The sequence below is a fragment of the Sitophilus oryzae genome, unplaced genomic scaffold (genome assembly GCF_002938485.1).
Source record: "Sitophilus oryzae breed Bouriz unplaced genomic scaffold, Soryzae_2.0 scaffold_1318_pilon_pilon, whole genome shotgun sequence".
Classification (NCBI taxonomy): domain Eukaryota; kingdom Metazoa; phylum Arthropoda; class Insecta; order Coleoptera; family Curculionidae; genus Sitophilus; species Sitophilus oryzae.
In genome coordinates this window covers 1346326-1490504 of record NW_022145969.1, presented here as the reverse complement: position 1 = coordinate 1490504, position 144179 = coordinate 1346326, and the positions used below count along the sequence as shown (strand labels likewise).

At 31.5% G+C, this 144179-nt stretch overlaps 11 protein-coding genes and 2 long non-coding RNA genes across 32 annotated transcripts; 6 read left to right on the top strand and 7 right to left on the bottom strand.

Annotated features, from left to right (window-relative positions):
• Window positions 1-13460: 13460 nt before the first annotated feature.
• On the bottom strand, window positions 13461-33425 carry LOC115875106 (fibroblast growth factor receptor homolog 1-like). 2 transcript variants are annotated; one of them, XM_030890496.1, is made up of 12 exons: window positions 33154-33425; window positions 20264-20378; window positions 19827-19978; window positions 18791-19181; window positions 17123-17316; window positions 15916-16057; window positions 15717-15834; window positions 15540-15660; window positions 15254-15485; window positions 14891-15195; window positions 14594-14831; window positions 13461-14515 (listed from the first exon to the last, which is right to left on the bottom strand). In XM_030890496.1, exons 2-12 carry the CDS (start codon window positions 20337-20339, stop codon window positions 14223-14225), a joined length of 2262 nt encoding a protein of 753 aa, XP_030746356.1. In that variant the 5' UTR covers window positions 20340-20378; window positions 33154-33425; the 3' UTR covers window positions 13461-14222. The 2 variants fall into 2 exon arrangements, with proteins under 2 accessions (XP_030746356.1, XP_030746357.1); XM_030890497.1 differs by lacking the exon at window positions 17123-17316 and adding an exon at window positions 16602-16780 and having other exon boundaries at window positions 14223-14515.
• A 21857-nt stretch (window positions 33426-55282) lies between these two features.
• LOC115875105 (synaptojanin-1) lies at window positions 55283-63906 on the bottom strand. Of its 2 annotated transcripts, none has more exons than XM_030890494.1 (17): window positions 63625-63906; window positions 63289-63515; window positions 63053-63186; window positions 62836-63000; window positions 62630-62774; window positions 62371-62544; window positions 62070-62318; window positions 61867-62019; window positions 61655-61811; window positions 61126-61602; window positions 59768-59913; window positions 59576-59713; window positions 59148-59523; window positions 58911-59092; window positions 58726-58855; window positions 58365-58667; window positions 55283-56287 (listed from the first exon to the last, which is right to left on the bottom strand). In XM_030890494.1, exons 1-17 carry the CDS (start codon window positions 63749-63751, stop codon window positions 56169-56171), a joined length of 3402 nt encoding a protein of 1133 aa, XP_030746354.1. In that variant the 5' UTR covers window positions 63752-63906; the 3' UTR covers window positions 55283-56168. The 2 variants fall into 2 exon arrangements, with proteins under 2 accessions (XP_030746354.1, XP_030746355.1); XM_030890495.1 differs by having other exon boundaries at window positions 59154-59523.
• Window positions 63907-64612: 706 nt separating this feature from the next.
• LOC115875009 (early nodulin-75-like) lies at window positions 64613-66102 on the top strand. The gene is made up of 2 exons (XM_030890321.1): window positions 64613-64831; window positions 64893-66102. Exons 1-2 carry the CDS (start codon window positions 64662-64664, stop codon window positions 66100-66102), a joined length of 1380 nt encoding a protein of 459 aa, XP_030746181.1. The 5' UTR covers window positions 64613-64661.
• Window positions 66103-66878: 776 nt separating this feature from the next.
• On the top strand, window positions 66879-68713 carry LOC115875005. The gene is made up of 3 exons (XM_030890316.1): window positions 66879-67122; window positions 67190-67406; window positions 68498-68713. Exons 1-3 carry the CDS (start codon window positions 66974-66976, stop codon window positions 68711-68713), a joined length of 582 nt encoding a protein of 193 aa, XP_030746176.1. The 5' UTR covers window positions 66879-66973.
• A 1379-nt stretch (window positions 68714-70092) lies between these two features.
• On the top strand, window positions 70093-84736 carry LOC115875103. 3 transcript variants are annotated; one of them, XM_030890487.1, is made up of 13 exons: window positions 70093-70523; window positions 77043-77163; window positions 77236-77382; window positions 77440-77656; window positions 77713-79385; window positions 79443-79643; window positions 79697-79864; window positions 82069-82204; window positions 82265-82468; window positions 83173-83307; window positions 83361-83647; window positions 83710-83907; window positions 83991-84736. In XM_030890487.1, the coding sequence occupies exons 1-13, from the start codon at window positions 70410-70412 to the stop codon at window positions 84242-84244; spliced, it is 3855 nt and encodes a 1284-aa protein (XP_030746347.1). In that variant the 5' UTR covers window positions 70093-70409; the 3' UTR covers window positions 84245-84736. The 3 variants fall into 3 exon arrangements, with proteins under 3 accessions (XP_030746347.1, XP_030746349.1, XP_030746350.1); XM_030890489.1 differs by lacking the exon at window positions 70093-70523 and adding an exon at window positions 71940-71954 and having other exon boundaries at window positions 83991-84735; XM_030890490.1 differs by lacking the exon at window positions 70093-70523 and adding an exon at window positions 74547-74565 and having other exon boundaries at window positions 83991-84735.
• LOC115875104 (major facilitator superfamily domain-containing protein 6-like) lies at window positions 84688-91111 on the bottom strand. Of its 3 annotated transcripts, none has more exons than XM_030890491.1 (7): window positions 90803-91111; window positions 88021-88151; window positions 87300-87454; window positions 86036-87093; window positions 85811-85974; window positions 85380-85751; window positions 84688-85316 (listed from the first exon to the last, which is right to left on the bottom strand). In XM_030890491.1, exons 2-7 carry the CDS (start codon window positions 88118-88120, stop codon window positions 84958-84960), a joined length of 2208 nt encoding a protein of 735 aa, XP_030746351.1. In that variant the 5' UTR covers window positions 88121-88151; window positions 90803-91111; the 3' UTR covers window positions 84688-84957. The 3 variants fall into 3 exon arrangements, with proteins under 3 accessions (XP_030746351.1, XP_030746353.1, XP_030746352.1); XM_030890493.1 differs by lacking the exon at window positions 90803-91111 and adding an exon at window positions 89914-89963; XM_030890492.1 differs by lacking the exon at window positions 90803-91111 and adding an exon at window positions 88473-88543.
• Window positions 91112-93337: 2226 nt separating this feature from the next.
• On the top strand, window positions 93338-100410 carry LOC115875102. Of its 2 annotated transcripts, none has more exons than XR_004048969.1 (8): window positions 93338-93452; window positions 93883-93992; window positions 94057-94254; window positions 94317-94473; window positions 94871-95010; window positions 96617-96986; window positions 97138-97264; window positions 97407-100410. It is a non-coding gene; the product is annotated as an uncharacterized LOC115875102 (long non-coding RNA). The 2 variants fall into 2 exon arrangements; XR_004048970.1 differs by lacking the exon at window positions 93338-93452 and adding an exon at window positions 93467-93686.
• Window positions 100411-105040: 4630 nt separating this feature from the next.
• Window positions 105041-111999, bottom strand: LOC115875101. Of its 3 annotated transcripts, none has more exons than XR_004048966.1 (8): window positions 111709-111999; window positions 110094-110660; window positions 109779-110029; window positions 108944-109707; window positions 108679-108881; window positions 108475-108619; window positions 108196-108330; window positions 105041-108019 (listed from the first exon to the last, which is right to left on the bottom strand). It is a non-coding gene; the product is annotated as an uncharacterized LOC115875101 (long non-coding RNA). The 3 variants fall into 3 exon arrangements; XR_004048968.1 differs by having other exon boundaries at window positions 108207-108330; XR_004048967.1 differs by having other exon boundaries at window positions 108679-108781.
• A 429-nt stretch (window positions 112000-112428) lies between these two features.
• LOC115875099 (exostosin-1) lies at window positions 112429-116075 on the top strand. The gene is made up of 5 exons (XM_030890486.1): window positions 112429-113335; window positions 113385-113613; window positions 113670-113871; window positions 113927-114215; window positions 114271-116075. The coding sequence occupies exons 1-5, from the start codon at window positions 112678-112680 to the stop codon at window positions 115068-115070; spliced, it is 2178 nt and encodes a 725-aa protein (XP_030746346.1). The 5' UTR covers window positions 112429-112677; the 3' UTR covers window positions 115071-116075.
• Window positions 116076-117259: 1184 nt separating this feature from the next.
• Window positions 117260-125608, bottom strand: LOC115875098 (zinc finger MYM-type protein 4). 2 transcript variants are annotated; one of them, XM_030890485.1, is made up of 12 exons: window positions 123236-125608; window positions 123061-123176; window positions 122835-122996; window positions 119813-121016; window positions 119444-119749; window positions 119167-119390; window positions 118890-119106; window positions 118505-118824; window positions 117992-118450; window positions 117797-117935; window positions 117636-117735; window positions 117260-117582 (listed from the first exon to the last, which is right to left on the bottom strand). In XM_030890485.1, the coding sequence occupies exons 1-12, from the start codon at window positions 124788-124790 to the stop codon at window positions 117408-117410; spliced, it is 4977 nt and encodes a 1658-aa protein (XP_030746345.1). In that variant the 5' UTR covers window positions 124791-125608; the 3' UTR covers window positions 117260-117407. The 2 variants fall into 2 exon arrangements, with proteins under 2 accessions (XP_030746345.1, XP_030746344.1); XM_030890484.1 differs by having other exon boundaries at window positions 119444-119752; window positions 123236-125606.
• Window positions 125609-125781: 173 nt separating this feature from the next.
• On the top strand, window positions 125782-129635 carry LOC115875097 (double-stranded RNA-binding protein Staufen homolog 2-like). 8 transcript variants are annotated; one of them, XM_030890483.1, is made up of 11 exons: window positions 125782-126124; window positions 126199-126260; window positions 126417-126578; window positions 126708-126869; window positions 126975-127303; window positions 127467-127632; window positions 127780-128021; window positions 128087-128302; window positions 128471-128671; window positions 128728-129087; window positions 129165-129635. In XM_030890483.1, exons 1-11 carry the CDS (start codon window positions 126075-126077, stop codon window positions 129372-129374), a joined length of 2160 nt encoding a protein of 719 aa, XP_030746343.1. In that variant the 5' UTR covers window positions 125782-126074; the 3' UTR covers window positions 129375-129635. The 8 variants fall into 8 exon arrangements, with proteins under 8 accessions (XP_030746343.1, XP_030746338.1, XP_030746342.1 ...); XM_030890478.1 differs by having other exon boundaries at window positions 125783-126124; window positions 126714-126869; window positions 127413-127632; XM_030890482.1 differs by having other exon boundaries at window positions 125783-126124; window positions 127413-127620; window positions 127795-128021.
• A 3019-nt stretch (window positions 129636-132654) lies between these two features.
• Window positions 132655-133746, bottom strand: LOC115875096. Its single transcript, XM_030890475.1, has 2 exons — window positions 133504-133746; window positions 132655-133444 (listed from the first exon to the last, which is right to left on the bottom strand). Exon 2 carries the CDS (start codon window positions 133441-133443, stop codon window positions 133030-133032), a length of 414 nt encoding a protein of 137 aa, XP_030746335.1. The 5' UTR covers window position 133444; window positions 133504-133746; the 3' UTR covers window positions 132655-133029.
• Window positions 133747-136031: 2285 nt separating this feature from the next.
• On the bottom strand, window positions 136032-141158 carry LOC115875094 (synapse-associated protein of 47 kDa). Of its 3 annotated transcripts, none has more exons than XM_030890472.1 (9): window positions 140735-141158; window positions 139956-140189; window positions 139682-139773; window positions 139360-139472; window positions 139161-139306; window positions 138969-139100; window positions 138784-138917; window positions 138526-138645; window positions 136032-137282 (listed from the first exon to the last, which is right to left on the bottom strand). In XM_030890472.1, exons 1-9 carry the CDS (start codon window positions 140860-140862, stop codon window positions 137158-137160), a joined length of 1224 nt encoding a protein of 407 aa, XP_030746332.1. In that variant the 5' UTR covers window positions 140863-141158; the 3' UTR covers window positions 136032-137157. The 3 variants fall into 3 exon arrangements, with proteins under 3 accessions (XP_030746332.1, XP_030746333.1, XP_030746334.1); XM_030890473.1 differs by having other exon boundaries at window positions 138526-138642; XM_030890474.1 differs by having other exon boundaries at window positions 139682-139764.
• Between the last annotated feature and the right edge of the window lie 3021 nt (window positions 141159-144179).

Sequence of the window (144179 nt, the reverse complement as noted above, 5' to 3'; positions counted from 1 at the left end):
TTATCTTTCTGCAATTTTGAAACCAAATTACAAGCTAAATTTTAAATTTTGATATTTCATAGTTGATTTATATTTTAAATTAACATTAGCGGAAAAGTGAAAAGGTTAAATTTAAAAATAGCTTAATGCTGAAAAGCCGAAATTCGTTCCAACTGTCAGAATTAAACCAATTTAATGTAAAATCTGCAACCTTAATATTATCCCAGCATTTCCATATTTTCTCATGCAAAGTCCTACCTCATTTAAATAAGGTAAACAGAATACGCTAAAGATCTAAGATATAATTGGGGAAAATAAAGATTAGACTTAAATTTTGTGCCATTTTGGTAATATGTGAAATATGTTCAGGCATATCGCTTTAATTTGAATATAAAATAAAGATAAAGTTCAATGGATTTTGTCGTTTGTTTTACATAAATAAATTTATATTTTATTTTTCACTTATCCGAAATTTCTAAAAATCTTGTACGAAAACCGTAAATTAATATGGATAGATGACGTTAGGAATGAAAGAGATATACAGAGTGGTCCGGAAACTTCGACAGTATATTCTGCAGATAAAAATAAGTAAAAAAGTTCAAAAATATATATGTCCTAAAATGCTTGGTTTCGGTAGAAGTTTCATTTTTATTTTGATTTTTTCCAAATAATTTATGAAGTAACCTCAATATTTGGATGAAAATTGGTGTATGGGAGTTTTTTGACATGAAAAATTTGATTTTAATGTCAATATGACGCCTATTTGTAGAGGGCACCACCTACATATTTTTAACTGGTTTGAAGAGTAATTACTTTTTGTCCGTACCTGTATAAAACTATTGAGTAAAAAATATACGTTTACGACGGTTTCTACGTAAAAAATGTCTCTTGGTAAAAATCGCTACGAGTAATGGTTCTCGAGATATTTGGAATCGAAATTATCAATACCTGTCATCATCGACATAAATTAAACATGGTTGACTGAAATCACAAATTTGAAATGTTTTTGTGCCAAAAGTTCAATAGAAACTGTTTTCCCATTATTTTTTCGCAGAAAATTTATGATTAATTTAAAAAAAATACAAATTTCCCAAATTTATTATTTCAGTGAAAATAAACACGTTGAGTTGGATAGTTATAATTAAATTAATTTAAAATCGAAATAAAAATGAATCTTCTATACCCTCTATCTCTGAAACTAAGCAATTAGGACATACATTTATACAAACTGTTTGACTTATTTTTATCTGCAGAATATGCTGCCGAAGTTTCTGGAATACAGTTCGGACCACCCTGTATAATAGTATATATTCCTGATTGATTTAAGTAATAATTTTGGAAATTCTCAAACGCCTTAAATTCCGAAAAAGGGAAAGAATTTGCAGGTATAAAAATGAGCGGCCTTATAGAGCATGTGCCGGATATGCCTCTATAATTGAGAGCGGAGAGAGATAGCAAAATTTATCATATTCAGCCGCGAGTGACATTTTAAAATAGAATGAATAAAGGCACAAACCATACATATACATACGTAAAAAATGTGCGATCAGATACGATATTAATGGGGCACGATTTCTCTTTTTTTTTGCAAAAAAAATGCAAAATTTACTAATAACAGAATTTTTTATACAAGAAAAATTTATATTTATATCATACAGAGAGAAATAGGATTTTCCTCAAAAAATATGTCGTTTTATGAAAAAAGTAATGCGCTCGAGTCCGACTTAGAGCTAATGTTAATTTGTCGCTTAGGTATTTTTAGAAGAAATAACTACACAATGAAGAAGACAGTATGGATATAAATAACGTAATTTAAAAGGCTCGCCTAACGGTGCTTCTTGCTTTAATATTTCGCTTTAAAACATCTTTCCAAGTCGCTAATACTTTTCAAAATAAAACCAAATACTTCGTAGGTATTTCTAGATATGTTCAGAGTGGAGGCGCCTTGCCTTATTACAAGCACCTTTATAAGTAAGGCCTTAATTTGTGGCTGCAAGTTAGGGTTTCCACAACAATTTTTTGGAGATTCAGCCTAGTTCTAGTTCTGTTTCTTAGTTTTTTTTTATTATTTAAGTAATTAGTTTTAGTTTTAGCTTAGTTTAGAAAGTAGCACCCATTGGATTATTAATTGGTGGTGTTAGTTTCGTTTAGTTAAACGCAACTGGGTAAAAGGATCTATGTGTCTGTTAAGTAAAATAAATTTATTAATTGTTTAATTTTATTGGTGAAATTAATATTGCAATTTTTCAAATTCTGACCACCGCGGAAACTCTAAATCCCGTGTAAATTCATACGTATGGAAACTCTATTAATCCATACTGCAGTTTATTATCATTATTATTATTATCGCCCAGAAAATTTCCCAGGAACGAGCTTGCCACGAGGGTTTAGACGTTATTTAACATAATCGTCTCTGAATCTTTCAAAAAGATGTAAGAGCTTTAATAACGCTTTAATGAGTTTAAGGGGGGTATTCTAAAAGTGACTGGTTTTGTAATTCTGTTTTAAGCCACGCTTGTCTGATTGAAATCAAACTGTAACTTTGAATATTATTAAATATCCCGTTTTGTTGAACGCCAGACGCGATATAACCATATATTCCAGAGACAATGTAGAGTTTATCGTTTTGGCTCTATTGTAACATCTCGTAACAACTTTATAAGTCGAGTAATAACGCTAAAGCATTAACAGAGCCTTAATAACTGTATTGTTATGATAAAACAGTTTTAGGGTAACAGATTTTCCTGTAAGTCAGTTTTACATTTCGAGTTCTCGCCGACTAAAGAGCCTTAGTAAGTACTTCGTTTAAACAAGTGCCTTCTAAGTTAATTTTTTATTATTAAAGACCAAGCAAAAAAAATGTGTATACCTTTGTGGCGGGTTCTTTTACAAAAAATGATTTTTGAAGTGAAACTCCATCACGCGCGTTGAGAGTTTAAATTCAAGGCTATGACACTTGGCCTTCAGAAACACGGCCGTGACGCGCGAGCCATGCGCGAGAGGAAAAGTGATAGCGGCAGTGTTGCCACAGCTACTCCATTCGGGGTAGGTCTACCCCTTTGTAAACAATTTAACAACGAAAATATTCGTATAATTTAATAAAATTACTGTAAATCACTATAAATAATGAATTGTTTGTAATTGAACTATAATTTCTATATTATTAATTCGGCAAATGATGGAGATAAACAATTGTGATTAAAATTTTATTTTAAGATGAAATTTTTGTTAACAACATTCTGAGAATTCGAATAATAAATTGAATAATGACAAGACAAGTGACATCTGTCTAAAAAAAGACAGCAATTTAGAGTGACAATTTGGTTATGTAAAAATTAGAGTGACAATTTTGATTAGGTATGCAAAAGAAATATATATTCTATGAGTTTGCCTAACGATTAATATTGATTTAAAAATAAATCCTCAACATGAATAATGAGCACTTTCTCTTTTTAGTAAATTCAGTAATTAAATATACTTCTTTTGTGTTTTAGTGATAACAGTGGAGAAAATCTGGAGTGGAATAGCGAAGGAAAATTTCTGGGTGTCCTGGAGATCTAGAGTTATAAGGAAGTACACTACAAAACACCAAAATACTTTCAACTCTAGGCAGAACATGATTATAACTGTCTTGAGGTGAGCCATTTAAAGTATGAGCATGTAAAAGTATCCGTTTATACTTTTCCAACTTTCCATACCGTTTTAGAAAGAAAATTAAAAAAAAAACATGAAATTATGGTTTCTATTATAATTTCGTTTTCATTCTTTGATAGATTGTTATTGATAGAATTTTAATTAAGATTATATATATTTTTTTTAAATGTATTTAGTTCAATATTACGGAAAGAGTGATAATATTTATCGGAAAATTTGATACTTTAACAACCAAGAAAAAGTATGACGTTAAACGAAATTAATAATAACCATCTATTAAAGAATGAAATTGAAATTATATTAACATGCAAACGCCTTTTTAATTTTTCAGTCTTTTTTTTCTTCTTTTTTAGGAAAAAATTTAACCATATTTTCATGTTTTTTTTAATTCTCTCTAAAGCGGGATGGAAATTTGGAAAAGTGTAGATGGGATTAACCAATGCATTTTTCTCAAGATTTCAATAATAAAAAAGTTTTCCTCTTGTAAAGACAATCTGGAAACATATTGCATATAATTATATTATTAATTTTAATGTGTTGTATTTTTCGATAAAGTTGTAAATAAGAACTGAAGATGCCCTTTGTTATAGTCGTTCTGTGCGAAAATTAGAAATATTGAGGAATATACGGTTTAAAAGAAATTGGCCAATTCTTTTGGAAGCAAAAAATTCGGTGTTCGCAGCCACAAAGAATCCACTTCCACTTGCTTCCGGTCTCTCCTTTGCCAAATAGTTCTTTTTATGCGTATTTGACACGATTTTATACGAATTATACCGTGTGTCTGGCAAATCTGGCTTCGATCCAGCGCGTTTTCAACTTTAAATCCTCCTTATATGACGAACAGTCTCGGAAAGTTCATTTCATCCATATTTATCAGTTTGTCGACTCCGCAAAACTTTTTTAATATTAAAATATAAATCTCTGTAATACATAAAATACATTTAATCAGTTTCAGATTGCTTTATATTTAACTTAAGAGCCTGAAAAACGAGCTGAAGAAATAAGACTTGTTTAAAAATAGTTTACAAAGAAAATGTAATTAATTTCAAATTAACATTTTCTATAATGGCTTTAATTCAGTTTATGAACGATTCCGCTAATTTCTGCCGAGATGTAACATTCATTAATGGATTTGACATTTGGTATGTCGTGAAATTAACTCAAAGCATTATACAGTTCATTCTGTATCGATTGCTTCATAGTAGATAAGTAATATTAATGATAGAAGTTGTCTGGAAATGAAGAGCAAACTGGCCCAGGATTTTTAATAAAATTATTGGACATTATTTTTCTCAAAACTATAGATTTTATTTATATACTTTGTAATTTTTGATAACGAAAAAATACAAATATAACTTAAAGCATAGTTGGTAACTGCCGCTAACAATATTTATTAGTCTTGGAACGTTTTGAATATTCAACGCGTATGAAAATTAAAATTTTTAACAGCTTAGTTCCATTAAATTGCAAAATTATGATTGATATGCAAACTTAATTTATATTATGCAGTGTAATGTTTTAAATAATGTTGTTGGAACTCGATCTAAACTGACAAGTTAAATAATGTACGTTTTATATACATATAAGCTGTTATATATTCGGAATTTCTCTTTTTAAGCTTCGTGTTGATTTTCTCCCCTTTCTGATTACGTGATTGATGATTTTCAGAAGCTAAAATGCATATCAGTGTCTCTATTTATTCAAAAGCTGAGTCAACACGACATTTTGATGGTGATATGAGAAATTCGCCCTCTCCGGTATTACGAAATGTCTATATTTTTAAATAGTAAAAAGATCCATTTTCTTTTTCATTAAAAAGACATTAAAGTTAGATGAGTTTTCGCTATCAAAACTTATAATGGTAATTAGATTTCTCGCAGTGAAAAAGTCATTAAAATGTGACGTTGTTTTTTCGAACTTTAGACAAATTTTGAATCAAATAAATTGCTTACTTTTATATTTAAAATATCTGTCCTATTTCCTTTAATTGTTTGATATGATATATTTAAAACTTATTAGTTATCTAAGTATTATAGATGTATTGTTCTGTGGAGGTATATAACGAGTATCACTTAACTATTTGCAAAATTTGAAGTAGTTTACTGTCGTAGATTTTTATTCTTTACAACAGGCAATAGTTTGCTAACATCGTTTCATTTGAAATCGCCCTGAACAGGTTAAGATAATAAATATGTATAAGCGGGAAACGCCTGTGCTGCGCTCTTGTTTTAATCAAGTGCAATCCTCTCTACAATCTGGCCAATTACCGATCCAACTCCCTTGAAACCATTCGTATCCCATCGTTGGGGCTATCAACTTACTGGTGTTCTGTTTTTCCCCGAGATATATAGCCTTTTTATCGTTCGTATAACGGATTGATCCTGTTGCCAAATTGGTTTTTACGACCCTCAGAAATTGTTTCGCTTTTAAAAAAATAGTTAATATGTTTTTCGTTTTCATATTAAATTTATTAGATTGTTCAGAGGCAAAGCCTCTCTTAAATTGTATTGTATTCTGCACAGGTTACGGACGAAAAGTTACACAAAGTTACTACAAATAGAAGTTATATCGACATCAAAATTAAATTTCCCATGTCAAAAAACTCCCTCACACCAATTTTCACCCAAATATTGACGTTACCTCAGAAATTATTTGGAAAAAATCGAAATAAAAATAAAACTTCTACACCCTGTATCAGCGAAACCAAGTATTTTAAGACATACATTTATACGAAGTTTTTTTCTTATTTTTATCTGCAGAATATGCTGCCGAAGTTTCCGGAATACAGTTCGGACCACCCTGTATATAAAAATTTTCTGTTGACGCTACCCTAATAAACAATAATTAAAAAATATATTTCTAGTTATCACGGATTGGGGTGAATTTCGTGGCTTGAGGGAGTCCAGCCACCCTCCTTTTAGAAATCGTGCTGTATCTCTTTAAAAATTCGAGTGTTAATGATAGTAAAAGGGATGGCTAAGGTATTTTCTCCCCTTCTTTGCAACAGGGATTTTAAAAATTCAATAAACATATTTATCAAACATATTTAAAGAATGTGCGACGAAAAAAATATTGAAATAAAATTAATTCACATAATGAATCAAAAATAAATTCATTTTAATTTGAATTTGTGGCCTACAAATTTTAGTTGCATGTCAGTTGTTACTTGTTTCATACTAATGTTTGAAATTCTGCCCGTTATATTATTTGGGAGGACTTAAATATCCGTGCCAGTGGAAGTAAAAGTTTTTATCGCCTTAACAAGTCGCAAGTGCCAAAGGGCCTCTTTTTATTGCTGCTGAGAGACACCTAACACAAAGAATTTATCATAAAAAAGAATCGCTAATTTCTGCTTTGGCTATACAGGGAACAATGGGATTCTCTCTCCCAGAATAGATCAATAAAATAAATGTCAATTTAGAGTTGTCTGTTAAACTTAAATAAAATTTTAGTTGGTTATTTATTGGGATAATTAAGAATTAAAGGGGCAACTTTGTATAGCCTGTTTAATAGATATTTTGCATGAAGGAGAGAGAAAAATACTACTACACTAAAGCGTGGAGATTTATAAGGGAAAATTGAAAAACAGCTAAAAAAGGAGTCTAGAGCCATAAAAAGGCACTAAAGAAAAATGGACAGGATTTCATTAGAATCTTTAAGGGAAGCGTTCCCATTGGGACCATTTGACAACAAGTTCTCTAGACAGCTCGGGGGCTAATTTCAGTAGCGATAACGCTAGGGTGGTCAGACGCAAACTCTTTAGGAGGACAAGGGATTAAGGGCTTTAAAATAGATATTTCATGTTAGTATTCAAATAATATATTGTTCTGCTGGCTTTGTTTCTTAAAACAACATTTCTAATTTGCCTAAGTCACATTTTTCATTGCTTTTAATTTTTAATTACATTTAGTGTAACGTAAATCTTTACGTTATTCTTAATCTTACTTTTATTTGTACACTGATCTGAGAGAGCGTGTAAAAAAATAGTGTCCTAATCTCCACTGTCCCCAGTGAATGACACTCAATAATAATTTTTTTTTATAATTAATTAGTGACATATCATATGTCAACTTTTGACATTTTCGCTTTAAAAAAATCGTATTTTAAATTTCAATCTAGAGGGCCATGGATGTGTTAAAAACACTAATTTTTAATCAAGAAGCCTTGGAAAAATAGATTTGATCGTCTAATGATTTTCGTGTCTTGTCCGGGCCAGTTTTAAGATGCCCAAATCGTATTTTTAATCATATATCAATTTTTTCAAATGAAACGATGGTGGTTCATTAGCATACCTATTTGGAAAAAGCATTTTTTATGAATAATTTTGTACCACACACTTAATTATTATATTCATAATTATCTATACTAATATATAAAATCCTTAAGTAACTGACATACTGATTAATCACGATCCTGCTCAAACCACTCAACGTAAGAAGCTCAATTTTGGCATACAGGTTGATTCTAGGGTGTAGAGGTTCGATAAGAAGGGATTTTTGGAAATTCCAGTTCTAAGAGGGTGAAACCACCCCTCAAATATTACAATATTTTTTATTTAAAAAACGGTCAAGTTTCCGAAAAAACGCTTAAACACGTATATTTTATTTTGTTTTTTACATATTTTAAGATTTTTTAAAAATGTATACAGGGTGTTTCGAAAAATTCTGGCATTGATTAATCACGGATCCTGCTTAAAGCGCTTGACGTAAAAAGCTGATTTTTGGAAAACAGATTGACTTTAGGGTGTGGAGGTTCGATAAGAAGGGATTTTTCTAAACTCGAATTCTAAGGGGGTGAAACTATCCCTAAAATATTAAAATATTTTTTATTTAAAAACTGGTGAGTTTTTCGGAAAAACTCTAAACACGTATATTTTATTTTGTTGTTTTACATATTTTAAGATTTTTTATAAATTTATACAGGGTGTTTCATAAAATATGACCATTGAATAATCACGATTCTACTTAAACTGCTTCACGTTTAAAGCTGATTTTTGGCAAACGGATTGACTGTGGGGTGTAGAGATTCGATAAGAAGGGGTTTCTCGAATCTCAAATTTCAAGCGGGTGAAAACGCCCCTCAAATATTACAATATTTGTTATTTAAAAAACGGTTAGTCTTTCGGGAAAACGCTTGGACAAGCATAATTTATTTGGTTTTTTTTTTAAATATTTTGAAATGTTTTAAAAACAGGGTGTTCCAAAAAGTTGGGTAATTTCTTAACCACGATTCTGCTTAACCTGCTTGACGTAAAAAGCTTATTTTTGGCAAACGAATTTTTCGAAAGTCAAATTCCAACGAGATGAAACTACCCCTCAAATATTACCAAGTAGTGATGGGCAAAACTGTTATTTTTAGATAACAGTTGAAACTGTTATAGTTATTTATAAAAAACAGCTTAAAATAACAGCTTAAAAATAACAGGTTTCTTTATTTTATTGCTAAATATCTGAAAGAGTATGAAGCGGTCGCCGCCAAGCGTATTAACGCAGTTGCAAGTTGCTACAATGACATGCTCGGTGGTAGTATTTCCAGGGTGTCTAAAAATTTCTAAATATCGATTGTTATCTAAAATACCTCTCTAAAAACGGTCGTTGTTTACAAATAAGCGCTGTTTACAAATTGCGATATAAAAAAGCCAAAATTCCGCCACTCGTCTATACGTATACATTCCGATCTACCTACGCCTTGCCCCTCGATCGGCGTAGATCCTGAATTGCGTAGCAGTGTACAGGGTGCATCTCACTCGACGGGCAAGAAGCTCTTAGTTATAATTTTACCATTTGTGGTCAAAAAATAGCAATATAAGAAAATGTGTAGTATATTCTTCATAAGTAAACCAACTATACACTAGAGTTCGAATTAATTTTACACTTAAACTAGCGTGTACCCGCGACTTCGTTCGCGTCGAATTAATAATTTGTAATGGTGATGATAAAGCAAAGCAAGAATTTCTATTGACATACAAACTGGATAAAATTTTCTCACATTTGCCAAAAATAAGCTTTAAACGTCGAGCAGTTTAAGCAGAATCGTGGTTAATCAATTACTCAACTTTTTGGAACACCCTGTATTATTTTTTAAAAAATTTCAAAATATGTAAAAAAACAAAATAAATTATGCGTGTCCAAGCGTTTTCCCGAAAGACTAACCGTTTTTTAAATAACAAATATTGTAATATTTGAGGGGCGTTTTCACCCTCTTGGAATTTAAGATTCGAGAAACCCCTCCTTATCGAACCTCAACCCCACAGTCAATCCGTTTGCCAAAAATCAGCTTTAAACGTCAAGCAGTTTAAGCAGAATCGTGATTACTCAATGGTCACATTTTATGAAACACCCTGTATATATTTTTAAAAAATCTTAAAATATGTAAAACAACGAAATAAAATATACGTGTTTAAGAGTTTTTCCGGAAAACTCACCGGTTTTTAAATAAAAAATATTCTAATATTTGAGGGTGGTTTCACCCCCTTTGAATTCGAGTTTCGAAAAATCCCTTCTTATCGAACCTCTACACCCTAAAGTCAATCCGTTTTCCAAAAATCAGCTTTTTACGTCAAGGGCTTTAAGCAGGATCGTGATTAATCAATGACCAGATTTTTCAAAACACCCTGTATACATTTTTAAAAAATCTTAAAATATTATTCTGAAAATTTTTCAGAATAAATAAATACCTAAATATTGAAACTTAATAACGTACTGAAACATACAGCGCCATAATATCTCGACCTCCGCCCGTTATGCTCGTAACAGGTTGAAAAACAATATATCTAAAACAACTGATGCGTTATTCTCCAACCTGTTTCGAACTTCCATCGACAATCGACCGATGCAGCAGCCTTCCTTTCCCACTCCTGTTATCTCGACCGCCAGGCGTTATGCCCGCAACTGTTTCAAAAAACCTGCTTCTTTTATATCCTATTATTTTTAAGCTGTTATAAGCGCAATACGACCGTCGACGGGATCGACCGAAGCAGCTACGTTCGCCGTAGCGCATTCCCCACTCCGTTGTCCGTTGTCTCGCCGCCTGTATCGATGGTTGACGAAATAACAGGTTTTCCATCCATACTAGTTGTTTTTTGGAATTGCTTCGAGCAGCATAGAATTTCGGGGCGGTGCAGAGCGCCGACTTCGTTTTTCGTTTCACGAGCGGCCGATCTCTACGTGTCGTTATTTTATATCTGTTATTTTTTTGAAGTAGTAACGGTTGCGTTATGTTATTTCTAAATAATTGTTATAAAATAACAGATAGTTAAATAACAACCCATCACTATTACCAAGTTACATATATAATAATATCGCCATATTGTTTTTTCTCATGCTGACATAAATGTGAGAAAATGTTATCCAGTTTGTATGTTAATGGAAATTCTTGCTTTGCTTTATCATCACCATTACAAATGATTAATTCGACGCGAACGCAGTCGCTGGTACACGCTAGTATATATTATATTATATTCATTCTTTTTTTTTGAAAGAAAAACTGTATGGAAAATTTAAGGCTTTTATAATCGTGGATGATTGTCTTGTCAGGTTGAATATTATTTATAATAAGGGAGGATCTGCCGCTTAATACTACGTAGCCTAAAATAATACAAGAGAGAACACAACAATATACCTTTTCTAATAGCCCCTGAAATACTGTTTATGTTTTTGTTCAAGGTGTAATTTCTCACGTATATCTTTGGCGAGAAGACGGCCAAAAACCAGAAGAACGCTTTATATATAGGAATAGTAGGCGCCCTCACTGGCTGCCTTATGAATTATGACCTTATAAAATTTGCCACTTAATAAAATCCGTACTTTCTTTTGGCCAGGACAAAAACCCTTTTAAAACTTGTCTCCAACTTTCATAAAACTAAATTAATATTAGCCGCGAACTTTTTATCTTACGTACTAAAATATATGGCTGTATATCAACATAAAACCCTTGTTTTATTGCTCGAAAAACAGTCTGGATGAGAAAAATAAAGCAATTATTATTACGCCATGATTATGACTTTTGTTATAATAGTTTTAGACAAATATTTTTCCTATCTGAAATGCTATGCTGTAAGACAGATCCTTTGGAAGGAATTCCTTTTAAAAAATAATTACTACTGACGTCTTATCCATTCCAAATCTTTACCTAATTTTAATAAAATATCTAGTAAATAAGCAAATAAGCATCATATCAATATCTAAGATGCAAATATCAGTTATTTTACTTGGAAAATTTTACAAAAAAAAACTACTGGATATTTGCTTGTTTTTTCTTTCTTGTAAATTTATTCTACTGCCTATGTTGCCATATTATCAGGAAATTATGTGTTTTAACTAAAAATATTTCCAAAATGTTTTTCAAAAGTTTCCAAATTTTCAAAAAATTTTTCGAATTATACTACCTTTAAAAATATTTGCACCTATTTAAGACTCACCCTGTATATTGCTATAGTGGTGACACCATTTCCAGGTTTACGATTAAAAAAACGAATTTTAATATTTCTAGCTTCCATTTTGCTGGAATTAAAAACTCCCTCTTGAATTTATATTATATAAAGAGGTATTTTTATTTCATGATTTTTCCGCTCTGTCGGAGGATGCTATGAAAAACAGGTTTCCGCATGTAAGCGAATATAGTTGTAAGCGGGACAAAGGCACGTAATTGCCTGGTATTAATTCTAAGCAGAATTAACGCCTTTTATTATGACCGCAAATATTAAATAGCTGGCACCATTCATCTAAGAACTATGTGAGGAATTTTAGCTTTATTTTATCCTAACGCCGGAAAACCACCAACAGTCATATAGATATATACGGAGGGAAGTGTACCGGGTGTATCATCACCACCAACAAGAAACTTGATTTTTATAGTAGTAAGCGTACGAAAAAACTTATTTTTAAACGACACCCTGTATATTATATGAGATATCAACTCTAATCTACTTCAATATTTTGTATTGAATAGTATTGCCTATTAACTTCCAAGTTACTCTGATGCAACTCGCAAGTTTTTAAACATAAAAATGTATTTAAAAGCTTTTATAAGATTTCTGGTTTTTGTAGGTACATATTTTCTCTTTATTTTACCAAAATAATCGTTATTTTACAATTATTAGAAGAGTCTTTGTATCTATAAAACATTTATACAAAGTTATTAAATCTTTAATTAGTTTATCATTCTAGTTAAGACATAGTATAGACTTGATGGAGGAATCTTCAGATTAGTAATAACTTTCTGACAATACCGCATACTCCCACCCAGATGCGCCATATTCTAATAATGAAGCAATCACTTTCAGTTCAAATGTCGATGTCTCAAGACTTCCATTATTGTCATGAACTTGCTAAACATTTTTGAAATTTCCCTTTGTTTCTAGTTATTACGTATCCAGTTGTTATATTTATACTAAAATATTTTTGGTTTGTGATACATAGAGTTGTACCTATTTTTGTCTTTTTTAGATTGATGTTTTATTCAAAGCAAAAAAGAATCTATTTTCGACCTGCTTTTATCTAAAATACCAGTGTGTTATATAGCTGTTTCAAAGCCATTTTTGTGCAGCCAGAATTTTGTGTCAAATTTTAAAACGTATACGAAACATTAGGAAGTTTTCTTTAAATTTTCTAAACTGCCAGTTTTACATAACCATTTCCCATTATTTTCTTACTGTCAGTTTTCACGGTTTTCATTGTTGGCAAATTTTCTTTTCTGCGTTTTCGCATTACTTTTGACTGAAGGCTTATAAAATATTTAGTTGTTCTCATAATATAATCGACATGTGTTGCACAATTTGAGAAGAACTTGAAGTTTTGTTTGGAAAGCCGAAAATCAATATCGAGACATTTCATATTAAAAACATTTATTAATCTACATTCAAAGCTAATAATGACATACAGTCTTAGAAAATATATCCATTATACTGATTTTTTTTGTCTAAAGTCTTATTTGAAATTAAATTATGTGACGTAAATGCAAATAGTATTATTTATATATATTTATCGGAAAACATCGAACAATATTTGTATTTTTTACAATTATATCATATCCTTACGAGCTAACAAATACATGAACTGATTGAATATTCCTGTTATTAATACTGTTATACACGCTTAAAGAAATTATACATAAGAAATGCTTAAAAGTTTCACTTTTTTTAAATAAATTTATTTACATACTGCAATTTTGACAAACATTCTTAAAAATAATCAACAAACAAATTTCAAAAAATATATGTACATAATAATTTTTGAGCAAAACAGGCATTTCTTTTTGAATTTAAGTACAGTTTTATTTAATTATTGCAACAACTATTTCACGTTTCCTTTTTTTGTAATGGACGCAGAAAATTTCTTTTGGCATTACTAGCATTGAAAACATTAGTTAATATCTTCAGGTATAAAAAAGAGTTGTATAAATAAAAAATGCAGGTGCTCCACTCAGACATCTTACAACGAGATCTTTTAATAAAAATACACAATGGCCACTCAAACGAAGTTGCCACACTAGATTTCGAGACAGCTACGTATAAATTGCACAAAATGTCGTTCTTACGTCAGAATAATGTCACAAATAATCACAATACATAAAATGACTTTCCCTCAGTTCTACTGGGGGAAAGGGAAATCTTCGTCGCAACTGGATTCTTGACTCGATGGTGGAGTATCTAGCTGCGGAAGACCCAAATCCAGGTACTCCTCGTTGGCTGTTATTGTTAAAATTCGGTCCAAGTCCTCAACTAACTCGCTAAAGACAGGTCGTTCGGTTGGCTGGTAGCTCCAGCACTCCCGCATCAGCATATATATTTCCAACGAACAGCATGGAGGTTTCTCCATTCTATGTCCATTTCGCAATAGATGAAACAGTTTCTCTACGCTGGGCACGGAGGGATATGGCGTTCCTAAAACGTAAAATATGCTTAAATATATTTCTTTCTAACAGCAACAAGAGTTGAGAACTAAAATTGCCAAACACTGACCACCTAATGTCATTATTTCCCACAGTAAAATGCCATAGGACCAAACATCGCTTTTTGTCGTATATACTCTATGAAATAAGGCTTCTGGAGCCATCCACTTCACTGGTAACCTTCCATCGCTCTTCTTCCTGTAGTAGTCGTTGCAATGGATGTCTCGAGCTAATCCAAAGTCCGCTATTTTCAATATGTAGTCGTCACTAACCAGTACGTTTCTCGCTGCCAAGTCTCTATGAATGCACTGAAATATTAAAAAAAAACATTTATTCTAGAAAAAAAACATCTCTGCAAACTTCAAACCCTTCTGGAAGATAAATAGTCCATGCCTCGAGCCACCTGGTAAGCAAAAGAAACCAAATCCTTTTGAGTCAAAGTCTTCTTTTCTTTATGTTCCATACCGACTGCTATTTCGTAGCCTGAAGATGGTCTGTGTTGTCTTAGAAAGTCTCTCAAGTTTCCAAAAGGTGCATATTCTACAATGACGTAAAGTGGGCCTCCTTGAGTACAACATCCGATCAGGTTTATTATATTGATATGTTTTCCAATCATCTTCATCATTTCCATCTCTGATACCAAGTCCATCATCTCGTTATCGCTGTGACCATCTTAGAAAAGAACAACCGTTTTAAAACAATATTTTTTTTTTCGTTTTATTTGTCGTACCTTTGAGCATTTTAACTGCAACCGTACATTTGCTGTCTGGTTTTAATAAATTCACTGCTTCTGCTTTGACGACTTTTCCAAAAGCTCCTTCTCCAAGGTTTTTACCGAGGTGAAGGTTCGATCTGGACATCTCCCAATCACAATCCATAGGAAGTTCGTATTCTGAAATCATTCCATCACCGTTATTGCTCACTTTTGTCTTTTGCTTTTCAATCTTTACTACAGGCATTAGCTGTGATAAGAAAGATATTAGTTCTGTAAACTGTGCAATAAGAAATGTTTTTACCAATGGCTCGGTAACATCTTCTGTAGCATTGCTGCTTTTTTCAATTATAACTTTCTTTGTCCATTGAGTTATTATTGCTGCTCTTGCCGTTTCCACTGCTATCATTTTTTCTCTTTTTTCACTGTAAAATTTAAGGAGATGTTAAATATTTATAGTTGATTTAATGAAATTACTTACCGTTTGATCTTCTGTTGGTAATAAACACAAATGCAAAGGAACAGTAAAAGGACAACTCCGACAACTACAACTATTATTAGCCCTATTTTAACAGTCATTTCCTTGGGATCTTTAATATCTAAAAAATTGAAATAATTTACATCTTACAATAAAGATGTTCTTTAAATGTCTCTAATCTTTTAACTCAATATGTTTGTACCTGGTAAAACATCGACTACAGTCAAATAAGCCTTTGATACTGTTTGTCCAAGACTATTTGCAGCCACACAGGCATACCAACCTTCATCTTGATATGTAACATTAAAAAGTTCTAATGTTTCAGGTTCAAACGCATCTCCAGTCTGAAATGCGATTCACGTTAGAGATTTTAAAATATTTTTAACGACACTATAAATTAGCTAATATTAAATCGGCAATTAGAGATTTACTAAATGTTTCTTACCACATTCGGTTAAGTGTAGCACTAGAAAAATTAGTCGTATTAACAGATTGACAAACACACTGAAACAAACTTCCTAACGGAACTTCATGCTTGTTAAAAGTTACACCTGAAAAAATCTTGCAAATTTACTTATAATCACTGCTAATTAAACAAAATTTATTGTTCAGTTTATCTTAGTTAAACTAAAAAAGAGTCATATTATGTTAGTAACTACAAAATGCCACGAATTACGCACAACTGTATCCATGCACGCAAGTTTTTTTAAAATATCATAAAAGTCTAAGAAAAGACACGGTTGTCTCGATACTCTGTACAAACATTCATTATCGTGTAAATCATACCTGTATAAAAGCTTTGCTTTTTAATGTGGAAAATAAGATTAAACCATACAGTAATGTTAGTAGGAAAATCCATGCTGAAGCAGATTTTTAAGTGAAGAGTACCTGCACCGTGGACCCGGAACTGTTATCTGCCGAATTTGTATTTGTGTTATTTAGCTTTATCCATGTAATATGAGGATGCAAATCAGATAAAAAATGGCATTCAAGAGTTACGTTGCTTCCCTTAATCGCTGTTGTGTTTATCAGTTCTTTTGTAAGAATTGGCGTGTTGTGGTATCGCTCTGAAAATAATTGAAAACAGTCACCAACACCGAGGGTCGTTATTCCATCTTTAAACCATCTTTAAATAATATTTCTTCGATATAGTTAGTCACAAATAAACAAAAACACTTCTTCCATCACATTAGAGTCCCGTAGAAGTCTAAACATCATGAGTACGCCCAATAATTTACATATTTCGTCGTAGTCCAACTCATTACATTTCACTCATAACTTTATGAAATAGAAAGCTCTATTTAATTGTCGTATTACGAAGAAATAAGTGAACTACATGGAAGTATGTTTTGCATAAGAAATTTGGATACCATCACCAGAGAGATCAGCTTTTTCGAAGGTATCAGTACCTTGATTTCGTTCTCATCTGGAGGCTTGGGGTTGTTTTCGTCGAAAGCGTATGATGAGTTAAAGTGAATCCAGTAAATGAAAGGCTCCAAGTCGACAATCATCAAAGGACATTCAAACTTTGCCGTTGAATTAACAAGAACCGTAATGTTTTCCGGATAGCCTGGTTTGATGTACGGTTTATGCGGAAATCGCTCTGTTTCAAAGGAAATAAATATATGTTATTCTTTGAGAAAATTGTAAGTATCTATTGCCGTCGCCAGTGGAGGAAACCAAATAGAAGTAGGCTAATGGAACCGCCTCGGTATCTCATTCTATATTATACCTTGCCAACATATAAAAAAATAGAACTAATAACGTATGGTCCTAAAGTTTTGGGAAAAAAATCAGAAACTGACAACTCTTATAAAAAGTTTTATATTTTATCATATTTTTAAACAACCTATATTTACTATCCTAATTATAAAATAAAATTCAAACCATGGACATGGGACCATTATTTTCGATTTGCCTAAGAATTCCCCTGAAGCGTTCCATCATCCTTTGGACAACTTCGGCGTCGATTTCTCTAATTTTTCTGAATATACGGCATCGCAATTGTTCTTCGTTTTGTGCTTCCCACCCGTTATTGTAGACTTTCCGACTCAATATTGCCCAGAACTCTTCGATTGGGCGAGACTGAGGTAGATTAGGGGGATTGTCTACTTTCGGTACAAAATTGCTGTTGTTCGCTTCATACCAGTCCCTTGTCATTCTCGCGTAATGGCATGAAGCGAGATCCGGCCAAAATATTATTTCGTCATCCACATGATGCGTGTTGAAAAACTGAAGTTTAGGGAGACAATTCTCGATATAAAGCTCTGCATTTAAGGCCCGAACAACGCCAATGTAAGGATGTGAGATGAAGCCAGCCTCAGAAATGGCATACCATACCAAAATTTTGTCCTCAAACTTTTTCATACTTTTTAATCTCACATCATCAGGGACATTCTCATAATTGTCCGTGTAGAACCCATCATTGCCCTTCATCTCAGAGTTGGACAATGTGAAATATTTCTCATCATCCATCACGATCAACTTGTTGACGAAATGCACTCTCAGCGCGCGGCAACATCTCGGAATTCTCTCTAGCTGGGCCTCTGTATATTTTGGAGCTTTCCTCCTTTTTCGGAAGAGAATATTGTTACTTGATAGGGTTGTAAACACCGTAGTCTTTCCAATATTAAATCTCCTGGCGAGTTTTCGCTGTGAGATCCCAATTTGGTGTTTTGCTGCTTCAATTAGTCTTCCTTCTCTTATTTGGTTCAAAATGAAGGCCGGATTTAGGCAAATTTACACATGGTATCCCTTCTTCACATTCGTTGACTGTGCGATAAATTGTCGATTTGCTAATGTTTTGATCCCGATAAATGACGACAATATCTCGTTTCGCCATTCGCCCAACAAGATTATAAACTACTCGAACGAAGATCAATTTTATAAGACATTTTAAGAAGCAGAACCCAAAATCTTTTGCTTTGTTCATTGAAGTGACATGACTGATGACCATTCATTCATTTTCATTACCATGACTACTTCATTAAATGCATTTTATTACTTAACCAAACCAGATGAAAATTTTCCCAAAACTTTAGGACCATACGTTAGGTATGTTTTCCCCAAAAACTCACCTACTACGTCAATACTGTAAGTATAATTAATGCATGCAAAATTGCAGATTTTGCATGTATAATTCCCGCTGTCGTTGGTAACAAGATCTTCAAGAGTCAGTGTCCAGTGATTATATTTAATGCCACCGAGCTGTCTGTTGGGTGTTTCGCCATTCTTAAACCAGGTAATATTAGGCATTGGTGTTCCAGCAGCTTTACATTTTAACTGTGCCATATTTCCAGCTGGTTTCACAATAAGCTTTTGTCCCATTTGATGTTTTTTCGTAAAATATGGTGGCTCATAGATAGTTAACCGAAATTGCTTTACAACCCTGGAACCCGATTGGCAGATGTATGTTCCATCATGTGCAAGGCTGAGATTGGCGATTTCATAAGTCCGATTGTTTCTATGCTAAAAAGAAGAATAATCTAATTTGTATATTTTAGTCTATCACACAGTGTTGCCAGAATTGAAGGATTTCCTTCAATATGAAGGATTTTACAGTCAAATTTCGTCGATTGAAGGGCTGAAAGATTCTTATCCAAAAAGAAGACAATATGAAGGTTTCTGGCAGTTTTTCACAATAAAAATTGTTAAAATATACAGGAGTATTTATTGTTTTATGTAGTAGGAGTTTTTATTGTATGGTTTATCTATTTTTTATTTTATTTTAACGGTGTTTAATTAAGGATACCGTAGTTTAAGCGATGTTGCTGTCAAAAAGTCCGCAAATCGAAAGATTTTAATATTTTTAACAAAAAAATAATAGATTCATTTTTATCTTTCAACATGTCTATTATACACATACCATAACTGTGTTAACGTGTTATTGTTTATAAAAAAACCTTAATTAAATACATCTGTGTCCAAAAATTACCAGAGACAATTTTTTAAAAAATTTCTCCTAATTATAAAATAGGTAAAATACAAGAAATCTGGTGATTTTTCACACGATCTGGAATTTTTTGTAAAGTTGAAGGAAAAACGTTTTTGGCTCCGTTGAAGAAATTCGCTCCAAAATTTCTGGCAACACTGCTCTTACAGATAAAAACTAACCACTGTAATAGTTTCATTATTTTTCTTAAATTGCCAGTCAATCTTTTCCCCCAATTCTGGACATTGAAATACTACAGATTCTTTTACCAGTTTTGTAATATCATCGACGGGGAGCTGGGGGGACACCGGGGCAACTGATGGCTCAGAATATACTGAAAAAAATTAAATATTGCTTGGATTAAATTTAAATCGTTTAAGATATACAAGCCGCATAAGCATATATGGAAAGGACAAACAGACATCTTATATGAGCTTTAATTTGCCAATTACGGGTAATAAAATAAAAGACAATTCTCTCATTGAGGCCGTCTGTTTATTCTCTCAAATTATTTTATTATATTTGTGTAAATAAAGATTGATGTGGCCTAAGAGGTTACTTACTTAGTCAAAACGAAATTTAGGTTTTAAAATGTATAAACCTTCCTAATTTTACTTACTTGTCGGATCAACAGCTAGAATATTTACTATGTACAGAGTAATCGTGAGGATAAAAGGCCATAACTGAAACGCCATATTTTCTCCAGGTCGTCGTTTCTCTGTTCTATAATAGCCCTGCAAAAAGAAATTTAACAGATCGTTTTAACTAATATTTTAGCTGAGGAAAAAACAATATTTACTCGGCCATATCCTGCTTCTATGAAGCTATTTTTTCGCTATTTTATAAACATCCAGTTTATTGCGAAAAAACATAAACAAATTGTTAAATTGCCTGTTAGTTTTCGATTGGGTTTAATAAAATTTTTTCGATTGGGTTTAATAAAATTTTACAAATAATACATATGTATGTATGTATGTATGTATGTATGGGTTTAATAAATTTTTGTCTGGAATATTGGAAAATTGAACACCCAGTTTGCAAATATGCTATTTCTTATATTTATTTGTACTAAAAATGTGCTGTCTCTAGCCTCCCGGTACCGGTATAAATTAATCCCGGCAAAAATAGGGACGGCAAAATAGGAACCGGTAGAGATTAGGCGATACGAGATTAGGCAATACTTAACCTGAAATATGTTTATTTCATTTTTATTTGCTATCACAGCTATTATAATTGTACATCAATCTTATTAATTATTTTGTTAATTAAAAAAACTCATTTTTGAGTAATCATTAATGAAATTCAAAACATTTGAGGTTCTACAAGTATTGGAAACGAGACAGTAAATTAAGAGTAAATTAGACGTAGTATTACGCAGTAAAATGTTTTAAAATGTCATACATGTCATGTGTCATATCTGAGGAAGAAAAAACAACTTGCAGTTTGTGTCTGCTTAAAAATCACGCTAAATGGCTAGCACTGAAAAGGAAAATAAAATTCTGGTTGGTTCATTTTGGAACATTTTGGAACAACCGGGATTACCAATATATTAGTACGTTATTTAGTAACATCTCAAATTTTACCGGCATTACTGCAAGTACCGGTACATTTTTAAGTCATTCCTGTACGTCACTGGAACCGGGAGGTTAGTCACAGTGTTAAAAATGTTCAGATTTTTAAGATAAAACTCAATATGACGGTGTGTCTTGTGTGTTCATATTAGAATGAACTTTCCACAGGCCTAAGAATCAAAAGCGTAAATAGAAAAATAAACAGAAAGAGTCACTGGCATCACCAGACTATTAAACTATTATCATGGGTACAAAAAAGGATCTGGCAACCCTCACATCTACCATAGACGTGCGCTTTTTTCGTTCTTATTTTAAACTTTTAATTTTAGCCGCAAAAAATCCGCAGTTCTCAGCCATAACAAACGTAAATAGTTATTATAAAGATAAATAAATATATGGGAGTTATTTTTGGATGATATTAACCGTTTTAATACTGCCCGAGCGCGTTTATAGCCGAGATCGGTCGTACCGCCACTGAATAAAGTTTTAAAAGAAGACGAGCACATGTGTCTCACACGTGCGGCTGTTTTTAGTCCACAATTTCTGGACCCCTGCAGACTTTCTACCTGACAGCCTTAGTTTTTTCACTTTTGCCAAATATTCTCATTTTAAGATGCCAGGATAAAAATGTAACTAAACAGGCTCTCACTTATAGCTTTTAACTAGCTCTTTAAAAATATATTTTACAGGAAAATGAGTTGAAATGGCTTTAAAGAAGGGAACAAAACGATTCTTTGTAATTTCTACTGCTTTCCAGTTTAACTTGGTCAGAGTTGAGAGAGATCTGACACGTATGAAGGTTGTTTGTTGTATTTTTTAAAGAAAACGGAGCAAAATTAGCATCTGAACAAGTTCTGAGAACCATTTCTCTTAATATGTTGTAGTGTATATTATTCAAAAGTAGGTGTTTCTAGAGGGTCCGGCGTCGGTCCATAAGTGCGTCGGGCATCTGTAGCTCCTAGATTAAAAAAGATAGGAATTTTGAAAGAAGTGCAAACCTAAATCATAGCCTTAAGTATGTATTAGGATGTATTTCAAGAAAATATTTAACTTCTTCAGGGTGGCTCAAAAAGTGTTGGTGGATGGGGATGATTTTTTTTAAATGAAACACCCTGTATATTATTGCATTTTTGGCTTTCTTTCTGATCACTTTTCATAAAAACATAATCCTAAGATATTAAATATGTTTTGATAGTTTCAGGAATATTAATAAATATTTTTTTTATTTTTTTACAAGATTATTAAAAACACAAAAAATTTCCTGAAATCAAAACTATACTAGGTATTTGCTATAGTTGGTCTGTACTCACTTTCCTATAAATATCGTAATCTTAGACCGTATTGGGTGTTCAAAATTTTATGGCAAATTTTCCAAAATATAAAATAATTTTTCTTGAAAAACGCCCTGTATATTATAGTTTTGTTAGATGGAGAATTAAAAAATGAGCATTCTTTGTATTTAAAGTATTTTAAAAATTTTAGCGGTTTCGCAAATATTCGTGTTTTATTATGGCTCTTTCAACTTTCAACAGTAAAATACCGGACAAAAATTATTAGATACATATTATTTATGTAATATAATATTACGAAAATCCGCAAAAGCGTTAAAAAATTTGCAATACTTTAAATACAAAAAAATGTTCATTTTTAATCCTTCATCTAAAAAAAGAATAATATACAGGGTGTTCCGTTTAACAAAACGGAGAAAAACTATTTTATATTTTAGAAAGGGCTTGGCATAGAATTTTGAACACCCTGTATGATTTAAGATTACTATATTTATAGGAAAGTTAAGTACAGACCAACTATAGTAAATAGTAAATACCTAGTAGGTATAGTGTTGATTTGAGGACGTTCCTTGTATTTTAAAAAAAAATTAGAAAAGGTTGGAAAAAATATTTTTTAAATTATTCAATAATATCTTTTAAACTATCAAAACATATTTAATAGTGGTTTAAGATTTTGCAAAGCGATCAGAGAGGAAGCCAAAAATGCAATAATTTGTTATTATTTAAAAAAAAACCATTGCGATCCACTCACACTTTTTTGAGCCACCCTGTATAAGTTACAATATTTTTCTGAAACTTACATCCCAATACATACTTTAGGTCTGCACCTATACAAAATTCCTAAGTTTCTATTATAGGAGCTACAGATGCCCGACGCATTATTGACTGACCCTGTATAAAGGTTTTTAAATATGTTTTTGTCATACGCTCCCAAAAACAGCTATTTTACGGACTCATTTCAGTCCGTAAAATGTTTCTTTTTCGGCCTAGGCCGTAAAGGTCGTCATGGCAACCTTTATGGACTAAAATGTCTAAATTCGTTATTTGGTTGTTTTATTTTGTCATTCGAAATTTGTCACAAAATCACATAAAATTATACATATATTTATAATTAAATTATTAAATACTAACAATATCAAAAGCTAAGTTATTTGTTTAAAGTAAGTACCTAGGTACTTACTTTTTTCGTGGAAATAATTTAGCAATACATCTTCATTTTACAACAATACGCCATTTTTGTCTTTCCATTCATTAAAAACATCATATTCTTTTCTGGTAAATGGCACGAGACTTCACAGGAAGTAATCCAACACGATTTCTTTGGCCTTATTAGGCAATAATATGTTCGGGATTTTGGAACATTTTAAATTGTTGATGAATTTGTGTGATTTTGTGACAAATTTCGAATGACATGTCAAAATGCGATGAAATAAACAAACTCGTTACTAAGATATGAATTTATAAGCCAACTTTTTCAAACATTATAATTTCAAATATGGAAAATTTGCAAATATGCGTTCTAAAAAACTGTAAAAAGCGTATGACAAAAAATAGTGTATGTAACACGTACCTAAATTATGTTTTTTAGGACTCATCTACTATTTCGGACTCGGCTAACGCCTCGTCCGCAAACAGTAATGATTCGTCCTAAAAAACATCATTTTAGGTACTAGTTACATAAATAGCTATTATGTGTAAAACGATAATCCTCAACGGTATTATAACTCAACGATGTACTGAAAACAAAATTATAATTTATTCGTGATAATAAAATTTCCTAAATTATAGAAAATAGTTTTTATAGTAATAAAATTGATACAGATATGTCACACCAAAAATCTCTGTTGGCTGTTCAATGTTTTTAGACCAAACGAAATGGCTTGGTATCGAAATCTAGATGTATCGAGTTGCTTGTCAAGCTGTCACTCGTCTTAGTCACTAATTATATCATTCAGAGAGGAACAGCATGGCGGTGTAAGTAATTTATCGGCGTGGAGTATCGGCAGAGTAAAAAGTCAACCGTCTAATTGACTGTATAAACGTTAGTTTATGCAAGCTTATAGTCACCGTTTCTTCTAAGACCGTTACTTTTTTATATGCTACAATGCAATCGTCGAAATGGCGATTACTTCATTACTTTTAACAGCACCCAAAGGCACCAGCCAAGTAAGATCCTTATTTTAAATGGGGTTATGTACGTACTTTGAATAAATAATCATAAATTAATTATTAAATTTTCTAATGTATTGCAACATAAATCAAAGAGGTGGTGCCATGAGAATGTCTCTACTACCTCCATGAAAAATCAAGAGAACTTAATAAATATTTGTTTCTTGAGAGCATCCTGTATAAAGTTTTTTTTATGGGAAAAAAATTGTTCCGACTATATCTTAATTGTATTTTAAATCCGTTTAGGTAGTAATTTTTTATGGGCTACAAGTAAATAAAATAATGTTTCTTTATCTGGTAATTAGTTGTTTTAAAAGCTCAACTTTTCTTATCTGTTTTGGTTGGCTTAAATCACTGGAAGCAATGCTCAAAGCCGGATAAACACCTATAAAAGCTAATTAAATTTAGAGTAAGCTTAAATCAGGGGAAATAAAAAGAAAATGAAAATAAACCTTCTTTTTTCTTCGTAAATTTGTTTGAAATACCTATAGGGCAATAATGTGCTGATTGTTTTGATAATTATACCTTTTATTATTGAAATATCTTGACTCACTCTTCAAAAAATCTTATATTAGTGTTTTCAGGGATGTAGCTGCTGAAAGCTCCAAAGAAATTACAAACAAATTTGTTTTCAGGATATGATTCATGCCCGTACTTTTAAAACCTTATTTATCTATATTTTCACGTAACGTCTGTATAAACAAGCCATTGTTATTAGGCAGGAGGTTGAAATTTTTATAAAATTCGTCGCCCGACTGGTTCACACCTACATTTTCGAGCAGATGGTGCCAAACCGTGCAATGTGCCTAGCAGATTTCAAGTTATAAAATGCAACCATTGCACTATGACGCTCTCTGAAAACCCCTTTTTAAAACCTAACGGTAGATACCCATTTTTTATTATATTTTCATTCTGAAAATCGTATTGTTTTTCCTAATTTGTATAAATTGTATGAAATCGAACTGAACACTAGACACTTATTTCTCACTCGTTTATACCGGGTGCGTCTCAAAAGTGGCTGACCCCTATAATTTTTTTTATTTTTTCAGTTAAAAAAACGAGGTTTGGTACGTTAGTATATGACATAAATTAAGATTGATTGACGTATTCAATTGTTTTCGGTCACTTCCTGTTTCACCGGAATTTTTTAAATGGCACCCTCGGTATTTTTTTACTTTATTCGATTTTTTACATTATTTTTTTACTTTATTCGATAGATATGAATAGAATGACATATCATACGTCAACTTTTGACATTTTCGCATATGGTTTATTTGAAATGATAACTTGTGGTTCGTAACGAAAATTTGACTCGAAATACCAAGTGTGTGGTATCAAATTATTTGTAAAAAAATGCTGTTTTCCAAATATGCTAATGAGCCACCCTCGTTCCATTTGAAAAAATTGAGATATGATAAAAAATACGATTTGGGCATTTTCTAACTGGCCGGGAAAAGACACTAAAAACATTAGACGACGAAATCTATTTTTCCAAGGCTCCTTGATTAAGAATTAGTGTTTTTAGCATAGCCATGGCACTCTAGAATGAATTTTAAAATACGATTTTGATTCTATGAAATATATATATAATATATATAATATTTCTATGGAATAAAGTAAAAAAATACCGAGGGTGCCATTTAAAAATCAAAAGTTGTAGTCATTTCCGGTGAAACAAGAAGTGACCGAAAACAACTGAACACGTCAATCAATTCTAATTTGTGTCATATACTAAACATACCAAATCTCGTTTTTTTATCTGAAAAAATAAAAAATTTATAGGGGATGAGCTACTTTTCAGACGCACACAGTATGCATACAAATAATAAAAATCTCTCATAGGAATATTCTGACTATATTGCCACTAAAATAAACATTGAAATATTTTACAAAGCAAGAAAAACTACTTATGGTTTCGAGGGGTATATACCTATAAATAAGTTTTTTGATTAAATACTTCCTTTTTCTATAATTAAATATATTTAGATAAATGAGAAATTTGTTAAAGATGAAATAGTAGTAAATTCCTCTGGAATATCTACGGTTTTATTCAATATTTTTAACATCAAACATATGAGCTGGTAGGGAGGATCAGTTACTAAAATAACTGTCTGTTCCGTGTTGATACGATCATTTTGAAAAGGCGATATATCATAAGGTCTATTAATAATATTAATATGAAGCGTGTTTGATCCAGGGAAACTTAACTCCAGAACAGAGAACAGAAAGTCTAATTAAAAATAAAACTAATAATAATAGCCGGATGTGGGAATCTATTTTTTCCCTTGGCTAATTGCTACATCTAAAATTCTTGTTCCCAAACTTATATCTTCTCGTGGAAGGCATGTATATTTTCTCTAAGTCAATGAAATTGGATACTTCTAAATCCAAGTATATTAAACTTCGAGTTTGTTTACTAACCGAGTTGTCCTTTTCAGACCAAATGTTATACGCTCCGTTTAAACATTTCTGGGTATTGGACTTAAGGAGAAATTAAGCTCCATAAAATCTTTTATTATTACTCTCATATTACATTTCTTTATACTCAGTCGATTTTTTATTAGTTTAATTGCTCGAATCTTGAAAATTATTTTCTGATATATTAAAAATTCTTCTCGTTTGAAATATCTCTAATTTTAATACATCATTTTCAGGTTATTTAGCCAGTTCCAATAATGGTGTAGCCTGTCTGTTGTCTGTCCTTCTTGCCAAATGTTCTGCCCATTGTTTTTGCCATATTCATTTTGAGACCTACTTTATTGCTGGCTATATCATCAGAGCGAATCTTAGATGGTTAAGATATTTTCCTTCTTTTCTCCAATTTTAATACATACATAAATGTCTTATATAATTTTATTATATGTATACCTAAAAACTGAAAGAATCTAACTAACTATCCCTAGAAAGCATTTCAAGTGGGTATAGGTCTGGTCTGTATATGCGCTACTTGATTTTTTCCAGACCCTGTTTTTTAAAGAATCATTGTCAGACTTTACTGTCTCATGAAGAACGGAACATTTCTTATTTCTTTTTCAATTTTTTAAACTCTATGAAAACATATTTTTCAAATAGACTTCTAAATAAACTTAGCTACTTCTTGCAGAGTGATTTGATGTTTTTAATACTCCAAAGAATTTATAGCAGGCATCTGGTGGGAATAATGGTTATTTATAAATAGAAAATTCGTTTTATTAATCCTTTTCTTTTATAAACTTGTGCATAAGTCTGAAATTAAGCTGTTTTTTTAGAAAACCCCATGTAGATTAGCAAGTTCTAACAAAGGCTTTCAGAATATAAACTATCTAACTATAATAATATATGATCCAGGCTAACTGAAATCCCCTAGAAATAATTGAGGAGCACATCTTGTCTTTAATATAATGGGAACTAAGTGAGACACATTAAATTTAATATTCCTTGCGTATATACGTATAGGGGAAAGCTTTATATTGTGTGTTTATGTATACCAATGGTATTCAATTGACATTGATTTATTTAAGCTTAATCTACTACCCCATTGTACTTGGTTAATTCTCACCAACTCCTTATTGACATTTTTCTGTTTACAAGCCCACATAATGTGTCACCTATATAAAGATATTTTTTTATATGCTTTCATTCCGAGAATACTCTAAAATATGAAAAATCTTCTAACTGGATATTTGTAACAATCTTTTATAACTATGCTGATATACAGGATGTCCCACATTAGAAGTTTCTAGAGAGATCAATATCTAGAACGGATATTTTTTGTATATCATTAAAAATACAAAAATATTTTCAATATGGCGGCCAAAATATGGTTGCCAGGGACCGAGAGAAATTTAAACAGTTTTTTAACATTATTAAATTCAATTAACCCGAGAATACAATTTACTATTGAAAAAGGTATTAATACCATCAATTTTCTTGATGTTACAATTATAAAACTGTCTAATAGATTACAATTTGATATTTACAGAAAACCCACTACCACAGACACTGTAATACATAGTCAATCACACCAATCCTGGCAAATCAAAATGTCACCCTTTCATAGTTTAATTCATAGATTAGTAATGTTTCCACTGAGCCCAGAGAATTTTAAAAAAGAGTTAAATATTATTAAACAAATCGCCATTAACAATGGATATAAGTGTTCCCTTATTGATAATATGCTAAAGAAAAAACAAAAGAAAATATTAATGAAAAAAAAAAAATGTATTCCGCTAATTCTAAAGACAATAACAATTATCGACTTTTAAACTACATTCCTAATTTAACTAACAAAATATCAAATAATCTCAATAAAATAGGATGTAAAACTATTAACGTAAATAAAAGAAATTTAGGTCAAATTTTATTAAATAATAAAGACAAAACTAATGTCAAAAATAAGTCGGGTGTATATAGGGCGGATTGCAATGATTGTGATGCCGTGTACATAGGCCAAACAGGTAGAAATTTAGATATAAGGATTAAATAACATGTAAAGTCTATTAATAATCTCCAGCATAGTTCTGGTCTTGCAACTCATTGTATAGTAAATAATCACAAAATTAATGAAAACTCAATTAAGTTACTACACAGAGAAACAAAAGGTAGACGCTTAAACTACATTGAACAGTTAGAAATACTAAAATCTGTTAAAAACGAAAATAATGTTAACGACCAACAAGGATTTCTAAACACATTTTTTATTACCCCTATTGTAAACTCTCTGAACCCACCCCCATAGCAAATATATATATAGTTACAGTGTAGTTAGACGATTAGTTCTTAAAAAACTCTTGAAAAAGGCCTAACAAGCCGAAACATATACGTAGAGTTAAAGTTACTCTTATTAAAAGTTTTTTGATACATCTAAAAGCGTGTTTTATTAAAATACTACTTATTTCATATTTAAATTCTCTATAAAATTTTATGAATTTCTATATCAAACATATATATCTATACCTATCATTAACCGTTTTTAAAAAAAATAATTTTTGGAAGAAAACTACTGCCTGTCAAAAATTAAATTGTTTGGATGTCATATAATATTGGCTGTAGGCCGCCATGGAATTGAGAGATTAAAAAATTATCATAAATATGTGTATTTCAAATAATGGAAACCTGCTTTTTTATTTCACTAGTAAAAAGGTTTTTGAATTAAAAAATAATATTTATAGTAGCTATTATGCGACTATTAAGTTCGAGTTAATTTGAAACTATTTGAAGTAAAAGATGTAAAATAAGGCTTGTAAACTTAAATATAATTAAAAGTGTTTAGTAAAACTAGGCGGCAGTTGTGTATCTAACACCGGATGTCGCTTAAGATGCGAGATAGTTTTACTAAGCTTCGTTTTAACTCTATTTAGTATGCCTCAAGTATTTTGTCGTATTCCTCGCCAATAAATATTACTTCTACACACACACAGCCGGTAAGCACACTTGAAAAATAACATTTTAATATTCCAAACATGTCTCTTTACTTTATGTCCTGTTCATATCAATTTTTAATTATCTCGGCACCTGTGGACACTAAGCTTTCGTGTCTGCGTAACATTTACAACATTTTTATTATTTATTTTGCAAGAAAAATTAAAATGTTCGTTCTGTACCTCGAATCAGTTCCTCGAGATTTAAATATTCCGTACTATTAATCAAGAAATACGTTTGTGTATTTCACCAATGTCAGGCAGTTATTGAAACATGGTCAAATAAATAAATTGACAAGTTGAGATCGTTATGATGACATGCATCATGCCATTTAGAGGTAATATGCGCTTGTAATCGAATACCATATGCATTTCAATTTCTATAAACAATTATGATAAAAAAATCCTTAGACGACAAAATCAATTGGAAGTAACATTTAACAGTACGATTATAACAATTTGTAATTGAGTGAAACCGTGAAGGTATCTGTTAAGAATTTACTATTATTTATTTTTCAGTTCACAAATTATACCTTAATACATACAGGATGTTTTAAAAACATATGCCATTATCTCGTGGGGAGATTCCTCAAGTAAAAATAAGATTTATTTTTCAGATTAACATAGATCCGATTCTGCTTTGTTTCGTAGCTACAGGGGATATAGTTTTAATATTTTTTTTTATTTATTATAATTTTCTTTCAAGTACTTTTAGCGATTCGAATGAAATTTTGAGGGTAAAAGCTACCAGGAGCATGTAGGCCACTGACATTTTTTTCTTCTGTTAACGAAATTATTCGAATCACTAAAAGTACTTGGAAGAAAATTATAATAAATCGAAAAAAGGGGATTAAAACTTTAACCCCCTGTATCCACGAAACACATTAGAATCGGTCCCTATGTTGATATGAAATATAAATCTTATTTTTTCGTGAGAAATCTCCCCATGAGAGATGGCACATGTTTTTTGAAACACCCCGTATATTATATAATAATTTGATTACCATTAATTAGTCGAATTTAATTATCTTGGTTAACCATAAAAGATAACATTTGTGGTTAGGTGGTAGTGGATTATATTTAAATTTTATGTATATATGTAATTTAGAATTTATAAATTATTAAAAGTTACGAGAATACGGGTGGATTAAAATATAACCACTAGTGTTTAGCGAATTGTGATTAACTAGTGTTTTACTTTGCAATTAAAAGAATAACTTATTAGCCCTATTTATTGATTGGATGATTATTTTATTATTTTTCTGACTTGTAATATAAATTATTTTTATTAATACTGCTGACTTGAAAACAATCCATATATAAAATTAACGTACGTACTATATTTAGAAGTTAACCTTTTTTACTACATCCAATTTGATATTTGTATGTGATAGAAATTAAAATTGCTATTAATTAGTATTAAAATCACTATTCATTAGTTTAATTGTTAATTATTAACTTGGAAACGTAATTTTCAGTCCGTTCGTGGCCTGGACAGAAATACCAACAGATCTATATATTGATGCACCACTTTACCAAAAAATGTATGCAATTTAAACGTAAATTATAAAATAATTTATAGTTTCATATTTTTGTAATTTTAATTTCAGACTGTTAAGGCCCCCATACACTTTGTTTTTTTGTCCGATTTTAACCGTGCAGTAAAGTGTATGTGGGCCTTAAGATTTTTTACGTCTGGAAAACACCAATACATAGCTTAACATTCGTATCGTCGAATAACCTTTCGACTGGAGGTATTATTGCTTTGCGATATAGAAATACTTCTCAGCTTGCCAAGAATTTGCTAAAAGAATTTATTTCGATCTCATCTACATATATAACAGGTAGGTACCACCCTGAATTGTCCAATAAATAATATAGACTTGCCAAGAAACAATTTTAATAGAGTATTCCTTGTTGCAGATATACAGGGTGAGTTCTAAATAAGTGCAAATATTTTTAGAAGTGGTATATTTCGACCCCAGAAACACGACTATGAGGTTTCTTTCGCGAAAAAAAAATTGGAATTTTTTGCCTCATAATATGGCAACATAGATATTAGATTAAATTTACAATAAAGAAAACATTTATATCCAGAAAAGACCAGTGGTTCACAAAATTTAAGCAAAGAACAAATTTTTTGGTGAATTTTCGAAGTAAAATAATTCGGTTATTTTGGACTTATTTGAAAAATGGTAAAGAGAAAATATGCTTTTTTTATCGACATCTACCAGCCCTGAAAATATTTGCACTTATTTACGACTTACTCGGTATAAATAAAAGAACTATCGTGTATAACTTAACTTTCATAAAACATAGTTTGAACAATATCCATAAGAGAACAACGATCTGGAAAGAATCAGATCGCATCCAAACTTGTCTCGGTGCCATTTTATAGCCAAGTGAGAATTAAATATTAACAAAGAACGCTTCACTGTTTTAAGATACAGATGTTCCTGTTCATTTAACCAACTTTTTTATTTCAGTTTAGCCAGGGAGACTTTTGAAGTAAAAAAAGACAGACAGAGACGCTCGAATAAATGATTCGTTTAATTTTGATTAATGTAATTAAATTTTCGTCGGGATTGCCTTTTTGTGTTGTCATAATTTAATTAATGAGATTGCTTCTAATTTATGTTTGAGTCTTGGCTTTAAAGGCTACCAGGAATAAAAAATATTTCTGATTGAATCAAAAAATAAAAACACTGCACATCTTACGAAAAAATCTAATTTTTGGGACGTTTCCACTTCTAGAACGTGCTCAATTTAAACAAATTTGAGAGCGCCGATTGAAATCGGTTGGCATAAATAGATTCAATTTGTTTTTATATTAGCTATTAGTCTATTTTCGCGCCAAAACATTAAACCAGAATCATCGTCAAAAATAGTTTTGGTAATAGAAGTTTTTTTTTAATTAGCTCTCTAATATGCCCTCATTGAAATCGTTTTATGAAAATTCCCGATTCCAGCTAAAAATAATCGGGCAATGTCGCAAATACTGAAATAGATCTCTACGAAGGGAGGCTTATGGGTAATTTCGTTTTTTTTTAATTACATTAAAATAAAGTGCGATGTACTCACCCATTAAAACTAGAAACCCTGAGGTGATTGATGGCGAAAATAAATCACTAGACTTGCGATGGAGATGTGTTAGTCTTTGTGCGTATCTGTCACTTGCACTGGGCAGTACTCCGGCTTAGAACTAAGGTGTACGGTAAGGAACTCTGCGAGGGAGTTGGTCCTATGTCGATTCTTTTGGTGGGAGCGCGTACAAACACTGAGGGACCGGCAGTGTTCGTTCCCGATGCCAAGCAACTTCTGGCTAAAGTAAGATCGTCAGGCGTAGTAAGTCTATTTCTACTCAGTCCGTTCGGTTTCTGCGAATAATTATGTTGAATGCGCCTCTACAGATGTGGAAAATGTCTGTTTATTTTACGGTGTGGTGTTTAGGCCTCAGGCTCGACCTTAGCTTTCAATGCGACTCATTTCGATATCGTACTTGAGATTTTCACTATCCAAACACCATTTTCCAAAAAATTATTGCCGTTCAGTTCATTAAAAAATATATTCCCTTTTCGTTATTTTTAATGCAATTTTTTTCACCATCATTTAGCCCGATACCTGCTAGAGATGAGTAGATAAGGTACTTTAAATGTACATCAACCTTCATGGACCTATATTTCAATTTAACCAAATTTTGTTTTGCATGAAGCAATCCGCATTCAAAAGTTTTGTAGTCTGGTGGGGAACTGATGTTTGCGTTTTGCCAAATCCTTATCACCGATTTTAGCTGTTCTATTTATTTTGTCGAGGTACCTAAAGGTTCAAATTTATGACTATGAGGAAATCATTACGAACTTAAAAAGTGAAATTGCATATTTTTTACAAAAAGGAATAGAACTAAAACTAAATTTTAAACGTAGTTCTTTTCTGTTGATTTTTTTGACGAACCCTATACTATTGATTCAACACTAAACAAAAATTTCAAATAATACAAAATAAATTCTAATAGAATTACTGTTCCGCAAATGTAAACTTAAAAAACAGTAAATACAACTCAGCAGCAGTTATAATTCCTTCCTTATTCCAATACTCTCCAATACTGATTTATTTGGCTGCATCGTTATTAGCCGGAGAGCTGGCGACATATCTAGAGAACATATTTTAGGCAAGTTAGAATAACAAAAAGAATAAAGTTTAATAACTTGTGAACCCAGAATCCTAAGTCTGGCTGGGGGGTTGGGGGTATTTCGCTACTGCGCAACCCATAACATTTGCAAAAAAATAAATCCAAAAAACATTCTTTAGGCAATTTGAAATTTGTTTATTCTTAAATTTTAGCATCTATTTAACCTAGAAATAAGTGTGCCAGACTTTTTTTTCCGGTTTAAACTGTAACCAGACCATTCCAAATATGTTTAATTATTTATTATACCTGGAAAACATACTTTAGGCATTCTAAAATTTTTACAGCGTGTTTATTAGATGATATTAAAAAATATGTGTTAATTGCCAGACGAATTCAATGGGATTTAATACTTGCCAGACGCGAATAAAGATTTTAAATGAGCGCGACAAAAAAGTCTTATGAGTATCTATAAGCGCGAGAAAGATAGTTTATTGAGACCCGTCGGCAGCCGATGCGGCTGACGTAACAGTATTTTGGAGTATGTACTTCAAATTTTCATAAAATCAATTTTTTTCGGTTTCATTTCAATTATTTGCAGGCTTTTAATTCAGAGATTATTTTGTTGGAATTAAGTTACCATGTACAAATATGTATTTATAAATTAAATATTGACGTGCATAGTGTAAATAGTTTAGAATAATTACTGCAAATAAATATTTTAGCAACTACTAATTTCGCTACTAACTACTAAATCACAATGGATAAAAAACATTTAAGTTGTGTAGTTTGTAAAAAAGTTACTGGTGACAAAGTTATTGTTTTTGATGAAGGCAGACTACAAAAATGCAAAGAATTTTTAAAAGTGCGCCAACAACATGGTTTAAAATTTAAAGAAGTGGTTTTACCAGAAAACGTAGTCCCGACAAAAGGGTACCATGTACAGTGCTAAAAAATAAGTATTCTGGAATTTTATTAAAGTACCTACCATTGTTAATCTTTCTAAATAGATTCAAAAGTAAGTAACAGTGCTTTACTTTTATGCTTAGGCGTTAAAATGACTTTTTTATATTGTCAATCAGGTCGCAAAAATTAATAATAATATAATATGTCACAAAAGTATAATAATAATTATACTTTTGTGACGTTTGAAAAAAATATATTTTATATTATGCTAATTTTTAAATAATTATTCGTCTTTTTATTCTTTCAGATGCAAAATACTTAAATTAAAAAGTCTTCTTCAATCATACATTTTTATTAAAAACGTTTCTTTTTATTTATGCAATATTAGTTAGTTTTTTTTAAGTTTTTACGACTCCAAAATGCTGTTACGCCAGCCGCATCGGCTGCCGACCGGGTCTCAATAAACTATCTTTCTCGCGCTTATAGATGCTCATAAAGACTTTCTTATCGCGCTCATTTAAAATCTTTATTCGCGTCTGGTAAGTATTAAATCCCATTATACATTTTTAGTTATTCTAGCTTGCCTAAAATATGTTCTCTAAATATGTCATCAGCTCGCAGGCTATATATTTTCGTTGTCCGCCGACGACGTGGCCGGTTCGCTGTCAGCAATGCAGTTCCGCGGATAGCTGTCGATATTCAGTAAGATCTACTTCCATCAGTACCGGCACCGGAGAGAGGTCCGTGGATTCGAATCCATCCAGATCTACACATCTCTAAATACCTAAACAAAAAAAATAGTTTTTATTGAAAATTGCCTCTTAAGTGTCTATTACGCTGTACTTTCGGGTCGCTCTCTGCACTCTCGGGTCGCTCTACTTTTTTGGACTAGTGAAATGGACTATTAGTGGTAAAAAGTCGTGTGCCAAATTTCATAAAAATATCTGAAATGGCTCGGATGATATAAAAAAATCCTAAACTGTGAAACCCTGTATCTCGAAAACGAAGCATTGTTTAGAACACTTGTTTATATGAAATTTTTTCCTTAGAAATACTTGAAAACCTACCCTGTAAAATATCGGACACATTTTCAGAAACATCCTGTATGTGTGTGTTTAATCTACATAGAGTGCTAGATAAGTTTAACCACTTTAACACCTTTTAAGAAACCGCCTATTATCATAGAATTAAAATATTTGTTTAGGATAGTTTGTTGTCCGATTCGCAGCAATCTCTGTTGCTCCCTAAATATCTTTAAATAGATAGCCCTATTGTAGGTCGGAAAAAGGTCTTTAAATTACCTGAACCAAAGTCAATTAGAGATAAAAGTGCGCTTTAAATTAGAAAAAGAATGTTTCCGATAAATTTACTTTTTAACGCCATCAGTAAATGTACGAATTGTATTTGAAAAATGCCGTTTTTCGAATTCCTTTTTTCAACTATACGTATCTAAGGTTTCGAAAATAACTTAAAAATACATTACCGTTTCCTGTCTATTTAAATTTAATCGTTCCTCTCCTGTTCGAATGAAAATTTCGGTTATAAGAAAGATAAATTTAGTTTTTCTAAATATCCGGCCTTCTCATAATATTTCATTTAATTTGTTGAGGGGTGAAAAAAAATTTAAAATTTACAAAAAAATTTTTAGAACTCACGGTATATCAGAGATATACCGGGTGCATCTCAAAAGTGGCTCACACCTATAACTTTTTTATTTTTTTTCAGATAAAAAAAAGCGAGATTTGGTATGTTAATATATGACATAAATTAGGATCGACTGCTGTATTCAATTGTTTTTGGTCACTTCCTGTTTCACCGGAAATGACTACACCTTTTGATTTTTAAATGGCACCCTCGGTATTTTTTTACTCTATTCGATAGAAAATGACGTTTTCACTTTAAACAAAATTGTATTTTAAATTTCAATCTAGAGCGCCATGGTTGTATTAAAAACATTATAATTTTTAATCAAGGAGCCTTGGAAAAATAGATTTAATCGTCTAATGTTTTTAGTGCCTTGTCCTGGCCGGTTAAAACATGCCCAAATCGTATTTTTAATCAGAATTCGATTTTTTCAAATGGAACATTTCATTTGGAAAAGGCGTTTTTTACGAATTATTTGGTAAGTACCACACACTTGGTATTTCGAGTCAAATTGTCGTTAAGAATCGCATGTTGCAATTTCAAATAAACCATATTCGAAAATGTCAAAAGTTGACATATAATATGTCATTCTATTCAGTGTGTCATTTTCTGTGGAATAAAGTAACAAAATACTCAGGGTGCCGTTTAAAAATCAGAAGTTGTAGTCATTTCCGGTGAAACAAGAAGTGACCGAAAACAATTGAATACGTCAATCAATCCTAATTTATGTCATATAGTAACATACCAAATCGCATGTGCATTCGCCGTTGTTTCTTAGCTTCAATCTACTGGTGGTTTCAATCTAAGGTGTTCGTTGAGGAGACAGAAAAGATTTGTTAGAACCTCGTGACAATTCGAAGATTGTTCTTACTCACATCAAGAAAAATCTGTGACTGAGTCTTCCAGGTTCTTGAGTTCCGTTTTAAGTTTTTGGTTATACTGTACAGGGTGGGTCAAATTCGACGCTTTTAAATGGAAACACCCTTTTCTATAGGAGATAGACGAAAACTAATATCGGTGTCTGGAGCTCAATTTTCATCAAAAACATGATGGTGAAAACCACACATCAATATCTGTTACCGTTTCGGAGTTACAGGGGGTTTTTCAAAAATGTGCATTTTTAACAAATCGCTGTAACTTTTAAGTTTTAGTATATTTTTTTTTTAAATTAATAATTTAAGAGTTATCAACAGAAAAAATCATTTTTTATTTGGGACACCCTCTATATTTTTAATTAACTGAAAAGAGTTTAAAATTACCTTTCCAAAAAGATAGCACACTTGATATTTTGTTATAATCCCCTTCGAAATACAGAATTTTTAAAAGTTCGCCACTTTTAACTAGTAGGCTTTGGGCCCCTTATTGATGATATGCTCTTAATGGAACTCGAATACATATTTTTCCAGCAAGACAACGCACCGCCTCTGAACACTGAAGTTATCAGCAAATTTTTGCAGCCAATTTCAAGAATAATTGAATAGCTAACCAAGGCCCAGCCGTTGGCCGTCGAGGCCGCCTGAGTGCCCATGGATCTAATCCTATGGATATATTTGCGGAAGTATAAAGGTTTCTTATTCTTCCGTATAATCTAGACAAGAATTAGAAATACTTAGCAGTTATGAGAGGGTATCTTTCACCCCCACTGTGTTAATGAATTCCGCGAGAAATGTTCAAAAACTGCCGTCTGTCCATAACAGAAGATGGTCGATATGTCGAACACCTGCAGCAAAATCTCATGCCTTGGTTTGCTATTTATTTTTATTGTTATTAGATATAGTTTAAATGTGTTGATGTTGGTTAAATATATTTTAAATTGTTATAGAATTCTGCATCTCTCGTAGCAAATATTATTTTCGTTTTAATTGATTCTCACAGCTAGAATTTTTTTGCATTACAGCCGGTGCCGTTCAAAGCCTACTTATTTAAAGCGGACGATTTTTTATATACTCTATATCTCGAAGAGGAATCGTGCAAAATATCAAGTGTGTTATATTTTGGGAAAGGTAATTTTAAATTTTTTTCAATAAATTAAAAATATACAGGGTGTCCCATATAAAAAATCAAATTTTCTGTTGATAATTCCTAACTTATTAATTTTAAATAAAATATACGTAAGCCATTAAATTCTACGTAAAAAAGTGCTTTGGAAATGTTTTCATAAAAATACAAAATTTTCCATAGCAAAAAAGTTACAGCGATTTATTAAAAATGCATATTTTTTAATAACACCCCGTAACACCGAAACGGTAACAGATATCGATATGCGGTTTTCACCATCATGTTTTTGACAAAAATTGAGCTCCAGACACCGATGTTAGTTTTTGTCTGTCTTCTATAGAAAAGGGTGTTTCCATTTAAAAGCGTCGAATTTGACTCACCCTGTACCTTTATAGTAAATGTTCATATTGTTTTGCTTGTATTTAGTTCTTCTTTAAAGCAATATAATTTCGGATTAATGAATAAAATAAAATAAATTATGTTTCCGGGAAAGCGAGTTTTCCAAGACTTCTTACTAAATTTATTGAATAGCCGAACAGACGCAGATTAAACATTTTTAATTTCGATCGTGTATATTCGTTTTTTCTCTGTATTTGAAGGGCTGTTGATTTGCATTTAATTTTAAAAAAACCCGTGTGGTTTTGCCTTAATTTTTTTTGCCGCTGTGTCCTACAGCAGCGCGTGTAGAACAAAATGCTGCTGTCGCTTATTTTCCAAATTAAATGAATTTCAGTTTGCTGAACCGGACTGCATCCCATTGATTTTCGAAACATACTAGCTATTTATTTAAACAAATTTCATTTCTATTAAAGGCTGGCTTATTCATTATGCTCCAAGTTGAATTTTTCATTGTGTTTACTCTGCGACTGATATTTATATTATAGATAATTAATTATATAAGATATAAGATTTTTTTTCGAAATTCATTTTTATTTTAATCCTTTTTTTCGTTTATGGTTAAATCACAGTTATACTCTGTTTTTTTTCTCAGGTAAGATTTCGACAGACGATGGCAGAAGAAAAGCAGATGACGTCCCATACCAATCTATTTATTTTACTAAAAAAAGTTTCTAATAATTTTTAAGTTATCGATGGATGGGGTTTAAATATAAATCCGTCATACGTCGTGTCTTGTTGTTTTTAACCAGTTTTATTGGTTTATTTAAAAAATGACAGATCGTATTTCAATTTTGTTGGTTTGGCGGAACGATGAACGACAAACGGACGCCGATGCGTATGAACTCGCCTTTAGATTTTTGTCATTTTTGACGCTTGTCAAAGTCTTGCCAAATTATAGGTTAGAATTTTGTGTCAACTTTTGTTAAATACTGTGGTTAAATACCCTGCGTTTTGGAAGATGATGCATGTTGATTCGTATTATTACGTGTGTTTTGTGTCTTCTTCAAGTGGAGGAAAAATCGAGTGAAAATTAACTGTAGACCCAGAGCACAGTTTATGGTTTATACTCGCTGCCCAGGCAGAAAGTTTTATACACCAATGAAGTTGCCATCGATAAAGTTTGTATACCATTTCATCGTAGATAAGTGCATCTCGTATATGGTAGAAGAATCAAACTAAACACATACTAAAAACTGGAGTAGCTGTAAAATATCGACATCACACGATAGGTAAATAATGGATTTTAGTACTGCAGAAAAATAATGTCAAAAGGTACTGGTTTAAAAAATTAAGATTAAAGTTAATTAATCAACCTTTAAGGTATAAAATTTGGTAGGTGTTATTATTAATAAAATAGTTTGTTTTATTTACCTATGTTGTTTTATTTATTCCTGTGGAATATTACAAATTTGTATTTGTACATAAGTTATATTGATAAATATAATCATAAATGCGGGTAGTTTCATAAAGCTTGAAAGTAAATAATAGTTCTTTTATATTTTTTGGTATGTAGTGTCTTGTTCTTGTTTGTTTTGTATTAACACATACCGTTTTTATTAAATAAAATAATTCGATTACATTTTTTCAGTTTTATACAGTTTTTTTCACAATATTTTGAAGTAATCACTTGTCATCTTGTCAATCAAATTTTAAATATATCCTGCAATGCGTTCCAGTTGTACCAACTTATTTCTTTGTAAAATAAAATAAACTACTTTGAAATTAAAATGACAGACACATCTATCACTGTTAAGGATCTTCTCGTTGGACAGACTATACCTAATTTCAGGTTACGGATTGTGTACGTGCTTTACACACATACTATTTAAAAAAAATTAGTGTTAGTAATAATAATTTTTGCCCACACGTAGTGTATGTGCATATATTTCTTTATAAGATATCATCAGATTTATCGTAATGTTATTTAACATTAATATTATTGGTTGTTTCGTAGTCCTGAATCTTTGATACCACGCAAGTTTTTAAAAAATAAACACACATATTTCTTTTAAAATTTCGGCACAAAAGCAATTTCTTACGTGGAATTTTATATGACATTATTTTCCTCTGCTACTTTTACAACTTTTACAACTTTTACAATATGGTGCTAAAGGATTAGATACCCAAAAGAAAAGAATGTTTTTAATTAAAACTGGGGAGTATAATTAAAAAACGAGAAGGGAGGTTTAAAGATTCAAAACGAAATCGAAAAATTGAGGGGTCAGTTACAATTCTAATGCGTCAAATATTTCGAATGGAACAGCGAACGCTAGGATAAACTGTAAGTAAACAGATGGTGAATTGAGAGATTAACCGTGAATTAGCTTGTATATGTTCCATCTATATACCGCCAGGAACATTGATTAACAATGGCTATTTGATCGTTCATAGTTTAATCTCCAAGTTTATTTTCCTTTCTTCATTTTACTTTGATTTCAGAAGTAGCAATCATTCAGTTTTTTCTTAAGTCATATTGAAAAGGATTCTACATTATTTTAACGCTCGTCTACATATAACGTTTTACTTCTTGGTCTTAATTTTCTGAGTGTCTTTAATTGTCTGAGTCCCAGAAGTAGAAAAGGCGCTTCAAGATATGAAAAATGGAAAAGCAGCATGGAACGACGGAATAGCAGCTGAAATGCTTAAGTGCGCCGGTAGGAGAATTTGGAAAATCATAGCAAATATACTACACTACCCATACAGCACATCCAAATGAAATTACGTTTCTACAAGGGAGACACATGAGAAACCAAATATGTTAAAGTGAACCTAAGTGTTCATCTAGTTCTAACATATACATATGGAATACACGCAGGTTTATATTGATATAATTGTGTGATACAGTGTTTACTAGTTGTATACCGTATGCACTCAAGATTCTAAAGAGTTTTTTGTAACGTAACAAATAATTATTAAAATGATGAAATCTGACGTCGGTATATGAGACATACAATGTATATGTCATATGTACGTGTGATACTTCGTATCATAGTTGTGCCTATAGAACACACCTTGTAAAAATGTGACGTATACACATAATATAAATTTCTATATAGACACTTTGTAATAGTGTACTGTTGTGTCTACATTCTAGCATGAAATGAAGGTGTGCGCACGCGCACGCGCGGATACACCGACCAAGTGTATCTTATGTGTTCTCTTTCCTTCCTCCTTTCTAGGAGTGGTATGTGTTAGCAGCCATTACTGTTTTATCATTCGGAAGCTCTGTATAAATGTTCTGTTTGTGTGTAGTTTAAAAGAGATTTTAAGGTAAGCACAAGTTTTTAATTATATACCTTGTTACACCTTCCTAAGAGTATTATTAATATTATAGCAGCGACTCTTATTCTCTTACTCGATACCCAATTTACCAAATTTTGACTCCAATGAATGAAAACTCCAAATATTCTCGTATAATGATAAAGAGGTTAGCTCTGCAATATAATTTTTTTTAATTTGGAAATAATAAAAATCTAAATGGACCAGAGAAAGAAAGATTTAAACACTTCAAAGAACTTCTTACACTGATATTCGGTAAGTTATTGATGGATCAATATACAGGTATGTTTAATATTCAATAATCAGTGTCATATAAAATTTAAGGGTGAGATTGTCAATCTGAGATTGTTAATCTCGATGAATGAGTATGCTAACAAACCAACTGCTTGGAGGGAAAAGAAGAGAAAAAAATGACTAAAGGAGGTCCACCAAATCGTGACGATATACCAGTGTTTACCATTTTAGTATGTTGTTATACTAGGTACTTATATTTTTAATACATTTTTATACAAATTCTGTTCTTTTACAGTGTTTTCTTACTTCCGGTTTCTGCAGTGTAAATAATTATTATTATTTTGTTATTTGCGCTATTGCGTTCCATGATATAAAGAAATATAAGAATTTTATTTTTAACCACTTAATCCATTTTATGGAAAAAAATGGTACATTTAATACGAAACAAAAATGGAACAATTTTAAGGCTACTTCTCTTGAACTTACGATCGAGATACTTTTGGAAAATACAAAGTTTTGCCTCCCAATTTTCGTTCTAGAAAGATATAATTGGTATCATTGAATAAATATTTCTTAAAAAGAACGAAAAGTTAGGCATCAAAACTTGTATTATTTCCTAAATTCGTTCATAAGAAGTAGTTTTATCTAGCACAAGATGTATATACGAAGCAAAATACATACGTATACACGCAGTAGTCACAACTGCAATGTGTAAACAGAGTTTAAACGTAATACACAAGCACTGTGTATCCTACAGCACACTGTGTGTCCCTTACTTTGTGTATACGTAAATGCTATACTGTGGCTACATTGTGAGGCGGATGTTTAACCTTTGTGCATACGTGTTGAACTACAATGTGTAAACGTAGCATATTTACATCGGGGGAATTGTGCCACCCTGTGTCTACATCTAATAATGTAAACACATCGTAAATGTGATTTGATGTGCTGTATGGGTACTAGCTATACACCAGCTGTCTAAAGAGAAAATTTTTACCGCATGGCTGGAATAGCGCCAACATAATTTTAATTCATAATAAATACAGCAAAGAAGACGTCAGAAACTATAGACCAATAAGCCTACTACCAGTAACATACAGTACATTCACAAAAATAATAAACGACAAAACTACAACTGCACAACCACGAAAACAAGCAGTCTTTAGAAGCGGCTTCAGCACGATTGATCACATACATACACTAAGAGAAACTATCAGCCGAACAAAAGAATACGAACTTCCACTAGACATAGCCGAGCCTTTATAGACTTTCAGAAGGCTTTCGATTCAATATATCCTAAGGCAATAATAGAAGCCCTAGCGAAACAAGGTATTGACAGGCCTCATATAGAAAATCTCGCCAATTTATACATACAAAGAAGCAAATCAAGAGTAATGATATATAAAACAACCCCAGAGTTCCCAACTGGCAAATGAGTACGACAGGGAGACGCGATATCCCCAAAGCTGTTTACAGCAACACTAGAACAAATCTTCCGTCATCTGGACTGGGCCAACAAAGGATTAAAAATAGATGGAGAATATCTTAATCATCTAAGATTCGCTGATAACATAGTCCTAATTGCCAATGGTCCTGAAGAACTACAAGCACTCTTGCCAAGATGGCACCCAAAATCGGTATTTTGTGAATATCTCGAAAACTATGCGTTTTTCGCGAAAATTTGAGGAGAGCAAAATTAAAGATAATAAAATTTCCAAAAAAAAGGTTTTAAGAAAATGTTCGCTAAAGTCAACCTAAATGGTTTGGCACAAAATCCCTGGAAATTTTACGATTTTGCGTAAAATATCATATTATTATGTATAGTCGATTTTCCGAAATCAAATGTCGATTAGGGTTCACTAAAACTAGTTTTAGTTTAGTTTCTTCAATTTTGTCATAAAACAGTGGCGTATCATTAATTCGCTCATTAATTTATGAATAATTAATTGTCGTGCTGAACAGCATTCATTGCGAACTTACCACCAGGTTTAGCATTGGTCTGATTGTACCAAAGATGCCGAAGAATAGGGTTGGAAGAAAACAAAAACAGGCATTACTCCAGTCACAACGTTGAAAGATCCAGCTCCAAAATCCCTATTGGCATTTTTATCCTATAAATGCAAAACCAACAACTATGGTAAAGCCTGCGAATGCAGAAAAGCAGGATTAAAATGTTCAATGATTTGTGCATACTGCAATGGGAAATTCTGTGACAACGCCACTGAAGTGTCACTCGACGAATCCGATGAAGAGGAGTTGGACTTGCCTGTAGATATCCCTCTGGCGGCTGAAGATGAAGAGTTGGACGTATTGAGAGAACACCCTGATGTAGAGATGAGCAAAACTGCGATTTTCCAATCGCAGTTGAAACTGCGATTGTGATTTATAAATCGCTGCGACTGTAACCTGCGATTGCGATTTTGATATTTTTAAACTGGTACGCTGTAATCTGGGAAGCTCAATCCCAAAATTTCTAATAAAAAACAGAATAAGTAGCGGAATAATTTTTTTTTAATAAAAACTTACAAAGAAACTGCTGGGTGTTTCGATGCCATATGTGCCTTTTAAAATTTGTAGTGCGTGTTTTTTATGATATTTTGCTGCACACATAATGCACTAAAATTTTCATCAATTACCTACCAAAAAAAATCCACAAATAACTTAGTTTCCTTTTTTTAAACATTTTTGATTAGAACAGACCGAATAAATTTAAAAGGGAAATTAAAAATACATAAAATGTTCAAAATATTCGAATGTGCTTTTAGACAGTAGGTATACTAACGAAAAATTTATTATAAAAAAAGTTGCCGCCAACCTTAATTCAGATAAGTAGAAAAAAAAACTGTTTATTTTATCTTGTTTTCTTTTAAAAACATTTTCTTTATATGTAACTCAAAAGAAGCCGACGCCGACGGCTTTGATATGGCCCGTCCAGTGCAAGTGCAAACTTTCGAACTTTTAGATAAATAAAAGGACAATATCACATTTTATATTTAAAATTTCTCTAAAATGAAAAAACTGATTGTAAAGGATGTATTTAAATTAACATAGCAGCGGATCCACAACTGTTAGTATATTCAGAAAATTATATTATATTATGGACTGTTATAAAAATGTTTATAATAATATAATATATAACAAAATATAATAAATAAAAAGGGATGTTTCTTTTCCGTGCTCTATATCTTCTAGTAAATAAAGGATAAAAATAGATAATTTTTTATAATTTGAATCCAAAACTGTCCTTATCAATCATTTTACCTGAATCATTACCGGGGAGCAACTGTAACTATAATTAGTCATAACCGAAAACAAGAATTTTTTAACCTTCTCAATCCATAATTATATTATAAATCTAAAACTATTATCAAAATTTAAAACTAATAAATTATATATATTATGCGGTATATAAACATATATAAGCCTATTTTCCAACGCTTCATAAAAATTACGGGGCCCTGATTGCGAATGTGATTTTGCGATCTAGTCTAGGCCGATGTGTTGGGAGCTGCGAACGAAAATCGCAATCGCCGCTCTTCGTTGGCGTGCCCACTCCCGATGCCGCGCCGGTGCCAACGAAAATCGCAATCGCAATGCTGGGATGAGCTGCGATTTTCGTTCAGCTCCTCGTTCGCCTGTCCACTGCCGTGTTGAAGACGCGCCGCCGCCGGCCGGGGCGTACGAGAATCACAATATTGCGATTTTCGTTCGCAGCTCATCGTTCGGCTTCTCAGTGCCGTGTTGATGCGCCGGTGCGAACGAAAATCGCAATGCTGTGATTTTCGTTCGCAGCTCTTCGTTCGCGTGCCCACTGCGATTGCAAATCGCAACTGGTGTAATATTGGTTGCCTAAAAATCCAAAATCGGCAGATATATGTTTCAATCGCAAGTCGCAGTTTGCTATGGAAAGGAATCACAGGTTGCGATCGCGAATTTACAATCGCTGCGATTAAATCGCAGTTTGCGATTTTCTGCTCATCTCTACCCTGATGAGCCCAGCACAGCAGACACGATCGACTTTGACATCAATGAGCCAGATCCGTCGGGCTTGTGCAGATAAGTGTAAAGTTTTTAATTTATCTAGTGGAGTAGGCCTCCGGGGAGACCACGTTAAAATAAACGCGCCATATACTTTACCTCTTGGGTGGTGTGGAAACAAGTACAAGTACACATTTTCAATAATTAAAATTAATTATTCATAAATTAATGAGCGAATTAATGATACGCCACTGTTTTATGACAAAATTGAAGAAACTAAACTAAAACTAGTTTTAGTGAACCCTAATCGACAATTGATTCTATTTTTGACTATACCATATTTCACGCAAAATTGTAAAATTTCGAGGGATTTTTTGCCTAAAAGGTTGACTTTAGCGAAAATTTTTATAAAACCCTTTTTATAGGAAATTTTATTCTCTTTAATTTTGCTCTCCTCAAATTTTCGCGAAAAACTCATAGTTTTCGAGATATTCACAAAATACCGATTTTGAGCGCCATCTTGGCAAGATGGCGGCGCCGGCGGCAAGTCTGGAAATGTGCATTTTATGGATTTTAAGTTAGGGACCCCAAAACCTATAAACCTGCAAAGTTGCAAAACTTCCGGACTTTTTTCCAAGCAAAAATCCCCATGACTGAACTATAAGTAGACAGAAAAGACATTCTAATAAACAACAATGGAAATAGTATATATAGTTGGGACAATTATGGATAATACAATAAAATTATAATTTAATAATTAAATATTTATAAATTAAATAACATTTAAGAAATATGTATTTAAATTGAATTCTAGTTGTCTTGACTTGGAGAGAAATTATATTGATTTAAGTCATTGTACTGACTTAACTTGCAAATTATCATGATTTAAGTAAAAAAAGTCTTTACAATATGACTTGACTTGAAAGAAAATGACTTAAGTCAAAGACTTAAAACTTAAGTCATTTGAACTTTATATTGAGATTGACTTAAGACTTAAATCATTTTGATTTTAGAAATGACTTAAGTCTTTTTAAAACTGACTTGTTCCGGCTCTGTAAGGAAACCCCAAATAGTACGGCTCTGGATATGGCCGCCCCCACAATCTCTTTAGGTCGTGGTTTGTTTGCAGCAGTTCATAAGGCATCTAATCTTGTAATCTGCGCACGACACATTCCGTACAAGTGAAGGGTTTTGGCCAAACACAGATGCGATGCCCGTCTCAAATCCCAAATTCAAATTTAGAGTCTACGGAAGACGATACAACACCAAGCTCGTATTCTAATCCGGGATCAAGGAAAAAACGTCCAGGAAGTGGGAATGCCGATCCCTTTATCCCGCTTTCCTCGTTATGATTAATCGAATCGTATAAATTCTGCCCTGTCATTTACCTAATTCTCATTAGGCAGATTTAAGTGCCCGTTTATATAAATAGTAGTGTTGTTCTCTACAAAATAAAGAACTATTAATTTTAAAATACTACTTCATGAGGAATAGCTCAAAACAAAGGTCAAAAAAAATTCTCTCAAAACCAAGATATCTAAGCCTTTAATGGTGTATATGTTCTGAATCTACATAAAATTTTCTACAAATGCTGAAATTTTCATAATTTTATGTCTGTACAGGGTGTTTCAAAAAACATGTGCCATCTCTCGTGGAGATTCCTCACATAAAAATAAGATTTATATTTCATATCAACATAGGTCCGATTCTGCTTTGTTTCGTAGCTACAGGGTGATAAAGTCTTAATAATCTTTCGATTTATTATAATTTTCTTCCAAGTACTTTTAGTGGTTCGAATGAAATTTAGACGCTTAATGTTACTATAAGTGCTACATATTTTCAGGGACGCGCCGTCCATATGGGCAAGGTCGTGCGGCACACGACCGCGACGGCGCACACTGGTTCGCTCTTATGGACGTACGTGGCCAAAACCTGTATATTATTATATCGGGGAAAATGAATGTATCAGTTAATATTTTTTAGTAAATCTATAAATATTTAGGCGTTTGGAGTTGCCAAACATATAAAAAAAGTTCTTTATCGTTAGACGTTTTCAATTATACAGGTAAAGTAACGATGATTTCATTAGAATTTAAAAGCGCAATTTATTTACCAATATTAATAAGTATTACTTTATAAAGGTATTTAGGAAAAATTAAAAAACAACAAACAGAATGAACAATGGTTAGAAGATATGCGGTAAATCGTTGATAAGCTAATAAAGATACAGGGTGGCCCATAAGTGTGAGAAAGTTCAATATCGTCGTTGCGTAGACGAAAATATGAAAAAAAGTATTATATAAATATTTGCATGTTTTATTAAGGTGCATATACTAAAAATATTTTGTTGTATAAAGGGTGTACCAAAGTAATGATAAAATCCTGGGCTTTTTTAAATCATAACTCTTTTTTTCTGTACATAATTTGATTCAGCATAAAATTGTGCATATAGGACACTATTTTTATTTGAAAAACTATGCGGTGTTACCATGCTATTTCTTATTTATTAAAATTTTCATTAATAATAGTAGGTATATCCGAAGATTGGTTAAAATCTGAGGTTAATTTATATTTGTTAATATCTAATGCTATACTATGTTAATACCCTGTACTTTACCAATATTTTCTTAACGCCAAAGAAAATAGAATAAATTTGTGAAGAAAACTCACATTATCTTATACCGGTCATTTTTTTATGGCGTGGCTAACAATGAAATATTTAAAATGCTCTATTTCAATTTTTTAAATGCACATTTATAAACCATGCAACATTTATATAAGACGTTTGTTTACAAGACAATTTATGCTGAATAGCAGATATTAGCAGCTAATTTGACATGGTTCTCAAAAAAGACATTATGAAGTTTCATTTAAGTTAAAAACAATCACTTAGTTCAGCTGCGATATCCTTGATTTAGTTATGTATATAAAATATATTTCACAGGTACAAAATAATTTTGATATTGTCAAATGGTTAGTACTATTTTTTTTTCATTTTATCTGTCAAAAACTGATATTATATGAGGAAAGTATACGTGCAGTATGGTCTAATTATAAAATGCACTATTTAATATTATTTTGAAAACACTAAGTGAGTAATTTATTCATTGTCGATACAAAAACAGTTATATATGCTTTCTTAGACTATTGCATATAAAATGTTATCACATAAGTGCTCTAAAGTGCATGAATTTCCAAAATATATTTTTATAACAAACCTTTCATGTTTTTAAATATATATTGTAAAATATTTGATCATATATGATCAAAATAATTTTTTTCGATATATTGAGTTTTGGCCAAATTTTTATAAGGGAGGGAACTACTGTGCGGCGCCAAAGCCCTAAAGGCGCCTGCGGTCCCTGACTTTAAAAAATAATAAAACCATTTTTTGGAACTTATCAACAAATTAACATAAAATTTAAGTAATACTTTTATCTATGAACGCTAGTGGTGAAAATATATTATCCACCAATGTCGAGCGTCGCCGTCGCGCCGCGCCACTGGTCATTGGAAATTTTGGCTTAATATTATAATACTAGCGTGTACCAGCGACTTCGTTCGCGTCGAATTAATCATTTGCAATGGTGATGATAAAGCAAAGCAAAAATTTCCATTAACATACAAACTGGATAAAATTTTCTCACATTTATGTCAGCAATATTTTAATATTTGAGGGATAGTTTCACCCCCTTAGAATTCGAGTTTCGAAAAATCCCTTCTTATCGAACCTCTACACCCTAAATTCAATCCGTTTTCCAAAAATCAGCTTTTTGCGTCAAGCGCTTTAAGCAGGATCGTGATTAATCAATGACCAGATTTTTCGAAACACCCTGTATACATTTTTAAAAAATCTTAAAATATGTAAAAAAACAAAATAAAATATAGGTGTTCAAGCGATTTTTCGGAAACTTGACCGTTTTTTAAATAAAATATATTGTAATATTTGAGGGGTGGTTTTACCCTCTTGGAACTGGAATTTCGGAAAATCTCTTCTTATCGAACCTCTACATCCTAGAATCAACTTGTATGCCAAAATTGAGCTTCTTACGTTGAGTGGTTTGAGCAGTATCGTGATTAATCAGTAGGTCTGTTCGTTTTCCTGTTATTATCGATTCAGAATCGTCCTAGAACTCTCCAGCCCATGCGCAAATGAAATAATGTCTTCATATTTCCTTCTGCGCAGACGCATCACAATTCTAGGACGGTTCAGAATCGGTAATAACAGGAAAACGAAAAAAGCTAGTATGTCAGTCACTTAAGGATTTTATATATATATATATATATATATATATATATATATATATATATATATATATATATATATATATATATATTAGTTATGGAGGCTAGAAGGCAACTTTCTAGCCTCAATAATATTAGTATAGATTGGAGAAAGGCGCCTACCCTTATTTCGCACGACGGCGCCGAAACAAATACCCGATATATATATCCCAAATATAAAAAACAAAAGTTCAAAAAATTGATTTCCTCACAAAACCAATATATTTTTTTGGTAAATTTTTGGATTTATTTGAAAAACGGTAAAGAGAAAATATGCTTCTTTTATCGAGATCTACCAGCCCTGAAAATATTTACACTTATTCAAAAAAAACTCACCCTGTATACATTCTGAATCTACATAAAATTTCCTAGAAATTCTGAAAATTTCATAATTTTAGTGCTCTGATTACTATCTGTCTAAAGCCTTTGAAGGTACAAAATAAAGAAATATTTTTCTACTTTTCTTCTTAACCGTTCTCTGAATAGTTGAACAGTTTCTTAAAGGCATCGTGCCAAAATATAACAAAATGCCATCATATTCCTTTATGTTTTTATTTGCACGTCCAGTTCACAAGTATCAGTGTTAAGGTTAGACGCCAGGTGGATGCTTACTGCAAAGATTCTTATAGATGTAGGTCAAAATACAACTGTTTTAAATAGAATGACTATTATGAAAATAATCATATAGATTTGAATAGACAATTAATGTCAAATAAAATCAATATTGGATAAACAGATCATATTTGTAGTCTCCTTAATTAACTTATCTCTTCATCATATAGGTATATGACGTAATTTTATTTTTATAATCTATTCAAATTCACTATATACATAAACTAAAAAATTCAAAGAATATGACGCTTCAAATGATCCTCTCAAAAAAATATTCTTCTCACAATCACTATAAAGGAAGGCATTATTCTTCCTCTGCTTACTACGGGGCATACGACAGTTGCTGCCTCCAGATTATACAATGGCATGTAGTAATATATATTCTGGGTATGAAATAAAATAAAAATGGCTACTAAACAAGCAGTAGTAAAAATTAAAGCTATGTTTGGTGTTTGTGTCGTGAATACCGATAAGTTTTGCATCCTACATATCGATATATTTCGTTTTTGAAATCACAATTGAATTTTTTACTTTCTTTTTGGTTCGATTTTTTACGACAAAACAGTTTTCATTGATAATTATTGTAAGATTCTATTAGCAATCATTTCCAAAATATACCTATTAAAAAAACAACTCGATATAAATTACTTAGATTAAAGACTTATTAGGAAGGACTGCTATTTGTATAAAAAAGAGTAGAAAAGCGGGGAAAAAATTTATGTTAATGAGTCATGGCACCGTTTTTGTAAAAAACTGCTGTTATTTACTAATAAAAGGCGTAGAATAAGAAAATGTTGGCCATAGTAGTCTTACGAGAACAGAAATGGATGTAGGAGAGGTTTTAGCCCTCATCAAAAATAGTTCAATGCAAGGGTCCAAAAAATTAATATTCTCACAAAACCAAGATATCCAAAACTTTATAGATGTATATATTCTAAATCTACATAAAATTTCCTACAAACGCTGAAATTTTCATAATTTTATGGCTATGGTTACAATTTTTCTAAGGCCTTTAAATATGTGTAAAAATATCCAAAAATTGGTAATTTTTTGTCTTTTTTCCATCGTCGCGTCGTACAAAATTTCCTACAAACAATGAAATTTTCGTAATTTTATGGCTGTCATTACTATTTTCCTAAGGCCTTTGAAGATGTGTAAAATATGGCCAAAAATTTGGTAATTTTTTCGGCTTCAGAAGGCTTATTCAGTCGTGAAAATTGGCGATTTTCGTCGTGTCTCCGATTTTGTTGAAACTGCTGTTATTTATGAATTAAAAGTTGGAGAATAAGAAATATAGGCTATTGTGTGTGTGTGTGTGTGTGTATAGTCTTGCGAGAACAGTAATGGATGTAGGAGACGTTTTAATCATCATCAAAAATAACTCAAAATAATAAGGGTCCAAAAAATTAATTTTATAACAAAACTAGGATAGCCTTTAAAGGTAAAAGTATATATTCTGAATCTACATAAAATTTCCTACAAATTCTGAAATTTTCATTATTTTTTGGCTATGATTACTATTTTTCTAAGGCCTTTGAAAATGTGTAAAATAGCCTAAAATGGTAATTTTCGGTTTTTTTTCATATATATATATAGTCGTGAAAATTTGCGATTTTCTTCTTTAAAAATTTAAATCATTTATACTTTTATAATAAAATTGTGGTTGAATGAACACTGAAAATTGTTGGATACGTAGTTGGTTTCCTCTACGCAAATTAAAAACTGAGGTACTTCTCAACGGAAGTATAAAAATAATCGACAATTTCCAATCGACGATATATTTAGAACGCAAATATACCAATAGGTTTATCGTTATTATTTTTTTTTACTTAGAGAAAGATATTTCCTCAAACATTTTACTGTAAACTTTTTTCCCGAAATAAATAATTTATTTTTAAAAATTGCATTTAATAATTTGAATAGTTGATTGTATACCGTTGTTATACAGGGTCCGGCAATAGTGCGTTGGGCATCTGTAGCTCCTAGAATAAAAAATTTGAGAATTTTGTTTAAGTACAAACCTAAACTATGTACCAGGATGTATTTCAGGAAAATATTTTAACTTCTATAGGGTGGCTCAAAAAAGTGTGTGTGGACCTGGATGATTTTTTTTAAATGCAACACCCTTTATATTATTGCATTTTTGGCTTCCTTTCAGATCACTTTACATAACCCTAAGATATGAATAAATATATTTCGATAGATTTACTTTAGATGGTCTGTTCTTACTTTGCTATAAATATGGTAATCGTAAATCATACAGGATGTTTACTATTCTACGCCAAACTTTCTAAAATATAAAATATTTTTTCTTTGTTTTTTTAAATGGAACACCCTGTATATTATTTTTTTATTAGATGGAGAGTAAAAAAATGAACATTTTTTGTATTTAAAGTATTTCAAAATTTTTAACGGTTTCGCAGATACACGCAGTATTATTTCATATGGCGCTTTCAATGGTAAAATACGAGAAAAAATCATTGGGTGGCTTTGATAAAAATTTACTGTGGAAAATGCCATATAAAATATAAAACCGCAAATATCTGCGAAACTGTTAAAAATTTTGAAATACTCTAAATACAAAAAATGTTCATTTTTTAATTCTCCGTCTATTGAGAAAATAATATACAGGGTGTTCCATTTAAAATAACCAAGAAAAATTATTTTATATTTCAGTAAGTTTGGCGTAGAATTTTAAACATCCTGTATAATTTACGATTTTCATATTTATAGCAAAGTAAGTATAGACCATCTAAAGTAGATACCTAATATAGTTTTGATTTCAGAACGTTTCTTGTATTTTTAATAATTTTTTTAAGAAGGGCTGTAAAATATATATTTTTGATTTATTTTTTAATATCTCTGAAACTATTAAAATGTGTTTATTCATATCTTCGGATTATGTAAAGTGACCCGAAAGGAAGCCAAAAATGCAATAATATACAGGGTGTTCCATTTTAAAAAAAATCATCAAGGTCCACTCGCACTTTTTTGAGCCACCCTATAGAAGTTAAAATACTTTCCTTAAATACATCCTGGTACATAGTTTAGGTTTGCACTTAAACAAAATTCTCAAGTTTTTTATTCTAGGAGCTACAGATGCCCGACGCACTATTGCCGGACCCTGTATGTTTTCTAAATATTAAAAAAAAAATCCATATACAATAATTCATTTCATTCTTTTTCGAGTAGATATATTTAAATTTCAAAATTCTTATCTATGTGAAAATATATGTATATCTTGAAAGCTTAAAATAAAAGAGGAAATAACGTGTACGAAGGGCTAATCTGCCTGTGAAGTAATATTTCCTAGAGGTACGGAACTGCGGTGATTAAAACTACCTCTTGGCGATGACACCAAAGCGGCCCTCATGACTGTAGGTTCACAGTTCTTCTCGCATTTCCGCTTCTAGTTTGGGCATCCATCTATTTCTGTCCTTATTTTTTTCTTATTCCGGGGATTTTTCAAGTCCATTTCGGTTAATTTGGGAGCAAAGTGACGTTTTTTTTCGTAACTTTTACATTGAAGGCGACGATTGCCATGGCGGAAATCGACAAACAAATAGCACCGAAAGATTTAAGTTTTCTTCAAAACTAACAGGCTTATTTTTAGAAGCGTCCGTCACCGGTGTTACAATAGTTTGAAACATTTTTATATCTACATAATCTTAAGAAATGATATTCTTCTATTATTTACTTTTTCTTCTATACAGGAATCCAAGGAAAAGGAAAGAAATAAGACACTTTTTCATGATGATAGGTAATATATTTTACTCCTAGATATGCTTCATATAACTTGTCATAACACAATACATAAATAACTTTTTTCCAGCAAACATAACTTTAATAGATTTTTCTAATGTTAGACTGTAAGCATTTTATTAATTCTTTCCGTCTTCTAATTCATCAATATTTATAAATAACAAAGGAACTAAGGCATGTTGAACAAAATAGGAAAATTTATAAAATTCATTTAAAATGTAACAAAAAAAAAGAAAAAATATATATTTTTTGTTCTTTTTTTAAATCTTTCTACATAGTAAATATACTCTTAGAAATTCATAATTTTTATTTTACTAAAACAATCTATAATCGTACTTCAATAATTTTTAAATTGGCTTGATGTAATTTTCTAATTATTGTATTTAAGTCGTTCAAGACATTATTGCGTTGTGCCGTTAGCATTTTTATATACCGCTTTTCCAATTAAATAACATTCTAACAATAAATAAGATCATACACACTATCAAATCGGTATTTTATTTATACTACAATGATTTTCATAAATATCATGACACAACGCCTACCCCAAAATATGCTGACTTATATTTCGACATATTTTATTATAGGACCGAGTTCTAAAAAAAAGATTCTTATGTATCACTTAAATATCTATTTAAAAAGTAAGTTAACAGCCAAAGAATATTCACAGATAGAAAGGCAAGAAAAAGATCTAATAACAATGGAGAAATCATTTTTTGGCGTACCAGGGTTTTGTGGGACCTTTTACGCTCATTACGATCGTTTGTCTCCATATCTCGTAAAGAAAAACGCTAGCTAAAATGATTAGGAATGTCCTATAAAGAAACTTCTTCAAATAAATGTGATAGGATTGATTAACATCCCGGGCGAAGAACTATTGGCGGGGCCTGGCGGGCAAAGGCGGAGGCGGCGCCGATCTAGCAGGCACGGGGGGCGGCCTAGAGGTAGCAGCGGGCGGCACAGGCTCCGGCCTAGGCGGGGGCGGCGGCGGACCTAAAACAAATTAATAATTTAAAACATATTCATTCCATCTATATGGAGTGGTCAGAATTAAAATGGATCAAGTCCAATTTCCTACTATTTTAAGATAATAGTTTTTATTACATTTATAAAATATTGTATTCAGTAGAGAAATGAATCAAGTCATACTTCACGCATTAAGCAGCTATAGCCTGTTTCTGTTTGGTTCCTGAATATTCTGTTGATTCCTTTTAGAAGTGAACTGGATCAAGTCCATAAAATAACGCTGTGCGTGATATTAACACACGTGTTAAAGTTTAGGGCTAGAAAAATATTTTTTTCATAAAATGGATGACAAACAAAGTGTGAACCATTTGCACCAAGTGAATCAGATTATCAGTCATATGAAAGGTCTGATTCTATCGATTCTGAAAGTATAGTTTGATTTATCGTTATTTTCACTATTACTACATCAATAAGTTAGGCTGTTTGTTTACTTTGATATCTGACATGTTGTTGATCTGAATAAAACTGCACAGGGAAGAAAAATCTTATAATTTCATATAGGCGTAACGTAATACACTCTAAAAGGCAACACATGAAAGGTCTTCTTCCCTTTATCCCGCCTATATACCATAATTTTTATAAAAATCAAAGAAAACACTATTAATCGGCAATGTGAAGTCAACAAATCCCTTAATGACGAAGAAGAATGTACCGATGAACCAATTTATATCTAACATTTCAAATATTTTTAGAGATAAAAAATACAAAAAAGTATAAATAAACATTCTTAAAAATGACCAAAGTTGTATTTTAAGTTACTTTAATTTGCAATTATACAATTTAAAAATATAATAAAGCATTGTGTCAAGTTTTCTTCTCCAGCTTGTTTTATTTTAATTAAGTAACATTAAAAAACTTTAATTCTCAATTATCTTCTAGGACTTGATAGAGTATATATTAGACAAATGAATGTAGACAACCAGTTAAACACCATTATAAAATGTCCCAATGACTAAGGGCTCGAACTCACTGACGACCAGGTCGCAACGACCTGGCCGTCGGCTGGCCAGATGTATAGCGTTTTTAGCTGCGGCCAGATGAACGACCAGTTTCAACAGAGTTGTCAAATCTAACGATTTTTTACGTTTTACCAATTAGAAAATATTGTTTCAGAAATGTTAAAATATCCGAGTTAACTAAAAAGCGAAGTTGCTATTCACAACAAACAAAAAGCATTATGTACGCGCGACCGACAAAAAGGGAGCTATTCTGTTTCTTTTTTCTACCGATATGGCGCCCTTATCGACTTTAGAAGTAAACATATTAGGGCCATCGTAAAAAAAGATCGTCAGACACTGGCTCTAAATATAAGCAGGTAGAAAGTTTAGCTTCCAGTTATTTCAATGTTTACAATATAATGAAGAATCTACAACAGTATAATTACTTCTATTTTTATGAATGATTAAGTTACTTTCTTAATTTTTTTTTCAAGATAATGTACCTAGTAGAAATATAGTCTAATGAACCCTGTTTGAAAAACGTTAAATTAAATATCATATTTAAAATACAGTTGTCCTCCTTGTACATGACTACAATACAACTAAAAAAACTAATTTAATAAAAAAAACAAGTGGTTGTAGAAAAACTTTAAATATTAATTTTTTTATTTTTTAAACATCGAAATTCAAAGGTATAATAACAGGTATCATACCAACCATAAATAGAGTAGGTACCTATGTCATATAAAAATGTTTTGAGTTTTTACTAGAATCGACCCTTTATAAAAAAAAGGACTAGATTTAAGTTTACCTTTGATCCAGTCTGTATACTATTTCTTTGGATTTTCTGCACGTGTGCAAAAACTACACTAAAACACTATATCTTATAGAAAATAAAATATTGTGCCTTGAATTTGAGGGATTTCATCTGAAAAATTATTAATTTGGAAGAAAACCGGCAACAAGCGGCAGAAAATAATAATATTCCGTGCAGTCTTCTGGCCGCAACGACCAACGGACGGCCAGGACATTAGTGTAGTAGAGGTAGGTGCGGCCTGGCCGGTGCGACCTGGTCGTCAGTGTGTTTGAGCCCTAATGGAATGTACCTTGTGGTTCTGGAATGGATATAATGTCGTCGTTGATTTCTTCGTAAATTCCTCCGTCCTGATCCTGGGATGGCATCGAAGGCAATTCCGGGGGTGGCATATTAGGAGGGCCCGAAGGTGTAGCGGCCATTGGCGATACAGGTGAAGCTGGTTTTACTGGTATAACGCTTATAACACCAGCCCTGGCAGCTGTTTTTTTAACGGGTGATGGTGTGGGGGTGGTTTTCACAGAGGGGGGTGGAGGCCGACTGGGAGGCGATGGTCTTGGGGGCACCGATTTTAGGACTTCAGGAATTCCCAGACCTGTAATGAGCAAATATAATATGTATTTTTGTTGTAAAAAATGGTTTTTTAATCTTACAATTATAGTCAGATTGACTGGGTACGGAATATAGGGGAATGGTGTTGCTTGAGCAGAGTCCAATCTCCTGTTTGGCTTGTTCAACCCAATCAGGAGTTTTCAAAGACAATGTAAATTCATAGTCTTGAATCTAAAAACGGTCATAAATTAATTTACTTTACTTGGAACTTTAATAATAATTTTACCATTAAAGATCCATTAGTTTTCTTCATAGCCTCCAAAACAGTTTCTCCATCTCTAAAAGTAATCCACATAGTGTCAGCAACAAATCTAACCAAAATTGTGTCTCCAAATTGTGTAAATTCTTCTAAAAGTATCATGACCATATTATCATCGAACACAGTTCCTTCTTCTTGATCTCTTTCATCTAAAAGAAAATAATAAAATGTCTTACAAAATTTCAGATATTTAATACAATTTACCCTCACAATGTACTATGATAGTGGCATCAGGAGGTCCCAAATCCTTAATAACCTCATAGAAAACTTTATGACGTTTATCTACGTTCAAGGTCCTGCATTCAATGTCAACAATGGCAATCACAGGTCTGTGATCACTCTGTTTTAACTCGGCCCTGCCATAATGAACTAAGCGCCCTGGGGACCAGTTATCAGCGAACCCATTCATCTCAGGAGGCTGTTTCCTTCTTTTCCATAAAACTCTGTCAGTCCAAGCTGGCGCTCTACATTTTTCGCTGGTGTCATAGTCATCACTAAATAGGTCGTACTTGTAGGTAGGAGGAAACGTTATTTCACCCTCTATGAAGTTTTTGAACACATTTCCCTCCTCTTGTTGTTTCTAGTAATAAAAAAAAGTAAATGACTTAAAATTATATCCTTCTGATATTCACCTTCAGCTGGTCATTAGCGAGAATAGGGGGAAAATTGCCCTGTTTGACATATTCCTTTATTTCATCTTTATCCATGTCAACCCTGTAGTTAAAATCTCCACACCAAAATAGATACTCATGTGCATTTAAAGAACGGCTCTAAAAAAAGCAACATTTTATAAACCGAAAATTATAAGAATTTATATTTTTTACCATGGGAAATGTAATTTTTCGAGTGATTTCATTGTAATCCGCATTTCTTTCGTTCACTTGGGACTGTCCAGCTGCAAAATGTGCACAAACAAAGCAAAGAGAAGTTGCATGAAACACTAGTCTCACTGCAGCAGCACCTTTATTGCCTAATAAATTATTAAAAATTTCTCCTTAATAATCACTCTTTGTATTAACTGAGCTGTTATTTTTGCCAGTGGTATAAGTCCATTTTTCCATGTATCGAGATATTTCAGGTTTTGCATTTGAATTAATTTAAAATATTCGTAAATCTTAATTTTTTTGAGTGATCATATTAGCACTATACATCTTTTAAATTTTATTATGAAATTACAATTCTTACAGAAAATTAACGATTTTTTTAACTCCAAATGGACTTAAATCACTTTCAAAAATAACATATTACAAGAAATAAAAACAGGAATAACTAAGTCTATATTTTTATAGACATTAGCTTTACTGAAATGGATTTTTTACTTAAAAAGTAATAATTAAAATGAAGAATTTAAATACACCAATAACATGCCAATAACCAAGTTTATTCAAATTAATTTCAGTTATATTCAAAATATAAAAATGAAAATTATTTCGTAGATCTTTAAATAAAATTAAAATATATTTTATATATATTTATTTCATGGCCATCGCTAACGTCGTTTTTTTCGATAATAGTGTATTTATGGTGAATAGGTGGTATATATGGTAATAAACTTATCATATCGTTATATTTCTCTCTTTTTATGCTCCTTAAAGTTATATATAAAGTGGTAACATATTAATTTTGCTTAGGTTTTTTGGCCTTCCATTTTTTTCAAATAATAAAATTGTTTTAAGTAGAGCATTTTTCCATACTAATTTATAAAAAAATGTTGAGGTTCATTCCTTTCAAACCTCATCAAACATATTTTAAGCCAGTTTACAAAGTTCCCGTCCCTATTTTTTTATGTTTCATTTCAACTCTTCTAGAGATTTGGTTGAGACAAAGTCTTCTCTTTTCATTTTATACAAAATTAAACTTTTTGTTTGACAACCCTTTATTGCATTTTATAGACTTGAGCAGCGTACACTGAAGTAGCAATAATCAATAATAATTGCAAAAAGAAAATTGTTTAAATTATAATTATTAGGAATGGACTTATTTTACTTTCAAAAAAAATGTTTGATAATATTTTTTGACATTTTATAGTCAAAATTCCGTACTCCATTGAATGTATGATTATAAATATGGAAAGAATGTGTCTATATCTTACTGAAATTACCATTAATTAATTTTTTTAAAAATTGGACATATACCATTTTCAAAAATAACAGCTCAACTAAAACTAAATAAATTATATTACCTGTGTGACCACCTAAACCAGTTTTTACAGAATCTACAGCAACATCTTTGATATAGGGCACATGTTCTGGCCTTACAAATACATACAGGCAAACGCCAACCAACTGCTGGTATGTAACCAGGGCGTAGGGACAGTCCCTTGAGAGAACTTTTTGCAGCTCTATGGCCCAGGCTTTGGCATTTTCAGTACTTGAATTCATGATGTTCGCTGCGTTTAAATCAACTATTTCTTCAAACCCTATCGCATAAATATCAACAGGAGTCATTCTGTTTATATCCGAGTGGCTTGTGTCCACAAGGCTTTCATTGTTTTTGTGGTTGTCCAGTAACCAGTCTGATAATTTAATGTCTTTAAATACTAAACTGCGAAAATGCTTGCCTCCATTTACATTATAAGTACCAACAGCCACTCTAATTGGTAATGCCTCAGTGTATTCTGCAAATCTATTGCACACTTCTCTTAAAACACGTGGCGGAGCTAAAATATGTAACTATTAGAGTAAAAAAAAAATATTGGACATTGACCTTACCATGTAAAGTATTATATGGTAACAAATTTCTAGCTCTATCAGCTAGTTCTGTAGAAAGTGTTGATCCCAACAATAAAATGTCGATAGCCTCCTGTTTGGAATTATCTAGGAGGTTATTTTGAATTGTTCTAGCAGCAGACCTAGCTCCATCCATTATCTGAAAAAAAATACATTTTAATTAATGTCAAAACTGCATTAAAAAAATAACATACTTTAGATCCGCCTTGTATAGCACCGGTTCCAGCGTATATTTTACTAATTTCATTTCCATTGTTTATCCACATTTGCTTAAAAACTTCTTCAAACCTGGATATAGTATTTTTCTTGTCCATCATTTTCATAGCTACCAGCTGTTTAGCTAAAATCTAAACTTTTTAAGTAGAAAACATACACAATTTCATATACTTAGAATTACCTCCAAGCCAAAAAAGGTTTGTACACAATTTGTTCGATCCAAACAATCTAAACAATTAGTGCGGATGGTTCCAGTTTGCAAACTATAAATATTATTGCCATCAGCATGATAATAGGAAAACTCTTGTAACTGTTGCTCAACTTTAGCTTTTAATTTTTGTAAACTTGTTTGATTTCCTCCTCTAATTTCTTGATGGTAATCAAACACCACATGAGGAACATCTGAATGATTGGACTCTTTATGATGTCTCTAAAAAATATCAGTTTATAATTAAGCTAAAAACTATAGATTGAATATATACTTGAAATTCTTGACTTAGGGTAGCTTCACCCTCTTTGCTGCCAATGAGGCTAGTCCCTAATAAATTTACAATAACCTGTTTGCCATATCTTTCTTTAATCATCTGCATGTGTCTATCAAAAGCAGCTTTTGATGCTTCATACCCTCTAGATATGCGAATTTTATGAGAACCAACCTAAAGTGATTTTTTTTTAAAATTATGTTGTCCATTCAAAATGCATTAATATAGTTATCGTTTATTTATTTAATTTGATACTAACCTGAACACCAGGCTGCTCAAAAAATAAAGGTACAGAGCCCCTATTTTGTACATAAGATGATATTTCATTGTCTAAATATATTACTTGTTCTGTTTCAACAAAATTTGCTACATGGCCTTCATCATTTGTCCCTCTAACATTAAATCTGTGTAATTACAATCTTAGTTAATATTTACAATATAGAGTAATAAGCTGATTATAGCAACCTTGTGCCTGCCCTTTCACAACTGAGTCTTGATATAACTGATGCTAAAGCTTTTTTAGAACCAACATAGACAGTACGTAAATCGACAGAACCACACATTGCCCTTAACAACCAAGAATTACAGTCAACCCCAAATCTTACTAAATGCACATGTAGCAATCGATTCCTACAATAAAAACATATAAACTTTCTTTTATAATTAAATTACATTAATATACCAAAAAAATCTATGATCTGTTGTTGTTGTTTTTGTTCTTCTTTGAGCACACAAAGTCAGATCTAAGGCAGAACCTCCTGGAGGCCCTGAATACCAAGAAAAGTAAAATGTGCCAGAATTTAATAGTTTTCTCACCTAAAAAATCAGTGTTTTAACTCTTTTCTCCTATACCTTCTATAATATTATCAGACTAATGTAAAATCTGATATTGATTAGAAATTATTATTATAAACTTACTTCAGCTACTTTGTCTTCATTTTGTGGATGATGTAGTGAGATAAATTGTGTCTGTGTGATTCGAAATATTTCAGTATCACCGATCTTTCCTATTGAGAAACAACCAGTTACCATAACAAGGTACAGCAATGTTGACTCTCCAGAATATAATTGCAGAACTCCCAAGCTACCATATGCATCAAGAATTTTAGTATATTGCTTTTTAACTGCGTCTGTCTCCTGGGCAGCTAAAAACATAATTCGACCTTTTGACAATGTGTTTACCTCTTAAGAAATAACACTTAAGTAACGGTAAATCAGGTTATAAAGCGTTTGTATTTTAGTAAATGGACTTACAAAGTACTGCCACTGCCTCAGACTCAAATAGCAAAGTGTTTTCTTTAGCTTTGTGCTCCAATAATACACTATGTGGACTGGGTGGTAATGATTTTTCAAAAACACGAAAAGCCTTGACCATAGCCATATTTTATGATTCTTTTTGATATCGCAGCTCTAACTTAAGTTGCCTTTATAGGCCTGTTAATGCCATAAAACATTGGCGTTTTATCTATTCATTTTTTCTTTATTATTTTGAACTAAAACACCCCCGTCTCAAAAATCAATTTTGACATAACCGCCATAACCGGGAAGAAGAATGGATTGACGTTCTGTGGATTTGACAGAGCATCTGTTTTCGCGTATAATTAGTTGCCTAATCTATATTTTTATTATCTGAATCATTACTTATTTGATTATAAATTTGTAATATTAAGGAAATTGAAGGAAAGAATATTTGATTTAATATTATTTTCTCGTTATTGATCTAATCAAAAATGAATATTACATACTTTTCCATCTGACGTGAAAAGAGCACTGCTTTCAGAGCTGCCTATCCTATTCGTCTCCGTATTAAATAAAGTTGGCGCGCAATTATTTGTGCGCGTTTTTAAATATTATATTCCTTATAAAATTTTTCTGGTAGTGCAATATCTCGTATTAATACCAAATATGCATATTCTAAAGTCTAAAAAAGTTATTTGAACTGTTTTATCTATTAACATTCTTTACATAAATCTAGATCAGTGTGTTCTAATTATTCTCCAAATTGAAAAGCAAACTTGTTCTATATATTCAACATAGAAATTACACACTGATTGTGCAAATGAATAAAAAACACGTCGATGTTTAACATGGGTCAACCGATATATAATCAGAGACTATACATAACTGTAACACCAATTTCTAAGTAATTATCACCTCAAGTGTTATATTTGTGATCCAGTCTGAAACGTCACTTTTGGATTATCTATATCACATCAGTGTTCATCAAGAGCTGGTCACAGCTACAGTTAAAAAAACTCTTGTTATTTTTTCATTGTCGCGTTAGAAGTACAATGAAACACTTGTCGGGTTTTATTTTGCTGTTGCTTATTATAGGGAAGAGTTCAAGTATTCCTTTCAATTCATCGGTTATTTCTAAATACGCGACAGTATCAAAGTGGGGCACAACAGATTCAGGAATCGAAGGAGCTAGAAGTTCAGGACGAAATATGCAGAACCATAGGTAACTTATTCTGATTTTATTTCCACTTTTCTCTGTAATAACTTGTAATTAATCTATTCAGGATAGAGTCGTCGAAGAGTATAAGTCCAACAGCGAAAAAGAAAACCCCTTCAGTGGTTTATCACTATCCCGTCTATCAAAAGCCGGATGCCAAAATAGATAAGCAAATAGAACACGTTCCAGGGATAGGAGAGGTGATAGTTCAACAGGCTCAAGACCGGTTTGAAGCTAGACCGTTGTTCGCGTACAAGAACAAACTCTCTTCATCGTATGGGCCACCTTCTGCCCCAAAACCAGCTGTGCAAGCCCCTGCTGCGGTTCAGGCACCTCCACCAGCACCAAGTTCACCAATCGCTCCACCTCCTCGAGCAGTCTCAAGTTTATACGACTCACCTTTTACTTCATATAACCCTCCAGATTTCAAGCAAGATGACTCAGCTGGCGGAGACCAATTCCCACCGATCAATTCGGATGACAATGCTGGTCTGGCACCTCCTCCGCCTCCGACCAAAAGCAGTAGCTCCTCTACGGAAAGTCCTAAAGCAAACGCAGATAGCTATGCGTCGTTGGGACCTCCTTTTGCTTCGTATGGAAGCCATGACGGACCTCGGGATTATGACCAGAAAGACGCTCCTGTAGAAGACCCAATGGCGATGTATAAAAACCATGACGAAGGTCCTCCAGACTATCCTCCTAAAGGAATCGATGACGTATATTACCCTCCGGATTTTCCGAAAGATCAGATCAATCATGAAATGAAAGATGATCATGGGCAAGATTCGGCTCCGGCGCCAGATCCTATGCCAGAGAAAGATGAACCGAAGGCGAATGATCACGAGCAGGATAGCATGGATCTTGCACCGCCACCTGTACATGGTTACAAGCACGCATTTCCAGATTATTTGTACGACCATCATCATTATGACAACCACGTTTACGAAGAAATACCCCACACAACAATGCCTCCTGCTAAAGAAGACAAACGAGTCAGTACGACGCATTACAGCTACTATTTTTTAGGTAGAATTGCATGGTACATTCCTTTATACTTCAGTGTTTACTTCATTATTTACGTAACAGTTTTGATAATCAAGTCGATCGCTAGGCATAAGGTTAAAATTAAGTACAAATGGTACGAACACGACATCAACGCTAAACAGGCACGAAGTTTGGATTTGAACAGCGCCAGAGAGGACCATATTTCTGATATACATAGAAATGTTTCTGTAGCACTTAAGGACACAACCGAAAAATATGGAAAAGTTGTATAGCTATGTAGAACTGAATAATAAAATTTGTGTAAACCTTTTATACCCCCTGTTTTATTCTATATTACTATTAAGAAAAAAATACATTTAAAAATATAAACCTGAATAGTATGATATACATATAGATATCGTACCAACAGAATATCCTTTGGTTTTATTTACTATTTTAATTAAAAAAAACAATAACTTAAAATCTCATGTCAATCTTAATACCATCTTTGGAATTTAACATAGGCGAGGTTAAAAAAAATCAACAAACGTACATTTAGATATGAATGAATATAAATTTTTTACTTCCTCCAAACTAGGATAACTGAGAGGGAAAAGGAATGTGACAGAACTAAATTAATAAATAAAAGACTAATTTGAACCTATTGTATAATGCCTGAAGTTATTCTTTTCCTAATATAACAGTCTTTTTAAACATGCGTGACATTAGTATGCATCCCTTGCTAATTAGCACCAAATCTGCTTTAATTTAAATTGTAGCATATTTTCTTATCTGTAACACAAATTTTACTGTTATTTATTGTTTAAATAGAAATAAATTTTCCAAAAAGGTGACACTAATGAAATCTTACGGTATATTAGATGGAATTATATAGAAGTTTGCTCTCCATAATTTAGATATGGGGCTCATCATCTGGACTGGTATTGTTTGTCCTTTATATTATTACAATAAGGCATATATTTCCGTTAAGTTAACATGTGCCAAATAATAATAATTATCACACCTTGGTCATAGCTATTGCCGAGCTTTTGTATAGTGACATCTTCAACTGTTAGAAGTACTGTTTAGAAACTTTACCCCGTATTCATGTTGCTAGATATTGTTCGCGTTCGGAGTTAATTTGTTTTCCAATTTTGACTAAAAATGTATTACAAAGTGTTCGCTTGTTACTCCTTGTTTGGATTTTCGTTAGTTTTTGTGTATTGTTCAACGATTCCTCCACCAACCACAGAATCAACAAAAATGATAGCTACTACAGATATTCACACACAAAGCACCTCAGAGAAATCACGGTAAGAGTTTATTAAAGTTTTAAAATATCCCAGAACTTCTTGTGAAACTTTGCTATTTCCACGCCAGTTACGAACAAGGGTTGGAGGATTACGACGAGGAAAAAGAAAATTATAGAAAATCTAGAGGGATGAATATGGATGACGATATTGTGTATCACGATGATCACCATGTTGAACCAAAGAAAGAAAAGGAGGAGCAGAAAGCAGTTAAAGACGACCCTTGGGAAGGCTATTACGACTTCTTAATCAACGAGGGCTCATTTAAATTTTGGGCTGTTTTTCAGGTACAATATAAAATTGAAGAGGTGGCTGCAATAACCAGGCAGCTCCATTTTAACAAATTCTGCTAGCCAAAGTAGGGAGCTCGAAGAGCTGCCTTGTTCTTGCTACAACCGAATGAATGAAGATACCTGATTGGTGCAAAGGACGATCGGGCTATTTTATAAGGGCAATTCAGTAAAGATCTCATTTTCATAAAAAAAGTGGAGCTGCCTGGTTATTACAGCCAACCCTTCAATTGTATTCAAACATTTTTGACCTTGTATTATATCTAATGGCACTAGGTCATATTTACATATTATTTCTTCATTTCCTTATGAAAAATATACTAACATTTTTTTTTTCTATAACTCTATACACATACTGAAATATTTTTTAAAAATATTTTTTATTTATCTGTGGATGCAGAGAATTAGTTATAGTATTCATTTCTCCACCAATATTACAGCCAAGAAAGATATATCAGGGTGAATCTTAAATAAGTGCAAATATTTTCAGAGCTGGCGTTCTCAACAAAAGAAACATATTTTCTCTTTACCGTTTTTCAAATTACTCCAACATAACCGAATTATTTTACTTTGTAAATTAAATTTTTTTGGTTAAATTTTGAGAACCACTGGATCTTTTCTGGATTTTCTTTCTTGTAAATTTAATCTACCACCGATGTTGCCAACAGGATATTATTATCAGGATATGTCTTTGAACTTACAATTAAAAAATTTTGAAATTTTTTTTTCACACACTCATAGACGTGTTTCTAGGATCGAAATATACTACCCATAAAAATATTTGCACTTATTTAAGACTGACCATATATAGTATTAACTAAGAATATTGTTACAGTGATCTACGCCTTCCTGAAATGGAACTCTTCTTTACTAATAATTGTAATTAGTTTTTTTTTATTTGCTTTTTTATTGTTGTATTAATTAAACTATTTCGACATAGTAGCTTATTCTTTGCAACCACAACTTGAATTGAAGAAACTTATTTTTCTGAGTAATATTAAAGCTAATGCAACGTTCGAGATATATAATAGTGTTTTTTGTTGATGGGAAATTTTGGTGGTACTTAATTATTTTTTTTTATGTTTTAGCTAGTTACTGCTGCCCTATTAATCTATTCAGCATTTGCTGCCGTGTACTATGCCAAGTTTAATGTCATTACCACTGATTATGACTATTATGATGATTTTTATGGCAGATCGAGGTCGATAAATGAACCATCTTCATGGCAGAACTTGTGGTCTGGAGTATCATCTCAAACGTTCCAGAGGATTATGGATGCCATTTCTTCAAAGAAATATACGTAGAATCTTATTTCAATTTGTCTTTGCGGCTGAACGAGTACTGTTTTGTTTTTAATTACGACTGGTTTTCTTACTGGACGGTTTGTTTTTCGTAAAACTACAGTTTTTCTTTTTGTAAATAGTATAAAACCGTTTTGTGCAGGTCTAACGTAATACTGACATGAGACTGTGCCATTAAAAAATGAAATATACATAAATATTTTCAACTTTGTTATTTTTTTCCCCTACATAAATTGACTAATACTTCATTAAACTGATTGTATCAAACAGATGTTATTAATGTCAAAATATAATTATTCAAATCGCGGATTTTCAGTTAAACGAAGCCGGAAAAGAAAAAAATGCATATTTATAACAATTATTTAATATTTATTTCTTACGGTTCGTTAAATTTCTCTTCTCGTAATTTTTTAATTGTTATTAAATAATTATATCATGTTTGTTCTAACGGTTTCGTCTTTACTAAATATTATACGAATGGTGCGAAAAAATATATCTCGAGAACGATTTCAACATACTGGATAATCAGCAAGATAAACAACAAAGCATCATTATTATCCGGATTAGTGATTTCTGTACAAACCTGTGATTAAATCAGTTTGAAATAATTCATACAACATTGTATTTTTTTAAAAAACTTGATTTGGTCATTATTAATAAAATACTATTATTGGTTGTAAAAGAAACGATTCTAATTTAGCGGTTGGTCGAGTCAGACATTGTATATAACAGACAATATTCCTTTGACCAATGAGGAGCAACAAATCTATTTAAAACGGAGTAGAAGGACAAGTTAGCTTGGACGCGAACCTACGAAGACATAGAGGAAGTGAACTAACTGAAAGTTCAATGCCCATTTGAACTTTGCTTATAATGTATGAGCCTAATTTTGCCCTTATAAGTATCATGAGTTTGTTTTAAAATTCGCATTAATACCCTTAATAATATTATTCATTCCATGTTTGATTTCTCAAAATATATAAGGTGTCTTCTACTATTATTTCTAATTAAAGGATTAGAGAAAGAAGTATGAACGTATTTTAAATAACTTTTTAGCAAATTTCTGTTTTAATTTGCATAATTATTGCAGTTCTGGTTTAGATAAACAGGTTGAATTATTTCGTATCAACATGATGAGAAAATGATATCTAATTGCAGAACATGCCAAATCGAGAGCATAAAAATAGGCAGATCTGACAATTTTAACATCACGCAAAACTACAATAAAGTACAGCTATCCGGGGACTCCGACTACCGTTTCAAAAATTTGTTCATTACGCAGTCAGTATGTCACATTGTGATATAGTATTATACATATAGGTATTCTTAACTGTCTATCTTAAATACTTCTTGGTATATGTTAAGCCTCATTTAAGCCAGAATATTTTTCTGATTTTTTTTTATTTATATCACATTTTATTGCACGCGGTTTATGGGATAATTGTTGTTTTTTAAACAATGAATATTATTCAGATTCCGTTGTTGACTGTAGTAGTGGTCCTCAGTAGTGACTAGGAGTTCTCCACCAGCACTAGTCGATGGCAGAAGAACCGAAAAGACCTTAAAACATTTCTCAGCCGGCTAAGGCGCTGTTCACATCGTTCTCGAGCGCCAGCCCCGGAAAATGTCGCGACTGACCGGCTGATTTTGGCGTTATCTGCAATTTGTCCGTTTTGTGGTTGTGTTTTTTACGGAAACAATGAGGAATCCCACGTGCGCAGCAGCCCTAGATCCCCCCACAAAATTTCGACACCACCTAACTCATGGGGGTGTCTATCAAAACGTTTCTCGAGGAAATTTCAGACCCATGACGGTAAAAATTTCATATTTTTATTAGAAATAATTTATCTTTAGTTATATTTATATTACGTTTTTTGCAAACATACTAAGAACATCATTTTCTATGCCAAAAATATATTCATTCGAAAAATCTAACAATAAATTCATATTTCATTCTATCAAAATATCAAGAAAATTTCAGGCCCATGACGGAAAAAATTTCATATTTTTATTAGAAATAATTTTTCTTTAGTTATATTTATATTACGTTTTATACAAACATACTAAGAACCATCATTTTCTATGCCAAAAATATATTCATCCCAAAAATCTAACAATAAATTCATATTTCATTCTATCAAAAATCAAAATATACCTATATAAAGAAAATTTCAAGCCCATGACGGTAAAAATTTGATATTTTTTATTAGAAATAATTCGTCTTTAGTTATATTTATATTAAGTTCTTTACAAACATACTAAGAACATAATTTTCTATGCTAAAAATATATTCATTCGAAAAATCTAATTATAAATTCATATTTCATTTTATCAAAACGTATATTAAGGAAAATTGATGTTTTTTATTAGAAATAATTAATCTTTTGTTACATTTATAAACATACCTACTAAGAACATAATTTTCTATGCTAAACATATATTCATTCAAAAAATCTAACAATAAATTCATATTTCATTCTATCAAAAAATATATCAAGAAAATTTCAGGCCCACGACGGTAAAAATTTGATATTTTTTATTAGAAATAATTCCTCTTTAGTTATATTTATATTAAATTCTTTACAAACATACTAAGAACATAATTTTTTATGCTAAAAGTATATTCATTCGAAAAATCTAACTATAGTTTCATATTTAACTTTATCAAAACGTATATTAAGGAAATTTCAGACCCATGACGGTAAAAAATTGATATTTTTTATTAGAAATAATTCATCTTTAGTTATATTTATATTAAATTCTTTACAAACATACTAAGAACATAATTTTCTATGCTAAAAGTATATTCATTCGAAAAATCTAACTATAGTTTCATACTTAACTTTATTAAAACGTATATTAAGGAAATTTCAGACCCATGACGATAAAAAATTGATATTTTTTATTAGAAATAATTCATCTTTAGTTAAATTTATAAACATACTAAGAACATAATATTCTATGCTAAAAATTAAAAAAAATTAAATATTCAAAAAATCTAACAATAAATTCATATTTTATTCTATCAAAACGTGTATCAAGGAAATTTCAGACCTATGACAGTAAGAATTTGATATTTTTATTAGAAATAATTAATCTTTAGTTACATTTATATTACGTTCTTTATAAACATACTAAGAACATAATTTTCTTTGCTAAAAATATAATCATTCGTACAATCTAGCAATAAATTCAAATTTCATTCTGTCAAAACGTATATCAAGGAAATTTCAGACCCATGACGGTAAAAATTTGATATTATTTTTATTAGAAATAATTTAATTTTAGGTATATTTATATTAACTCATATGTATTTTGACAGTTAAGTAATAATACCAAACATGAATTTATTATAAATGCATTTATCAGGAAATCCTGTAATATCAGATTATAACTTTTTTTTGTTAATAATTAGGTTAGTTGCTGCTGTGAAACAATTCTGTGTCGATATATCAAATAAAATGAGTACTCTACTAACACAAATAATTTCAGCAAATAACTGGAGCTGTGATTTGAAAATCCGTTAAATGTTTATATTTCCTTACCGCGTGTGTAACATTTGTTTGAGACATAAGATGCATGTGCCATTTGTAGCAACTTTAATTTTTTCCATGCTGTTGACATAGTTTTAGATATACGAACATTATTTAAAACAATACTTACTAATATTTTAAATTAATTTTAACTGTTTTATTTATTCTTCTGATGAGGATGAAAATTGTTTAAAAGCCTAAATAATTAAACACTATATGCACATAGTATATATTATTATATTGGATTTACAAACACATTACAAATATTATTATATTGGATTATGCAATAGGTATATTCTTAATAAAAAAAAAAGAAAAAGAAAATTTTTTCATAAGATAAAAATAACTAAAATGCTTCGTTTCGGAGATACTGGGTGTAGAAGTTTCATTTTTATTTCTGTTTTCTATAAATAATTTCTAAATTTCTTTTTTAAAAACAATAAATATCGACGTTGGTTGAGAAATTATTTGCAAAAAAATCGAAATAAAAATGAAACTTCTACACCCTGTATCTCCGAAACGAAGCATTTTAGCACATACATTTATATAAACTTTTTACTTATTTTTGTCTACAGAATAAGCTGCCGAAGTGTCTTGAATACAGTTCGGACCACCCTGTATATTTTTAAAAAAAAATAAGTTCAAAAGGCTTTACGTATATAATTTTTTTTATAAAAATTCACATTTCTTTCTGGCTAATGTATTTTTTGATTGTCGGTTTTATCGAAACGTCTTGATAAATGTTTTGGAATCATAATAAAATTGATACGCAATTATGAGCGACCGAGAATGAAAAATGCGAAGCATTTCATCGTCCGAATTCTATGAAAATGTTTGGCAAATCCAGTATTAATGAAAAGTAAATACCTCAAGAGGATTTTAAAGGACCGTCCAGCGAAAGTATGTTAGGAACGTAGGGTACAATAATTAGTAGTACCCTGTATAGTTTAATGGGTGGTCTCGAAACTGGCCACGAAAAAATATCCAAGAATAATTAAAAACGGCATCTCAAAATATGAATTTCGCTTATGAAAAATGAAATTTTTAATAATCTGTAGGTTATACTATTTGGGTATCTTAGCTACTTTTCTTCAGTTTTTTTTATGGGATAACAGAAATTACTTATTTGTTCAAAATGTTTGTGAAAGAAATGCTGATTCAATATAACATATTGAAAAATAAAAATTGTCGTCAATTGTCGTCCAATAACTTTTTAGTTAAGTTTTATTTGCATTAAATTACTAAAAAGACTATTTATTTAAATATTTTCTATATAGAAAGTGCGTCTAGTAAAAAATATTTTAAAAAATGCAAGACTTGCAAGTCTTGAACTAAGACCAACACCTAGACCAAGACTACTTGTTAAGTGCAAGACCAAGACAAAGGGATTCTTGGTCTCCGCCTTGCATTTGCTCATCACTAACCAGGACAGTGCCAGATGTAGTCAATGTTTTACTAGCACTAAATATCACTCAGCAGCAAGGATTTGAGAAATTATAAGTGTTTGGCATCTTTTATTTTCTCTCTGTGTATGTATATCATGTTATCGTGGGAAAAAAGGATCATTCAAAAAATACAAAATTTATTCCAGCTGCAATTAGTCTTCAACTGTATAACGTGAGAACTATTGCATTATACTTTAGGTTTACTACCCATTCGCATGAATTACATCCTTTATTGTTTCAAGTTCAGATCAAAATTATGATTCTTCCCCTAAAAATTATGTTGTGTGTACTAATATTTTTTTTTGTTAATGTTACTCTTACTTGATTTTTCTATTAACGCACTGCGCTTTTTAACATAGACAAAACCGAAACAGATTCTTTGCAAGATGGGCATAAAGCCGGCCTTGCAAGGTTTTTACTCCCATCATTATTTTTTTTGTTCACTGCTGCTAAAGTCAACCGGTTTAATTGTGAATTGCTCTTTACTAGCGCTAAACTTTATCCTAACGTTCTAACATCCACACTTACCTCTTACATTCTCTATATATTAAGAAAATAGTTTAGATACACGGAAGTTTGATCATTTTTTTAAAATATTTGGTTTTGTCTCATTAAGATGAATGTAAATGTATGTAGTTCATTAATATTCAGTAAGTGAAACACCGTTTCCTTTACATCGCAATAACCCTTTCTTTCATTTTTCATTCTGATCTTCGGTGAGAAAATTCACTTCTTGCTTACATGCACGGAAAAAATGTGACGTTATTTTTTTTTAAATTAATTACTATTTATAACTATTAGTTTTTAAACGAAACTAAACTAAGTTTGATCGACCAGTTCAACAACATTAATAACATGAGGATGTCGGTTTCAAAAAGTAGGTGGTATGTAAAACGTTGTAACCCAGTTTAAGAATTTTGTTACCTATCTAGGTTATTTTATTATAGTTGTATTGTTTAAGACATGACACTTTTGTTGTGACAAGAATTTCATCAAATCGTTGTAGATTATGTAACAAATATTCTGTGTGAATGTATATTTTTCTTGATATTATAAATAACCAATTTTTCATTAATAATTACAAAACAAAAATATATGTATATTCTTTTTTTTAACTTTTATTACTTTTTATATATACAGGTTGAGTCTTAAATAAGTGCAAATATTTTAGGGGTAGTATATTTCGACCCCAGAAACACGATTATGAGGTTATTTTCGCGAAAAAATTTTTTTTGGAAAATTTGGCATTTTTTAAATTTTTTTTTGGATTTTTTTTTAGATTTTAGTTAAAAAACATAATTTCTTTATTTTATGGTAACATAGTTAGTAGTGATGAGCGGTACTCGTCTTGGTCTTGCGGTCTTGGTTTTGGTCTTGCATTTCAAAATATTAACGCATATATTATAAATTATAAATGCAGTACTAATACTAAATATTAGAAAAAACTTCAGTAGAAATGTATATAAAAGTGCAAGACCTGCAAGAGTCTTGCAGACAGACCAAGACCAAGACCACTTCTTATTTGCAAGACCAAGGTAAGTCTTGGTCTTGGTCTTGCATTTGCTCATCACTAATAGGTAGTAGATTAAATTAACAAGAAAGAAAACCCAGAAAATATTCAGCCAACTCAAAATTTAAGCAAAAAAATTTTTTTTTGGGGAAATTTTCAAAGTAAAATAACTCGGTTGTTTGGTTGTGAAAACGGTAAAAAAAATTATGTTTCTTTTGCCGAGATCTACCAGCCCTGAAAATATTTGAACTTATTTAAGCCTCACCCTGTATATCTTAATTTATTTTGAACACAAAAATAATCATCTTGTTTATGAAACTCTAAAAATATAAACAAAACAAAAAAAAATAATCCTCTGCTTTTATAGAAACTCTTTTAATTTCTTAGGAAACAATCAACATTTAAAAGTTTTTTTTTAATTGAAACATTTTATTAAGTATAAAATTACCATATCTGTGATGTAGAAAAGAGTAACAGAACTAATAATCGCTTAATTAATTATTAGCTTAGAATAAGGCATATACGGCAAACGCTTTGATTTTTACTATACAGTTATCCATAAGTGAAGTAAGTAAAGTTTTCTTTTTAATACTGTTTAAATTACACCGACGAATAAAATGTTTTTTGCCGTTACCCAGTGACAAATAACGCACTGTACTGTTAAGAGTCAACCAAATAAAAAATACTACACATATTATGTACTAAAAATGACCCCATTTTAAAAAAAAACTACAGTTAAAATAATAGAGAAACAAAAAAAATACAAAAATTAACAATTTTCTGGATTTGGTTTAGACATGACAATTTTTCTGAGATATTATCAAGTCGCCATAAAAGAATCAATAATGAAATAAATATATGACCGCTTTGAAGAAGAATACGATTATCTGCGGTTTTGCTTTCTAACGGTTCTGGTAAATTGTTTTGAACCAGAGCAAAATACGTTAGAGGCCATTAAATGTCCACGAAAATAGCCTCAACGTATAAATAAAAATAACCGCGAAAATCATAACAAATACGCTTATTATATTATTAAAGAATACAGTTAGAGCTAATGTAATATGCTTATGGGGCTTCCTAGCGGTGCATAGCAAAACGGTATAGATCCGCTACCGCGCACCGATATCAATTAACTAAGAATGACAAACAATTACGTAAGTTCTGTATCAGTTAATAACAATACGTTTTTGATGTGTGTAGTCTGCTCGAAAAGAAACGAACAAAGCAAAGAAGTAAATGCAGAAATAAAGGAATAATTGACATAAGTATATTTTTTTGCGGTTTTCATTTCCCAGAAGAGGGCAACCGAATTTTGTTAATTGTCAGAATAATTGCCGGCCAATAAAATTATGTTCTGTTGTTTTGTGGTCCTTTGAGCAGCGTCCAATTAAGATAATTAAAATAATTTCGAAATTGGCCCACAGTGCACCAAATTATACCGTAAAATAGTCCTTTTTCAATTTATTCCCAGTATACACAGATATCTTGTGTATCTCTCAAACATTCTAAAAACAAGAAAAGATCTACAGTTACTTTATTACTACATAAATCAAGTAAAGATACTTTAAAAATATAATACTAACATTAATTTTGGAAAACTGAAACATATATATACTTTTTGTATAACGGTATATCACTTGAAAATCTGCAATTTCATCTCAATTTTCTGTTTTTTTTTGTAACCTGCGTAATATTTTTCGGTATCAGCATCAAATATCTCGGGTAAAATTTGCCATGGTAAGTTCGGGGCATCGGATTGCTCAAGGTGTCTCATTAATTCCCATTAAAAAGTCGAAAAGATCTTTACACCGACATAAATTTAATGCAAATTTACATAATTTCAGATGGACTATACGTTACCAAATTGCTTGGGTCGCAGATCGACATCTACCACATCCATCATACATCCGCATCACAGCCTCTGGCAAGAGGGGCATCATCTCAGGACGCCTATGTCCTGCATAGGTATATACAGAGTGGTTCAAAATTATTCCATCCCTTTATTCTTTATCACGGTGTCTATTTATTATATTTTAGGTATAGATCGAAAAGCACCGTCGTCGAGAAGCAGAGTTTGTTCTATAGTCCTCGCCATAGCATCGTTTATAGTTTTAGTTATAGTTTTAGCTATAGCAGGCCTAGCCTTGTACATGGGAATATCGAACACAGACCCACCCACGAACGGTACACAGTATATTTTATTCAAAAGTTTCTTGGAAGTTAATGGACTCTGATTTTTAGCAATTATATCGTTTGGGTGTAGCGCAAAGGTCACCAAAGGTGACAGGTTTATTGGAAATTTAGAAGAGAAAGCTCAAAGGTACAAAAGGCAAATCGAAGTTTTATATCAGCGAAGCGCTCTTGGACCAGCTTTGCTCTCCTGCAGCGTGGATAGGTTTGGAAAAGATGGTCACACGATTTTTTTTCGATTAACTTTTAACAGGAGGAAACTAGTCGAGTAAGCTCAATCAAGCACGTCTATCTTTGTCCTCGAAACTCACACTTTATTTACAGGAACTTGACAAATATCGAAAAAGCTATCAAGGATATTCTCCTCAGCGATACGACCTCAAAAAAACCGGTTTTTCGAAACATACGATTTGATTCGAAAAGTATCCTGGTAAAGCAGATCCAAGAGGGAGCTGGCGTTTATAGTGCTCCTTCCACGGTCACCTCAACCCCCACTATTAAAAGTAACTTAAAGTCAAATAGTATGGGGGTGGTTTTAAAAACTAAATCTTCCACAACTCTTGCACCGACAACAACAACATCTAAGTCAGCCACAAAAGATGAACCAGAATTTAACGAAGAAGATTTGCCGGTGATACAAGGCTCGTTCAAAATTACCAAAACTGACGCGGATATAACTGAGAAAAAGACTGAAGCTTCTGCAGTTAAAACAAAGCCCGAAAAAGTCACAAGTGCCTCGGTACGAAAAACTACTTTCAAGGAGTCATCAGTTACAAGTGCCTTATACAAAATTGCCGGGGATAAATCAAAAACCACTACTGCAGCTAGCACTTCTAGTAGTTCCTTGGATCCTCCTGTTATTACTACGAAAAGTGCTACGAGTACGACAGAATCGGTAAAAGACTTCAAAGGAAGTCCTCAGTTATATAACGATGCTCCGTGGATTCCGATTTTGCCAAACGTTCCGGCCCATTCTCCAAGTCCGTTGAATCAAATGGATTACAGTTTTCCAGTGTCTCAGCCTTCATATACAAGCTTCACCAATCCCGGCCTATCTTTCCATTTTCAAGAAACAGAAAAACTGGGCACCACTAGCATGAAGATACATCCCATTCCGGTTAATAAGATACCTTTTACCAAGCCTTTCTCTGAATTTTCTAGTACCGAGCCTACAAAGAAGCAAGTACCGAATGAAATTACAACTAGAGAATCGGAATACGTTAGAGTAGACACTATTAAATACCAACCGTCTGAGAATAATAGCGAGGAATACGCTGTGAAGAACATATCTTCGATTTTTTACGACTTGGCTTCTACGTTAGATAAAACAAACAGAACAGCGGTTGAAAATGATAGTTTCGAGCCCGTGCTAGACGATATTGCTGGTGAAGGACATGTTGAAGTTGTAGAGGTGGAGATGGATGAACTCTTAAGTCAAACGACGAAAATTCCGTTGGTTACTCTACTCCCAGTGCGTTCTAATTCGGGAATAGGAAGGCCCTTCAACAGAAAGCGCGTTGGGGATACAAATACTATCTCTGTAGAGAATCGAAGTTTCCCAAGCCAGGCGACCAGACAAAATTTGGAAACCTATGAAAAGTCTACTATCAAATCGAAAACTGTACCACCCCCCGTCAATATTAGTACTGTGAATAACTACCAAATAATGGGGATTTTGAACTTTGCCACCGAAGGATACAACACCGAAAATAACCAGAAAGATATTGTCAGGTTTCCTAAAATGGAGCAAAATCAAAACAGGAACAGTTCGCAACATTCGCTTCCTGCATATACAGGAACAAACATTCTATCCCCAGAACAAATAAGACAGCTGTCCAAAATTAGCAAGATAAATAATAACGAGACCTTCATTTCAGACAAAGCCGTATCTTCAAGTTACACAAATGGCTTAAAGCTTCTTACAAAAACTTTTAATAAAGCCCAAAATTTTCCAGTTAAAAACGACAACACTTTATACAAAAACAAATCAACTTCAGGTAAAAATGAATTGCAGTAATACCTATAAAGTTACTAAAAATTTAGTTTGATTTCAGATTGCGACAAACTTAGTTTTAAGTGTGGAGATGGAAAATGTCTTCCCGAATCTGCCAAATGCAATCAATTGATCGACTGTGCTGACGAGAGTGACGAGAAAAACTGTAATTGTGCTGATTACCTGAAGTCACAGCGTTTGATGAATGAAATTTGCGATGGAATTGTCGATTGTTGGGATTTTTCAGATGAAAATCAGTGTGGTATGTTAAAGATGCTATTTTTTGTTCATACTGTAACTTGATTTCTTTTACAGAGTGGTGCTCTCCAGAAAAATATGTCTGCAGTAACTCAAAAGTCTGCATAAGCGAAAGAAAAATTTGTGATGGTATCAAAGACTGTCCACAAGGGGATGACGAAAAGCAGTGTGTAACTATTGCCAACGACACTACATTAGCCAATGAATTTCCTTATTATTCTCAAGGTTCAGAAAACACACATAGATATACAGGGTGGTCCGAATTGTATCCGGAAACTTCGGTAGCATATGTCATAAAATGCTTAGTTTCGGAGATATAGGGTGTAAAAATTTCATTTTTATTTCGATTTTTTCCTAATAATTTCTAAAGTAACGTTAATATTTGGATGAAAATTGGTGTCTGGGAGTTTTTTGAGATGAGAAATTTGATTTTGATGTCAATATGACTCCTATTTGTAGGGGGCGCCGCCTACATGTGTTTTAGCTATTTTCAAGAGTAATAACTTTTCGTCCATACCTGTATAAAGCTACTGAGTGAAAAATATACATTTCCGTGATTTTCTACGTAAAAAATGTCTCTTGGTAAAAATCGCTACGAGCAACCGTTCTCAAGATATTTAGAAAGAAAATAGTCAATACATGTCATTATTGACAAAAAATAAACTTGTTGAGTAGATAGTTATTTGACTGAAATGATAAATTTGGGAACTTTTTGTTTTTTTATATTGATCATAATTTTTTCTTCGAAAAAGTGATGATAAAACAGTTTCTGTGGAACTTTTAGCACAAAAATATTTAAAGTTTATGATTTCAGTCTATTATTCGGTCTAATAACTATTTAGTCAACATGTTTAATTTATGTCACTGACAGGTATTGATAATTTCGATTCAAAATATCTCAAGAACCATTACTAGTAGCGATTTTTACCAAGAGACCTTTTGTTACTTCACTAATTATTTGGAAAACATTGAAATAAAAATGAAAATTTTACACCCTGTATCTCCAAAACTAAGCATTTTTGGGACTACATTTATACGAACTTTTTTACTTATTTTTATCTACAGAATATGCTACTAAAGTTTTCGGAATACAGTTCGGACTACCCTGTATACTTCTCAACATATACAGGGTGTTTTAAAACAAATGCGAAAAACTTCAGGGGGTGATTCCTTGTTCAAAATAAAGGGTAGTTTGCTTCATAAACGTTGGGTCAAAAGTCAACCATTAGGGAGATATTGCGGTACAAAGATGGCGGAAAAATAATGTTTTTATTTTTTATCTTGAAAACGAAAAGAGATAGACTAATAAAATTTTATGGAACCATTACTGTTATGAAAACACACTTTCTGGTAATTTTTTCACTTTTTTAAAATGAGTGGAAGGGGTTGAAATAAACTACCCCTATCATTCTTGTTAACTAAATTTAAAGAAAAATCTTATCAAACACATGCAAAAAAATTAATTTGGATAGTTTAGTTTGTTTAGAAACTTTTTTATCTCTTGTGTTTTTTGATAAAACTCACCGATTTGAAATTAAAAAATAAAATGTAAAGCATTACATGTCAGGACAAAAAACATTTTCTGATAAAGAATCTATTGGGCTGCTGTAATTTTTTTAGGAAAAAATATAGTTGGCCGCTGTTACTTTATAGGATGTTCCTAATATTATTTTATTTGGCATTACTCTACTGCAATACGTTATTATCACTAGATTCTTAATCTAAAAATGTTTTTTGTCCTGACATGTCATGCTTTACATTTTATTTTTTAATTTCCAATCGGTGAGTTTTATCAAAAAAACACAAGAGGTAGAAAAGTTTCTAAACAAACTGAACTATCCAAATTAAAGCATTTGCATGTGTTTGATAAGATTTTTTCTTTTAAATTCACTTAACAAGAATGATAGGGGTAGTTTATTTCAACCCCTTCCACTCATTTTAAAAAAAGTAAAAATTACCTGAAAGTGTGTTTTCATAACAGTAATGCTTCCATAAAATTTCATTAGTCTATCTCTTTTCGTTTTCAAGATAAAAAATAAAAACATTATTTTTCCGCCATCTTTGTACCGCGATATCTCCCTAATGGTTGACTTTTGACCCAACGTTTATAAAGCAAACTACCCTTTATTTTGAACAAGGAATCACCCCCTAAAGCTTTCGCATTTGTTTTGAAACACCCTGTATAGTTATTGAAGTGAAACTTCTTTACGCGAGTAAAAATTCAAGACCGTGACACACGAGCTAACGAAAAAACTATTTTTTATGTGTAAAAAACTATTACTACTCTTTTAATTTATTATTTTTTCAACATTTCAAACTACATTTTTCCAAACATGTCTTTCAGATTTCTCAATTTAATAGCTGTTAGTAAGAAGTTTCACTTCAAATATCCGCACATAGTAAACACACAATTTTTTTTATTGTTACAGGATACCTTATGGTACGAAAACAAGGTAACTGGGGAAAACTTTGCGTAGATAACTTTAGAAACATTGTCTCTAACTCGACCATCACTTGGAGGATTACAGATTTAGGAAAAGCCATCTGCAAATCTATGACCTACCAGTATGACGCTTTGGACACTCGTTATAAACTAATGTGATTTATTTTTACTTTTGGTTTTAGAAAGATGGACTCGATAGAAAATATAGTACAGGCACCTGAAACAAAAGACGAAAAATATTTTGAATTAACCTATTCCATGGAGGATGAGAAAAAATCAAATTTATCTTTCAGAGAAACTCATTGCCCTTCTGGAAACGTAGTTAGGGTTACCTGCCAAGCTTTGGAGTGCGGCGTTAGGCCCCAAGCTGTCAAACACGTTGCCAGGTAAAAATTAAAAATGTATTTAAGTACATAGAGGATGCCCATTAGCGCGAGGAAATCCAATATCGTAGACGGTGTCGAAGATATAATTTTTTTATACAGATGTTGTATACAGGGTCCCAAAATAAGTTACGATCAAGTTATATACAGGGTATCCCAGAAATAAGTGCAAGTATTTTAAGGGGTGGTAGATCTGGTCAAAAGAAACATTTTTTCTCTTTACCGTTTTCAAATAAGTCCAAAAAAAAAATTTTTTGCTAAAATTTTGAGAACCACTGGATCTTGTCTGGATTTGTTTTCATGTAAATTTAAGCTACTACCTATGTTGCCATATTATCAAGAAACTATGTTTTTTAGCTTAAACTTAAAAAAATGCCAATTTTTTTTTCAAAAAGTCCAAATTTTCAAAAAAAAAATTTTACAAAAAATACTGTAAAAAATAATCATAGGCGTGTTTCTGAGGCCGAAATATACTACCAGTTAAAATACTTGCACTTATTTCTGGGACACCCTGTATGTAACTGCAATCATCATAACTTTTTCGGGGACACTCTGTATACTTAATATTTTTAGAATATGCATTATTATAAACCTTGCAACATCTACAAAAAACTTCTTTTCAAATTTTTGTCAACAACGACGATATTGGATTTCCTCGCACTAATAGGCCACCCTGTATATTTAAAAATACTAATTTACTTTTCTAGAGTTGTCGGTGGCGGAAATGCGGAATCAGGCGCCTGGCCTTGGCAGGTGGCTTTGTACAAAGAAGGAGAGTTTCAGTGTGGAGCAACCCTTTTATCTGAAAAGTGGCTTGTTTCAGCTGGACATTGTTTCTATCGGTATTAGAGATGAACCTTTTTTAACTGTTTATACCTATATAAATTTTTCTTAGTTCGCCCAAAGATCATTGGGTAGCGCGCTTGGGAGCCTTAAGACGCGGCACTACACTGCCATCACCTTATGAACAACTCAGAACCATCGCTCGCATCATAGTTCACCCTAGTTACATGGATTTTGGCTTCATCAACGACATATCTCTGCTGGAAATGAGCAGTACAGTCAGTTTCAGCGATTACGTAAGACCAGTATGTCTACCTTCCGTCGATCAAGTCTTGGAAGATGGAAGATTGTGTACTGTCATCGGATGGGGACAGCTTTTTGAAGTTGGAAGAATATTTCGTAAGATCTATCTTATATATATTCTGTGATAATATATCTGGTATTTTTTTCTATTAATATAGCTGACACACTTCAAGAAGTACAAGTTCCGATAATATCAACAGCGGAGTGCAGAAAAAGAACACTGTTTCTTCCTCTGTATAAGATTACTGACGACATGTTTTGCGCTGGTTATGATAGGGGCGGCAGAGATGCTTGTCTAGGGGATAGTGGGGGTCCTCTAATGTGTTCACAACCAAATGGACGATGGACTTTACATGGTAACTTATTTTTCTTATTATTTGTTTTATTTTACATTTAAGAAATCTAATATTTAACTAACATATCTACCGCTATGTGAAAGGTATAACCAGCAATGGATACGGCTGTGCCAGGGCTAACAGACCAGGTGTATACACCAAAGTGACAAACTACTTGGACTGGATAAACTCTTACGTTTATGGAGATGGATCTCGAGTAAAAAATATTACTAAAATAGCAACCACTTGTACAGGACATAGGTGTCCTTTAGGCGAATGTCTTCCGGAGAGTAGATTGTGCAATGGTTTTATCGAATGCAGTGATGCAAGTGACGAGAAAAACTGTAAAAAGATTTAAGTTTATTTTTAAGCTTAAGAGAAGGATTTATTTTAAGACAGACGGTCAAACACCACAGAGTTGTTGAAATGATCAAACGTAGACTGAAATTTCTCATTTAAAATTATGATGAGAAAAATGATAAATTAGTTTTTTTGTTAACACGAACCAAATTAACAAAATATGTTTTTAATAGGCTAATTCCATGTAAGATTTTAGGATAAATTTTTAGATTTGATTTATAAACCCTCAGTGTATTTTGTGTCATTTATTTTCATTTATTTAATTTAATATTTAAGATATTAATACACATACCATTCTTATGCATGGAATTGGTCTATATGATATTTTTGTGTGATACAAAAGGTCTTTTCTGTATATATTTCGTTTATATTTTGAAATGTCAATTATTATATTGTAATTTAAGGCCAACAAATAAAAATAATTGACCACAGAAGACACCATTAAAATAAAGACGATTTTATTTTATTCATATCACAGATTCAGACAATATAATAACATACCTGCTCGAGTATGTTATTTTTGTAATACTACTATAAACTAAATTACTCCAAATAATCTTGTTACAATGTCAATCAATAAATATAAAAATAAAGTTTTTTAAGTGTAGGTTTAATATTACTGTAACTAAAATCTTTTCACTTTTCTGAGAAGCTTTATAAACGAGGAACTTTTTTATGGACTGCTGAACATCGAGAACACTTTTTTAACCCTCACGCTTTATTGCATTCTTCGGTTTTCTCTTTTTCCATTTCTTCCAGCTCTTCTTCACTTGCTTCGTAGGCAGGATTGCACATAGCATCTTCGTAAACAGCTGGATGAACCTCGTGAGCTTCCCCATTTACAAGGGAGCCACTTTTCCGATTTACCTCGCTGAAAGTATCTTGCGGCTTAATAGAATCCTTCTTAGTTATGTCTGTACCTTCAGACGGGCGTTTTTTAATATAGAAATGATAAAACGCGAAGTAGATAATCCCTATAATAATAGTAAAAACGGCGAAGACTTGAAAAGTGTGCCTAATACCTATTGGCTTGATTAAGTACCCTCCAATTAAGCTTCCAACTCCTTTTCCTTAAAGCAAGAAATAAAAGAATAGGAAAGAGGTGTTTTAATGAAATTTGTATCTAAACATACCTACTCCATAATATATCCCTCCAAGCATTCCTTGAATACTGGTGTCTGTAGTGACAGTCGACAACTTAGCTGCGTATGTCACAGCAGCCGTAAAGCTAAGTCCGAAAGTAATGCTCTCCATAGCCTCAAATATCAGACAAAGCCATGGATTGTATATAAGGGAGTACCCAATTAGTCTGATGGCGTAGAACACAAATCCTATGAAGATAACATTGGCGTGTCCGATTTTTTTAATGAGAGGTCCAGATAAAACTAGTAGTGGTATCCCAACAATACCTCCCACTGTGATAGTTAACCCCATAAGAGATTTTGAGCCTCCCAAGTCTTCTAACAGCCAGAATAGAAAACTTTCAATAAAACCCCAAGCACAGCCTAAAAACCACCATAAAGGTTTAAGTGTGTTATTTGCTTATCATTAGTTATTTTAGTACCTAAAATTAAGCAAGAGATAAATAACGTAATCAGCTCTAACTTCTTCAACACTCTTATTACATCTGATACAACACTTGAAGCTGCCTTTTTGAACTCTAAATTAATAAACAGCATTAGGATACCGCTTATTAATTTTAGACTGGCATACAGGAAAAATATTGGCCTAAAACGAAGCTTTTAATATACATTAAATGAATTTTAATTTTAAAAATTACAGAGTTTACCTAAAGTCTGTGTAAGATTTCCCTCGGCTGGCAAAATCTATCATCCATCCTGAGAGTGGAGAACTGATCATTCCACCAATTGTGGCGTAGATCCTTTGCAAGCCGTAGTCAGCTTTGTGCTCCCTAAGTATGGCAATAACAGCACCTTCGAACATAGCGAATGACGTTCCGCTGACAATTCCCACAAAAACTCGAACTACCATGTACGACCAAAATGTAGTTCGCATGTCCAGTTCTATGACATTTTTAGAATTCGAACACAACTGTTTTCTAGGAACTGTAACCAAACATTTTGGGGTACAACTTCCTAGGTCTAGGTGACGAAATGCGGACTTCATTGTTGGAATTGTGACTACTATATGTTTCGTCTTTAAAGAACCATCTAACAAGCATTCGAAGTTATTATTTTCCATTGTCCGAACAAAATATGAACGCCCGTATTCTTCAAAGTCATCGTGAGATATTTCTTCAAGACTCAGCTGAGATTTCAACATCTTTCCGGCTTGGTTTCCTGAACTAGACTCTCCCAGAATAATTAAACAAGAAGCATTAGAATTTTCAGAGTTACAGCTTAAATTATAATAACTATGAGTGGGAAAATAAATTACGTTTTTAGAGAGTTTTCTCACTGATGTTGTGTAACGTATGTTGTTCTTTAAAGTCATGTGATTTCTCATATTGATTAGGTCTACCTCGTGAATATCACTTTCCTTCGGAGTATATGAAACTGTAAGGGTAGAATTATCCTTTATATCAAACATCTGTACACTATACTCTCTGGTTTTTAATACTGTTTGAGTGTAGTTCTCGTCTAAGATAGTGTGACAAGCAATGCCACAAGATTCTATTTTTAGAGAAGAATTGAAAATGTTTCCTTCGGTTGTTAGAGGCTCGCAAGGATATTCATTATCAACAGACAGCACGAGATTTTGTTCGGCTGAACAGCCCATATTGAAAACAATTTCTTTCGGGAACGTGACTGTAATTCTTCCAACAGGAACAAGCAACAAAAGCAAGGCAGATCCTCCTCCAACAATCGAAAAAAACGACAGCAGTATCTAAAAATAAACAGAACGCCAAATAAAAAACCCAACAAACGAATAATTAGAAAGGGTTATATAAGTGATGCAAAATAAAGAACCGGTAAATATTCAATGTGTTTGCCGAATAATGAACCTTGGGTGTTTTATTGTACTGTTAATGATGAGGAATTTCCCATGGCAATGTTTACAAGTTTTTGTAAGCGTTTTTTTTTAATACTTACTCTAAAATTTCCTATCTTATCGGCTATCATTCCCGCTAAAGGAGGCATCAGTATGGCAACAACAGGTGTCACAGCTGACATAACAGCCGTTTCTTCTACATTTATACCAAGTTCCCTCATATGAATAGTCAAGTAAGGATACAACACCAAAATAGCTAGAAACAACATACGAAATGATGAATTAATGTAGAATGTAGAATGAGTGGGAGGGGGGTTAATCATGGCGACCTTAAATATATATTATGTCCCCCTTCCTTTGAGTTATAACTTATCGTACAGTCTATAACTCATTACACATGAGGATTTTCCTGTTGTAGGGGGGACAGGGTATTTCCCATCCTCCTCTGGCAACAGATGTTCTTCTTTCGAGGGTATACTCCCTTCCACGGTTGGGGTTTGGCCCTCCGTGCCCTTCACAGTCAATGAGCTTGTCTCCGGCTGAGGTACTCGTGAGGTGGATTTTCTCCACCTCTTTAACTTGGCCCTTAGACCTGATACCGGTATTGTCCCGAATCTATAATAGAGGATATATCCCCCTTTCTCTATTGCCTCCTTGGATTTGAGGTCAATTCCTATTGTGAGGACCCTCCTCCCTAGAGTTGATGACTCGCCAACTCGAAGTCCTTAAACCCACATTTTGTGGAGATTTGCGTTGCAATCCGCTCTCTACTATATTGTCCATGATGAACTAAATGTGAAATAATATTTGGATTGAACTTACTAGAAGAATGCATAAAAAACAGCAGCTTTAAAGGAAGGAGTTCCTTTTGTCTGAAGTCCTTTAGAATCCTATGGAAAAATAATTTGACATATTTGTTCATTTTTCCGCGTTGTATTAATAATCCATTAAACCTACAAATTAAAACGAAATATACAAGGCTATTGCAACCTTCATAGGCGTAAAAAGGTCATCAATGCAAATTCCAATGATGGAAGCTTATTTAAAAAATTATATAATGCAGAAAAGCGAAGCTAGTGCGGAACGTTTTTGAAACACATGAAAAATATTGGAGATGTGTGTCGCATTTCTAATTGATACCAGAGCTAGTCGACAAATACTGTAGAAAAATTAAATTGCTTCCTGTCATTGATAATATACAGAAATGAAATTTTATTTTAGTATCACTAGAAATCTACCAAAACATTTATATATATTTTCATTATTTGTCACACCTAGAATAATAGAATCCGATTTTTTTATTTCATATAGCACTCTGTTACATTTTAAATGTCTACGGTTTCTGTGAAGTCGCGTTTATAACTGATCCTTGATCATTATACCTGTATATAATTATCTTAATAAGTTGCAATTTAAAAATTCCGATATATTTTTGCTTACGTATAAGCGTCAAGCCAATTTGTTAGTAGATTTTGTTAGCAATAAATAAAAATATTTCTTTCTATTCAAGAATTCAACTGATTGTGGGAAATGAATATCTCAATATTTTTAGCCATATTCAATTATTACATCGGTGTGAAATATTTCAAATCTTTATATTTTCCTATATTGTACACAAGAACGATAATAATGAATAAACATAATATTTAAAAAACAAATTTTAGTTGCTAGTGTAAATAGAAAATATATTTTTTTAGTTTCAAAATCAAATTAACAGAAACCACAATTTATTCCTTCGATCTAAACGATCACTAGAAAATCCTGCATTCAAATATGTATATTTTTTTAACGTTATAAAATTTACCGAGCTTCTTTCTATTTTTTCAGTACATCATCTTTAGGTAATATCTTATTATGCCAACCTAGGGGCAATATTTCTTTAAAATCGAACATAAAAGAAAAAATGTGAAGAAGAATAGACTAATTGCCAATTTCAAGGTCTCTTTTATGGCTCTTTAACCTTTCTAATATTTAGAATCGCTTAAGATCTATAATAGAAATTAGTATATCTTTATTTTCCCTCTTAATCCGTTTCAGAATGCCCACAATAAACTATTTAGCAGTCAAAATAAATATAATTTTTATCTTCTGAATATTTAACTACGGTATAATAAAGCTTATTAATGAACAATATATTTTATTATAATTACTAACTTTTAATATAGCGGATAAAATAAATGTTAATAGTCTTTTCTTACTATATATATATTATTTAACTATAATTTGATTGTATTGTTTAACTTGTTATGGTATTGAGCTGTAATATTCTAAAAAAAATATTAGTTTTAAAAACTTATCCATAAATTCCATCAATCAATTTGATAATCTTCCACTATGATAGTTAACCCCGTGAGAGATTTTGAGCCTCCCAAGAACCAGAATAGAAAACTTTCAATAAAACCACAAGCACAGCTTAAAAAATCACCATAAAGGTACAAGTGTATTATTTACTTTTAATTAGTTATTTTAATACCTAAAATTAAGCAAGAAACAAGAAACAAATAACGCAATCAGCCCTAACTTCTTCAACACTCTTATTACATCTGATACAACACTTGAAGCTGCTTTTTTGAACTCTAAATTAATAAACATTAGGGTACCGCTTTTATTATTTAGATTTTTTTACGCGTTTTAGATTGCCATAAAAATATTGGCTTAAACGAAGCTTTTAATATACATTGAATGAATTTTAATTTTAAAAATTATAGAGTTTACCTGAAGTCCGTATAAGCAAGTATAAGATTTCCCTTTCAAAATGGATCTATACATTCTATCAATCAATTTGATGATCTTCTAAACACGTGTAATTTATTTGCATATTTTTATTGCATTTATTATCTAAATATTTATTTTATTGACATACCTTGACACATTAAATGAAAGCTTTATTTATTTTACTACTGCAGTGACGATTTGGTTTGTAAGTATTAATTTTATAAAATTAAAAGGAAAGGCTTTCTGTTATATTATTAAAATTAACATGTATTTTTTCATTTATCAGGAGGTTTTGAGTTTACTAAATGCTAATATTGATTAAACGTCAAACATTAAACAATTTAAACATTGATTAAGAAATATTAGAATTATAATAACAAATCTTTAATTAATTTTCGTTTCAATTGTTTTCGTTTAGTTTTTAATTTCATCCATTAAATGCAAAATTAGACAATATCTGCTACACACAAATATAAGGATTTTCTTGAATTTAAATTGTACACAATTTTGTAGTAACATACTTTTTAAAGCAGCGAAAAAAAAAAGAAAGTACGTCTATTTGAAGAGTACTTAAACCTTAAAGTGCTATCTATAAATTAAAATTATTAATTATTCTAACGGTTTTCTTTTTTCTCAAAATATTCCACTTATTAAATATTTAAGAAAGAGAATTGAAGAAAACGAGAATATTTCCGAATATGATTCGTTTTGAAAGGTCAGTCACTTTTCTCTTTAGCAAAGTGGTATCAAAAACTAATTTGAGTAATATCAAAAAGAGAATGAAATCTTATTTAATTTATATATTATTTTAAACAGGTGTTTCAACGTTGAGACACGTCTAGAAAATTTTTGGAAATGCAATTTAAAAATGAGTAAATACTATACTTACAAAATACAGTAAAGATGAGGGAACTAAAATTGATTTTAGTAAGGGGTAGTCACTTCTTTTTTTTTATTTGTACTATAGTTTAAAAAAATCACAACACCTCCTCGGCAAGTCTGTCGAACCCAACGGTACGCTCTGCCGATCCAACAGTCAAATTCTGCTTGGACTCAACTAATAGTGAGCCGACTAGTCGACTTGATTCAAATGGGGGAATATTTAACAACTTATCATGTAATTATCCATTGGTCAGTGTTTATTTGCCTAACAGAACTCAGCTAATTTTATTGTATACCTACGACCTACTACCTATGTACCTACAATAAGGGAAGTTATTTTTATTAGTTTCCTTTTTCTCAACCTCAACAAACCGAAATTATTTTTTTGAATATTCTCTTATATATTTATAAATTTGGATACCTTGTAGTTGATATTATTTTTTAAAGTGAAATTAACTTTAATTTAATTGAAATATAATTTTACCAAAAATTCTACATATTTTTTTTATAAAATTTTATTTTAAGTCATTAAATATCTATATATTTTTATTATAATTTAAAAAATTATGTTTAAAGTAAAAATTACTTACAAATATTTTCGTTTATTTTTAAGCCGAAAGCCGTAATAATTTTTTGATTATTTAAGCGTGTAGCAACATCAAAACCCTCACCAAATAAGTTTAGCCCCCTGTAAAAACCTAGTTTCTTTGATATATTATAACTAGATAACTGGACTGACTTAAGATATATTTATTTGAATGACATAATAAACATATAATAGATATATGCTTTATATGTTTATATTTCCACTTGTATATAAGCTGACGACTAATAAACGGCTTTTTGTAGGGCCTGAGAATAAACACTCTCCAACAACCGGTTTTCATGTCTCATATGCTTTAAGATCATAAGTGCTATTTATATTTAGTTTTGCATCTTTATTCCGCAAAAAAAATCCAGCGTACCGCTAAATTGTATGTAAAGAGCATAAAAATTAGATATTATCCAATTTTTTTACAGATTGTCCCCTGCAATTCGGCATGTGAGTAGTCGGCTTAACTAAAGGGTCGCGATTTGTCACTCCAATACGACCAGGGTAGAGGAAAGACTACTTTAGGGATGCAACCCTGAGCCTTGATTCTTCCCCATTTTCTTTATACCAGGGAAAATCACGCTCTATCCCCTTCGTCTCAAACCTACAAATTTTCCATTTCCCAGGCTAGGCATTGTTTATATATTCCTACCCTTGTTTATATATTCCTATTACACTTGTTTATATATTAACTAGATATTCAGCGTGAGTTAGTTCTGGGAGTTCACTGATAGATGGCTACGAGAATTGCATCGCGGGTCTTGAAAAAATTTGAATTTCTCATTAAGTGGGACAATCGCAAGGACGGTAAACTGATAAGAATTATTTAACTATCAGTAAACTCTCAGAAATGTCTCAGATTTAACTCCCTAACTGAATCATAACTGAATAACTAGTTAATATACATATAAACAAGGCTATTATGTGCTGTTACCAGACCTACCCTTGTATATATTTTATTACGAATACTACAAAATATAGATTTCATGATAGAGAAGTATAGTTCGGCAAGCGTCTGATAGATGTCAATTTTTTTCATATATCTAGTGTCTAAATTCACGGCAAAATAGCCAAATTTTTATTTTAAATATTTTCTATAAATATTTTTAAATATATTTTACTTAATATAGTAGTAATTATGGAGGCTAAAAGTAGTAAGTTTAAAATAGTAGTAATTAATTAAGTATTAATAAAATTAGTTTAAAAATAATTATTACCTGTATACTTTATAAAGTTTTCAAATGTCGTTCGATTGTTAGGACTTAAACTAAATCGAAATTGCATTAATAAACAAGAAAATATACTTTGTAATAGCAGTCGATAGAAAAATATTTTTTTAAGAATAAAAATTCATATCAACATAAAATCAAATTACCAAAGGTAGCTCTCTATAATAAATTTTTTCTTAAAAAAAACAGTTATAAAGATGAATTAAAAATTAATTTTTTTTCGGGTATTATTTACCAATAAAAAAACATTTGTTCTCTGATATTCGAATCCAGGGTTAAATTGCACCTTGTAAAATAACATTTTCTTATCGTTCTTAAATTTTTCGGGTTTTTCATATTATTTATATGTTTTTTTCTTGCTCATGAGTCTAATACAAGAATTCGATTTATTTCCAGAAATACAAAAAAAACAAAAACTAACTTTAAAATAGACCTAAAATAGTTGTTCTAGTTGTAGTAAAGTTGAACTTGACCTATATTTTCGCATTCCTTTTATAGTAACCTAATTTCATTGAAGTAGTTGCCAGTATTGGCCCCGCCCCAATCCAAAATGGCCGCGGATTTCAAGCTGTCAAAATATTAATTTCTTATTGGTCCATTATGCCCAAAATTATGCCACTTATTTATATCATTAGAGAACTAATTTGACTAACGTAGTCCATTGTATATTTATATTCTGTGGTTTTGACTTTTGACATCTTCATAGTTGAAGTTGAAAGCTGTGGTTGAAAGGTTGAAAGATGGCCGACATCATAATTTTTTTTTGTACTTATATTTATAATAAAAAAAGTTTGTTTTCCTCATCTGTCCTCATGCAATTTGAACATTTTTCAGTTGTAAGCATAGAAAATAAGGTTGTAAGCGTTGCTCAATCTCTCCAAGCAGTCAGTGTTTAATATTTTGTGTTTGTTTTATTATTTTCCTGCCCAGATACGGGCCATAACGTTAATTGGATTGAACGTTATCTTCTCATTTTTTTTATCCATTATTTTGTGTATCGCTCTTAGATTATTTATGATAATAATCTAACTTTAAAGGGAATTTTGGTGTTTTAATTTAGGCTGTAATAGGTATATTTTAAAAAAAGAAATTATACACTCTTAAGGGTCAAAATAAGTATGTCAGTTATGCAATTTTATTTGTCTGCTTGTTTAAGTATAAATGTTATTGATAATTAAACAAATATCTTTTAACGCTACTATGTTATGTCTTTGTCTTCATAGTTTCAGAATAATTTTTGTTATATCTATATCTATTCTTTTTCAGACACAATTTACCTCTACACATCACAGGTCGCCCTATGGTAGAGACAAATCAATATATTATCAGTCCTTAAAATGGTATGAATAAATACTGACTAGAGATGATGAAAGATGGTAAGTGCTAATAATATTTTGAATTTAAGGTATTCTACTACTCTATTTATCTTGCATCTTATAGGTCAATGTTGAAAGAAATAAAGAAAAGGTACAGTTTGCGTCTCATGGTCCTGTTGTCTTCCCAAAGCAATATTTTCATTGCAAAGACGTTTGTAATTTCGAAAATGTATACAAATAAAATGGAAGTTTACGGAGCAGGGAAATGGAGGAAAAGGAAGAAGAAAGGTGGAATAAGAAGAATATAAAGATAAAATAGCAAGTAGTTTATTTTAAAATAAATTATATATATATTTCAGATACTGATTAGAAATATTTTTTCAGATGAACAACTCGAGAATACCACTACATATCTGAGTAAGAGGTGTGGCTTTTTTGGATGGATATCAACTATAAGAATTTATGAGAAATTTTAAGTGAGGTCATTGCAGTGCAGTTTGTGGGATAACAGTATTTTACACTACACATTCCTTGTAAAAATGTAAGTGTAATAAAATGATATTTGCACGTTAGAGATATATAATTTCAATTACTACATATGATGAAGGCTAAAGAAAGAAAACCGACAATGTCCATTTTATGGATTGTTAAAGTAAAAACCAAACCAAACCAAACCAATTTGTTGAGAATATCAAATCCCATACACATGTTAGATTGTAATTGAATATAACAAACGATGTCCAAAATAATAACGCATACAGTAATAAATTTTTGTATCTTTAACATGATATTTGGCAATATCAAATTGTTGTTTTCTCAGTAAGTTGGTTATGTGACGTGTGTTTTTTCCCCTTACCCTTCATACAAACAATTTATTTTAAACATATTTTAAGTGGAATATTTATGTAGAAAAACTATAAATTTAATTTATTTTTCAGGGAATATTTTCCAAATACTGTTGGATGATTTTGATGTTTGTAGAACAGTAGTACAAGATAATATGCTATATATCTCATGTCCTTAGTTTTTCAACTATTGTAACAAAAAGTGGAAAAAGAAACATTCATTGAGAAAATGTGTAAGTTTAAATTTTATTAATTTGCTCTTTAAATTTGTGTCGCATGTTTGGAATAAGAGTAATTGAGTAATAATTAAGAGATATATATCTAAAATAATTTTTTTTCCTATTTTCCCCATCAAATCATAAAGATAGTAAAACTACTTAAAATACTCCCATCCCCCAAGTTAGTTTAAAATCTAGTTGAACTCGAGCTTTGTATATGCTAGTTTAAAATAGGGTATAGATTAAATAGATAGGAAATATAACAATAAAAATAAGGTTTTTTAGGCTTATTACATTTTTTATTTTATAAATAAATAATAAATCCAATACTTACAATATACTAAGCCATTTTTTGGCTCACTTTTTAGTAATTTAACCCACTAAATTTAAAATAACATTATTAAACACAAAGAGGGCTGTGATTTCTGCTATATGAAAATACTTCTTTTTAATTGGTCAACTCACATATGTCACCACGACTTCCGGAAAATGGCGATCAGGGCTAAACATGGGCCACAACATGAGCTCACTTTTAAATTTGTGCTTTTAAATGACGGGAGATCCGCATATCCTTGTCGCCGGCATTTAAAGTTTTCTGATTTTTTTATTAAAAAGTGAGTTTTGTGTACACTACTTTTTCGAAAATTCTTGTTTGTGCTTCGCTCAGCCTCTCCAAAAAGTGAGTACTTGATATTTGCTTTATATTTCGTTGTATCGGTTAAAATTTTTTGCAATCTTGTAATGCCATGGCGTCTTCGCTTATCTTGTCTTATATTATTATTAATTCTTGGTTTTGTTTTCTTTTAAGTTTATTATAGATATTTTTTACGGGTTTAAATATGGCATATTTAAATTTTTTTAACAAAATATTATTTTGTAAAAAAATTTTGAACTTTTAATGCTGTATAAAATTCTATAAGTTTTTTTTTTCATTGCATTTTGTATTGGGCAGGTTAAATGGTGATTTTTTTAAATGTTAGTTCTTAATTTGTGAATTTATATTAATGCAGTATTCTAACAAAGGCCTTATTATCAGTTTGAAGTTGTTCTGAAATTCTGTAATTACTGGGAATAATGTAATAACTTGAAGTTTTTAGGAGTTGAAAGTTTTAAAAATGAATCAATCTCTGATAGGTAAGAATTAAGTGTAGAAAGGTGCGGATTTTCTCTATCTTACTTTATATTTTTTAATAAAATGTTCGGTTTGGTGTGTTTGATCAAAAATCCTTTTTGTACTTCGTTCAGACTTCTTGAAAATGTGTTAATTTTTATTCACTAACTGTTATAGAGTCTAATAAATTTGCGAATATATAGGGTGAAATTCAGCTTTTTAGTTTTTATTTTTCTATATGAAATATGTTATTTATTTTCTTATAGCTTGCCTTAAATACCGTTTTTAACTGTATCCTTATATTACACTGATTTAATGTTTTTCTTGTACTGTCATACCACACAGCATAAATAAACCTCTCGAAAAATCCGTTGAGATAGATAAATAAACATTTTTGATTTGAGATTTTTTGGAACTTGTGACTGTGATACCTAACATATCTTTCATGAATTTTCTTGTTTTCTTTTTGTTAGCCAGAAAGCCTTACAGTATTTTATTTTTTCTTTTCAGACGCGATTTAATACTACACATCAGCACACTGTCGCCAGCGACAGAATCGGCAGGGATATTATTAATTAACTTGAGGGCAGTTACAATGAATTTTCTTCTGAAAAAGAGAGCTAGATCATCTCCCGAACTTGATTTTCTGCCTTACGATGACCTATCTGGCATATATAGGCACCCAAGGGAGTCACCACCCTCTGGTGTACAAGGCTAGGTGCTCTAATGCTAGAGGCTTCGGCCAGATAAGACCTGGCACCCAAGCTACAAGATTTCTTCATGCACTTCACATTTGAAGATGAGGAGGGGATGAGTAGTATTTCAGTAGATTGTTTAACTTATGAAGCAATTTAGAAACTGGAATTTGCTTGTAAAAAATGTAAGTTTAAATTTAATCCACTGAAAATTTTTATTGATAAGATTGAGATAATTTGTATATCATTTTATTATGTATAACTCCATCTACTATTACGAACTTCATTTAAATCATATGTTATGAGGAAAGCTAGAAATTGATTATTTTATTTTAGGAAATACTGCAGTATGGTCTAAAAACTGGTCTGTCTTCTCATATCTCACAATGTAGCAGCTGTAAAATTAGATTATCCTAGCTGATGATACAGTCTTGAAGTGGCAACAAGTGGCAGTGTTACAAATGTAAGTTTGTAATTTTATTTGTTTTTTTTTTAACACTAATAGCTGCCTGATTTGAATAGTTAAATGATTATGTTTAAGTTGTTATTAATAGCTTGAAACACGTACAATAAAGTAGAGTACAATAAAGCTAATATTTTTATAGGGAATACTACAATAACATTTTCCTGACACCCTTGGCTAACCTCCCATATGTTGATGGAACAGCAGCAGTATATTGTCTTGACTTCATCACAAATCTCAAAATTGATAGACTACCAATATTCTTCTTAACAGTAAGAAACAAAACAAAGTTTTTTCTCTTTTTCAACTTTATTCACTTACATGTTTTGACGCAAGTAACAATTCTACACTGACTACGCTGTCATAATTATTTGTATATCTATTTACTAATTTTTGTAGTGCTTATGACACCTTTCATATTTTTTTAATTCTTATTGTTTCTAATTAACAGCCACTAGAATTTCCAGATTATCACAGTTCTTTGTTATATTTTACTTGCGCAAAAGCGTCACTGTGGCTATATGAATACATTATTTTTTTAAAGACATCAACATTTTGTTTTTAATGCTCTTGTAATTTACAGTCCATTGCTGTCAACTGTTCATATGGTAAATCTGAGTTTAACATTTTTTTAATATTAATTTATATAGTAGTAATTCTAATTTAACTTTTTCATTCATAGAAATATTTAATATACATATAAACTATACTATGGCATAAGATTTTATTATCATTATTATTTTTTTAAGTTTTTAAAATTGTTCCATAAATTAATTAGACATATTGCAGATTTTTTAGCGAATTTCTGTCTTCCTTGGGACTCCTGGACAACCCAACCCAAAAAAAACTATTTTTATTTTGTAATGAAGTGTGTTTTTTTCATTAAAAATATTCTCATTTTTTATTACAGCAACTAAATTAACTAACTAAACTATTATCTAATACGTTTACTCAGATTTGTTTAGTCAGTTTCAAAGTAATGTTCTGTTTAGTAAATTATATTTTGTGAGATTTGCATTAATAGAGCTACTTTTAAGAATTAAAATAAGCACTCTAGAGGTTTTTAATTGTTTATCATAAGCAGGTTCGTTAACTTTCATAACATATAATTAACTAATAATGGTAATTTAAATTTTTTAAGTATATATTTCTAGTAATAAATTTTAAATAGTATTATTAAAAAATACTACTTAAAATTTATTATTACGTATTTTTTAGAAAGGGGTTTTGCTTAATAATTTAAGTTACATTAGTTAATTATTATGTTAATAAAATATAGAGTGTATTAGTTATAACGCCGATAGAGTTTTTCTAATGGGTATGCAACCAAACATACATTAATGGTATCCTGTATGCCGATTAACTTTTTTTTTAATTATTATTATTTTATTTTATTAAAAATGATTAAATTCAATTAGAGTACATATTTCAGTTAAGTAATATATATGCTAATATACTTTATTACTACAAAAACACTACTTTTATTGTTGTATTATTGCAACTTTAAATTTTCAATTTTCATGTCTATTTGTATTAATTGTTTTAGCCGTTTATTTTTTTACCTCAGTACAGTTATACAGTTTACAGCTGATAATGCAGTAATACACAAATAGAATTAATTTTTTAATATACGTACATAAATGACACACTTTAGCCGAATATATTTTATTTCTGTAAAACTATATTATGAGCAATATGAATACATTTAAATTTGTCTCAGTACGCATTTTTAATGTCTTTTCGGTATACACTGCATTGCTTTTAATGATACATACATATTTCTTGGTAAAACCCTTATTTAAGTTTTTTTAATTATTCATTATTAACCTATTTTATTAATCTCATTTTTTAAAGCAAAACAGTATAAAGAATAAGGTGGTATTTATTGATGATTGGTAATATTTTAGATTTTTAAATTTTTATCATATATTTTGAGATGTTTGAGACTTTTATATTGCTAATTTTAGAATTTTTTATATTTGATTGTTACGTCTTTTTTAAATTAGAGATATTAATATAAACAAAAACATATTGAGTAAAATTTTTAGTGTTAGTGTCAAAGCAATGAACTGTTATAACTATAAAATTTTGTTGTACTTGTATTCATAGAGCTTGGAATTTATAGAGAAATAGTATTTTGAAGCAAATTATATAAATGAAACCGACAAATGCATTGGTATAATATATTATAGATTTATGTTAAATAGGAGCGATCTGAAGATCTGTGCTTTCTATTTACACGAGGTAAAATATATATTTTAATCTACTAACAATTTGATTTAAAAACCATAATGATATTATAACTCCGTTTTATGTATATATTATATTTAATAACGCATTTCTCAATATTTACGTTCTTCACATTTGATTTTCCTTTTTTTTTACTTCATGCAATTTAATTTACTCCTGTTTTTTACGATAAAAATATTAAGTTCTGAGTATACAATCTTATACAATTGAGTCCATCAGCACATTTTGATATATTTCTTATATATGGGTCCAATAAGAGAATATAGGTTCAAAGATCGCTACTATTCAATATATTTTTATTATTTATGTTTTACTTACTGTGTAGGTAAACCAGTCTATTGTTTCTGTATCATATTTTATATTAGGATATATTTGATATTAATAAAATGTCAGTATTTTTGTTTCTTTGAAAGATCTCATACATTGCAATTATGCAGGGAGTGTTCTAGGTGAAATCATTGGTGTGGTGATAGGGCTCCAAAGCTCACCCTGTAAACTGATTAATTTATTTGGCACTTACACTCTTACATTTTATATAAAAATTCTACCACTTTTTGTTGCTAAATTTTATATAGGTACTTTTTTAATTTTTTACAATTTATTTGATCTAAAATATAAAATCATTTTATTATAATTCCGTTTCATATAATTAATATAATATAATCATATAATATACGACATTATACGTCTAATACTAGAGTTTGATTGTTCGATTTTGAGGGTGCTAATATACCTATAATGAACCACCTATATTTTTATGCAAAAATGTATGAGGTCTTTTTTTTCTTGTGGGATGTTAAAGGATTGTGCGCTCCGGTGTATTATTCTAATATATAATTATTACGTGTACTGTAATGTAATTTTTCTTCAGTCACACGGTATTCTATATTAAAACTGAAAATTACTACTTATCTGAAGAGTTCTATAAATTCTACAACAGCTACTTACCTTTTTACGCCATTATAAGCCGATTCAGCCTACCTACTAATATCTTTTCTTTCTCAGTTGGCCTTGCCTACAACAAATTTTCAAATTCTGTAATGAAAATTTGTAGTAGGAGACAATAATATACAAAAAGGAATATAAGTTTTAATAGCTTAAAACTTACACTTCTTTAGGTGGCCACACCGGTGCAAAACCTCTGGCTCTAGAGAGAGATATAAATAAGATAATAAAGTGACCCAAAGAATAGGGCGGCATCGGAGAATTCCATTCACAAGCTAACTGCCATATACTTTGGATCGTTACTGCTAGGGTCGTATTGCTGCACAATTCCCTTTTAGTATTCCACAGAATTTTTCTCAGTTGGCCTTGTCCGTTACAATAATTGTATTTTTTTTAGGAAATAGGAAAAACTTCTTCTGACTGTACCGAGCCAGGGACCAAGGCGGTATATTGAAGAACTTCCATATGCCGCCTTGCTTTTCTCACAGCCATGGCAGGTCTGCTTAGGGCTCTGTTCCCAGAAGAATCCCTGACTAGTCAGCGCTTTTCTTATTGGTTGAAATGTGTAGAAACCAGACTAACAATTAGGTTTCTATGCATTTTAACCAATGAGAAACGTGCTTGACTAGTCAGGAATTCTTCTGGGAACAGACCTTAGAACTGTTTCTTGTAACCATCAGAGCCTAGTTGATTTCATAATACTATGAAATCAAGTAGGTTTTCTACTGCGTTTGTATAATATATACATACACCACAGTAGGTACTATATAATATACAGTACCTATCAGTGTACGCATATATTAATGAAAATACACGCGGCACACTATGTAGTTTCTAAGTACATTGTATGTCGCTTGTATGTATTAGCACACCCGTGCGTGTGTATTTTATGAACATACAGCACGCACCATTAGGTAGGTACTATAATTAATAGTACCTACAACTCTGTGCATGTGATATGTCATAAAACATACATAACACACAGTAAACACTAGTAAATTTATAATATATTATACAATGTAACCTCTGTTGATTTTTTTAATATTTAATAAATCTGGTTTAAGAGAATCCTGGTTTTCATTTTTTAAAAGTTAAAAAAGAAATTATGCGAAAGTGGCGCCCACTGGTGGCAAAATGTTGAAACTAAATTTTTAGTTCAGAGTATTACCGCTAGGGGCGCCACTGTCGCTCAAAAATTTATGCGACTTTGGCGCCCTCTGGTGGCAAAACGTTGAAACTAAAATTTAGTTCAGCGTTTTGCCGCAAGAGGGCGCATGCATCGAGCCCTCTGGTGGCAAAAGACTGAACTAAAGTAGTGATTGCAGCGCCCTCTTGTGGCAAAACGCTGAAACTAAAATTTTAGTTCATCGTTTTGCCACCAGAGGGCGCCACAGTCGCTTAAAATTGTATGCGACTTTGGCGCCCTCTGGTGGCAAAACGTTGAAACTAAAATTTTAGTTCACCGTTTTGCCGCAAGATGGCGCATGCATCGAGGCCTCTGGTGGCAAAAGACTGAACTAAAGTAGTGAATGCAGCGCCCTCTTGTGGCAAAACGTTGAAACTAAAATTTTAGTTCAGCGTTTTGCCACCAGAGGGCGCCACAGTCGCTTAAAATTGTATGCGACTTTGGCGCCCTCTGGTGGCAAAACGTTGAAACTAAAATTTTAGTTCACCGTTTGGCCGCAAGAGAGCGCATGCATCGAGCCCTCTGGTGGCAAAAGGCTGAACTAAAGTAGTGAATGCAGCGTCCTCTTGTGGCAAAACGTTGAAACTAAAATTTTAGTTCGGCGTTTTGCCACCAGAGGGCGCCACAGTCGCTTAAAATTTTATGCGACTTTGGCGCCCTCTTGCGGCAAAACGTTGAAACTAAAATTTTAGTTCAGCGTTTTGCCGCAAGAGGGCGCATGCATCGAGCCCTCTGGTGGCAAAAGGCTGAACTAAAGTAGTTAATGCAGCGCCCTCTTGTTGCAAAACTCTGAACTAAAAATTTAGTTTCAACATTTTGCCACCAGAGGGCGCCCAAGTCGCATGAAATTTTAAGCGACCGTGGCTCCCCTAGCGGCAAAACTCTGAACTAAAAATTTAGTTTCGTTCTTTTGCCGCTAGAGGGCGCCAATGTCGCTCAAAAAGTAATAAAAAAAATAAAACAACCAAATATTTCCAAAAAATATTTATTTATCGTTCTTAAGTTAACAAAAAGAGCGTCCGGCTCTAAACTTATAACTAAAGGTTTTTGGTGTCCGTCAGTGACAATTTTAAACACTGGGACAACGAAGTGTTGTGTTAGTGTGTGATCACGTATACATACAGTAATGTGTGTGTTGAGACATAACACACACTACAGTGTGGTATACACACCCATACTACCGTACGTATATGCGTTTAGTCCACTTACAGACAAGTGTACTAAACGCACACATGGAGGAGTGTGGGTGTGCCACACTCCAACACAAAACTTCCATGACTGGACCGAGAAAAAAAATAAGGCGGCATATGGAAGTTCTCCAACGTCGCCTTGGTCTCTAGCTCGGTGCAGACAGAAGAAGTTTTCCTTGTCCGCTACAATTGTAACGGACAAAGCCAACTGCGAAAAATTCTGTGGAATACTAAAAAGATTGTGCAGCAGTAACGATCCAACGTACATGTATGGCAGCTAGCTTGTGCATGGAATTCTCTGCTTGTATTCTTTGTGCTATTCTCTGTGTCGCTAGAGCCAGAGGTTTTGCACCTAAGGGTGCGTAAGTTTTAAGTTATTAAAGTATTAAGTTATTATATTCCTTTTTGTACATTGTCTCCTACTACAAATTTTCAGAATTACAGAATTTGAAAATTTGTTGTAGGCAAGGCCAACTGCAAAAGAAAAGATATTAGTGGACCGAAATCGGCTTATAATGGCGTAAAAAGGGTAAGTAGCTGTCTTAGAATTTATAGAACTTCAGGTACTATACTCCTACTCCTCATGAAAAACCCTATACACGGCCAAAAAATTATATGATTAAGCGTGCTCTATAAGAGAATAGTAAAATTATTCTCATAATAAATGGCGGCAGAATTTTCGTAACAATTGCCAAAAAATATTATACGCTCTAGAAGTTTCGTCTCGCATCCAAATCGAGTTTGTCTATAGGGCTGCCGCATATGTGTATGAGCGCTTTTTAAAACGAAAGAGAAAATATGTACGAAAATAAAACTGTAAGTACAAAATATATTTTCAAAACAACGCTATGTAAAATACGCAGAATTGCTCATAATAAAAGAAAATTAAAGATACAAGAATTTAAAAAAATAAGAATTAGGATAAAAATTGTTAGCTGAAAAACTTACGAAAATATTTTTAAAAATAATAATTTATGTCCTTTTTTTGTTGAAAACAAGTCGTTAATAATAGTATTGCATTGTTACCACAAAAGATATTATTGCTATATTGTTTAAGTTTATCTGATATTAGCTTTTAAGTTTCTGCTAGTATTAAAAGATCTCTATAATTTCAAAAATTCAATAGTGTTCAATATTTACAAAAAAAAATAAAAAGTTTAACTAAGCGTATAATCAGGCATTACTGTATTATGTATTTTTGTTTCATCTTCAGTTGAAAAAGTTCTATGCTACGCCCTTGCTATATTCGGAGAATTTTAATCATTTAAGGTGTAATGAATCAGTGAACCATAGACGTGGAGGAAAGTTGAGAAAAAATATTATACGACAGCCACTAATCTAATATTACCTTTTCTACATCGCCGATTTATACCCCAGCACAATCTTTTAATATCCTACAAATAAAAGACCTCATACATTTTCGCATAAAAATATAGGTGGTTCGTTATAGGTATGTCACAAGTTTATATTAGCACCCTCAAAATCGAACAATCAAAATCTAATACTAATAATGACGGATTAGTTAAGTCATATTAAAAACTAGAATTAAAAAAAAAATAGGACTTTGCTGTCATAGCCTTAGTTAATTTATTATTAGTTTTAACCCTGTAATCTGAAAATGTTTACTAAGAAAACAATCTATAATAAAAAAAAATCTTGAATAAATGCACCTATTAACTGCTTTAGTTTTATTATTTCAAGTTGACTGAAAATGATATTTACAAATTATGTTAAATGCATTTCTTAAGGTAGAAAAGAAAATCAGAACTTTGAATTAAAAGTTACAAGATTTCAAAGATATTTAAACTTTAGAAATATCTTTGGAAGATTTTGAGCCACTACAGGTACTATATGTAAGTATACATATTACCCTTTATTACTGAATGACCAAAAATAAATTAATAAGAAGTTGCCTAAACTGGTATAAAAATTAGAAAAAATAAAACTTTAAGTAGTAAGTGAAAATAAAAATATAATTAAAAAATAAATTAGAAGAAAAAAAAAGAAAAAAAATAACAGTACGAACTACATTATAAGAGAATTGTAAATTAATTAAAATAATTAATATTTATTCTTTTTTTAGTTAAGTCATACTATGTATATATTTGTTATTATTTAATATTTTATATTAATTATATTAAACGGGTTTTTTTTTATTTTTTAGTTTAATTTAGATCAAATAAATAAATGTGTTTGAAGCAAAGTTGTATAAAATTAAAAAAGTAAAAAAATAGCAACAAAAATTGGCGGATTTTTTATTTAAAATTGTGTAAGTACCAAATAAACTAATCAGTTTACAGGGTGAGCTTTGGAGCACTATCACCTATCACCACACCAATGATTTCAACTAGAACACTCCCTGCCTAATTGCAATGTATGAGATTTTTCAAAGAAACCAAAATATTGACATTTTATTAATATCAAATATATCCTAATATAAACATGACACAAAAACAATAAGACTGTTTTACTTACACAGTAAGTAAAACATAAATAATAAAAATATATAGAATAGTAGCGATCTCTCATCAACGATCAACGTATATTTCCCTATTTGCTTATTGGATCCATATTTAAAAAATATATTAAAAATTAAAATGTGCTGATGGACTCAATTGTATAAGATTGTATACTCAGAATTTAATATTTTTATCGTAAGAAACAGAAGTAAATTAAATTGCATGAAGTAAAAAAAAACAAATGCGAAGAACGTAAATATTGTAAAATGCGTTATTAATATAATATATGTATACCTAAAACTGGGTTATAATTTCATTATGCTTTTTAAATTAAATTGTTAGTAGATTAAATTTTTTATCTTGCCTCGCGTAAATAGAGGGCACTAGTGAAACAGATTTCAGATCGCTCCTATTTAACATTTTGTCGGTTTCATATTATACATAATTATATAATTTGTTTCAAAATACTATTTTTCTATGAATTCCGAGCTCTATGAATACAAGTACATCAAAATTTTATAGGTATAACAATTATTGCTTTGACACTAACGCTAAAAATTTTACTCAATATATTTTTGTTCATATTATTATATTTAATTTAATGTAACAATAAAATATTAAAAATTCTAAAATTAGCAACTAAAATTTTTAGAATACAAAAGGGGGCAAAGTATAAAAACATAAAAAACAGACTCAAATATCTTAAAATTTATGATAAAAATTTAAAAATCTAAAATATTACCAATCATCAACAAATACCACCTTATTCTTTATACTGTTTGGCTTTAAAAAATGAGATCAATAAAGAAGGCTAATAATTAATAATTAAAAAAAAAACTTAGATAAGAGGTTTATCAAGAAATATGTATGTATCTTTAAAAGCAATGCACTGTATACTAAAAAGACATTAAAAATGCGTACTGAGACAAATTTAAATGTATTCATATTGCTCGTAATATAGTTTTACAGAAATAAAATATATTCGGCTAAAGTGTGTCATTTATGTACATATATTAAAAAATTAATTCTATTTTTGTATTATTATCAGCTGTAAACTGTATAACTGTACTGAGCTAACAAAATTAATTGCTAAAAAATTATTACAGACATGAAATTTGAAAATTTAAAGTTGCAATAATACAAGAATAAAAATAGTGTGTTTTTGTAGTTATAAAGTATATTAGCATGGATACTTAACTGAAATATGTACTCAAATTGAATTTACTCATTTTTAACAAAAAATAATCTTAAAAATAAACTGAATAAATCGACATACATAATTATACCATTGATGTATGTTTGGTTGCATACCCACTAGAAAAACCGAAGGAGAAACAAATCCCATCGATGTTATAACTAATAAACTCTATATTTTATTAACATAATAATTAACTAATGTAACTTAAATTATTAAATATACCTTTCTAAAAAATACGTAATAATAAATTTTGAATAGTATTTATTAATAATACTATTTAAAATCTATTACTAGAAATATATACTTAAAAATTTAATTCACCTTCATTAATTAATTATTAAGTTTAAAAACGAACCTGCTTATGTTAACAATTAAAAACCTCTAGAGTGCTTATTTTAATTTTTAAAAGTAGCTCTATGAATGCAAATCCCACAAAATAAAATTTACTAAACAGAACATTACTTTGAAACTGACTAAACACATCTGAGTAAACTTTAATTTAGTTGTTGTAATAAAAAATGAAAATAATGTTTGGTTAAAAAAGGTTAATTTTATTTTGTAATGAAAAAACACTCTTCATTACAAAATAAAATTAACCTTTTTTGAAATTTAATTATGAATTTTATCCCAAGTCCCAAGGAAGACAAAGAATAAAAAAATCTGCTACATGCAATATGTCTAACCAATTTATGAAAGAATTTTAAAAACCTAATAATGGTAATAAACTGTTATGCTACAGTACAGTTTATATGTATATTATATGATACTTTCTATGTATGAAAAATTTATATAAATTAATATTAGAAAAATGTTACACTCAGATTTACCATATAAACAGTTGAAAGCAACGAACTGTATGTAAACTGCAAGAACATTAAAAACAAAGTTTTGATGCCCTTAAAAAAATAATGTTTTCATATTGCCACAATATGGTGACGCTTTTGCGGAAGTAAAATATAAAGAACTGTGATAATCTGGAAATTCTAGGGGCTGTTAATTAGAACCAATAAGAAATTAAAAAAAATTAAGTCGTGTTCCCATATAATACACTACAAAAGTTAGTAAATAAAATACAGATATATAAATAATTATGACAGCATAGTCAAAGTATATTAGAATTGTTACTTGTGTCAAAATATGTAAGTGAACTAAAGAGTAATAATAATAATATGTAGTATAACTAAAAATATGATTGGCAAATAATTATTAACAACAGTAATTAAACTGATCAATTGTTTACATTACCAATATTTTAAATGAAATTCAAAACATGATTTTAGAAATGATGGAGAAATTATCAGCTACTATATAATTTTTACTGCAGTACAATGACATTTTTAAAATTTAAAGTTTGTCCAGATTATCAAAGTTTTAAACAGTACCAGAATAAAAATAGACGCCTATGCAAACAATACAGAAGCAACCTTTTGGTATATGGTGGAGTAGCAGGAGGAATTTTTGCTGAATCCGGTTGAAGATGAGGAGAAGCAGGAGGGAAGCAACAGCCAAAAGCAGCAAAATAAATACCTACAAGTAAAAAAACTATAAGTAACAAGTATTTCTATAATACATAAAAGAACTGTTTATCTAAACATTAAGAAGATAAATTGTTAACAGTAGATAGCATTAAACATAATAAACTAATATTCAAATTATCTCAATCTAATCAACAGAAATTTTTAGTAGATTAAATTTAGACTTACTTATTTCTTACCAGCAAATTCCAGTTTCTGGATTACTTCATAGGTTGGACAATCTAGTATATTTTACTAAGACGTAAGACAGCATAATCTAAAGCAGAGGGGCCATCCAAGAGTGTTTAGAACACAATATATTCCCTGAAAGAAAAAAAACACACAATCTATTAAGGTTTTCATTATGAATCTATTAAGCTTTACTAAATAAAATTTTCTTAACCAAAATAATAATAGCTACTGTAAACTGTAATCGGTATTAAGCAAATAGATATCTATTAAACTTACATTTATAGGAGGAATATTCAGCTGAAGATAAGTGCTTTCTCATAATGAGCCCTGCATTGGCCCCTCGTAAAATGTCTGCATGTCCTCTCAAAAATTCTTCACCTCCCCTCCCCGTCAGACTTGACAATATTCACCAGCAATTCAACTGAAAAATAAAAAAAAGTAAGTAACTGTAAAAAGTAAGTAAATTGTTTAAAAAGCAACCTTATTATCTCCCTCCACTGTTTTAAACACATTTTCATTCAACTCTATTCCTTCCGTTCTTCCCATCTTCCAAGTCCTCTTCTATTCCTACCATTTTCCTGCTCTATCGTTTTATTTACAAGTATATTATATTTTTTGAAAATTATAGGCGTCTTTACAATAATATAAAAGAAGACAACTACAAGCGCCCTATATTTACCTACCTAAAAGAGAAAAAAACTATTATAGCCCAAGTAAAAAAAATGAAAAGATTATACAAACTTACCTGATGAAGATGGCCCTAGTCCAGCTGCTATCCCCAACAATCTTGGTTCCAAAGCAGTACCAATCAAAGAGTTATGTTCAAAAATTAACATTGTTTCTTGTGGCAAAAAATCGGTTAAATTGAGTTGTTATTCATACGACAGTAGCAACATTAATTAAATTTTTAAATTTAACAAAATAAAATTTAGTTAAAAGTCGTAGGGTTAAATATATTTAATAGTAATTAACGCCATATAAATAAGCAAAAAAATCTATGATTGGGGTACATCACGCATGGAACACTGTAGAGACCAATATTTTTTAGTCATAAAATATCTATATTACTATAAATTGCCCAAAAAATTACTTTACCTACTTTTTATAACATTCAAGATAATTTATTAAGTTAAAAAAAGGAAATTATAACAAACATTTAGGAAAATAAAAAAGTAGGTAAAATACATTTTAGGTCCATGAAATAATTTTGTAAAGCATTTTAACTGAGTTACTATATAATTTCGTCAGATACTATAGTTAGTTTTAATTATTAAGTTTTCATATTATCTTTAGTATTAAAATAATGATAATGCAAAGGCTTGTAAATTGATTTTTTTTTGTAAATTGGTTCTGAATCATTCAATAAAATATGAAGAATTATGAGTACCTATTAAAAAACAAAATAAAAATATGGTCTTACAATGCTGTGAAAGTACCTAAATACCGCTTTGAAACCACGGCGGGACGCGAATCATAATTTTAATTTCTTTAAGGGCTCAGCTGCTTTATCTGTAGACAAAGAAATGTATTAGAATTTTCGAATAACCCCAACATAAGTATAAAATGTATCATGAACTTACCACCATATCCATATCCTTTCACCGATATTTCTTGAGTCCCATTGTAATTAAACAACAAAAAGGCCGCCACTTGGGCATGGCGCCAACTCCCTGGACACCGGACGATCCTCTAGAGTTGGTACTTAATACGGCACCAGATATTCGACGGTGCCTGGGAGAATTCAAAGAAGCTTTAGGACCAATCACTTGCGCCTTGCAATATTTCATTTGGAATCTTCTTTGATTTAAACGTGCCACAAACTCGAATTACCCTAGAAAAGTACAAAAAAAATTAGTTCACGGAAATCTTAACAGAGAAAAATAAAATACACTTACTTTAGTTGATTTAGGTTGAGCTGGGGTATGTTATATAGCCTCTCTCTATCCAGAATTTCTAAAAAAATATTCTTCAAGTCGCGTCCGAGGTGTGGTAGCCCTCTTGATTATGCCTCACCATTTACTCTGGATCCCAATTAAACAGTCTCGTCTGAGATCATCCCCTTTCCTATCGAGCGACCTCCACCGGGACCTCCTACAGGCCTCACCTCATCTTCAAATGTGTCTGTATCTTGTCCCCTACGCCCTCGAGGTGCCCCGCAATACGTGCACGAAAAAGTTTCGTAGTTTGGTCAGGTCGTATCCGGCTGAAGCCTCTACCGTGCCTCTACCATTAGAACACCTGCTAGCTTGTAAACAAGAGGCTTGTGACTCCCTTGGGTACCTACGCATGCTACATAGGTCATCGTAAGGCAAAACAGGAGACGATGCAGGTTTCCTCCACGGAAGAAGGTAGCGTCGCGCTCTGGAGCGTCACTCTTTGATCCAATTAGTCGGGACCTTAGGTCAGGACACCACTGGCAAAATTTACTTAAGTAAATTTCATTAACTGTTATCGAGTTGCTCCTAGAAAGAAAAATAAGCACACTATATAGACCCATTGTGAAAATAAAAAGAGAAAAAGACCGAAAGAAAATGAAATATCAAAGGGAAATCGATACAGAAGGAAAAATAAAAGAATGGATATCACCCAAGACAAGTTGAAGCTAAGTGAGTCTCCAGCTGGGTATATTATTAATAAATGAAATAAAATTGACAAAAGGTACATATGTATCACTGTACTCATATCACAGTTACAATTTCCAGAAAAAATGTTAATTTTATAATTTATTTTTAAGGCATTATTTTATTTATATTGTACAAAAAAAACTTAGATAAAAAGTACCGTATGATCGAATAAAAGCGGCGTCCAGTTGGCTTGGAAATAACGATCGATGACATTTCCCATATAAATTTACATATGAAATGACAGCGATCTTCATTTCATAGCCATCGCTGACGCCGTATTTATTCGATCATACGGTATTTAAATCGAACATGATATCACTGAAGAACATACTAAGTAAAAAACAGTATTTAGTAAAAGTTATTAACAAAAATAAATAACATATTTCATATAAAAAAACTACCTATCGCCACATATTAATTAATAAAACTCCATAACACAATTCGAGAATAAAAAATAAAATAAAAACTTACAGAATTTTAAACAGCATTAACGTTTCCGTAAAATGTACAATATTTATAGCTTTGCTAGTAAATAAAATACCTGGAAACAAATCGAAAACCAAGAATTAAAAATATTACTTGCCACGAAAACCGAATGGTCCCAAAAAAATTTAAAATGGAGATATAAGAAATATTTTTTACCCATTACATAATAGAACGAATAAAAAAAACTTATAGAATTTTAAACAGGATTAAAATTTTCACAAAACGGACAATATTTAAAATTCTGTTAGTATATATTAATATTTATGATCTTAAAACAAATCGAAAACAAAGAATTAAAAATATTATTTAGAAAAAAAGCAAAAACGCCATGACGGTCACCAGATTGTAAAAAATGTTAATCGAGATATGATGAAATATAGAAAAAATTTCAAGTACTCACTTTTTGGAGACGCTGAGTGACGCACAAGCAATAATTTACGAAGAAGTAGTGTACACAAAACTCACTTTTTATTAGAAAAATCACATTTTAAGTACCGGCGAAGAAGAGATGCGGATCTACGGCATTCAAAATCAACATGAGTGACGCCAATTTCCGGAAGTCATCATGACATTTGTGGGTTGACCAATAAGAAGGAAGTATTTTCATATAGCACAAATCACAGCCCTCTTTGTTAACAATAATGTTATTTTAAATTTAACCAGTAGGCCAAATTACTAAAAAGTAGGTCAAAATAATACCCCTATATACTATTATATTCTAATAAATGATGTAGAATGTATTTATGATTATTGTTATTTATTAATTAACTCCTTTAAAACTGTCAAGGCATTATCATTGCTTTCCTCAAACTTAATTCGTTATTAAAATTAAACGCTTATTAAAGTGAAATGAATAATAGAGAAAGAAAAGAGTAATGGAAAGTCAACATAAAATTTATTAGGTATAATAATAAAATTTGAAGATACCGCAGTAATGTGAGATTAATTTCAAATTGTGAATTTTTATGAAAACCGACATTTTCAATGGAAGTTGTTTTGAGTGTAGTATATGAAAATACTCCATATCCATGTCAAAGATTACTGTGTCCACGTTCTGTGGTCGCCGGAAAAAATCTCCACCCACAAATTCTAACCCTATTTTGATGTTTACAAGGGAAAAATGTCAAAGACCCTCTGAAATCTGTCATGTTTAGTTGACGACGGGTGTTTTTTTCTCTTTAATCTGACAATACAAATATAAAAATCATTTTTATATATTTGTAGAACATTACAACTTTATATGGGTAGCTAGAAATACCCAGGTTTAAGAATAAATTTACTATGAGTGTTATAAACAGTGATTTTGATATAATGGATTTGAAACCTCCCAACCTAAGAGGATGAACTTCAGCAAACTCTCATAGCGTACATGATATCAGTAATGCAAGCTAAAAGGAGATACCTTCTAGTATTTTTCGTAGCTTTCCTAACAATTTGGTACTTTGGGGGATATGAGCTAAGGCATAAACCTATTGCCCCTTTCAACATTGAACAGCTACCAAGCTATGTCAATTTAGATAGTGTAGAAACTGGCTATACAATAGGGAGAGATAGACGTGCAATACAAAATGATGCTAAAATTCATTGTCGAATGGAAACCTGCTTTGACTTCAGTAAATGTGAAACAGACTTTAAAGTTTATGTGTATCCTTTAGAAGAAAGTAATGTGCCCAGTCCGTCCTATCAGAAACTACTTAACGTGTTATTGGAATCGAGATATTATACACAAGACCCCAAGAAAGCATGCCTCTTTGTCTTAAGCATCGACACACTGGACCGAGATCGGTTAAGCAATGATTATATCAGAAATATGCAGACTAAGATTCAAAGACTTCCCTATTGGAATGATGGAACAAATCATATAATTTTTAACTTATACTCGGGGACATGGCCAAATTATACAGAAAATAATTTAGATTTTGATTATGGAAAAGCTATTCTAGCAAAGGCTAGCATGTCTGAAGATCATATGAGACCAGGATTTGATATCAGTATTCCTTTGTTCCATAAGATTCATCCAGAGAAAGGTAACATAATCTAAACCAAATAACTATTATTAATATATTTGTATTAAAGGTGGAGATCCTGGATCCCTATCAGCAAACAGTTATCCACTAGAAAAAACGTATTTATTAGCTTTTAAAGGTAAAAGATACGTTTATGGTATAGGATCCGACACAAGAAATTCCTTATATCATTTGCATAATCACAAAGATATGATTATGGTGACCACATGCCGCCATGGTAAAAGTTGGAAAGATAGAAAAGATGAGAGATGTGATGAAGATAACAAAGAATATGATAGGTAACATAACGTAAATATATTTAATTAAAATTTAAGTATTTCTTACTTCTTCCTAGATATGAATATGAAACTTTGCTAAAAAATTCAACTTTTTGCTTGGTTCCTAGAGGTAGAAGATTAGGATCTTTTAGGTTTTTAGAAGCTCTACAAGCAGGCTGCATTCCTGTTTTGCTATCCAATGGATGGGTGTTACCATTTTCTGAAGTTATAGACTGGAATAAAGCTGTTGTTTGGGCAGATGAACGGTTACTATTACAGGTTGTACTGCTCTTGATTTGTTTTTGAAAATAATTACATACTATTCTGTATCTAGGTGCCTCATATAATACGTTCAATATCGCTTAGCAAGATTTTACAATTACGCCAGCAAACCCAAGTCTTATGGGACAGATATTTTTCTTCTATTGAAAAAATCGTGTATACTACCTTAGAAATTATAAGGGACAAGTTACCTAAGAAACAAAAACGAGATGGCGTGATATGGAACTCCTTTCCAGGAGCTTTAGTTACTTTACCTACATTTTCAGATTCTTTGCAAGATTTTCCTTTTCATGTAAAATCAGGTAAAGATGAATTTACTGCAGTTATTTACTGTGAATTAGGTAAACATTGAATCATTATCACCATTTACTTTTTAACTTTGGAATTTTTTTCTAGGTATACCATTATCTACAACTTCCACATTATTTAAACTGGTTAATTATTTAGGAAAAAGTAAATATGTTTCCAAAATTCTTATCGTTTGGTCCAATGAAAAAAGGCCGCCAAATAAATCAAGATGGCCAAACTTACCAATACATATTCCATTACATATCATTGAAACTGGTAGTGGGATGGAATCAAAATCAAGCATCTCTCAAAGGTTCTATCCTCACAAAGAAATTACTACGGATACTGTACTATCGCTGGATGAAGACACAGTATTGACAACTGAGGAAATTGATTTTGCCTTCATCGTGTGGAAGGAGTTTCCTGATAGAATTGTAGGTTATCCTGGTAGATCACACTATTGGGATGATTCAAAATCTACATGGGGTTATACATCGAAGTGGACTAACGATTACTCCATTGTCTTAACCGGAGCTGCTTTTTATCATCATTATTACAACTATTTATACACGGAATGGTTAAGTCCGCTGCTACATAAAACTGTAGAGCAAAGTGGGAACTGCGAGGATATTTTGATGAATTTTTTAGTAAGCCACGTCACGCGTCGTCCTCCTCTTAAAGTGACTCAAAGAAAACAATACAAAGAACAACCAAGCGCTGGTAGTTGGTCACCGTGGAATGACCCAGACCATTTTATCCAAAGACAAACCTGTTTAAATACATTTGCCGCTGTCTTTGGCTATATGCCTCTCCTTAGATCAAATTTAAGGCTTGATCCAGTGCTTTTTAAAGATTCTGTTTCAAATAAAAGAAAGAAATATCGAAGGATAGAGGCAGTTGGAAGTTAGTCAATATTTTTAACAAAGAGAATATTCTAAATTGAAGTGATTTAGGCACATTATATTTCTTCGTTTTCGAGCTTAATATTTATTTACAACTCTTTTAATATTTATTGATTTACACTTCAATTTAAAACTGTTCATGCTAAATCATTCAATATTCAAATCATAAAAGCGCCAAGGTGTACGAAATTCCAAAACAAGGCAATAACCTCACAAAATGTTTGAATAACCCCCTTTACTGGCAAATAATATATTAATAAAATCCGAAACCATATCTTTAAGCAATACTTATTAAATATTTAAGATTCGCAGAGATTTTGAGGGATTATAGCCGAATTTCTAACCACTATTTATTTGTACGTCTGGTATAACTTCAAAGAAAATGTTTCGCACTGTGTATTAAACATGTATATATCAAATTTATAGATATCAATTTTTATATAAAAACAATTTCGAAACTTATGCCGTACAAATTACCTTATATATAATTTACCACGGTATTTTGCTTAAATAACAAATTAGTATCAATTAATGAAAGCAATACGAATATTAAACACTTGAAATGACGCTTTTTAAAGTTTATGATTATACATGATTTACTAGTCAAACATTGAAAAGTACACCCAGTCAACAACCAAAGGTAATGTGCTCATATTTTAATGAATGCTTTTACATTCCTTGAAATGCATTTTTCAGTACATTTTTTTTGAAACTACCCCTGAAAATTCCTCTGGTTGTTGGTTAAATTTAATTTGTCTCATAAAACCCATAAACAATAATTAACCATATATGTATATATATCTTTTTTTACAATGAGTTTTGAAAATACTATTTTTAGATTTTTATACTTATATATAATTTTATTTAGTAGTTACCATTTTTTAATGACTTGTTATTTTTTTCCAAAGTTTATTTCATTATTTTTATTGTGGTAATTGCTCTTTTTATAATAGATAACGTATTTAATATGTTGGAAAGTGTCCAATAATACATTTTTAAATATTTTGTATCTAAAAGTTGTTTCCCTTGTAACCCTAGACCCTATTTTTGTTCTGTACCTAGTTCAAATAAAAACATGAAAGAAAGAACATCTTGAAAATGGCAATTTTGTGCCCAAATCTTTAAATATTGGAATCGATAACAATAATTTCTTGTGTTTAAAAAAATGCAAATACATAAATTGTACACAAATACAGGGTGTTTCAAAAAACATATACCATCTCTCGTGGGGAAATTCCTCACGTAAAAATAAGATTAATTTCTTTTATAGATCCGACTCTGTCTTGTTTCGTAGCTGCAGGGGGTAAAAGTCTAATTTTTTTTCGATTTATTATGATTATTTTCTTCCAAATGCTTTTAGAGATGCGAATGAAATTTTGAGAGTAAAAGTTATTTTAAGTGCAACACATTTTAATGCTGAAAATGTGTGACATATTCACTATGGACGTACGTATGGGTTATCACTGGAATATTTTTCTAAAAAAAAACTCAAAATGTGCGCCACTGATTTTCCGTTTCCTGCCGATTAAAAATTGTTTTGATATTTTGTCGATTTCAGTCTCCTTGATGAGATAAATACAATTTAATTAATTTGCCTTAATAAAATTCTAATAACAACCTTAAATTTTTTTTAATGTTATAACTTGCCAGAATGTTAAATAAGTACTCATTGATTCCTCATCAAAAAATATGAAAAAATGTTTCTGTAAACATGAATGAATATGCTGTAGATAGCACCGAACATCAGTTTTATAAATTTTGATAAAACTTAAAAATAAAATAGATTAAATAAATAATTTGTTAATTTTATTAATTGTGATTAATAAAATTCCATTTATCTCATCCAGTAGATAGAAATCCACAAAATATCAAGACACAACTTTTAATCGGCATTAAATACAATTTTACTAACAAATGAAAAAAGTCAGTGGCGCACATGTTTTTTTTGCGAAATATCATTAGAATCGCTAAGAGCTTGGAAGAAAATTATAATAAATCGAAAAAGAAATTAAGACTAACTTCCTGTAGCTACGAAATAAAGCTTAATCAGACCTACATATGTTTCTATGAAAAATAAATCTTTTTTACGTGAGGAACCTCCCCACGAGAGATGGCACGTTTTTTGACACACCCTGTATAAATAATCAAAGGAAATATACAGTTTTTAAATACTATCCTAAACAAAAATACGATCATCAATTTATTCTAGTACATTTAATCTTAATTAAAATACAAGAAAAAGGATAAAGTTCCTTAACAAATATCTACTATTTTAGTACATTTATACAAAACCAGGGGTGATGGCTTAACATTAATAAAAGAAATCGTTAAGATAAGAAGTATTTAACTAGTAAGTAGAGCAACATTTATCTCTTTTACCATCTTTACTCGATGTAACATTTTCTCGAGCGCTTCTTTTGGTAATGGCATGGTGGAATACCATACAGGGCTGTCCGGTACACAAGATCTTTCGGGCTGAAGATAGAAAACATCGTTCCTTGTTTTTACGCTCTCAGGACTAAAAAACAATATTTGTTCTATTTAAATATCTAAATAAATAATATATCTTACCATTTTGACAAATAAAACTCGTACAGCTTGACGGGGCATCTCAGAGGGTTCTCCTCATTTTCTTGCTGCTCATATACTTTCTTTTTCCTCTGATTATTCTCTAAAATTTAAACAAATTGATAATATTAGAACATTTCTCGATCTTCGGGGCAATAACTTACGGATGGCCGATTGAGGAGGATAGAACCTTAATAACACGTTCCTAGAACCTGGAACTTTGCTTGCACCTGGCTGGTTAGGGTTTCTTTTCCAGTGTTTCATTATGTGAGAGAAAGATAGCTGCATATGCTCGTCCACGCTCTTAAAAAGGAAATAATTTTACTAGTCGTAATAAAAAATATTTAATCAAATTATACCGTTAAATTGAAATGTTTTGTATTGAAGAACATAAGAGTGCTCAAGAGTACATGCGGCGAATGAGCTCCCAACTGTTTGCTCTCCCAAAGATGTTCCTCTTCAACTCTTGTAACAATATACTGAGAATCGTTATACAAAACCGAGAATTTCTTAGCCACTTCGTCCAAACAATCCGTGAATTTTTCATAGTAAACGTCGCAAAATATGTTATCTATCCTGCCGTTCTCGAACAGATACTGCTGTATGCCCAGGCACAGATAATATATTGTGTCAGGGGCATATTCCTGGCCGTTCGGTTTCCGCACTTCTTTAACAAACAGGCAGAGGGAGTAATTCAGTTCGTCCGATGTTAGCTGAAGTATTTCCGTCTTGAAAAGTTTGACTAGGCGCGAAGACTTTTCGAGTTCTGCGTTTTTGGTCGTCACCCACTGCTTCCAAGCGTTCACACCAAAAGTATACTAAAAATAAAAAATATATGCCTATGTTGGTAAAGTTAGTTTTAAAAATTATACCTTCAAACACATATTGGCGTCTGGTTTTTCTTGAGGCTCTGGAGGTGCTGCCGCTTGAACAGGCTGCATCATGGGCATGTCAACCTGCTGATGCGACATCCTTCGGCCTCTTTTTGACTGTCCCCCTCGTGGGGTTCCGCGCATGCCCCTCTTTCTTCCCCTCATTGGGGATCTCTCCATCATATTATGGTGGGGATGCATGGGTTGGGGATCGTCCACGCTTTCTTCGGTGGGGTGACCATCTGGATGACCACCCTGAGGAGCTGTTATTGTATTGGCAGTTAGGGCTCCTTCAAGATCGACAGCTGGCTCATCTAATTCTGAAAATGCCAAGTAATTTATAAAAATAAGTTAAAAAATATTATAAAATATCTGTGAATTTTACCTGTAGCCATTTTGAGTGCCATTTGTAACATATCATCGCCAAAAGTATTTGTAGCATCAACTGGTTCTGGGCTATAGTTTCCTCCGTCATCTGCTGTTGTATCATCAATATCACTCTCTGAATCTGTATTTTCTTCTTTCTTTTCCTCAGCTACCATTTCAGCCATCATAAGTAATTCAGCTTCATATGGATCAGTGGGTATTTTAACTTGAATTTTCTGTAAAATAAAAAATATATGTTCACGAGAAATGGGTTAAGAGAAGGTCAGTAACAATACCTTTATTTCTTTCATTATACCAGCTGCACTATTTCTAGTGGTAGGTATGAATATGGGGATAGGAATTGGCAGTGGAAATGGTACTGGAAATGGTACAGGAGCTGCGAACATATGACACGGCGATGGTACATAAATAGGTACAGGCACTGGAATTAGAATTTTCTTGATTTCCTCTTTTTCTGTTTGAATTCCAACATCCACCATCGTTGGCGTTGCCTGTGTTCCTATACAAAAATTTCATATAAATTTTTAATTTCAAACAAAAAAAGATTTTTACCTCTAACAACTCTCCTAGGAGCACACATGATAGCTACGTTTCTTTGATCAACACTGGGCTTCTCTTTCACTATGTAATGCTGCTTAATTTGTACCTGGACAGGCAACTCAATATTTTGTACAGTTTGGACTGCTGGTTGTTGAATTGTGCAACCTGTTGTGGTTTTTGATCGAGTTAATCTAGTGGAAGGAATAGGTGTTAATCCTGGAGGTAGAAGAGGTGGAGTCGATGTTCCATTAGTGCTGGCTAAACTGTGAACACTTGATATTACTGGAAGCTGAGGAATACTTTCATTTACTGTGGACACTACTAAAAATTGAACAGTGTAATATTATCTCTGTAAACATTAATTAAAAAATGTGTATTTACCATTTTCAACAGTCACTGAATTCTTTTTCGTCTTTTGAGGTACTCCAGCTGGAATAGGGTCTGTTAAATTATTAAGAGTAATTTGCTTAGGGTACTGATTCTGGAAATTCATAACACAAGCATATGAGCAAAAATTTCTCATTGTTGCATCTGACATTGTTAAGTGATATGCTGGATGAGCTGAGTTCTGACAGTAATGACATTGAGTGGGCTTTGCACTAACTGCATTCAGGGACACTTGGTATAAACTAAGACAGTTAATACTACACATGTTTATGACTGGGGCTGTCTTTGAATATTTTTTAATCATATCAAAATTATATTTCTTCACTTTACACCAACTACATGGTACAATTTTCCTGTGTGCTATTATGTAAATATTTTCACAACTATTGGAACAAAAGCTGTACTGCACATTATCGTAATACATAGTATGTTTCTCCAAAATTGATTTGTTAAAATGTCTACGACACATAGCACATTTACCAGGGCTAGTTTTATTTACAAATGCAAAAGCAACAAAACATGGCTCACCACAAAAGTAATTTGGAGAGCCCTCGTGTTCAAATTCAATGGTAATATTTTTTTCTGTTTTACACACTGAACAAATAGTACCAGATGGGACATTAGGAGGTCTGTCATTTGTCATGATATCATACTTTTCCATGCAACTCTTTGAACAGAAATCTTTAAATTGGCCCTTTTCACCTACAGGAGCCAAAAAACCATCTGGTCCATTAGACATGTCTTGTTGACAATAAGAACAGACCTTAAGACCCTTCTTATATTGCTCCAAACAAGAACTAGTACAAAACTGGCGGATGTCATTCCCAAAACGCACACAATACTTTCCGAGAGATGTAGATTTTACATCTCCTACACAACTTGCACATTTGGAACCAATCATCTTCTGGTATTTTGAGAGACATAATTCGTTGCAGAAATCCATAATTTCCCATGTTAAATTTGTCTCAATATCATCTGTAATTCTACTGCACGAGGCGCATTTTCTTACAAATGCTAAAGAGAGTGGTTCTTCAGGCGGTCCCTCCATGAAATTTTTTACTCTTAATCCTCCTCCCTCATCTGTGACCATGGTAACTTTTTTATTAATATGCCCTTTAAAAGCATTTAAGCATTTATCATCACAAATATATGTAACTTGTTGCTCTTGATTTGAGAAATGGTACTTTGCTGTCTTTTCCTGCAACATATTCAAATATTTAATTGAAGAAAATTACCAGTAAATAAAGGTATGGTAAATTGGTTGGTATATTAACATAAGATTCGTTCTGATAATAAAGACTACAGATATTAAAATATTATTTTTATTTTTTTTATTTATTTATTTATTTCGAGAAAGATTTTTTATTTTTTCTTTATTTTAGAGATTAGTGTGACATTTCATTTGACAGTAGTAGTGTCAAATGAAATGTAGTTCAGTGATAGTAGACATTTTTGCGTCTAATCTATTATTATACAGGGTGTTTCTCAAAATTATTATTATTATTATTAAAAGTAACCTCGTTTTTTTGTTTTTCCCGATAAAAAACGAGATTTGGTATGTTAGTACCTATATGATGATTAGGATTGGAGTATTCAGCCTCGGTATTTTTTCTACTTTATTCAATAGAAAATGACACTCTAACAAACTCCAAGTATTCATAAACCGCTGTCTGCGAAAAATTGTAGGAATATTTTGACCAAATAAAACCAGGAATGAGGATTTATGGAGCTTAACCAACCAGAGGCAGGTGTATCATGGGATCAAACTGAGAAAATGGAGGTGGAATGGTCACACATGGTGAAGCAGCAACAACAACGCTGACTATTGAGTGATACCCACAAGGTACTAGAAGAACTGATTATCAAGATACACTATGGCAAAGGAATTAAAAAGAAGATTGAATCAGTAAACTGATCATGGGGAGATGTCAATTCAATTGCAAACGACCGAACCTGCTGGAGAGCATTTATTGAAGCCCTATGCTCCATTTATTTATATTTAATATATGGTATAAATATAATAGTAGTTAAAAATCAGAAATATAAATATAATGTTATTTAAAACAAAAAATTGTAAAAGGTAAAAAAATACACCGTTTTCATTTAAATGATTATTTAAATGAAAACGGTGTATACATATAAAATCACCCTGTATAATGTATTATACCGGGTGAGTCTTAAATAAGTACAAATATTTTCAGGGCTGATAGACCTCGATAAAAGAAACAAACTTTCTCTTTACCATTTTTCAAATAAGTCCAAAATAACAGATATTTTACTTTGAATATAAAAAAAAAAATTCGCTTAACTTGAAAACCACTGGATCTTTTCAGGGTTTTCTTTCTTGTAAATTTAATATACTACCTATGTCGCCATATTATAAAAATTATGTTTTTTAACTAAAAATGAAAAAAAAATCCAAAAACAAATAAATTCAAAATTTCCAATTTTTTTTTCGCGAAAAAAACCTCATAGACGTGTTTCTGGGGCCGAAACATACTAACCCTAAAAATATTTGCACTTACTATTTAAGACTCACCCTGTATATATACAGGGTGGTCATTACTGTATTCGGAAAATTTCGGCAGCATATACAAAAAACACCCAGACACCAATTTTCATCCAAATATCGGCGTTAGTTCAGAAATTATTTAGAAAAAACTGAAATACAAATAAAACTTCTACACCCTGCATCTCTGAAACGAAGCGTTTTAAATTTACACAAACTTTTTTACTTATTTTCATCTGCAGAATATGCTGCCGAATTTTTACAAATACAACTTGGACCACTCTGTATTTAATTATATTATTTATATTGTCCTACAACTGAATAAGACTGCAGTGACTGCAAAATTCCAATGGTTTATGTTTTCTAAGAAATTCTTTTATTTTTTTTATTTTTCTTTCAATTGTATTTTATAAAAAAGCTGTAAAACTATGTAAGTAGGTACCAATTTAGAAATACAGATTTTATTTTTAATTTGATTTTTTTTATTATTATAAAGAAAAAACTTACCAAATGACATTCACAACAATTTTTCAGATCTTCTTTTTCATATTTGTAAATTTTTAATTCACTTTCTGTAAATTCCGTATTTTCATCTGTCGCATCTGGCTGCTTACTTTTATCTGAAATATCTTTTAATGTTGGTAGCGATGATGCAGCTTGTTTTTCAGCCTAAAAATTAATAGAAAATTAATACACACACAAGCACATAAAACTTACCAACTTGTAACTTTACCTCTGTAATTTCTCTCTCACTATCTGGAATAATGGTTATTTCTTCATCAGCTCCTTGACTACTTTCTAAAGTAGCAAGCACATCTGATGTTGAAGCAATAGGATCAAGTTCATTTCCTGCATGTATAAAAAAAGAATAAACATTAACTGAACTATTTAAAGTAGTTACCATATACCTTTACTAATTCCTTTTTCAATCACCTTTTCAGTTTCTTGTATGTTAGAATCAAAATTAACTTGTGCAAACTCTATTTGATCACAGACGCTTAGGTCCTCATTTAGAGAGTTATTAAGTTTTGAACTAGTATCATTAGATTTTGGTGTTTCTTTTTCAGAAGGTTCAGAGGGTTTAGTAGCCTGTTCAGTATGCTTCGAGCTTTCAGCAGAAACACTTTTATCTTCACAATTCTCCAAAACCTCCTCTGCTTGAGGTACCCGATCAACAGATACATCTTTATCGCTACAAGCAGGCTTGGAAATGTTTGCATCATTATCATTTACTTTCTCCTCTTCTGAAGGTTTTTCTATTTCCTGTTCAGCAGTTTTTACATCCACCTCTTTTTCATTAATTTCTGCATCAGAAATTTTCTCACTCGTTGCTTCTTCATTAACTAATTCTGTAGAAGGTAGTTTTTCAGTATTCTCTGCATCAATAGGATGTATATTTCCTTCTATATTCTCTTTAGTGCCACCATTGCCATCATTTACATTATTTGTACAATCCACACCTTCCTTTGTAGTGTCTTCAGCTAATGGCTTAGCATTACTTGTACAATCTATACCTTCCTCAGTAATGTTTTCAGCTAATGGCTCTTGTGTAGCATTACTTGTACAATCTATACCTTCCTCTGTAATGTTTTCAGCTAATGGCTCTTGTATAGCATTACTTATACAATCTATACCTTCCTTTGTATTGTTTTCAGCTAATGGTTCTTGTATAGCATTACTTGTACAATCTATACCTTCCTCTGTAGTGTTTTCAGCTAATGGCGTCTTTATAGCATTGCTTGTACCATCTATACCATCCTCTGTAGAGTTTTTAACTAATGGTTCTTCTAGAGCATTTCCTGTACACTCTAAATCTTCTCCTGTAGTGATTTCAGCTAATGGTTCTAGTATAGCATTACTTGTACAAGCCATACCTTCCTCTGTAGTGTTTTCAACTAATGGCTCTTGTATAGAATTATGTCCTTTACTTTCTGAATTAGCTCCATCCAAAAGCTGACTTGATGTATCAGGTTTTGATACATTAATTGATACATCAATACAATTATTTTTAGTTTTGTCATCCTCATTATTATTTGGCGTACTATCTAATGGTTGATTTGTCATATCTGGTTCCATTAAATTATTACTTGGTGGAGTTGGCTGTTCTATACTTTCAGCTTCCATCAATTCATTATCTCGTTCAAGATTTTCATTATTCTGATTTTCTATAATATTTAAGTTTGACTCCAAATGAGTCTCGGTAGTAGAGTTTTGCATTGGTTCTATAGCTTGAGCTAAATCAGATGGTATCCGATCTAATGATTCAGATTCTCCATTAGAAGGTGTAACATCTGAATGTTTTAATTCTTCTGTGTCCATACTACTAACCATATCAGGGTAAGAATCAAAATCTTTATTTTCCCCAGTGTCTCCCACGTTTAAATTAACAGGTTCATTTGCTACTGCATTATTAGGAATGGAAGCAGAATTATCCATGGTACTGTCTATACTATCTACCTCCATGATACCAGTGGTGTACTAAGGAAATTTACAACAAATGAATAATCATTCTTTAACTGGGTATTTTCATTAATGATAGTTTTTCCCTTCATGTACAACTCCGCTTGAAGGGTTTAACACACATATTATGAACGTAATGTTTTGAAACCAAATAATGTTCTAAACAAAACCTATAAACTTTGTTCTTGTTCTTGAATATCCCGGCTTTTTTGGTGTTTGGTTAAACTTCAAATCGGACACTTGGCGTTTCAAAGCAATTCACATGCACTACACATCCCACTTTAATCATTTGTTAGTGTTCTATAATTTTATTTGCAAAAACACTGATTCAAAACGATTTAAAACTACTTTTACATGCCAAAATATACAAAAACTTGTCGTTTTAATACCAAGCCAACATAATGGTGGAAAGTTACTAACAAGTTGCCAACTTAATAATGCTATTGCCATTTTGTCCCTACAGTTTCACTAAAATTATTTTAATTTTAAAAAATTATTTTGGTTTTTCTTCTTGTTAACATTCAACAGCACCATTTCCAAACCCTTAAAAAATGTAAACTTGCTTAAAGACGATATATTTTAAAAAAATTATCACAAAATACAGAGTGTGGAAATAAAATTTAGCCTAGATTTATGACGTCACAATATGGCGATAATTATGTATTAATTTTAGAACCAAATTTTTATTTGAACATTACTGCTTTGTAGTATACGTTGAATAAAGCTTAAAGTGCAAATAAAAAGACATTTGTAGATTATCCTAGAGTCTGAAGATATATTATGATTTAGAAGTAATTAACTTACTGGGGTAATAATGGTGTGCGTTTTTATGCAAATAAAATGGCGCAAGCGCTTTCATGAAAGTTTTTTTCAGGGAATATTAATTTTTCATGGTGCGCATGTTCTAAATACATCCCAGCTAAAATGAAAGGTGTAGTTCAAATGTCCCTATGTATCCCTACACGTGGAAAAGAGAGAGCTATATTATATATGTTGATTTGTCATCTCTGTTTGATATTAAAATCCGCCGTCGTCGTTTCTATTCTAACATGGCCGCATGTTAGTTACTGAATTTTCTTTATTGTTTGCCAACGAACGTAAAAGATTTAGTAGTGGTGTTTGGTTAAAAAATATCAACTGCTGTTAGAAAATATTAAAAACACTACTAAGTCCTTTTTCAATTTCTATCTTACATTCAGTTGACACCGGTTTTTAAGGTGTACTCCCAAAGTGATATTTGAACAAATTAGAATATTCTATTCTTTTAATTTTTTTATTTAACATATCATGCTTCAGGAACATCACATGAATCAAAACGGTATGCAAAGGAATCCAAGGTACTTGAATGATACACTGATATTTCTCATTTCCTTTTTCAATTAATTATAATGGCCTCTGATATTTTTTCAAGGATGGGGATGCAGCAAATGGGACCACCCCCTAATCAAAGAACTCCCATGATTATGGCTCCCGGTATGTATATGTTTATATATTTGGTAATGTTAATCTACTGTTCAATTATGTATTAGAAAAGTTGACAGTTCATGTCCTATGTTTTATAATAATTAATTAGACATTAACATTTGCTATTTCCAATTTATGGTTTGTCATAATGTTATTTTAACTTAGGGGTACTTGTATCGATGCCTCCTGGTCCTGGACCGGCCTTGATAACAACTACTTCAATTCCACAGCAGCTACAATCTCAACCAAAGCCAATGCAGCAACAGCCCCAAGTTTACCATTATGAAGCTGCCCCTACACAACCACCACAACATACACAACAAAGCGGTGAGTCGTCATTTAAATGAACTTTTTGTCTTAACTGAATCTAAATTATACACGAATTTATTTTTTAATGTATGTGTGCGCATTTGTTAGTAGTAATGTACATATTAAATAGTTCATTTCTATTTTAAGATGCAGATCATCAGCAACACCCTCAACAGCAACAACACCCAAATACTCAAGATCAACCCCAAATGACCCACAATAGTCCAAACACTAATACTTCTTCTGCACCTAATCCCCCTTTGGCAAACATAAAAGAAAAAACGCCCATGTGCTTGGTAAATGAATTAGGTAGGTTTAAGTCATAATAAACAAAATAATTTAGCCTTATTTAAAAATAATAAAATGCATTTTTCTGATTTCTTAATATGGTTAATATAAGATTCTTTTGTTCAGCAAGGTTCAATAAAATTCAACATCAGTATCGTCTGACTGGAGAACAGGGCCCAGCACACAAAAAGACTTTCACAGTAACCTTAAAACTTGGAAAGGAAGAATATGAAGCAGAAGGGCCCAGCATCAAAAAAGCTCAACACTCAGCCGCTGCTAAAGCATTGACCAAGACTGAACTGAAGCATCCACCAGCCAAAACAATCATTAATAGATCTGGCAATCGACAGTCTAACCCTGGTGTAGTCACTCCTACTGTGGAACTAAATGCCCTGGCCATGAAGAGAGGTGAAAGAGCAGTGTATGTTGTAGAGAGCGGAGCTCCATCACATCAGGTTTGCCAATTTTAGTTCCTATTTGAGGGAGGGAATTTTCAAGATTTTGTTTAAACATTTTTTTTGTTATATTTTTGTTTCTGGCCTGGAATCAAAAGTTTTATTTTAGGGTTATCTGAATCAGCCAGGCTATTTTCCAAGACACAGTTTGAATTATCCACAGGCCCAACCGAGGTATGGCTATGATACGCGGCGAAACATCAGAGGCTACTCATATGACAACCGCTACTATGGTCAGTATAGACCGGGGGTTCCTCACCACAGCCAGGGAGATCCTTACACCGTGCGGTTGCGTGTAGGCGAGCGAGAGTACCCAGGTACTCAATTTGGTAATTTACCTTTTCTGTTCATGTTTCCCACACTTTTCGCCTTTGTTTCTTTATCGATATTGCGTGGTCTGAAACTTAACAATGATTTAAAGCTATTAAAGAGCTGGAATGTTTGGTCCTAGTCGAAGTAATGGTACTATTTTACAGGGCACGGCGCTACAGTTCAAGCTGCTAGGCACGACGCTGCTTCAAAAGCCATCGACCACATCAAGCAATTGGGTGGGGTGGATGGTACTGACAGCACCAATGAGAATGGGCAAATAAGTGACCAAACAGCAAGCAGTTTACCCAATGACCTCAACTCGGAATTAAAATCGCCCATTTCATTGGTGTACGAAATTGCCTTGAAACGCAATTTGAACGTCATCTTCGAAGTTCTCAGCGAAAAAGTATGACACTAAAGCATACCAGTCTCTGAAAATCCGAATAAAATTATGCTTATTACATTTCCTAGGGTCCGCCTCATATGAAAGTGTTTGCCACGCAGTGCAGAGTGGGGAACTTCGTGGCTGATGGTGAAGGAAATGGAAAGAAGATTTCGAAGAAGAAAGCTGCTGAAAGAATGCTGGAGGAACTATCCAAGCTGCCACCATTGCCTAACATGAATAGCCTCACACAAATAAAGCGCAAACGCATCACAAACAAGAAGAAAACCAGAAATCTCATCAAAGTATGACTTATTTTTGGTAGTTTCAAAATTCAAAGAATACTTGTTTTTTTTTACCAATTTGTCAGATCCATTCGTCTTACATATAAGTAATAATTTTGCCAAAAAATCTTAGGCGAATGACACTGAAACCTATTTTAAAATTAAGTCATATCATTACCTTTATATAAGCAGGTTAATATGGACAAGCCCTCCGAAACGACGGATGAAATAAATCCGATATCGCGGTTAATCCAGATCCAACAAGCAAATAAAGAAAGAGAGCCAGTTTATACAGTTTTAGAGGAACGTGGAGCACCTCGTCGTAGGGAGTTCGTCATAGAAGCTTCTGTGAATGGTCATTCTTGCTCCGGAGTCGGTCCAAATAAAAAGGTACTTTATTATTCCCGCTGTTCTATATAAAGTAATTTTTTTTTCCTTTAATATAGGTGGCCAAACGTAATGCAGCTGATGCACTTCTTGCAGAGCTCGGTTACAACAATACGAAACCATTACAAGCGAAAAACAAAGATGAACAAGGCTTGAACCAGAGTGATAAGAACAGGAAAGTGACCTTTGTCGAAGAGAAACACGATCCTCAACCGGCTCAGAACATAGGTGGGAGCGGAGGGCGCCAGCTCGTACCGGGAGTTCTTCTTGTCACTGAACAGAACGCCGGTTTCAGCAAGCCAAAGATCGACAACATGGAGCCCCCAAAGCCTGTCCAGCCCACTCAGCTAAAGAACCCGCCTTCTGGCGTTCGGTCAAAGGATCAGCTCTTATATTTAGCACAGTTGATGAATATTCAGGTAGTCATCATTTGAAAAAAATATGTTGCGTTCATTTCAGGGTTAGTCAACTTAATATTGCTATATCTTTGTTTCAGGTTCATTTTTCTGATTTCCCTAAGGCTAATCACGAGATGTATTTAACACTGGTGTCCTTAACAACCAATCCGCCTCAGGTGTGTCACGGTGAAGGTCCAAGCATTGAAAACTCCCACGAGAAGGCTGCTCTGGAAGCTCTCAAAGTTTTGTCTGAATTGGGCCTCGACATAGCCCCAAATAAAGACGCCAACTCGCAAAATAACGATTAAACGATGCGGTGGTTACTTTTTTCAAACTTGTTCCCTATTCTCAGGATATATCGTCTTTTTTTCGCGTGTTATTTTAGTATTTTTTGCGTGCCGATAGTGCAGATGTCACTTAATCCCATTTTTTCGACAAAGTATTAATGTCGATGTATTTTTAAAAATGTGTCTAAAAATAAATGTATTCGCTGTTAGTATTCTTGACTCTGATGCAGTTTTTAAAATTCCGACATCTCGCAAATAAATCTAGTTAAATTTGAGATTAAGTAACAAAAAGCACTATGTAAATATCCTGAGAATATGTAACAAGTTGCTCCTAAAATTTTTAGCGTTTTGTCATACTTTTTATTTTCCTCTAAATATGAACTCTACAGATTTTAAATGGAATGTTTACATATCTCAGAAAAGCTTTTTAACAAAAGATTTTAAGGTAAGGTAGGGTAACAGGGATCATATTTTACAACTTTTATCTTTGTAGTAACGGGTTTACTTGCATTCAGTTAAAGGGTTGTGTTTATTTTTTTATAAATGTTGATACATAGTGTCCCAGTTCCCCGCAAGGTGGGGGCGCATCCTGTCTATATTACGACCAGGGTTCGGAAGTAGTTAATTAAGACATAATTTACCTGATTAACTACGTGTAGTTTTTCTTCAAAAACTACGTCCTTTCCCGTTCATTAACTACATGAAAACTACGTTAATAAACTATGTATTGATATTATGAATAATTTTCATTTGAATGAGGTGTAATAGAGATAATATGATGTAAATATTATATTTAAAGCCATATTTCTTCTGTTTTCTTAAATACATTATGTGTTTTTAAAGCTTCAACTTATTATAACTTCACCTCAAACCTTTAATATTTGAAAGTTACATACATAGGTTACATAAACTACACCCTCTACATAAACAACATTAACTACATGTATTGTAGTTTATGTAGTTTTTAAAAGTAACATGTAGTTTTCCGAACCCTGATTACGACCGGTTTGTTACAGCATATATATAGGTATACTGGGTCGGTTCTAGTCATATATTTATTATATATTTTTATTAATTGTATCCCCAAAATTAATAATTATTATTAATAATTATAAAATATAATATATTATTATAAATATTATTTTTAATAATTATTTTTTCTATTTATTTTTCATGTTTTCAAATTTATGCGTTTGAAAGACAATTTTTTTTTTAGTTTTTCTAGTTACTGGGATTATAAGCTCCCAGTTGCCCCGAGGCAAAAATCCCAGATGCCCCTTATTTCACAGATCTTTGGGGAAACTGGGACTAAACTCTAAATATCGTTCTTATAAATAGGCCAAAAACAAACTTAAAAGTGAAGAGATTTATTGTTTATTTAACATCGCATAGAATCAAATTTTACCAAGTTCCAAAAATGTTTTTGCCTAAATTTCAGTGAGCGCCGATTTTTTTGAGAACAGAAACAAAACATCATTTACACACCATGCGGTACCATCGCTATATTGAGGAATTTAAATAAACGTTTCAACTTGCTATAGATAGATAGCGTTACGAAAAGAGAATATAAACTGTTTCAAGAACGATTAAACAACATACAATAATGTTGTATGTCCCAGATACCCCGAGTTCCAGTTACCCTACGATACCTTATTTGGTTTTAAATCGCGTGGTTTATTTAGAATTCCAGAATATATTTTTTTCTCTATAAACGCCGGATTTTGTAAATCATAGTAAGGGGGTTCAATTTTCAAAATCTATAATACCACAAGGATCAGTAAAAATTATTAAACTAATAGAAATAGAAGTTTATTTTTGTTATTGTGACTGGTTAGACCTAAAAATGCTTTTCTGAAATATTTAAGGTATAACAAGCCATTTATTATGTCAATGTAGACTATACCAATGAATCTTATAAGATTTTGATGAATAGAGTTGGACTTATTTATTATAAAGCGTTTCCAGTTATATCAGAGTTAATATATGTGTACATATTTGTTAGTTTTTATGTCTTTCTTTCATTGGTACAGATTTATTTGACTGCTAGGAGTTCCATGTGGCCATGTCAAAACAAAATAAGAGAATATGTCATGATTACATAGTATTATGTGAATAACTTAGAATTATTATGTAATCCTTTATCTATGTGATGTCATTTAACATATTAAGATGTATGAAATGATTTCATATATACATAATTCCTGGTTATTGCTTTGGCACTTTGTACTAAGTGCCCACCGAATTTCGTTTAAGTTCAGGACCAACCTAAAACGAAATTGGCACAGTAGTTCAGAATTGATTTTCCAAACATGGAAGTGTCTTTCACTATAATCATTTTCCTCCCTGCTAGTTGTAGTTTTGTCTTTTGACAGGACATTCATCATAGTGTTGTCTGACAAAGAAGTTTATATTAAACACTGCATGTATTAAAAGTAATTCAAAACCAGTAATAATATACACATTGCAACACTAAAGTGAATGCTACAGTCCTTGCTACATTTTAATATTCCTTCTATGGCTTTATGTTGTTTGTATTTAACTAAGTGGAGCTTTTGTATTAACTTTAAAGACATAGAATTGTAATATAACATATTAGCCCTTAAGCTGTCAAAGGACTTTTCTTAGGTGGTTTTAGATGCTATGAAAAATATCGTGGCAATTCTGATCTGCTGATTTTCATTTTTACTTCATTGTAGATTGATTTCATTTTTCTGGGGCCTTTTCTAACAATTTATAGTTGTTTATTTGTTTGGGATTTTATTGTTCTGTTAATGAATTTAAAATTACTTTAGGGACTCTCATTCAATATATTCAGTTTTCACTCCTATAATATTGTATATCGAGATGTATTTGCCTCATTTGAATTTGAAATCAATAAACATTAACACATATTATGTTGTTTTTTATTTATTTTCTGAACCTACTTATTTTTCTAAGTATTAATGACTGGTAATTCTTTGTAATATTATGGAAACAAAAATTATTTTTTTAATTATGATAAATTTCTTTTTAATCCCAGAATTAACGAAGGATATATACAATTATTCAGAAATAGACGTCAGTTTTTATCAAATAATTCATTATTAATATGCAATATCTATTCATACCATAAACAAGTCAATAAACTTACTATAATTGTCATTTAAAGGAAGCATTGACTTTTTTTATTTAATGGTGATAAGATTACATTGTTTCAGTTCTCTGTGACTCATTTTGTTGGAATTACTACATTATCAAACAGGATGCATGCAAGGATTATATATTCTAATAATAGACAAAAGAAATAAATAAAAGTCTCATAGGATTATTATAAAAAGTTTATTAAAAATTACAATCAACAAGAATTAAAGTTATTGGTCTTGTATAATTAATTTTCTCGTTTCAATGAAACAATATAATTCACACTACCTGGTAAATTAATCTTCTTACAATAAACAGAATTACATGGAATGAAAAAAAGTTATAAATGATAAAATCACACATCACATTGCTCACACTACTTTACTTGGTTTTTCGTTAAAATAATAAATATTTTTGGTTTGATGCAGCCTAGGTGTTTTAAATTAGATGGAGCATTTGTGTTTAAACAAATACATCTATATAATTCAAAAAATATTTAGAAAATCATTGAAGATAGAAGAGTATGATTAAGACTTAAGATTGTTTTGTATATTAATTACCAAAATCCAGATGAGAAACCGCCAGGAGGGACGCGAACACGTTTTGTTTGTGGAATGGCTTTTTCAATTTCCTTTTGTTCTTGTTCTTTTTCTTTAGTTTCAATTGGTGCTTTGTTTTCATCAGTCTCATCTACCTTAAGTTGTTGATTCTCTGGCTGTTGATTTGATTCTGTTGGATTGTCTGTTTCACCGTTTGTTACTTGTTCAGTCTTTGTTCCTTTTGTCTCCTCACTCATATTAAAACAAGATCCAATGGATGAAGAAGGGTGGTTCTTTCGCTTGTTTGGTGTTAAAATTTCATTTCCGTTGTCCCTTGTCCCAAATATATCCGTATGACCTCCGCCAGGAGCCCTTAGAACTCTGCTGGACTTTCTCTCGTTAATTCCAATGTGAATGTTAGTAGAAGTCATGCTACAAACAAAATGAGATAAAATACTTAAAGAGCTTCACACGTGTATTTATTAACTTACTTTTTAAATGTACAAAACAAAACTAGCAAAAAATGCAAGAACTATGGAGTATGGAGCAGACAAATCAACGGTTTCTTCCCTTCACTCGATTTGAAATGATTGAAGTTTGAATTGAATTGAAAGTCATATAGCCCTGTTGCCACATTTACGCACAAAGAAATTCGAACACCATATATATTTATATTACATTTAAAATCCAAAGCCCATATTAATGTTTTGGATATACGAAATGTACGTGTAAAAAACATAAACTGTTAAAAATATTTTGGTAATGGTGTGGATCCGGTGGCTGACCTTGAAACGAGTTTTTGCTGCATATAGTCACAGACACTACGCATGCGCACATCTTCGATGTTGCCAGATTGTGAGTTATTTTGGAATTATTTTCAGTAGAAAACAAATATGTGCTTTTCAGTGTTTTTTTGTCAATATATACCGTATGATCGAAAAAACGGCGTCCAGTTGGCTGGGAAATGACGATAAAGGACATTTCTCATATAAAATTACAGCGATCTTCATTTCATAGTCATCACTGACGCTATTTTTTTTCAATCATAGTACGCGGTATATTATTTATGTTATTATTTTAATATTTCGCACAACACGTGAACGCTTATTATGTATTTTCATAGTCAATAAAATTAAATAGAAATAAAACTCTAGATTCCTATAATTAATCTAATTGCTCTAGATTATTATGCTACGTTTAAAAAGGATGTGTCCAAGTTTTTTCTTTTTTGCTCCATATCATGTTCATAATAGTTTTTTTTAACATTCCATCAAAACTACGGAGGCCTTAATTTAAAAGGCCTTTTAGCCTCCGTAATTAAAATGGTAGAATCAGCTTCAGCAACATTAACAGTTACCTTGTTTAATCTGCTTATACATATATTGCATTAATTTTTCTGCTACCTTAAGATTTCTCTATTCTTACACCTAATTTATGTGATTTTCTTAGCATATATGATTTATAAACCATTTTTTTCCTAATGGAAGGAAGGAATAGGATATGCAAAATTAAGATATTTTAACATTTATTTTCCAGACAAAGCATAATATAGTATTAAGATTAAGACATAACAAATATAAGAAAGATCTTAATATAAATCACAAACTAAGTCTTAATTTGGCCTTGTATAAACACAGGTATAAAACTAATAAGATCAAAACTCAACCTTCACCATATTGTCAAGATTTGGCATTATAGGAAACAAGAAATTACAGTAAATTAAGAAAAGAATATCAAAGTATACGATATTAAATATTGTAGAGTCTACGACACAAACCCTTCTAAAGAGAAAAAGATAAAACATAAAGCTTATTTTAGTCTTATCACCACAACTCTTCGATAAAATATATGTCTAAAATTGCTATTAATCCACCAACTTGATATTTTTAAGAAATTATGATACCAACATTATAATCAAAGTATATTATATTAGTAACATTATAGGTAAAATGTTACCTCTATCTCCCATTGACGTGTATTGTTCTATAAGACTCGTCATGGTAGTACTTCAATACATCAATATATATAATCAAAACTATTGTTGCCTGTAAATAACTAGAAATTAAATAACTTGAAAGAAATAAAATAATTCTAATAAGTTTAAAAGCATTAAGAAAAAATCAGTAAATGATAATTTTTAATTCTAATGTAAATATATAAATAAATGTTTTATTATTATTACAATTTTATATATTCAATTTTATATATCATTCCTTAATTTTAGATATCAAGATAAATCTGAAATTATAAAATTAATTATAGAATTTGTATTATTATTGATTAACACTCAAAAAAAAATTTTCAACTTCAAATAATTCGAAAATAAACTGCAATTTGGCAACCTCGACGATGTGCGCTTGCGTAGTATCGATGATCAAATTCAGCAAATATGGGCTTCAAGGTCAGCCACCGGATCCACACCTTTACCAATATTTTAATTCAGATGTGATTCAAAACTAGAATTTTTTACTCGAGAAAATATGTGAGATATATACCTATAAATTTGAAAAGCCGACAATGTCGATAAAGTAGTACCTCCTATACTTCCAGTAGAGGGAGATAAATCATGTTTGAATTGAATTGGAAGTCATATAGCCCTGTTGCCACATTTACGCACAAAGAAATTAGAACACCATATATATTTATATTACATTTAAAATCCAAAGCCCATATTAATGTTTTGGATATATGAAATGTACGTGTAAAAAACATAAACTGTTAAAAATATTTTAATTCAGATGTGATTCAAAACTAGAATTTTTTACTCGAGAAAATATGTGAGATATATACCTATAAATTTGAAAAGCCGACAATGTCGATAAAGTAGTACCTCCTATACTTCCAGTAGAGGGAGATAAACGCGAATATTCCAGAGGCGTGTCAATTCACTTCATCTTTAATTGTTTCGATTAATTTCTACCAAAGGCGTACCAATTTCTGTTATTCGTGTAATTCCTATAGTAAAATAAGATTTTGTTTAACTTTGGCGATTCCTAAGATGAATAAATAAAACACCAGTGTGATGGGCACAACTACATTTATTTTAACAATTTAAAGTATTTACTTTATAACAATTACGTAAATAGAGAAGGAAACATGCTTTAAACATTGAAAAGCTACAATCTCTAAATTCTAATAATGCAAACATTGAAATGATTAAGGAATCAATCAAAATGTCCGCTATTTAACCTCATTAAATGGTTATATGAACCAAATGTAGTTAAATCTTTTTATAATATTTTACATTTTTGAGTAATAATTAAACAGAGGAAAACGGAACACAAAATATAAAAATCATATTACAAATATAGAAATTAAAATTAAATACAGCACACATTTAAGCGGTCGAGAACTAGGATATATTAGAAAAAACTTTAATATACACTTCTTTGTGTCTTTTACACACAGAAGTTCCAATACGCTTTTTCTATTTCGTGTTCAATTTACATAGATTAAACTGAGTACAGACTTGCCGATTTCTCAGTTTTACATGCAGAATAAAATTTAATAAATAACTAGTGGGTATTTACTTATAATTATATAAGTCTGACAACAGATTTACATTTAGAATATATTTTACATTTTTTATAGAATAATCACGACATATATTATAATTATTTTATAATACTATTCCTCTCTTGTACCTAAGTTTTTTATTTGCAAAATATATCGAGAAAATAGCTCACAATCCAATATATTTCTTTATATTAATTTGTAGACCTTTAAAGTGCCGTTTTTATCACATTGAAAACACTAGATGGCTGTAATAGAATACTTACTGTTTACAGAATTATTTTTACCGGAATGTTAATAAAGTAAGTCTTGTGCAAACGTGACGTTTAGAGAAAAATAAAAAAAATACTTGAAGAATAAAAAGTACTGTTGGAGAAGATAATAATGATACAGCTTATTTTATTAGTATCATTTTTAAAACGGTGCTTAAGACTTACACACTTCCAGTGTCTTTTATTTTTAAAAATAAATATTTTCATCTTCCTCTAGGCCATAGTCAACAAAAACAAAACATCTTATTAATTAATACAAAAATAAAGATAGTGTAGATTTAACCAAACCTAGATGACTAGAGTAAACAAATCTTATGGTAATCAGTCAAAAAAGAATGCTTATAGCCTGAAAAAATTACATTACTTCAAATCCGTCTCTTCATTCAGCATATCCTCAATTTCCTTGTCTATATTGTTGTCCTTTGCGTCACTCACCAATTCATAATCCTGAAGTTCGGCTTCTAGTTCTTTTTCCCAGTCTTCTTCTATGCGACAGAAAGGGAAGGATAAACACAAAAATAAAGAAATAAAAAAAGAAACAAACAAAAATCGTCCAAAAATGAATGAAATTTTAAGTTAACCATTCGGATTTCTTTCTTTGCAGTAAATATTATCCAGATGCTCAGGGTGATAGTTTCCTGCTCCAAGACATGTCTGAGCGCCTGGTAATATATGTTAGTAAAGGGCAAAATTCCTCAAACACATCGTACATATATAAAATGGTGTTTTTTATTGACGTCGTATTTAGTCATCCAGTTGAAAATAAAAGAGACATAAAAAGCATTTAAAAGGTCCACACAAAAAGTAGCACTGCAAGTTTCAAAATAATAACATGCATCTTATTTAATTCATTTTTTTTTCTCTGTATTGTCTTACTATAAAGAAAAGGCTCTGTAACTCGTATTAGGAAATCTAACTTGTGCAAATAAATGAAATATATTTAAGAAAAAATCGAGTTATTTTTTTCTAAAATTTAATGATTGGCGTAGCTAATAGTAGGGGAATATTGTGCCTCAAAAAAGAGAGAAGTTCTATATCTGAAACAAATAATATACTATGATGCCATTTAAATTTATGCAATCCAGGCTGACCTAGCTACGCCACTAATGTTGATGTCTTATTATATTTTAAGATATGTCTAAAATATTTGCACAAGTATAACTGCAAGCTATTTATTTTCTTGCCTAACACATATTAGAAAACTAGTAAATTATTTTTTCAGCATTATCATATCTTATTAATTAATACAATTATATTACATTTATATTAATACTTTGGATAAAGCAAAATAGAGTAAGGGTTTAGAATACAAAAATTAAGAAAAAAGAGGAAAATATATATAAAATCTCCGGGATAAGGACTCGAAACGAAAAATAACTCTTAAAAATAAATTAAAAATAATAGGTTTTATTTAGAGGGCTAGTGGGGGAAGCAAATGTAACGTTGATCTTCTTTTAGGCTGAGAAAAAAATTAAACAGGAAACTAACACATCATTTTATCTCTTTTTTGTCATAAACTAATCGAAGCAAATAACCAAAAAGAAGAAGCCAATGAAGTGATGCTAAGAAAACCAAAGAATAATAAATAGGTACTCATTAAGAAAGCCATGAAAAATATAAGAGTTTCTTTTATGATCATGACTTTTTATTAGAAATAGCAAATACTATTTTGACAGCTGTTATATAACGTTTAAATCAAGAAAGAAGGAAGAGCACAGGGTAACTTACCATTCAAGGGTTTCGATCCTAAAGCAAGTTTTTTCATGCCTTCTTGTACTTCGTCAATATCTTCTTTATTTGCTATTAGCGTATCAGATACAAATTCATGCTCTTTTTCAGTCTTATCTACTTAATAAAGAAAAACAAAAACAAATAAAAATCTACCTACAATGAAAGGGTGGTAGTGCAAAACCAAATAAAATTCGATTAAATATATACATCGGCTTTTAAAACTAATATATTTAGAGTTATTATTACAAACGTTACCTATAGGTTGCACTGAAGAAGTGTTTGTAGCAGCATTGCTATCGCCTTCTCTAGACATAAATGAGAGTTCATAGGCTTGACAAATTAGACTAACTCGATAGAAGTAATTTTTCCAAAAATCTTCCTCTGGAATGCTAAAAAAATTCAGTAAGTCCGATTTTTCGATAAAATTGATAGATACAAACATTTTAGGCACGAGTTCATAACGCATCTTCTCCAGATTAGGGTCTTGCTCCATTATAGCCATTGCTACAGGATAAGAAACTTCATAGTCGAATTGAAAGTCGACACCCGCGGGAGGAGCTCTGACAAAATTCCTGAAAAATTTCGAAGAGAATGGTTGTTTTGGTGTCTCTCCAGTTAGTTTTTCTATTTACCTCCTGTCAGTAGAGAGACTCAAACACTCTTCTTTGAGGTTCTCTTCATTCGCACATCCTACCCACGGCGGCACAGCTGTGGAACTCGCATTGGCTTTGTTCTTCACAAACGCTTCCTGCTCTTTACTAAATTCCCCTAAGATATTCTGGCAAACAACCTATTGTTTTAATCCATAATCGAATTGAACGTTATACTTACATTGATAACGTGGATTTTGGAGCCAGCCTCTGTGACAGTTTTTCCAGCTTTGTTAACAGCGGAATACAAAAAATTCCCAAAAGATTTTGCGCCGGCTAGCGCTTTACTTTGTACTGTAATGCAGAAACAATTCAGATTTACTCGAAATTATCATTAAGACATGAACACAGATAGAGCACTGTTACTAAGCACAATAAAATAGAGCCAACCACCTATTTGATCTATAAGATTTTACGTTTATAAGAAGTAGTTCTCTAGTTCGAGGAAATAGCAGACAGAAAGAGTTGCCTACAGATGCATACAACATCAACAGTTAACCTACCATTTCCGAATTGACCTTCTTTATTTTCCTCAGTGAGGGACTCAGCCAGAGACTGAGGTCCAGAGTCGGCTCCTCCGGTAGCACTAAAATTCCTACATTAGGTTTTTTTGGACACTATTTCCACAAGTTAAACTCACGAAACTCGAAAATCCGAAACAAAAAAGCTCAAATTTCATTCCTTTCGTAGATTTTTCAACCATTTACATCAAACAAATTCATGAAACATTTCGAATTTTCGATTTCATGATTTTGACAAGGATGAACCCAAAGTTACCTCGAATTGTCATCGTCATCTCGAGGTTCTTTGACGGGATCGACGTTGGTAGGTGATCCCGTATCAGCAGCTGGGTTCTCGTGACCCACGGCATCTGGGTTACCACCTTCTCCGTGCTCACCTTTACGCAGTTTCGGTATGCTAGACCCTAACCAGCCTCCTATACCCTCGATCTGATTTTTGACGTTTGAAAACATCTCCAAACGACCGCCCCCCGTATTTTTCGTGGGGCTACTGTAACGGGTATTTTTCATTAGAGTCCACATCAATTCCAATCAAAATAAATATACTAATTTTTAAATATATCCATATATAACTTATATACTAATACCTGAAAAAGAATACTAAATAATCTACATAAATGATTATGTTGAAATAGCTGATTTGATAAAAAAAATCAGATTATCTTAAATTGATATTATGTCTACTGTACACAATTTCCAGACAAGTTAATTAAATGTTGCCCTTTAAAGAACCCTGTAAAAGCTTTGGATGGGCTTTTGGAATAATGTCGAAGTTATATTGCCCAAAAGAGACAGCGGTGGTTTTAGCAAACGCGGAATTTGAATTTTTTATGCCCAACATAACGCAACTCAAATCATTTTAATGATTTTTAATTAGCGCGTTTCAAGTCAGCCAGACACTTCCAAAAATGAACATATTTTTCTGGTCGTTAAATAACTATTTGTTTACAAATATATGCGCAATTAATTTAAAAAAAAAAACTAGCTTAGATAATCGGCGCGTTCTAGAGGGTGGAAATAGGTCAAAATACTTACATTCCCTCTTTAGTTTCTTGTCCAAGAAGTGTGTTGCTGTCTTCAGTAGGGGTCGGTACCTTTTCTTCAGTGTCCCCTTTAACGCTGCCCATCCAAGAGCTGACTTGGTTGGTGAGTCCAGAAAACATGCTTTGAATTTTAATATCTACCTCTGGAACAATCTAGGACAAACCGGGAATGTATCAGGGATAATTAGAAACCTCTTTGTAGGATTAGTTTAAGATAATAAAACGCTTATAACCATTATAAGACAAGTACTACGCGAATAAACAAAACGATGATGAGCTGATTCAATATCGCGATATCAGCTCCCGACACTTTTTCTCTGGCAATATCAATTGTCATAGGCAAAGCCCCATGCGCAATGGGGCTATTGACACGCCAGCCAATCAGAAGCCGGCTTAACCCGATAATACGATTGAAAAGTTGGCGTAAAATTTCGTGTTGCCAGTGCTTAACCGTATTTTTAAAAATATCCGATTTACTTAAACATATTTATCTTCATAACTTTTTATTCGAGTACCCCACGCTAATTTAACAGACACAAATCAATCATTAGTAATCATCTAGCACTACGCATTGGTATATCTGGTCGTATATACTTCCATTCCTAGTTATTAAGGATATTAAGAAAAACTCCTTGAAAATAAACTAATACATATTATGTTGTATTACGACTAGTAATAACTTTCCGAATTTACAATAATATATTTAATATAAATCACAAGTGTGAACCAGGAAACAGAATTATTTCGACTTTTTTGCATTAATGGAACTTCTAATAATCATTTGCTAACAACGAATCATTAGTTAATAATTCTGCTATTTACAACTTTTTAATTATTTGTTTAATAGTTTTGAGAGAGAAAAATAAACTTTTATTATTATCCTGACAGTTAAAAGTGACAACGTCGCATTCGACTTTCGAATGCAACAGGAACAAGATCCATACTATCCGGCATTGCCGGATTGTAAACATTTTCTTTTCCCAAAATTTGTTTAACTAATAAAAAATTGTACTGAATGCTTATTCGTTCAAATGAGACCAAACAGAATAAAAAATTTCTAGAATAAATATATTTTTCGGTACAATACCAGAGAAAAATAGCGTGAAAAAATAAGATATAGATTATTTTAGGGAATTCCTGAATGGAACGGCAACTAAAAGGGCATACCGCTCTGTTTGCTGTTTTCGAGGGCCGTTTGTATTTGTCAAGGTCATTGGGATGATCAAGGACTCTTTAAAGACTAGTTTTACAATACCAATCGAGTGTTAATTGTATAAATGAGATTTTTTCTTAATTTTTCAAAATTATATAATAACTACAGCCTTAATATCTAGTAACAATTGCATTTTATTTATTATTTGATTTGTGGAATCAAATTCGCTTTGACAATAATTATAGATTCTATGATAACCGGTAGGAACTTTCTTATAGTCCCAAGGTCGTTTAGAACAATCTGAGACCTTCACATCTTAATTAATTCTAGGTATCCCATCATCATCTAAATGACTAGTTAGTGATTTTTTTTCCGCCATACCATGGAAAAATTAATTGATATAATGATTCACTGGTTTTTATTGATTCACTGAGAGGTATATAGTTGCTTCAATACGTTAAGTTTTGTACCTAGTATCGTGGCTTTATTCACACATTATTTCAACGATGTAAATTTAAAAGTTTAGTAGCTTATTCTATGTGAATAACCAAAAGGTATATTATTTTTCGAAACCTAAATTGATTTAATTGCAAATCCAAACAAATCTTTAAATGTCCTTGACGTTTGTTGTGTTTAAAATTTAGCATAATTATTGTTCATAACTGTTTATAAAATTTTATTCTCAAACACGCTTAAAATAAAAAGTATAAAACATATCATAACTTGTAGAAAAAAATATATCTTAGTTACACATTATAATAAAATGAATGGATAATATATTAATGCTTTCTGGGTGGTATTTAAATTTAAAATATAGAAAAAAGTTGTTTAAATTATACAATAATTTATTACAAAATGGAAAAACCAATAACAAACATTTTAATTTGATGCAAGCTATTTCATATGAACTGCGACTTCTGCATTCTACTGATATATATAAGTATATTTATTTATAAACTCTGAAAATATATAACTTCTGAATTAAAATCTGCATATAACAATCTTGTATACATTTCAATTATAACTCTAGAAGATTTCGCATTAAACATTTTTGTTTGGATTGTAGATTAACATGAAAAATTAATGTTTCGATAAATTAGATCTACAATCATAATAAGTTACAGAAACAATCTGAGTTTTACAAAATAAGCTTATTGTGACAGACCCTACAGTAAGGGAAGTAGATTTGTATTAAGCATTGCGCAAAGTTGACTTTCTCATAATTACTCATATTTGGGTCACATGTGCACTAAAAAAAAGCTGATCTATCATTTTTTCAAATAACCTAATGTGTTACTTTTTTGGAAATAATCTTTATACAAATATTAAATAAAAATCTCATTAAATAAAAAAGAGTAAACTCCATATAAACCCCCAAAATTTAAGAATAGGTACATTTTGAATCCATGCTTTTTTATCTATAAACTAGAAAATCAATTATATTCTAAAAGTTTCTGTTTTAAAAGATAGGAAACAAAAAAATTATATCAATTAATATAAAGTACAGGAATTTTAGAATAAAAATTAATGTTTTTTTTTTCAAAATAAATACCTTTAAAAAATTAAATAACAGTTTGGGGTAGAGCCAAATTCACCGTCCACGAATATTAAAAAATATAGAAAGACACATTTATGAGAAAGAAAAAAAAATCAAAAGAAAGTTTATTTATATTAACTAACATAAAGTAATTAAAGAATGTTTGGCTCAAGTTTCGTTTAGCCGAAATCAGTAACATAGAATATCGGTTTATAGGATGATTCTATACAAGAAAACTAGCACTACATAATTTGATTTTTGCCGCGGAAATTCTTTGTTTTTGAGAAAACTCGAATTTTTTATTTTTCTATTATTAACTAAAATTTAAAATTTTACGGTGCTTTTAATAGTTTTTTTTCATTATAGAATGACGTAAAAACATTTAATATAAAGACGTGAACTAATTTTTTTCGAAAATATATTTTTATCACAATAATTTTCATTGATTTTTCCGGGTTTAGAAGTGCCTAAATGTGATAGGAAGATAAAAATTACATATTTTTGTTTGATTAATAATTTGCTATAACTTTTCTATATAACTATTTCCGCGGAAATTTATCATAAGGGCGGTGTAATAGAAAATCTTCAATATTTTCCATAGTATTCTATAGTATTCTCATGAAGTTTTTCATAGTATTCTCAACTTTTTTGCATACTTTCGGTTTGGTTTCGTTTGGTTGTAGTTGGTTTTGTTGTAGTGGGTTTATTTGTTTTGGTTTGATTTGGTTGTTTTTTTAGGGTTTGGTT

Bases quoted from the DNA above. Each gene is read 5' to 3' on its own strand.
- LOC115875098 (XM_030890484.1), bottom strand. From the start codon at position 124,790: ATGGAGGTAGATAGTATAGACAGTACCATGGATAATTCTGCTTCCATT. The intron at 122,997-123,060 runs GTAAAGTTACAA...ATTAATTTTTAG, and splicing joins GTGAGAGAGAAATTACAGAG to GCTGAAAAACAAGCTGCATC. The intron at 119,107-119,166 runs GTATTGTTACTG...TTTATTTTACAG, and splicing joins GTATAATGAAAGAAATAAAG to AAAATTCAAGTTAAAATACC.
- LOC115875094 (XM_030890472.1), bottom strand. From the start codon at position 140,862: ATGTTTTCTGGACTCACCAACCAAGTCAGCTCTTGGATGGGCAGCGTT. The intron at 139,774-139,955 runs GTAACTTTGGGT...AACCTAATGTAG, and splicing joins GATGACGATGACAATTCGAG to GAATTTTAGTGCTACCGGAG. The intron at 139,473-139,681 runs GTAGGTTAACTG...TCTGCATTACAG, and splicing joins AGAAGGTCAATTCGGAAATG to TACAAAGTAAAGCGCTAGCC.
- LOC115875103 (XM_030890487.1), top strand. From the start codon at position 70,410: ATGAGGAATCCCACGTGCGCAGCAGCCCTAGATCCCCCCACAAAATTT. The intron at 79,644-79,696 runs GTATGTTAAAGA...TTTCTTTTACAG, and splicing joins TTCAGATGAAAATCAGTGTG to AGTGGTGCTCTCCAGAAAAA. The intron at 82,205-82,264 runs GTATGACGCTTT...TTTTGGTTTTAG, and splicing joins TGCAAATCTATGACCTACCA to AAAGATGGACTCGATAGAAA.
- LOC115875106 (XM_030890496.1), bottom strand. From the start codon at position 20,339: ATGGCGTTTCAGTTATGGCCTTTTATCCTCACGATTACTCTGTACATA. The intron at 19,979-20,263 runs GTAAGTAAAATT...AATTTTTTTCAG, and splicing joins TCTAGCTGTTGATCCGACAA to TATATTCTGAGCCATCAGTT. The intron at 16,058-17,122 runs GTACTGATACCT...ATCGCATTTCAG, and splicing joins CAGATGAGAACGAAATCAAG to ACTGGAGATGCGTTTGAACC.
- LOC115875097 (XM_030890476.1), top strand. From the start codon at position 126,075: ATGCTTCAGGAACATCACATGAATCAAAACGGTATGCAAAGGAATCCA. The intron at 128,672-128,727 runs GTACTTTATTAT...CCTTTAATATAG, and splicing joins GAGTCGGTCCAAATAAAAAG to GTGGCCAAACGTAATGCAGC. The intron at 129,088-129,164 runs GTAGTCATCATT...TCTTTGTTTCAG, and splicing joins CACAGTTGATGAATATTCAG to GTTCATTTTTCTGATTTCCC.
- LOC115875104 (XM_030890491.1), bottom strand. From the start codon at position 88,120: ATGAACAAATATGTCAAATTATTTTTCCATAGGATTCTAAAGGACTTC. The intron at 87,094-87,299 runs GTAAGTATTAAA...GTTTATTTTTAG, and splicing joins ATAAGATAGGAAATTTTAGA to ATACTGCTGTCGTTTTTTTC. The intron at 85,317-85,379 runs GTATGTTTAGAT...TCTTGCTTTAAG, and splicing joins AGGGATATATTATGGAGTAG to GAAAAGGAGTTGGAAGCTTA.
- LOC115875005 (XM_030890316.1), top strand. From the start codon at position 66,974: ATGTATTACAAAGTGTTCGCTTGTTACTCCTTGTTTGGATTTTCGTTA. The intron at 67,123-67,189 runs GTAAGAGTTTAT...TTTCCACGCCAG, and splicing joins AGCACCTCAGAGAAATCACG to TTACGAACAAGGGTTGGAGG. The intron at 67,407-68,497 runs GTACAATATAAA...TTTATGTTTTAG, and splicing joins AATTTTGGGCTGTTTTTCAG to CTAGTTACTGCTGCCCTATT.
- LOC115875009 (XM_030890321.1), top strand. From the start codon at position 64,662: ATGAAACACTTGTCGGGTTTTATTTTGCTGTTGCTTATTATAGGGAAG. The intron at 64,832-64,892 runs GTAACTTATTCT...TAATCTATTCAG, and splicing joins CGAAATATGCAGAACCATAG to GATAGAGTCGTCGAAGAGTA.
- LOC115875096 (XM_030890475.1), bottom strand. From the start codon at position 133,443: ATGACTTCTACTAACATTCACATTGGAATTAACGAGAGAAAGTCCAGC.
- LOC115875105 (XM_030890494.1), bottom strand. From the start codon at position 63,751: ATGGCTATGGTCAAGGCTTTTCGTGTTTTTGAAAAATCATTACCACCC. The intron at 63,001-63,052 runs GTATATTAATGT...TTTTTATTGTAG, and splicing joins ACAGATCATAGATTTTTTTG to GAATCGATTGCTACATGTGC. The intron at 62,020-62,069 runs GTAATTCTAAGT...TAAAAAGTTTAG, and splicing joins AAACCTTTTTTGGCTTGGAG to ATTTTAGCTAAACAGCTGGT.
- LOC115875099 (XM_030890486.1), top strand. From the start codon at position 112,678: ATGATATCAGTAATGCAAGCTAAAAGGAGATACCTTCTAGTATTTTTC. The intron at 113,336-113,384 runs GTAACATAATCT...TTTGTATTAAAG, and splicing joins TAAGATTCATCCAGAGAAAG to GTGGAGATCCTGGATCCCTA. The intron at 113,614-113,669 runs GTAACATAACGT...ACTTCTTCCTAG, and splicing joins GATAACAAAGAATATGATAG to ATATGAATATGAAACTTTGC.